Source organism: Schistocerca gregaria, chromosome 3 (genome assembly GCF_023897955.1).
Source record: "Schistocerca gregaria isolate iqSchGreg1 chromosome 3, iqSchGreg1.2, whole genome shotgun sequence".
NCBI classification, from domain to species: Eukaryota; Metazoa; Arthropoda; class Insecta; order Orthoptera; family Acrididae; genus Schistocerca; species Schistocerca gregaria.
This window is the reverse complement of record NC_064922.1, coordinates 453,442,020-453,586,198: the sequence shown is the minus strand read 5'-3', so window position 1 is coordinate 453,586,198 and position 144,179 is coordinate 453,442,020. Positions and strand designations below refer to the sequence as shown.

General features: G+C 42.1%; 1 protein-coding gene across 1 annotated transcript; it reads left to right on the top strand.

Annotated features, from left to right (window-relative positions):
* The first annotated feature begins 24,120 nt into the window (after positions 1-24,120).
* Positions 24,121-106,323, top strand: LOC126354293 (uncharacterized). Its single transcript, XM_050003840.1, has 5 exons — positions 24,121-24,318; positions 43,009-43,281; positions 63,936-64,138; positions 79,431-79,633; positions 105,297-106,323. The coding sequence occupies exons 1-5, from the start codon at positions 24,303-24,305 to the stop codon at positions 106,183-106,185; spliced, it is 1,584 nt and encodes a 527-aa protein (XP_049859797.1). The 5' UTR covers positions 24,121-24,302; the 3' UTR covers positions 106,186-106,323.
* The last annotated feature ends 37,856 nt before the right edge of the window (positions 106,324-144,179 follow it).

Below are 144,179 nucleotides of genomic sequence, written 5' to 3'. Positions count from 1 at the left end.
GGGTCCATTGAGTGATCTGACAAGAGATCCTACCAGGTCTACTGCAGCTATCTGTTTTAGCTTACATTAGATTATAGGAAATAATGGTGCTCGATGTGCAATTGTTGATGGTTCGGCTTTCTGACACACTTTGCGTTTTGCTAAAACGTTCTTTTCTGCTTGTTATTAATCTAACAAGTGGTACAAAGTTTGTGAAAGCACTTTTTTGTACCAAAGTGGGCATACCTGAGATGAGTACACCAAAAAGTGTATTTACAAAATGATCAGGTATGCACACAATTCAAATAGAGTCACTGAGTCTACATCTTTTGAAAAGAATGTTGTTATGTACCAAATAAAACTGTCTCATTGCAATGTTTGTTTTGTCATACCATTTACATTCTACATTGTTCCAGATATGATCCTTATCCTGTTCATGCACTATGTCTAAAGATGAGGAAATAAAGTTTTCAAAGAATACCTTTCGTATATACAACAAACTGAAGTTTTTCTCCAAATCATTTTCAGAAGTGTTCTTGACAAAACCGATAGGAACACGTGATAAAGTATCCACTGCAACATTTTGAGTACGTACAAGGAATGTGAATAACAGTGAAGTTAAACTCTTGTAATTAAAAGCCCATCCTTTCAAATGATCATGGTTTAGTTTAGATGAAATTAAAAATTGGAGTGCTCAGAGATCAGTGTAACCCTTACTACGTTTCCAAATAGGAAGAGCCGAAATTTAGAAAAAGCCCAAATAATTGCCAATGCTTCCAACTCGGTTACAGAACAATTTCTTTCAGATTTAGATAAGACATGCCTGGCACAGGCTACATTTCTCTGCACAGTTACACCATTCTCTTAAAATTCTTGGAATAGATGGGAATCATGCCCAATTTTTGACGATTTCGTTGATTATCAAAAGTCTCATGAAAAATCAGACTGAGCAAGCACTGGAGCATTAAGAGGTGCATCTTTCAAGCTCCGAAACTAACTGTGCTTGTTCATCCCTGTTCCATATGGTGTTTTTTAAAAAAATGGAGCTAAAAATTCGCTAAACCAAGGAAACCTCGAATCTGACATTTTGTGTTAGGAAAGGGGATTGCCCTAATTGCTTCAAGTTTCTCTGGGTCTGATTCAGTACCTCCTAATGAAAGTATATGACCAAGAAATTTTACTCTTGTTTCTCCAGACTCTGACTTTTCTAAGTTGGCAGTGATTCCCGAATCTTCAAAAATGTGCAATAAGCTTCTCAAAATATGGTTATGTTGTGACCAAGATTTTTCTGTTATAAGAATATCATCATTATAAGATGTTATGTGTCTTTTCAAGTAGTCAGGTAAAATAGTGTTCAAACCTCGAATAACAGTAGCTGATGAGATGTTGAGTCCAAAAAGTAATTTACGAAACTGGTAGCACACATCAAAACATAAGAAAACAGTATATTTTCTATATTCTGGGTGTAACTCGATTTGCCAAAAACTTAAATTGAGGTCTACAGAAGACTTTGCAAGAGTTCTTCTAATGTTGTGGCTTGTCTGTTTTTATTGAAATAATAGTATTAATCTGCCTAGAATCTAATACAAGTCCAATCGTACCATCTTTCTTCTTGACAATACGTAATGGGCCATTATATGAACTGACTGCAGGTTCTATGACTGTTCTAGTATGGACTGAATTTCTGCTTTCACTTTTTCTCTGTAGTAAGGTGAAAGGTAGTAATGTGTTCTTTGACCTGGAATTTATATTGCAAACCCTTAATAGTTCGTGCACAATGTGTAAAAACAATGGAATGTGTCTGCAGAATGTCAAGAAGATCCTTTCTGTCAGTTTCTGTATGTGAGGCTGTATCATGCTTTCCAACAGTATGGCTGTTGGCAACACTCTTTCAGTAGTGGGAATATTAATTTGTAGAATCAGTGGCCTAAGTTTGGAGCTACATCTACAACTGCAGGCTATCGTGTCCTGTTTAGCTGTCAATGTCTGTATGCCAGTATTAGTCTTTCGTATACGCTGCTTCAATGCTGACCTTAAAGGCATTTTTCGATTCAAAATAGGAGATACCATAGATATTGTAATGTTTATCTCCTTGATTTTCTTCCCTTCTGCGAATACAGAACATTCTTTGCTCTTAACTGGATGCCTATGGGAACAATTGACACACATGAGTAGGATAGTATACTGCACACCTGTTTTGTGGGCAACTGAACCGCATCTCTTGCATATTCCCTGACCTTTGATAAATCTCATTGATGTGACCAGAATTATGACACTTAAAGCAGTGTATTGGATTACCTATCTATAATCTAATGTTAAGCAGGCTAAAACCTGCTGCAGTGCACTCAGTCAACTTGGGTAAGTGGAAAGTCAGAATAAAAGATATCTTCTCGAGCACACCATATACTGTTGTCATAAAATTATTGACTTCAGTGATACACTTGTTTTCCTGTTCCCAATGGAGTTCTTTGGCATCGAGATCTGTGATATAACTCCCTTACAACAATTTAATGCAGTGTGTAGCTCACTGTTCACAGAATGCCCCCAAGTGATTTGGCATTTAACAGCTTGTTTACTTGGGAAGTTTTCATCACCTCGGTCATGGTGTACTGCTTATCACTCTCTTGACAGGTTTAAGTTGCCCAGCAAGTCTCTTTAGAGCTGTACATATGTAGAAAGGAGACTGTTTTTAAAATGACCCTTCCACATGTTTAACTAATTTTTTTATTTATTATTGTATCAGAAGTACAAAGTAGGTAATCAACAAAATAAAATCTCTCATTGCTTGACCAGAAATTAGCCACGTCGAGTGTGTTCGATGTCATCCATATCAGGACTCTTATGGTACATGTGGTTGGAGATAAAGAACAATGTAATGGATAGTTGTTGGTCTCTACAGCACCGCACTTGCCAAGAAGCTCTTTTTTGATTTCGACCGATAATGTGCTGGCTGCACTGCTGCACCCGTAGCCTTACTTTTCTCTCATTCAGCGGCTACCTCCTGCCAAATTTGGGGAGAGGCTATGCCAGCAAGACAGTGCAGTTTATCTGCAGATGTACGTCTTAAATGACCCGTGGTAATGCGATTGTCCTGGACTTGTACCACGCCGAACATGCATATTCAGCAATCGAGTAAACAGCGACTCATGATACCTCTTTGCTGTGCAGTATATCTGCGGTGGTCGATACTACTGTATTTGCGACGATGCTCAATGACATCGCCGTTGGTTACATTTGTCCAAAATATTTGCTTTTAATGCATAATGATGATGACATATTCGTCTTCCCATTGTTCCTTGTTTTTCTATATAGTGTAATCTTCAAGTCTGACGGCGGTAATAAGATGTTTTTAAAAGTGCTGTTCAAAGCGACAGTTTCTGCTAAGTCATCGACCATTTCATTATATTTAATGTTAGAGTGGCCTTGGGTCAACATGAATTTCGCCTTCTTTATGAGATTTTCGTTTTCCTTGGTAGCTTTCATGATGTCCATTAACAGTGGATTAGTTTTTTCCAGAATGGCTGGTGTGTGTATATCTTGAACTACGCCTCTACAATCTGTTAAAATGAAAGCTTACGAGAGGATATAAATAGCGCTGGTTTTCAGCCTGGTGGGAGTATTAAGATACTGCGACGTTTCGACGAGAGTTATACTCAATGAGAATTATACACATATTGTAGTGGGATCTTAAAGCTGCTACCATCTGGAAACTAGAGCTCTTTGCATCAGAAGTATACGCATAGGAAGTCTGTATAAATGTTATAAAAGTTTTCGACATGCTCTTCTACAAACAGCTAAAAAAGTAGCAAAATTTTGTTTCTCATCATCGTCATATCATCATCATCTTCTCTTCAGGTATTAGACAGGAATTGCCTGTTACGGTACCCATCTCTGTCGGGGTCTTCCTCTGTCTCTTCTCCCATGGCACTTATAATTTCTTGCCTTTAAGGGAAGTCTCTCACTCTCTATTCTTTGTAGACATTCGTTTCATTTTCTTCCGTAATCTCGAATTTCATCATTGAGACTAAAGATTTGCGGTTCTTCTGTAATATCTAGATTTCTTGTGCAACCTTTAACACCTCGCTCGGTTATCATTAGTTGTTTTACCATTGAAATCTAGAATGATATTTGTGTCTTGATATAAACTTTTTATCACATTTACTAGATGTTTCGGATATCCATCATTTGTCATTATTGCCCAAAGTTTCTGTCTATTGACATTGCCAAAAGCTTTTTTAAAGTCAATAAAAGCAATGTGTGTTTCTTTATTATACTCTTCTCACCAGCGCTGTCCAGTAACTTCTCAATAGTTATGCAATCTACCCATTTAATCTTCAGCGTTCTTCTATAAGACTAAATTTCAAAAGCTTCTATTCTGTTCTTTTCTGAATTGCTTATCGTCCACTTTTCAGTTGTGTATAGGGCTACACACCAGACAAAAGCTTTCAGAAAATACTAAATAACACTTAAATTTATATTCAGTGTTAAGAAATTTCTCTTCTTCAGGAACGCTTTTCTTGGCATTGTCAGTCTACATTTCATATCCTTTCTGTCATCGTCAGTATTATTGCAGCTCAAATAACAATCATCTACTACTTTTAGTGTTTCGTTTCCTAATCCAATTCCTTCTGCATCGACTGACTTAATTTGACTACATTTCATTATAATTGTTTTGCTTTTGTTGATGTCCACCTTATATCCTCTTATTAAGATGATGTCCATGTCATTCAACTGCTCTTCCAAGTTCTTTGCTGTCTGACAGAAATACAATGTCATCAATAAACACACCAAAATTTTCGTTTCTTCTCCCTGAACTTCAATTCCTACTCCAAGCTTTTCTTTGTTTTCTTTTATTGCTTGCTTGGTGTACAGATTTAATATCATTGGGAATAGGCTACAACCCTGTCTCACTCCTTTTTCAACTACTGTTTCCCTTTTATGCCACTACTCTTATAACTGCCATCTGGTTCCTGTACTAATTCTCAATAGACTTTTGCTCCCTGCATTTTACCCCAGCTTCTTTCAGAATTTCGAGGAGTGTATTTCAGTCAACAATGTCAAAAGTGTTCTCTACATCTACAAACGCTATAATGGTAAGTTTTCCTTAATCAATCTTGTAAGAGAAGTCTAGTGTCAGTACTGCTTCACGTGTTTCTACGTTTCTCTGAAATCCAAACTGATCTTCCCCGAAGTCGGTTTAAAATAGTTTCTTCTGTAAATAATTCGAGTCAGCATTTTGCAGCCAATATATATTACAGAGATAGTTCAATAACAAACCTATTGGCACCTATTTTCTTTGGAGCTGAAACTATTTCATTATTCTTGAAGTTTGAAGGCATTTCCTCTGCCTCACATATGTTATCTTGTCATGGTTGGCTCTCCCAAGGATATCTGCAGTTCTGAGAGAATGTCAGCTACTCATACTCCTTCGGCCTTGGTTTGGCATAGGTTTCTCAGTGTTCTGTCAACCTCTTCATGCAGTATCATATCTCCTATCTCATCTTAATCTACATTCTCTTTCCTTTCTATAATTCTGCCTCCAAGTTAGTTGCCTTTTCTCCAAAAGCTCTTTTAATTTTTACCTATATGTTTGCTTCAGTGATATATTCTTCTATATCCTTACATTTGTCCTCTAGCTATCCCTGCTTAGCCATTTTGCACTTCCTGTCAATCCCATGTTTTAGACAACTATACTCTCTCTCATATATCCCTTTTTCTGCATTTTTATATGTTCTCCTTTCATCAATTATATTCAACATTTTCTGTGATATTCAAGAAGGCCTTGTCTTTTTACCTATTTGACCTTGTGCTGCATTTGCTATTTCATCTCTCGAACCTACCAGGCCACTTCTTCTTCCATTCTCCCCCCCTCCCCAATTCATATTCACCTATTCTTTCTGCTTCTCTTCCAGTTCCTACTACCGAATCCTACTCCATCATAACAGTCAAATTCTTCTCTCCCTTAACTAGCTGAATAATCTCTTTTATACCATAATTTTTTTCAATCTCTTCATATACTGAGCAAGATAACATATAAATATGTACTACTATGGTCGGTGTTGACTTTATATCTGTCTCTACTATGGTAATGCATTCAATATGCTGCTTATAGTAGCTTACCTGCATTCCTCTTTTCTTCTTCATTATTATACCTGCTACTGCATTATCTGTATTTAGTTTTCAAGTTACAACCCTGTATTCATCTAACCAGAAGTACCAGTCATCCTGACACCAAAATTTATTAATCCCCACTATATTTAACTTCAACCCATTCATTTCCTTTCTTAAATTTTCTCTACCTGATTAAGGGATCTAATATTCCATTTTTCTGATCTGGGGAATGTCTCTTCCTGCTAACGCGTCCTCCTGAGTAGTATCCGCCTAGAGATACGAATGGGGGACTGTTTTACCTATGGAACATTTTACCCAGGAGGAGGCCATAATCATTTACCTTACAGTAGAGCTTTCAGCCATTCACATTACCAGCATGACAAACCATGTTGGTTGATGTTAAAAAGGCCACATCAGTGAGTCAACCAGACTGTTGCCCCTGCAGCTACTGGAAAGTCTGCTGCCCCTCTTAAGGAAGAACTTGTTTGTCTGGCCTCTCAATAGACAGCTCTCAATTGTAGTTGCACCCGTTGTATGGTCATGTGTATCGTTGAGGCATGCAAGCCACGTCACCACAGCAAGAATCATGTTTCATGGGGGGCGGGGGGGGGGGGGGATGCATTCATACAGATAATAAAAAACATTCCTCATTCCCACATATGCTCCTCTACAAATAATTCTTGTTTCTGGATTGTCTTTTCACTTATACTGTCTTGTAGACACTTAGAAACTTTGCCAGTTTTACATGAGTATTGGCGGCTTTTTTAACAGCTCTCTGTCTGTAAGGTGTACTTCTCAGTTGTCCTTTGTTTCTTGTACTGGAGGAATGAACATTTACTTTCTTTCTAGTAATGCACAGCATTTGATTAAAGAAATGTTTGCTCAGCATTTACATGGACTGAATGTCAATAGTTTCACATGAGTCACTTTGTTTTTCTATCAAGGATGCTCTGATGGCTTCTTTTTACAACAAAAATGTTCTTTTTGTGTTACTGTTGCTGGTATTTCACCTAACAGTAATTCTTTACTGTAAGTATAGTTCAAAGCCTACATGGTACTGTACATATAAATTGTCTACGTAATATGAAAGCAGTTTTTAATAAATATTACAGAGCTTAATTTGCAAGAGCAGTTTTATCTTCGTTGGACCTTAGTGTCAAAAATGTAACTCCCAAAACATTTATTGAGGTAACTTCTTACAGTTCTGTTTCAGCTATGAATATGACAAAGTGATCCTCCTTTTCTCTATCAGTAACATCATTAGCGTTTTCTCTGTACATTTACAATTAAGTCACTGCACTATGTGATTGTTGAAACAAATGCGCTTCTTTCCATTGCTTCCAGACCTTTTTTCTACATTTACTTATGCCATGTCATCAACATATAATATTTTTTCTATTATTATTTATAAGGAGGTTGAACAAAAGTGGACCAAGTACAGATTGTTGATGTACACCATACTTCATGGCCCATATTTTAGATATGTGTCTAGACTCTGTAGTCTCATACTGCTTTTCATTTCCAGCATATGATTTTATCTACACTCCTGGAAATTGAAATAAGAACACGGTGAATTCATTGTCCCAGGAAGGGGAAACTTTATTGACACATTCCTGGGGTCAGATACATCACATGATCACACTGACAGAACCACAGGCACATAGACACAGGCAACAGAGCATGCACAATGTCGGCACTAGTACAGTGTATATCCACCTTTCGCAGCAATGCAGGCTGCTATTCTCCCATGGAGACGATCGTAGAGATGCTGGATGTAGTCCTGTGGAATGGCTTGCCATGCCATTTCCACCTGGCGCCACAGTTGGACCAGCGTTCGTGCTGGACGTGCAGACCGCGTGAGACGACGCTTCATCCAGTCCCAAACATGCTCAATGGGGGACAGATCCGGAGATCTTGCTGGCCAGGGTAGTTGACTTACACCTTCTAGAGCACGTTGGGTGGCACAGGATACATGGGGACGTGCATTGTCCTATTGGAACAGCAAGTTCCCTTGCCGGTCTAGGAATGGTAGAACGATGGGTTCGATGACGGTTTGGATGTACCGTGCACTATTTAGTGTCCCCTCGACGATCACCAGAGGTGTACGGCCAGTGTAGGAGATCGCTCCCCACACCATGATGCCGGGTGTTGGCCCTGTGTGCCTCGGTCGTATGCAGTCCTGATTGTGGCGCTCACCTGCACGACGCCAAACACGCATACGACCATCATTGGCACCAAGGCAGAAGCGACTCTCATCGCTGAAGACGACACGTCTCCATTCGTCCCTCCATTCATGCCTGTCGCGACACCACTGGAGGCGGGCTGCACGATGTTGGGGCGTGAGCGGAAGACGGCCTAACGGTGTGCAGGACCGTAGCCCAGCTTCATGGAGACGGTTGCGAATGGTCCTCGCCGATACCCCAGGAGCAACAGTGTTCCTAATTTGCTGGGAAGTGGCGGTGCGGTCCCCTACGGCACTGCGTAGGATCCTACGGCCTTGGCGTGCATCCGTGCGTCGCTGCGGTCCGGTCCCAGGTCGACGGGCACGTGCACCTTTCGCCGACCACTGGCGACAACATCGATGTACTGTGGAGACCTCACGCCCCACGTGTTGAGCAATTCGGCGGTACGTCTACCCGGCCTCCCGCATGCCCACTATACGCCCTCGCCTCCGTCAACTGCACATACGGTTCACGTCCACGCTGTAGCGGCATGCTACCAGTGTTAAAGACTGCGATGGAGCTCCGTATTCCACGGCAAACTGGCTGACACTGACGGCGGCGGGGCACAAATGCTGAGCAGCTAGCGCCATTCGACGGCCAACACCGCGGTTCCTGGTGTGTCCGCTGTGCCGTGCGTGTGATCATTGCTTGTACAGCCCTCTCGCAGTGTCCAGAGCAAGTATGGTGCGTCTGACACACCGGTGTTAATGTGTTCTTTTTTCCATTTCCAGGAGTGTATTTCCCTGCTCGTAACATTTGCCACAGGTTTCAAGTTTTTCAATTAGTGCTGTATGGGTGATTGTGTCAAAAGCTTATGACAAATCCAGAAACCATAAATACAACCTTTCTTTTTTCTGATTCACTGTAGCAGATTTAACTAGACTAGAGATAGCTTTTTCTGTAGACTTGATAACTATAATGTGCCAGAGACATACAACAATGTTTAACTACGAGTGTAAACAGTCTGCTATACTTAAGCATCTCTAGTATACTTGGGAAACCAGATACTGGTGTGTACTAATTTGCGCCGTATTTGTCACATTTCTTGTATGTTGGTACTGTGTCCCTTATTTTTTATTTTTCTGAAAATACACCTTCTCTGAATGAACAGTTTGCTATAACCAAAAATGGTTCAATTATTTCTTCATTTACAGGCATAATTCTTGGATTTTAGTTTCTGAATTATTGTTACAAGTTCCTGTTTTGTCAGTGGTTCCAGGAACATTGAGTGAAATGTTTATCCAAGTGTTTTCGGATGCTTCGATCTCTGATTATTGTTTTCAGCATCTCTGAAACTGCTTTTGAGTACATGGTGTTCTCAGTCTTCACTGTCTTGATAATATTACAGTTTTTCGTCCTCTTTTTAGTATATCTTACAGTGTTAATTGCGTTCCATTCTGTTTTACTTTTATGATTTTAATTTGTGATAGCTGAGCTGGCCTTTGGTTCTGTTATTAACTGCCTGCATTTCTTCCCAAACTGTATTTCTTTGTATTCCTTGTTTGTCTAACATCCTTCAGTTTCCCCCAGAATCCGATTATTTCCTTACTAATGCATTGCTTACAGTGTTGCTGCTTTTTCAGACAAGTAATCTGGAGGAAAACAGCAAGGAAAGAGTACATTACTGTGTCAAGAAATGCATCATAATTCTCATTTTTGCCCTGGAACTTGTGTTGTTTTGGTCCAACCATCTCCTCAGTGTTCTTTTAAAAATTTTGTTGTTCTGTAGGTTTCTTATTTTTTGTTCAAAGCAACTATTTTATAGATGTGGCACATGACGATCAGAGATTGCTGTTGCAGACCTGTGCATCACAATAACTATTTTCAATATTAGTGAAAATTTTATTAATCATGATCTGGCTGTAATCAGTCACTCTTGTGGGTATAGTTATTACAGTGAAATGGAATTAAATCCACGTTTGTGTAGGCTGGATGGCATTACTGTACTACATGCAGCACTGCGACTTCTTACAATGCTGTCTCAGTCTAAGGGTAGCCAAATAACTTTTCATCTGACTAAGGATTTACGTCGTTTTCTGTTTCGTTAATCAAACTATCAATTGACATGAAAGACCTGTGCACCTTGTTATGATAATTACACACCTGAAAGCACGACGTGATGGACATCAAAAGGATATACAATGATTTTGTCAAGGTGTACATATTTTGAACGCGCACAGCCATCGCCCAAATGTATAATTCATATTGGGTAACCTTAATCGTACGTGACTTACGCAATTTATAACCTTGCCGAGTAGGTTGGAACTTTGGAAACTGCTAGAGGAGTTAAGAGTTGACACACTATACATACAATAGCTTCACTTGTGACATCGAGTAATACCCTACTTCAGAGAAACAGCTAGAGTAATCCAGAGACATGCTGATTCTAAGGCAGTGTTCATTGTGTTATAAAATTCTTAAAATGCTTACCAATACCTCTGTCCACTACTGGCCTTGTGATTTGGCACATAAATTTGTTATGTGTCTTTATTTTACAACTGGAGTTCATCCTCTTTAATCTGCTTATTCCAAGTGACTTTTCGTTTTTTCACAGTCACGTTGCTGTTTCCTTCGTAATATTCTGGTGCACAGAAATCTTAGTTTGATGGTAGGTAATCACACATTTCCATTTTGTTAAAAATCCCAGAAAAGAATGCCTTAGATCTGGATTCCTAACGCAATAGTCGTCTAGAAAGAGTTGTTACAATATCCCAGGCAGCTCATCTATTAATACAACCATTTTAGCGTCAACCAGTTCCACTTTATATGGTACAACTACAAGATTCTTATATTTCATCAAAATGGTTTCCGGAGCTACTGTACCAATCTCTTCCAATATTCCTCTTGCAGTCGCACTGTCATTCCAATGTAGGAGAAATGTAGTTTTGCCTTTAAGAATTAACCACATAGATGACTCTTAAATCCACCACATGTTTCCCTCTTTAACATTAAAAGTTGTCCATTTTCTAATTTTTCTTTACAGTACACTTGATTACAGATTTTAACCACCATTGTTGTTGTTGTCTTCAGTCCTGAGACTGGTTTGATGCAGCTCTCCATGCTACTCTATCCTGTGCAAGCTGCTTCATCTCCCAGTACCTACTGCAACCTACATCCTTCTGAATCTGCTTAGTGTACTCATCTCTCGGTCTCGCTCTACGATTTTTACCCTCCACGCTGCCCTCCAATGCTAAATTTGTGATCCCTTGATGCCTCAAAACATGTCCTACCAACCGATCCCTTCTTCTAGTCAAGTTGTGCCACAAACTTCTCTTCTCCCCAATCCTATTCAATACCTCCTCATTAGTTACGTGATCTATCCACCTTATCTTCAGTATTCTTCTGAAGCACCACATTTCGAAAGCTTCTATTCTCTTCTTGTCCAAACTAGTTATCGTCCATGTTTCACTTCCATACATGGCTACACTCCAAACAAATACTTTCAGAAACGACTTCCTGATACATAAATCTATATTCGATGTTAACAAATTTCTCTTCTTCAGAAACGCTTTCCTTGCCGTTGCCAGTCTACATTTTATATCCTCTCTACTTCGACCATCATCAGTTATTTTACTTCCTAAATAGCAAAACTCCTTTACTACTTTAAGTGTCTCATTTCCTAATCTAATTCCCTCAGCATCACCCGATTTAATTTGACTACATTCCATTATCCTCGTTTTGCTTTTGTTAATGTTCATCTTATATCCTCCTTTCAAGACACTGTCCATTCCGTTCAACTGCTCTTCCAAGTCTTTTGCTGTCTCTGACAGAATTACAATGTCATCGGCGATCCTCAAAGTTTTTACTTTGTCTCCATGAATTTTAATACCTACTCCAAATTTTTCTTTTGTTTCCTTTACTGCTTGCTCAATATACAGATTGAATAACATCGGGGAGAGGCTACAACCCTGTCTCACTCCTTTCCCAACCACTGCTTCCCTTTCATGCCCCTCAACTCTTATGACTGCCATCTGGTTTCTGTACAAATTATAAATAGCCTTTCGCTCCCTGTATTTTACCCCTGCCACCTTTAGAATTTGAAAAAGAGTATTCCAGTCAACATTGTCAAAAGCTTTCTCTAAGTCTACAAATGCTAGAAACGTAGGTTTGCCTTTTCTTAATCTTTCTTCTAAGATAAGTCGTAAGGTCAGTATTGCCTCACGTGTTCCAACATTTCGACGGAATCCAAACTGATCCTCCCCGAGGTCTGCATCTACCAGTTTTTCCATTCGTCTGTAAAGAATTCGCGTTAGTATTTTGCAGCTGTGGCTTATTAAACTGATAGTTCGGTAATTTTCACATCTGTCAGCACCTGCTTTCTTTGGGATTGGAATTATTATATTCTTCTTGAAGTCTGAGGGTATTTCGCCTGTCTTATACATCTTGCTCACCAGCTGGTAGAGTTTTGTCAGGACTGGTTGTCCCAAGGCCGTCAGTATTTCTAATGGAATGTTGTCTACTCCGGGGGCCTTGTTTCGACTCAGGTCTTTCAGTGCTCTGTCAAACTCTTCACGCAGTATCGTATCACCCATTTCGTCTTCATCTACATCCTCTTCCATTTCCATAATATTGTCCTCAAGTACATCGCCCTTGTATAAACCTTCTATATACTCCTTCCACCTTTCTGCCTTCCCTTCTTTGCTTAGAACTGGGCTGCCATCTGAGCTCTTGATATTCATACACGTGGTTCTCTTCTCTCCAAAGGTCTCTTTAATTTTCCTGTGGGCAGTTTCTATCTTACCCCTAGTGAGATACGCCTCTACATCCTTACATTTGTCCTCTATCCATCCCTGCTTAACAATTTTGCACTTCCTGTCGATCTCATTTTTCAGATGTTTGTATTCCTTTGTGTGTGCTTCATTTACTGCATTTTTATATTTTCTCCTTTCATCAATTAAATTCACTATTTCTTCTGTTACCCAAGGATTTCTACTAGCCCTCGTCTTTGTACCTACGTTATCCTCTGCTGCCTTCACTACTACATCCCTCAGAGCTACCCATTCTTCTTCTACTGTATTTCTTTCCCCTATTCCTGTCAATTGTTCCCTTATGCTCTCTCTGAAACTCTGTACAACCTCTGGTTCTTTCAGTTTATCCAGGTCCCATCTCCTTAATTTCCCACATTTTTGCAGTTTCTTCAGTTTTAATCTACAGGTCATAACCAATAGATTGTGGTCAGAGTCCACATCTGCCCCTGGAAATGTCTTACAACTTAAAACCTGGTTCCTAAATCTCTGTCTTACCATTATATAATCTATCTGATACCTTTTAGTATCTCCAGGGTTCTTCCACGTATACAACCTTCTTTCATGATTCTTAAACCAAGTGTTAGCTATGATTAAGTTGTGCTCTGTGCAAAATTCTACTAGGCGGCTTCCTCTTTCATTTCTTAGCCCCAATCCATATTCACCTACTATGTTTCCTTCTCTCCCTTTTCCTACACTCGAATTCCAGTCACCCATTACTATTAAATTTTCGTCTCCCTTCACTATCTGAATAATTTCTTTTATTTCATCGTACATTTCTTCAATTTCTTCATCATCTGCAGAGCTAGTTGGCATATAAACTTGTACTACTGTAGTAGGTGTGGGCTTCGTATCTATCTTGGCCACAATAATGCGTTCACTATGCTGTTTGTAGTAGCTTACCCGCATTCCTATTTTCCTATTCATTATTAAACCTACTCCTGCATTACCCCCATTTGATTTTGTGTTTATAACCCTGTAGTCACCTGACCAGAAGTCTTGTTCCTCCTGCCACCGAACTTCACTAATTCCCACTATATCTAACTTTAACCTATCCATTTCCCTTTTTAAATTTTCTAACCTACCTGCCCGATTAAGGGATCTGACATTCCACGCTCCGATCCGTAGAACGTCAGTTTTCTTTCTCCTGATAACGACATCCTCCTGAGTAGTCCCCGCCCGGAGATCCGAATGGGGGACTATTTTACCTCCGGAATATTTTACCCAAGAGGATGCCATCATCATTTAATCATACAGTAAAGCTGCATGTCCTCGGGAAAAATTACGGCTGTAGTTTCCCCTTGCTTTCAGCCGTTCGCAGTACCAGCACAGCAAGGCCGTTTTGGTTAATGTTGCAAGGCCAGATCAGTCAATCAGCCAGACTGTTGCCCCTGCAACTACTGAAAAGGCTGCTGCCCCTCTTCAGGAACCACACGTTTGTCTGAATGTCGTCAAAAATGGTTCTGTACTCAGTACAGACAGATGTAAATTTTTCTTGGTAAAGGGTGTGCCTCTTCGATGTAATTTATGTTACTGAAGTAATTTCTTAGACTTTCCAGGCGATTTTGTGATATCTCGTTGTATCGGGTGCACTGCCGGTGGCTTCCGTTTATGTAACTCAATATTTCGACGTCGTACCTCGGCGCCTTCACCAGGTGCTTCCTCTGACTGAACGGCAGGCAGACCGTGTCCCGTATTTATGTCTGGACGGTGTGTGGCGTTCCCTACGACGTCCGCTCCCGCTGCGACCGTGTCGGTTGGTGTCCAGACGTTCCGTCTTACGTGCGCGCCAGCTTCCCCTGTTTTCCTCAGTGGCGGCCGTTTCATGGCGTACCCTACTAGCTCCGTGCCCGCCAGGGGCGTTTCTAGCACTGTCGACAGGTGGCGTTTGCTGTTGGTGACCGTTCCGCCTTTCTCCAGCGCCCCTGTCATTCTCCTGGTCTTGTGTTTTCTTCCGTTGTTTTTGTAATACGTCGAAAGCCGGGTTCCACGCCGTGCTGAGTTGGTATCTAGCTTCCTCGTTCATCATGTTCTCTGTCATCTTGATTTCGATCGATTCAGTGATGACGCTGTTACAAAATTTGGGCTCTGAGATAAGATCCTGGTTTTATCATAATTCATGGTGTGCTCAAGTTCCACGCAATGTTCTGCTATTGCCTATTTTGTGGCTTGTCGTAGCCTGGTATGCTTTGGTGCTCTTTATATCTTATATCAACGGTCCTGGTGGCCTGGCCAATGTAAGAAACACGGAATTCACATGGTATATGGTAGATACCAGGTTTTCTCAATCCCAGACCATCCTTAACCGTTCCAAGAAGCGCCCTGATCTTGTTTGGTGAGAAGAACACACTCTTGGTATTGTGCTTTTTCAGTATTTTGCTAATCTTAGCAGATGTAGGTCCTGCATACGGTAGAAAGGCTACCCTCTTGGTCTCTTCTTCTTGTTCTTCTCCCTCAGTGTCATGTCGTCTGGAGGGATGTAGCACCTTGCGGATGTCCCTTGTTGAGTAGCCACTGTCTGTGAACACTTGCTGTAGTTGTTCTTACTCTGCTCCCAAGCTGCGTGAGTCAGACACTTGTTCACCAAGCCTAAGCCTCCCGTTACTGAGCCAAAAATATCCTTTTACAGTGGGAAAAGTTGCCCCAAAATATAATACCATAGGCGGTCGGGGTAGCAGAGCGGTTCTAAGCGCTGCAGTCTGGAATTGCGCTGCCGCTATCGTCGCAGGTTCGAATCCTGCCTCGGGCATGGATGTGTGTGATGTCCTTAGATTAGTTAGGTTTAAGTAGTTCTAAGTTCTAGGGGACTGATGACCTCAGAAGTTAAGTCCCATAGTGCTCAGAGGCATTTGAACCATTTGAACCATTATAATACCATACGACATAAGCGAATGAAAATAAGCAAAGTAGACTAATTTTGGTGCCGAACTATCACTCACTTCAGATACTGGTTGAATAGTAAAATGGCAGCATTAAGTCTTCGAACAAGATCCTGAATGTGAGCTTTCCATGAACTAGAGCTACTTAAACCTAACTAAGCTAAGGACATCACACACATTCATGCCCGAGGCAGGATTCGAACATGCGACGGTAGCGTTCGCGCGGTTCCAGAGTGTAGCGCCTAGACAGTTTTTTTTTTTTTTTTTTAAATCTCATTTTGTTCGCTTTTGTTCATTGCATCTGCTCGGGGCGGACGTCGTAAGACATTCATTGAAGTTCGTTGTTGATCGATTAATTCAATTTTTTCAGTTTTTTTATTACAGAGAGCACTAACCCTCTGACCGAACACGCTGAGCTACCGCGCCGGTATCTTTTTTTGTTCTTTTAATTTCATTTTGTTCGCTTTTGTTCGTTGCATCGGCTCGGGGCGGACGTCGTAAGACATCCGTTAAAGTTCGTTGTTTATCGATTAACTCAGTTTTTTTTATTATTACAGAGGGCAGCTAACCCTCTGACCGAACACGCTGAGCTACTGCGCCGGTATCTTTTTTTGTTTTTTTAATTTCATTTTGTTCGCTTTTGTTCGTTGCATCGGCTCGGGGCGGACGTCGTAAGACATCCGTTAAAGTTCGTTGTTTATCGATTAACTCAGTTTTTTTTTTATTATTACAGAGGGCAGCTAACCCTCTGACCGAACACGCTGAGCTACCGCGCCGGTATCTTTTTTTGTTCTTTTAATTTCATTTTGTTCGCTTTTGTTCGTTGCATCGGCTCGGGGCGGACGTCGTAAGACATCCGTTAAAGTTCGTTGTTTATCGATTAACTCAGTTTTTTTTTATTATTACAGAGGGCAGCTAACCCTCTGACCGAACACGCTGAGCTACCGCGCCGGTATCTTTTTTTGTTCTTTTAATTTCATTTTGTTCGCTTTTGTTCGTTGCATCGGCTCGGGGCGGACGTCGTAAGACATCCGTTAAAGTTCGTTGTTTATCGATTAACTCAGTTTTTTTTTTATTATTACAGAGGGCAGCTAACCCTCTGACCGAACACGCTGAGCTACCGCGCCGGTATCTTTTTTTGTTCTTTTAATTTCATTTTGTTCGCTTTTGTTCGTTGCATCGGCTCGGGGCGGACGTCGTAAGACATCCGTTAAAGTTCGTTGTTTATCGATTAACTCAGTTTTTTTTTATTATTACAGAGGGCAGCTAACCCTCTGACCGAACACGCTGAGCTACCGCGCCGGTATCTTTTTTTGTTCTTTTAATTTCATTTTGTTCGCTTTTGTTCGTTGCATCGGCTCGGGGCGGACGTCGTAAGACATCCGTTAAAGTTCGTTGTTTATCGATTAACTCAGTTTTTTTTTTATTATTACAGAGGGCAGCTAACCCTCTGACCGAACACGCCGTGCTAGAACCGCTCGGCCACACTGGCCGGCACTATTGTCTGTGTCTCCCTCGTCCGTATCACAGAGGAGTATTTCAGACCAAGAAAGTTATATGATTCCCTGTAGAAACTAAATGTTTATTTATTTCACCAATAATGCTCAGAAAATTATTGTTAAATACTGTACATATATCTGATTTATCAGTAACAGAAATCTTTTTACTATGAACTGACTGTATATCGCCGAACTTGTGCTGCTGACCAGACACTTCCTTCACAACTGACTATATGGTTTTAATTTTATCATGTGAATTAGCTATTCTATTTGCATAGCACATTCTCTTTGCCTTCCTAATAACATTTTTAAGCACCTTAATGTACTGTTTGTAGTTTGATTGTGACTACTTCTAACATTGTGATATAATTACCACTTTGTTCTACGTGATATCCTTCTCCCACTAGTCAGCCACCCAGGCTGCCTATTATTGCTAGTACCCCGTTTAGAAGGTTCTTATGGAAAGCAACTTTCAAAGAGCATGAGAAATGTGTTAAGGAAAGCATTATAATTATCATCTATGTTATTGGCACTATAAACACCTTGCCACTCTTGTTCCCTGACAAGGTTTAAAAAATTATCTGTGGCTGTTGGATTAACGTTCCTACATAGTTTATAATTAAATGTGACATTTGTTTGAGTACAAAAGCCTTTTAATGTTAATATTAGTGCGTCATAGTCTGGAAGGCCATTCACCCTTTTACTAACAGAATGCCCATATAGTAATGACGAATGAATAAAAATATCGTCTATGACTGAGCTATCTCTCCGCTGCACCCTAGTTGGAAAAAACACAGTCTGCATCAGATCATATGAATTTAGTTCTATCAACATCCTTTTTCTTGCAACATCATATATAAAATTTATATTGAGATCACCACATATAACTAATTTATGGTACTTCCTACAAAGTGCATCAAGAACCCCCTTCAACTTGAGCAGAAGTGCTCTGAAGTCAGAGTTAGGGAACCTATAAACAACAACAATTAGTAGTTTGGTTTCACTAAATTCAACTGCCCCGACATTCAAATATCTGTTCAGTGCAGTGCCGTGATACGTCTCTGGACTCAAATGGAAAACTGTTTTTTACGTACATAGCCACTTCCCCATCCTGCAAGTAACTTCCTGAAAAACAGCCAGCTAATCTGTATCCTGGTAAGGAAAGTCCCTGAATTGTCAAACAGTGTTGCTCCGATATACCAATAATTTCAGGGTCAAGATCTCTAAGCAGTTCATTAACTTTATGTCTAATACCTGTGATGATGGATGGGGAAGACGATACTGACGTTGTCATTGAGTACGCAGACGACAGTCTGGTAGTTGTATCAGAAGACTGGAGAACAAAGTTGGAGAAAAAAGCAGCAAGCGTCCTGTCACTCATGCAACAATGCTGAATTAACAACAAACTCACAACACATGTCCACAAGACAAACTTTCCACTACTAAAAGGTTAGAATGTCTCTCACTAGAAATCCTACTCTCACATTACGACGGAGTTCCATTCGCATAAATGATGTGTGTACTAATATCAGTAAGGACTGTACAATGACAGTAAAAAAGACATTCTTAGCTTGTGTCAACAAAATAGCCGGGATAGTTTGCAAAATCATATAAAAACTGGAACTGTGACTTAAAAATTACCGTTTGAAGCAGTGAGATCGTAACGTAGTTCCATATTTGTCTTCGTCGTTACTCGCAGCAAGCGTTTGGACTCAGCAGCTGCGCTATTAACTTGCGACAGCACACCCAACACAAAAGCAGGGAACTGTGCTTCTAAGATTTACGGGAACATTTAGTACAAAAGCAGTAGACGCATTGATAGTACTTCTGAAGATATACAGGGTGAGTCACCTAACATTACTGCTGCATATATTTCATAAACCACATCAAATACTGACGAATCGATTCCACAGACCGAACGTGAGGAGAGGGGCTAGTGTAAATGGTTAATACAAACCATAAAAAAATGCACTTAAGTATGTTTTTTAACACAAACCTAAGTTTTTTTAAATGGAACTCGGTTAGTTTTGTTAGCACATCTGAACATATAAACAAATACGTAATCAGTGCCGTTTGTTGCATTGTAAAATGTTAATTACATCCGGAGATATTGTAACCTAAAGTTGACGCTTGAGTACCACTCCTCTGCTGTTCGATCGTGTGTATCGGAGAGCACCGAATTACGTAGGGATCCAAAGGGAATGGTGATGGACCTTAGGTACAGAAGAAACTGGAACAACACATAACCTCCACATGCTAATACCTTTTTATTGGTCTTTTTCACTGACGCACATGTACATTACCATGAGGGGTGAGGTACACGTACACACGTGGTTTCCGTTTTCAATTACGGAGTGGAATAGAGTGTGTCCCGACATGTCAGGCCAATAGACGTTCAATGTGGTGGCCATCATTTGCTGCACACAATTGCAATCTCTGGCGTAATGAATGTCGTACAAGCCGCAGTACATCTGGTGTAATGTCGCCGCAGGCTGCCACAATGCGTTGTTTCATATCCTCTGGGGTTGTAGGCACATCACGGTACACATTCTCCTTTAACGTACCCCACAGAAAGAAGTCCAGAGGTGTAAGATCAGGAGAGCGGGCTGGCCAATTTATGCGTCCTCCACGTCCTATGAAACGCCCGTCGAACGTGTACCTCACCCCTCATGGTAATGTACATGTGCGTCAGTGATGGAATGTAGTCGAGTTAAGTCGGGTGATGCTGAGGGAATTAGATTAGGAAATGAGACACTTAAAGTAGTAAAGGAGTTTTGGTATTTGGGGTGCAACATAACTTATGATGGTCGAAGTAGAGACGATATAAAATGTAGACTGGCAATGGCAAGGAAAGCGTTTCTGAAGAAGAGAAATTTGTTAACATCAAGTATAGATTTAACTGTTCGGAAGTTGTTTCTGAAAGTATTTGTATGGAGTGTAGCCATGTATGGAAGTGAAACATGGACAATAAATAGTTTAAGCAAGAAGAGAATAGAAGCTTTCGAAATGTGGTGCTAGAGAAGAATGTTGAAGATTAAGTGGGTAGAACACATAACTAATGAGGAGGTATTGAATAGGATTGGGGAGAAGATAAGTTTGTGGCACAACTTGACTAGAAGAAGGGATCTGTTGATAGGACATGGTCTGAGGCATCAAGGGATCACCAATTTAGTATTGGAGGGCAGCGTGGAGGGTAAAAATCGTAGAGGGAGACCAAGAGATGACTACACTAAGCAGATTCAGAAGGATGTAGGTTGCAGTAGGTACTGGGAGATGAAGAAGCTTGCATTACATAGAGTAACATGGAGAGCTGTATCAAACCAGTCTCAGGACTGGAGACCACAACAACAACAACAAGTGTGTTAACGGTAGAGGGTGGCCGGACGCTCTTTATGTCACCTTCTTTCCCCCCCCCCCCCCCCCCCCCCGCTCCTCCCCCCAGGGAAGGGAGTTTGTGTATCCCACCTGCCTGTGTCTAGTATTATCCCATTGTTGTTGTACGTGAAACATGTAACTGAGGTGCGACGTATGTGCTAATGGGCCTATGAGAGGATACGGAACAAAAAAGATCTAATGAACTTACGTCTGGAAATGTATGGTTTCCGTGCTAGAGAACATTTATTCAATCATACTTTGGTACAGAGTCTATGGTCTAATATGTGCTGTACCACGCAGCCACAGTTACAGTATGCATGGTTTCCTCCTGGAGGGTGGTACTGTTCCTCATACGTCATGCCCTAGCGTCCTCTCCTGCCATAGTAATTGGTAATATTATATTAGATTCGCTTCTCTTGCTGACTCGCCTTGTAGTGGATATGATACTTCATTGTACACAATGGTTCCGAATTAGAGCCGAGAGCTTGCCTACGTCGTGTTTAGTTACGGAAAGGCAGCTAGCAACGGTCGGTGGGTAGCGAGGTTGTGTCAGAGGATAATCCCTGCAGACAACCATCACAGCATTCAACGTTTGCAACATTGTTTCGCCGATTGCCTGAGACAGGGTCCTTTCAGGAAGCACGAAATCATTAAGGACGTAGCCGAAATGTTCGGTCGGCAGACTTGGAGGAAAATGTGAATAACATTGTGGAAGGTAACCTCCGTGTCAGTGACTGGCAGTTGTCCCACCAGTACAGGGTAAGCCAGACGACAGTGTGGAACATTCTCCACGACCATTGTTGCTACCTTTATCACTTACAGCTTGTGCAGGGCTTCCTCGCTACAGACTTTCCACATCGGGAGCAGTTTGTCACTGGTTTCTTCACCAAACAACCACGATTGCGGGTTTGTGTCATCCACCCTATTCACAGACGAGGCCACCTCTACGCGGAGTGGTATCTTCGACTTTCATAACACTCATCTGTGTGATAGTATGCAGAAACCCTCTGCTATGGTTACAGCGAATCGTTAGGATCGGCGCAGCCGGAATGTGTGGGCTGGGATAATTGGCAACAATATTTTGGGACTAGCCTTTCTTTGACATCGCCTAGCAAGCCAGAACTATCGGCGTTTCTTGCAGGTGACTTTGCGTCCTCTTCTGGAAGATGATTCGAAGGGTTATGTGGCTGCTACATGATGGTGCTGCAGCCCACTTTGAAGTTAACGTCTGGACGCATCTTAGTCGTGTCTTCCCTGGTCGATGGATCGGACGAAGGGATCCAGATGCATGGCCTGTTCGTTCATCAGATCTCAACTCGTACGGTTTCTGGTTATGGGATCATCTCAAAATTATCATGTTTACAGAGCCCATTCCAGATGTGGAGATAATGGAGCAGCGTATTCATGCTGCTTTGACACTCTTAGGATGCAACCTGGCCAATGTGAATGTGTGAGACAGAACATGCTATGGCTCATATACACTTGCGTTGAGGCACATGGAAACCATGTAGCTGTGGCTGCATGGTACATTAGACCGAAGTTTCTGTAACAGCTTATGATTGAATAAATGGTCTCTAGCATGGAAACGATGCATTTCTGGACATAAGTTCATTAGGCCTCTCTTGTTCCATATCGTCTCATTGATCAATCCGTAGAGTTTGTATACAGTGGAAAAGTCCCCACGTAAATCCTATTGATATAAACGTCAGATAACGACCTGTGTGCTTTGGTGGAGGAATGGGAAGACTGAGAAGGTGGGGCAGATCGGTGGGGAACGAATCACCAAGAGCTTGCATTAAAATCCTAGAGAAATGGTACGTGACAGAGCAACTGGGACAATAAGAATAGTGGTCATCGTGTTTACATCCGAGAATGGAAGAAGACGCAGTATGTGAACCCAAGTTTAGGCATGATCCAATGCCAAAATGGGACGTGGGCCATACTCTGTATATCTGCACAAAAATAAAATAGGCAAAAGCCAGTCACAAAGATGCGAATATAGAGGGCTCGGTACTTCTGATCACATTGCATTATGGTGTTCTCTAACCAATGATATCAGGACAATATCGCCGTAGATGTTGACCTTCGACTTATAATAAGAAACCTGATTCCTGGGCAGCCATAAATAACAGTGCTAACCGGTTATCACACAGGGTACTTCTTAAGTTTAGGGTACAGGGGATGTAAACAGCTGAAGCGTCAAGCACATAAAAGCTCATTACTGTCACAGTTTCAGATAACAGAAAGAACAGCTATTATTGACTAATATATTAAAAATATGTATTTTTTATATTTCGTGTTACGATTTGTAGTTGTGGCAGATGTATTATTTATTTTTGTTGCAGATAGACTCAGTTGGTAGACAACGGCCTTGCCGCAGTGGTAACACCGGTTTCCGTCAGATCACCGATGTTAAGTGCTGTCGGGCTGGGCTAGCACCATCCGGTCTGCCGAGCGCTGTTGGAAAGTAGGGTGCACGCAGCCCTTGTGAGGCAAACTGAGGAGCTACTTGACTGAGAAGTGACATATGGCCTTGAGGGCGGTGTGTTGACCACGTGCCCCTCCGTTTCCGCACCCTGTGACGCCCGTGGTCTGAGGATGACACATTGTAACTTCTTTGACGACAATAGTCAGTTAAAGTCTGATGATGGCCTTGTAAGCCGAAAACCTATTAACTAAGCTAACTGATCCTGTAACACATACACAATATTGTGGTTTTCAGTAATAAAACCAGTTCTGTCTAAATGAAACAGATCTAATTCTCCATTCGTAATAATATTCGCTGGTGCAAGGTAAGATATTTGATCACCGTTAGTACTCAGTCCATGATTACGTAAATCTCCAACGCTTTAAAAGTACATATCCTTATTTTAAACAAACTCTTCCTTTGTTAACAGCTATACAAATAAAGATAGAACTTAAATGAAGAATTAACATATGTTCCGATTTTATCAGGACGTTATCAACAACAGGTTCCTTTACATTTCTACCGTAGTAAAATCTAAATGAAGTTGTGGTTGCCTCTTCGACGCTAATGTCAAGCGCCCAGCACTTCGCGTACATGAAAGGCTACCTCGTATTTTCTCGTTTGCATCATGCATAGACATGTGAATCAACGAAATGTAGGCGTTCTTGTGATTCATAAAATTTGAGAAGAAGAGCAACAATGTAGACATTTTCTTATTTTGTTGTAATTACTAAACAGGGTGTCAGTGTAACGTTTTTGAACACGAACTAAGAAGCCTTACATCTTCCACTTATGTCATCTGTTCAGAACGCTGTATATTTTATCAGAGATAGCATAAGAGTGACTATTTATCCATCTATCTTTGAGAAGTGAGTAGTGCAGTAGAGATCGCTGGACTAATTCAGGCAGTAGACTAAGTGATTAATATCTCTGAAAATTCAACTTGTGAACAACTCATATCGAAATTAACTGAATTACGTTCTTAAAATTTTCAAGACATTACTACAACAAGAACTGGATACATCATGAAAAGCGCAACAGGTAAACACTATTTTATTTCTGAAAATCATACCTAAAAACTAGTGTATATGAACAGCCGCGACTTTTGTTTATACCACTCCCTATAAAACGCGTGATAAGGTTACTGTGATTTAGAAATGTTTTATCCATGGTACCTGATGCAACTAAGTTACTCATACGGACTATATCGAGAGTAAAGGAATAAACTGAAAGTGGTTGTCGTTCTAGCTCCGCCTCATCCCCTATGTGCTACAATATACTCAGTTCTGATGCGCGGAATTTAGTAACTCTAATTTGCACAAGTGGGCTCAACAATATTGAGAGAAAGTCGTTTAAAGTCGATTAGGAGTATGAGAACGAATCCGACAGTACGAGAAACAGGTTAATAATGAAGCTTAGAGAAATATTTTGGAGAAACTTAGTTGATATAGTTTCAGAGCTTTTCGGCAGCGTATGGACGAGACGCATCTGCGATAACAGAGCAGAAATAAGAAAGATGAGAATGTTATATAATGTCCACAATATTTAATGAATTGAGTTAAAGACGTTAATAAGAAAATAACGAGACTTAAATAGGACGATTATACAAGTGTAACATTTATAAATAAGTATCTGTGTGAAAATTACAACTCCAAGAAAGAATTAATTTATAAAAACAATACCAATATTAAGAGTAATACATTTAGAGTAATACATTAAGAGTAAGTAGAACCAGCTGTTCACATCGCTCTGTATTTTATCGTTTTGCGAGATAAGTCTTCGGCATTTTACGGCAGTTGCAGTGTGCCGAAATATAGTTCGTGATATTATATACAATTTAGCGAATATTGAAATTATGGACAGTGTACAGTACGGTAAAGGCGACCAGCCCAATGCGTGTCCGAACATGTACAAACCAGCAACAAAAGAGCCATGGTACGAAGGCGTAATTGAGGCTGTTGTCCTAATTAATCAGAATGAAGGCAATGAGCCTTTGAACACCGATGTTGACTCCACAAACTTTAAATTGAAAATCAGGTTTTTATCTGAGAAGGCAGCTGCCAAAAAGGACAGGCGGCAAGAAATACCAAATAAATTACCGAATAAAATCGATGTGCTGACTACACTGGTATTTTATTACAGTAACGATGTAAAATCTACCTTGACACATAATTTGGTCAACAGTGTTGCTTCATTCAAAGCGACAGACACAGAATCAGTGTATGTATATAGAATCAGGAGACAATCGATTGAAAGTCGACCCATTTTTACATATCTGTGGAGGGAACGGCCGGAAATGTTGGCAATAGACACCCGATTACTTTGGAAAAATTTGTTTTTGATGAAAAACTGGATGCTGAAGGAACATTACAAATTTACAATCTGTAGGGAGATACAGATTAGGACAGACTTAACTTCCGCGTAGCTGCAAACCTCCTAGTAGAACTGTCGCTGTTTCATAGTAAACAATTAGCCTACATACCAGCTTATATATTAACCTAGCACTGTAATTCGTAACGTTGATCTGAAAATCACTGACGACAAATTAATATAAGCCATAAATTCACTGATAAAAGTTCTCAGCATCAGAGGGATGACTAAATGTGTCTTAAATGGAAATTTTTGGTCATCCTTTTCACACAATATCCGTATTTTGAACTTTGATTCCCAGCTTCGTTGGAATATGTATGTAAGCATACACGAGATGAGATGTTAAGTCTGACAAGAAACAGTTACACAATGTGTTGACTGTCTAACATTCGACAATATTAGTAGTCGATATCTCTCTCAGAAACTTTGTAAAAATTTTGCTCGTAAACATTCAGGGGAGGAGTGGTCATTGTAAAGGGAGTCGTAATTCAGTACATAAGAGGTGCTTCGAACATGAGAAGCAGAAACATGTAAAGAAATCCACTGCTGAACTCGTCATTGTATGTGAATCCAAGATTCTAGTAGTCCAAACTGTTCGCTACTGAGTATGTTTTTATGTACTACTAAGAGTTGATGTAGTTTGTTGTACATGATCGCAATCCTTTTGGAAAATACTGGCATCTGTGAAGTTGACTGGTAGATATTTACTGTTATTTTAATTCTTTGTGTGTGAAGTGGTTACACAACAGCACATTTAAGTCTGTCTGAAAAATTACCACTATTAAAAGTTTAATTACATAAGTAACTTAACATGTTACAAAGCTCAGACGAACATAATGTCATTGTTACATTAGTGATTTCATCATAGCCAACTGAATACATGTATGTTTAAGAGAGCTGACTGATAACATCGAAAACTTCTTTTGGAGTTATAGGATGCAGCTGAATTTTAGAAAGACTTATTTCGGAATGATTTTCTTAGGAGCTGTAGTATATCTAATAACAAAGTGTTCAGATCTAAATTGTCTACTGTGTATTCTAGATCAAATGACATTGTTGCTGAAATATGGCTGTCAAGAATGATGATGTTTCATCAAGTGAAATACATGGAACGAAACGCAGAATTTAGTAAATAATTTTAACAGCAAGAGAAAAGATAGAAATGAACATTTGTATTCAACGTCCTGCCATTGATGATATCAATACAGGCCGAGCACAAATACCGATTTGGCCAAATCGGCACAAAACTGGGCTGGTCCCTTCAAAGGACCTTCCAACATTCACCTTACTCAGTTGAAATAAAATGTGGCTGACCAGATGGGGATTTGGAACCCCTTTTCAGAATGTGAAGTCGGTCCTTAATCTCTATCCCATTCCCGACACCAATACACAAAGGTAGCAAGTGACAATATACAATGCATCTATGAATGTAAAAGGACAATAGAACTCTAGGACTCTAGGGAGCTAATTGAACTCTTACAAGAATGTAGGCGGTTAGAGATGGAACAAATGAATAGTGGAAAATTTCTGAGATTTTTTCGTAAAATGCGTTTTCAGTGTTATTGTGTTCTTGGTACTCTTTTGCTATCTCTAAACTTGATACAGGTGCCAAATCACTGAGAAAGTGTTTCAAACAATCGTTAGTTGATGGCAAATGGTCTTTGTCCACCTGGAGTTCCAAAATTTAAAAGATATGAGAAGTGGTTTTGGCGATTACAGTTCTGACAGTTAAAAATCTGACAGTTTTTGCTGTATTTCTGTACTTTTATTATCACAAATGAAATATAATGCTTCAGCATTAATGGCAGGTAGAACAAACAAATTTCATCCTTCTATTTTGTCAAGAACTAACATTTTTGAGACCGTGACTCTGTACAAAAAACAAACTGATTTGTGCAAATAAGGAAACAGCACCCATCCACTGTCAATAATGCTGTTTATTTACGAAAATAGCGCCGTTACCCGTTTCGAACCGACGTGTCCGTCTTCAATCGCCTGTTCAGTTTTATATTACGTTAATTGTTGTTTACATTAGTTATTGTAAAAAACAGCCAACAAGTACATGAACAACACCAAATGTAACATAAACGTGAACAGTCGTATGAAAATGGACCTGTCGGCTCGAAACCTGTAGCAGCGCTATTTCCGTAAATAAATCGAATTACTGCTGTTTTTATTTTGCGAGAATCAAGTTGTAAAAACTTTCTTATTGGCACTTAGAACCAGTCAGTTTCCTGGTAAGGCACGTAGAACATTCTTCATAAAGTATTCATTTTCTAATTTGTTTCATTATTTTTTGCGGTGATGCAGTGAGCAGCATAAGCCTGTGGTATTAGAATGCATTCTCAATTTCTGTTTACAAATCAGGTGGGTACAAGCAGAGATACATTTTTTTCGATGTCCTAACGAATGTCATATTTGGTGCTCGGAACTTTTTCCTATCCCACTCTTCAAATGAAACCAGAAAAGTACGTAGTCAAATGTGGGAACACTATTGAATTTTATGCGACCGGACTTAGAAATCAAAGAAACTACAAGTTCGTCGCCTGTTTACGGGTTGTGTTTTCTCTTTTGAAACATAATTTTTTGAAAGTGAAACTGTATGTGACCTTTCGATAAAGCGGTCCAGATTTAGTGTATTGCGATATTCGGTTGAGTATGTATTCATGGAGGAACTATAACACGAAGAATATCTGGTTCATTAACAGTGACTGAGTAGTACTGACATACGGCGATAGCTGGCACCCGAGGCAAACGTTAACTGATCTATTGGTGTCTATTGTTGTTGCTCACTGCATCAAGGACTGATCGAAAGTAAGGCATGTATTCACAGTATTAATACATTCTGATAAATATCACTTTCTGCATGGTTTTGTAGAACATGCTCGTGTCTCAGTACCCATATGTACGTCTTGCCCTGTCTTGTGTGCCAATCGGTACTGCCGTGCAGCAGAGGTTCTCGGTCGCTGCTGCTGTAAAGTTCGCACAAAATAATTTGGCTTGCACGCAGAAATGCATTCTCATCATGACCACCACACAAGTCCATTCCGTTGTTCCGAATGACCGCCACATTAGTCGCCTTGTCGTCTGCTGAGCTGTGTCCGTCGGACATCAGGAGCGGCGATGTCAGTTGTTTATCATGTAGTGATATTCTTATTTGGTACTCTAGCCAGAGACTATTGATTTTGAACTTCTGCATTTGTCGAAATATTGTTGATACTGGCATAACCAGTTGATGTGATGGTTTGCAGACTCGCTGGCTGCAGCTTAGAAGTTCTCTGACATATAACCTTGTCAGTAGACTTCAGCTACTGAACTGCAACTCCTCTATCACGCGGTGGTCATTCGCACCGGACCTCCCACAACTACCGATGTCCCCTCCCCTAACGAGCCGTCTGCGCAGGTAGTGGCCAAGTTATTTTGTACAAATTCTTTGTATTTTATTGGTTCTGTTAACATATATCATTAAACCAAACATTGTATGTTGGTTATTGTTCGCGTTTCAGCAAGCCAAATATGTTAGACTAATTTGAGCTCGCTGTATCGAATGGAGACATATGTTTGTAACGAGAAGAAAGAAACTAACGTTTTCCATCGACTCTGGACGTCGCATAAAACAAATGATGAGCAATATTTGTTTGAACTGACTTCATCTACACAATTTCAAAACAAAATTACCGAAACAGAGGAAATGCCCTTGCCAAATTGGCAATCGCCGATGATGTTCTGTAAAGGGTTTTAGACTGATCATGACTGTAACCAACTTATGCAGAACATAGAATGGCCAATAAATGCAGCAATAAATACTGTCTTACATTAACACCTACTACTGGCAAAAACTGCTACGCAGTGTGATGAACAAATGCAGTAAGGACATATGAACTAACTGGCTGGCAGTAGCATGAACTATTATTATTTTAATTAACTATCACAAAAAATATCATGGTTTGAAACAGTACTGATTACTAAGGGCTCCATAAATTTGCAGATGAAGTTACTGTATACAAGTGGGAAGTGCAGTTATTATTAATAAGAAAAATTTTGTTGCAGAATAAATGATTGTATTGGTTGCTACACTTGCTCAGAAAGAGCCTTTACTTTCATTTATTACATAAGCTAAGTATCTTATGGGGTCCCTTAAACAGACATGGTTTAAAGGGAAGGGCACAGACTCTTGGTAGTACACAAACATGTGGTCTTAACTTCTTGATAATCTCTTGAGGTAAAGAGGAGGATAACTGAGCAGTGCAGATGCTTTCCGTTGCGCACGTCCTGTAGGGTCGTAATCAATCCTCCTATTGGCAGGAACACTTAGCAGACTGCACATCTTAACATCATCAGTACTACGAGGTAACAAAAAGGTTGCATTACAGTTGTCAGCCTTCACTACTACTACGTCTGGGTCCTCTAAGAGATTTCGTAGTGCAGACCTTTCTGTTGAGGTTAGGTTACTATGTGTAAGGGCAGCTTTAAAAAGAGTACAGAAAGCTTCCCCTATTATCTCTTCTGCACTATCCAACTATCCAAAGGAACATGTCGTAAGACTTCTTCAATACCTCTCACAAAACTTATTAAAGGTGGTGGTCTAGGTGTAACTGCAAAATGGAGTCCCTTGCTTAATACCGACAGCGTTACATCATTCAAATTTTTCTGTATGAAACTGACAACGGAACTCGTGCAGTTACCCCTTACGGTGATGACTGCTGCGGCAACAGGTGATCAAATTTTGATATCTACCGAAAACTTGCATCCTTATGCATCCAATTGAAATTGGCCAAAGACACTCCACCAATCCAATCCTATGCTACAAGAAAAATATGTACTGCAACCTTTAGACGTAAACGGCACAGTCCGTCTGAAATGGCAGCAGACTTTGCCTTGTATATCAAATCCTTCCTTTGAAAGTAGCACGACTACCCTCCCCAATAATTTTCTGTGCAGTGGCAGTCAAAATAAAATGTATCACTCTAGCAAATTTTGGTAGTACGGCATGGTCCCAACATCTCACCGAAAAGGATAAAGAACTCAAAAGTTTTTCTCTCTTACCACGTAGCTTACCGACACTTCGGACGTGTGAGGCCAGCTCCTCCCTGTAAATGTGTTTGACCTGAATTTTACTGTACTGTATCATGGGACTCGGTTATCGGAGTGACTTCGACCATGTTCGATTGGATCCATAAAGATGCAAATTTTTGGCAGATGTCAAAATTTGATTGTCCGTTGGCACAGCAGTCATCGCTACAAGTGGCAACTGCACGATGTACCATTGTTGATTTCTTGGAAAAAAATTTGACGAAGCGACACTATCTGCATTAAGCAGGGGACGCAATTTTGTACTTACAACTTTAAAAAGTTTTGTTAGTGGTGTTGAAGAAGACGCCTTCCTTTGGATATTGCAGAAGAAATAATAAGGGAAACTTTCCAAGCTTTTTTGAAAGCTCCTCCTCAACGCAGTAACTTAACCTACGCAGATAGGGCTGCTTTATGAAATCTACGACAGGACACTGATATAATGGTACTGAAGGCTGCCAAAGGTGATGGAACCATTTAACTATTTCATAGGGTGTGTGATAAGATGTACTACAGAACGTCAGAACTTGGAAAATCCCTGTCATTGTGGCATAGTTTACAAAAAAGATCAGGCCACACACACCGTGAAAGAACACTGCACTGAACATCAACGCTGCATTCCATTTTGCAAAGAAGCAAGTGCGCTACTACCGAACATCATATTTCCACTGGGCATTTAATAAAGTAGATAAAACAGTTATTCTGACCACTGCAACATCTTGGGATTCCATTATTAAAGAATCCATGGGAATATGCATGGCAGAAATTCTGATGAACCGTGAGAGCAGCTACTATTTGGAAAGTTCGTGGAACCCCATCATCTCCACGATTTATTCTAATAGAAGACTACAGAGCGCATCGACGGCCGCTGCGAGCGGTAATACTGTAGCCAGCTGCGTTCAGCGACTCCACCAGCGAGGGCGCTGCTCCCGCATAGTGCGCGCTATATATACTGTGAAACGCAGGACGTCTTCGTCATCTTTCGATAGCAAGCCTGAAATTTGTTTGAACATTCAGTTTGCCGGGAAATTTTTAAAATTCACGACATAGAGGATTCTGACAGCGATAATATAGTTGATGTTATGATAAGAATCTTGCCAGGAAGTGAATAAATTTATCCTAATATTCCTTTCTTTACTGAAAACGATACTGCAGTTAGTTTAGCTGAAGAAATCGTAGAGCCCACGCAAGTAGATGGTAATGTTACAGAGAAGTGTGATCATCTAAAGAGGAACAAAGCAGATTTAGATCCTGTCTTTGCACCATTTGTAACGTATTACACAGCAGCTATTAATCAACTGATAAGTCCATTGGAATATTTCAAAATTCTGATTACGGATGACATACTTGTAGATCCATCAGATTGGTATAGTGAAGAAAAACTGGAGTGTCAGTAAATACAGCAAGCCAGAACTGAAAAAAAGGTTCAGTGTGCACCTAAGAATGGGCCTCTTGCTCAAATATCTATCATTGACTGCTATGGGACACCTTCACAGTCCACCTCCTGGGTTGTGATATTATGTCACTAAATAGGTTCGTAAAATTATTGAGCATTCGCCCCTTCGAACATTGTTTGTGGAAATGAAAGCTAATGATAAGCTATGGAAAATCCGACTATGACTGAATCAATTCAGAAAGAAGTATTTTAAGGAAATTCCAGAAAAGCACCATAGTATCTATGAAGTAGTGATTACTTTGAAACGTAGATTCAGCCTAAAATGATTTATCAACAAAACCTGTAACAATGTTATTGAAATGGAAATGTCGTGCGGCTACCGTTCGGGTAGACCGTTCGCCTGGTGCAGGTCTTTCGATTTGACGCCACTTCGGCGACCTGCGTGTCAATGGGGATGAAATGATGATGATTAGGACAACACAACACCAAGTCCCTGAGCGGAGAAAATCTTCGACTCAGCTGCGAATCGAACCCGGGCCCTTAGGATTGACAGTCTGTCACGCTGACCACTCAGCTACCGGGGAAAAACATGAGACAGATTTGTAGCTTTGGCTGCTTATATTTGATATTTATCACAGTGCAGCTACTACTATACTCCTTCTTTAGCACGACTCCTCCCATCAGAAAAGAAAATGAAGAAGTCAGTTTCTGAAGTAGAAGTTGCAAGGCGACATGCCCTCTGGCCTCCTAATACATTTATTAAGGGCCATCATACCCGTTTATCTTGCATTTCTTAACTCTGACTTTGTAGTCATCCAAATTAATGTCATTTTGCTACTGTATTACACTGTCATGCAAAGCAGGTAATCAGATGCTATATACTGGCATGTACATGATCGGGAGTAGGATGCACGCATTTCGTTATTCTGCTCATTTCACGCAGGAGAGGGGTGGAAATCTTGAGCTGTGATGAGGCCAGCCACTCGGGCGGTGGAGGGATAAATGTAAATGTCGTGTGACTAGGGTCTCCCATCGGGTAGACTGTTCGCTGGGTGCAAGTATTTCGATTTTACGCCACTTCGGTGACTTGGCGCGTCGATGGGGATGAAATGACGATGATTAGGACAACACAACACCCAGTCTCTGAACGGAGAAAATCTCCGACTCGGCTGGGCCCTTAGGATTGACAAACTGTTGTGCTGACCACTCAGCTACCGGGTTGAGCGGTGGGGTGGGTGGGGGGGGATGATGTTTGGTTTGTGGGGCGCTCTACTGCGAGGTCATCAGCTATCGTACAAAGTCCCAATTTTTACACAGGCCAATTTGTTTTTTACGCAGTCCAATCTAGACACTACCACAAATGATGATGATGATGATGATGATGAATGATGAGAGCAACACAAACGCCCAATCCCTGGGCAGAGAAAATCCCCAACCTGGCTGGAAATCGACCCAGGACCACGTGGTTCAGAGGCAGCATCGCTAGTCACTAGACCACGAGGTGCGGACGGGAGGTGGTGTTGGTCGTGGAGGGGGGGGGGGGGGGGTATCCGGTCATTGGACTGGGAATTGCGGACAGAGTCCCGACTGCTGGCTGGAGGGTTTCTCTTTTGATGTCGGGTCGCAGGGGCCAGAGCGACGGACGCTCGCTATTTTTACAACGGCTGGGAGCAGTTTCCCCACAAAGCCTCATGTTTAGGGCAGGAAGACGCCACCTTGGTGCTATGGCTGTGCTATTGTTTGGGGCGTTTCGGAGAAATGGTTCCAGTTATCATATTCCATTGGCGTCCGCCGCCGTGAAGATTCCCACGCAAAGTTCATCTGAAAGTTTTGATAGGCCAATCGACTGTTATGTCAGCGCACGTTGCAATCACCGACGGGAATTAGCGGGTAGGAATGGTATTGGTTCCTACGTTGACGGAGTACGACAGTGAGAGTCTAGACGAATTTGTTGTTAGGCCATGATTGGCGAAAGCTTTGTTTATCGGTGAGGATTTGCCGAGTTCTTTCACAAGCGGAGCGGTCACTCTCTCGCTCTCTGAGCGCAGCGCGGAAGAGAATTTTGAGTTGAATTGGTTTCAGGCCGCCACAGGAGTGGGTCGCGTAGACCTAGTTTGTCGCCGTTGCTGCAAAGTAATTTCATTCGCAGTTTCACTTGTCCGGCCACCTTGAACGCTTCGATCGGTCTCCAAGGCGGAGCCTATCTCCACGGAGGTCGACCACGAATAGCAATCGTCATCAGCACACCGCCTTGCGCCTTAGTGTCGGTAACACAGGCAGCTCCGACCTGTAGTGTTTCAATTGATTTTTTCAGACACCAGAAATTCGCACTGAGGTTTCTCAGTGGTGACATTTGTAAAATCACTTTGCCTCACTAGGTAATATCGTGGAACTGCATCCGATTACCCACTTCTTAATTGATATTATTTTTCAATTGATTTTTTTTAGACACCCAAAATTCGCACTGAGGTTTCTCAGTGGTGACATCTATAGAATCACTTCGCCTCCATAGATAATATCGTGGGATTGCATCCGATTACCCACTTCTTAATTGATATTAGATTTCAATTGATTTTTTCAGACACCCAAAATTCGCACTGAGGTTTCTCAGTGGTGACATCTGTAAAATCACTTTGCCTCCTTAGGTAATGTGGGACTACATCCGATTACCCATTTATTAACTGATATCATATATTTCATCTGTTGTCTTTGCTTCCTCCCCCCCCCCCTTTCTCGTAGTGTCGTCTGCAACTGAGTTCTTGCTGACACCCCTATCAAGTTAGGACTACTTAGATATTTGGTTTACTTTGATGTACTTGGTTGTTTCTTGTTCAAATTCACAATCAATTTTGCGTTGCATTTGAAGAAAGTAAATGTAACTGTAAATTTTCAAGATAGCATTTATCTGTTAAGTCACTCTCCTTTCCCATTATCATTTCGGAGGAGAACTTTGATCAATCAATTTAATGAGTAAATTATATGAAAAGCTAGCAACTCCACATAGGATTTATATCAGGGCCATTATAAGATTGCATTACACACCTTTAGCAGATTCATTACAAACTCACTTGGTTGGTATTATCATAACACTATGATTCTGCCCCCTAACTTGCATATCAGATAAGGGTCGCACGATAACAAGCACGTGGCTAGTTTCCAAATTTAGTTATAAACTCTGTTGAATCAAAATAATAAAAACAATTCCCAGCTATAAGAAATTCTACGCTTCGCGTTTCCTGCTGTGACAGAAATGTCACATAAAACATTTGAGGCTCAAAAGTCGAAAGACAGAGAATTACACGTCAAAGAATGGAAAAAAAAGCAATGATAATTAATTTTGATGTAGACAAAGGTTGGGCAAAGTTAGTTAGTGCTGAAAATTATTTAGTCGTCTCACCCTGCAGTATACCAAAATGCAAGGGTGGCGGGATGATCTTAGTATCAGTAGTAACCTAATAGTTATGACCTAAAAATCACACAAACATTCATCAAACACAGGTCAGTGACACAATGGAAACATCACCATGGCCTGTGGTTTGTAATTTTCAGCGAGTTCGTAAACAAACTGGCTCACCTACAGTAATAATAGGAAAAGAATACAGTACTTCGTCTGTTTAACAGACGACCTTATAAAATTCGAAGGTTAAGAGTATAGTAACTGCCATCAGCACGTTCTCTGATAGAACTGTTTTCTAAATTTTCTCTACTAACGTCGTTTCTCAATACACTATGAATTTAATGCCATTTCTTTTTTCCCTTTTCTTCGTTATTCATCAAAATAGGCGCTATTCCATGGCGAATGTTTCCATAGCCAAACATACACTAAACTTTCTTAGCTTCAAAGCAATCATATTGCGCTACCTCATCTTGCTGTTTTCCTCAGCTCATGCAGTCCGAGGCGGCAAAATGAAAGAGGCTTGCCCAAGTTTGCGGGCGTGGTACATGTTAAGAGGCCATTTATTTCCTAATGAGTATCCGATCGTGTAAGGCATCACCAATGTTCCTACTTGCAGGGTGTCCCAGATTTATTTGAATACTGGAAAAGGTGTTAGGGTATCACAACATTAACAAAAAAGAAATTAAGAAGTAATGAAAACAGAGATATACACTCTAAAACATAAAAAAAAGCAACGCGACACGAAGGTATTATGCGAATGGGACGGAAATCCGTAGATGTGAGGTACGTGTACAGACAAACAAATGATTACAATTTCAGAAAAAAATGATGATTTATTCAAGAGAAAGAACTTTACAAATTACGCAAGTCAATAAAACGTTGGTCCACCACTGGCCCTGCAACATCCCCTTAGAAAAATTAATGAAGTACTGTGCTGGTAAACCCCTTACGTTATTTGATTTTCAAACAGCTGAGCAAAACTGCACGTACTCAGACATTTCACTCTTTATTTATTCTGATCATCATTAAACTGACACACAATATTTTTAGCGCAACGCAATCTGACTTTCAATAATCCCTACAAAAGAATGCCCCTGACTAACAATAACATATACCTTTCATGAATCACTTATCTCACAAAAATCTTCGTTACTCGAACTATTGCAATACAGCGAGCGCCAATACTGCCAGCTAAATAAAAGATTCTAACTACTGAGGGCACTAACTACTGATAGGCATATTTAGTAAATGAAACATTTGGATAGAGAACAAACAATGTATTTACCTTAATAGTGTTCAAAAGTCATAATATATAAATGAGTTCATGACATCCAGTCTTACAAATTTACTCTCTCTGATGGACACACGTCCAGATCATCCGCTCACAAAACTCTGCCATCTCACTCCCCACATCCACCACTGCTGGCGGTTCACCTCCAACTGCGCAGCGCTATGCGCTGTTCACATCCAACTGCCCAACACTACAATAGCGAATATTACAACAATGCCAACCAGCCACAGACTGCACACAGCACAGCCAGTGATTTTCACACAGAGCACTACGTGGCGTTACCAATATAAAAACCTAAACAGCTTACTTACAGTCCTTAAGAAAGCAGTTATTCAGTTTGGCATTGATTGGCATTGATTGGTAGAGTTTTGGATGTCCTTCTGAGGGACATCGTGCCATTACTGTCCTATTGGCGTTTTAGATCGTCAAATTCCCGAACAGGTTGGAGGCCCCTGCCCATAATACTCTAGACGTTCTCAACTGGGGAAGAGATTCGGCGGCCTTGCTCACCAGGGTAGAGTTTGGCAAGCATGAAGACAAGCAATAGAAACATTCGCCGTGTGTGGCATCATCTTGCTGTAAGGTAAGCGTAAGATGGCTTGTCTTCAAGGGCAACAAAACGGGGCGCAGAATACCGTCGACGTACCACTGTACAACCAAAGGGAACTTGCTATGAAAAGAAATGGCATTCCATACCATCACTCCTCATCGTCGCGCTGTATGGCTTGTGACAGTCAGTCACTTTGGTGTCCCATCGCTGTCCGGGTCGTGTCCAGACACATCTCCGTTTGTCTTCGGAGTTCAGTTCGAATCGGGGCTCACCACTGAAGACAGTTCTGTTCCATTCAATGAGATTCCAGGCCGAAGACGTGTCCAGAGACGCCCCGAACAAGGGTGGGATATCAACGTGACAGTCACCCGCCCTCCGGCTCGACACACAGGAGTGATGGCGCCACTCCTTATCATAGCAGGACTCCCCCGATTGTTAATTGGTAGCACTCTTAAAGCACAACGGTACATCGACGATATTATACGTGCTATTTCGTTGCCCTTCAAGGCAAGCCATCCTGTGCCTACATTTCAGCAAGACAATGCCCGCCCGCACACGGCGAGAGTTTCTACTTCTTTTATTCTTGCTTGCCAAACCCTACTTGGTCAGTAAAGCCGCCGGATCTCTCACCAACTGAGAACGTCTGGAGTATTATGGGCAGGGCCCTCCAACCAGCCCGGGATTTTGCCGATCTAAAGCGCCAGTTGGACATAATTTGGCAACTCTATCAATCAATGCCAAACCCAATAACTGCTTGCATAATGGCCAGAGGTGGACCAACGCGTTACTGATGTGCTCAATATGTGAAGCTCATTCTCGTGACAGATCCTCCAGTTTTTCTGTAAGTGTAATCATTTGTTTGTCTGCAACCATACATCATATCTAGTGACTTCCGTCCCATTTGGATAATTTCTTCGTAGTGCGACGTGTTTTTGTCTTAGAGTGGTATTATGAAATCATAGTCGAGCAAAACACTATGTTAAGCTAAGGGCAGTCTTTGCTCAAAAATGGTTCAAATGGCTCTGAGCACTATGGGACTCAAATTCTGACGTCATTAGTCCCCTAGAACTTAGAACTAGTTAAACGTATATAACCTAAGGACATCACACACATCCATGCCCGAGGCAGGATTCGAACCTGCGACCTTAGCGCTCTCACGGTTCCAGACTGCAGCGCCTTGAACCGCACGGCCACTTCAGCCGGCAGCAGTCTTTGCTGATGTTACAGAATGGCAAACTACGAAGATCATGTATTTAAACCATAGATAGGTACACAGAACTACGAGAACATTGGAGAGAGAGGCAGATCAATGTGACGAAGAGGGACATTTCTGCGAATGTTACCACAAGACTAGCGCCATCGGTTTGCAATTCAGCGCGCAGTAATAGCTCTAGCAATGTGAACGAAACGGTTTGCGCACTCGAAAGAGATTGCTGTGCAAAATAATGAACAGCTAAACTGCTGCACCTGCATTGCGGCAAATGCCTACGCCATACGCTGCCGCGACAGTGACGATGGCTGCAGCAGCCGCTCAGTCTCGAAGCTCAAAAATGAATGGGGCCGTGAGACCTTTTATGGCCTCGTTGGCGCCACACTCCGACAGTCTTCTGCCTTCAGAAAATAGAGCCGTTGTCAACTACGTGAGATGCCAAGAGGTCGGAGCCTATCTGCCGAGACACAATAACTGACCATGCTCATTTTCCCCATAGAGTTTTCCTATACTGGCGCAGTCCCAACCATCAGAAGGGCAATTTTCACTGTATATCCATGCCCCTCCTCTCCCTCTCACACGAGGAAGAAAACGCCCATTTAAAACTTGTGTGGTTTGTAACGTTTGCAGCGATTCTAAGTAAATTATTAACTCCTCTCAAACGACAGCAGCCGAAATCTGGTTTCAGTTTACAGTTCCCTCAGTATGTTAGGTATCATTATCACGAAGTTTATTTTACGAGGGACGTTCAATAAGTAATGCAACACATTTTTTTCCTGGCCAATTTCGGTTGAAAAAAAATGCGGAATTTGGTGTGGGACATCGTGGAATATTTCCGCTGTAGCCGCTATAGTTCCAACAAGTGGCGGTGCTTTACGTAATCTTCAAAATGGCATCATTAACGGTGGTGCGTTCCTAGCAGAGAGCGGTCATTGAGTTTCTTTTGGCGGAAAACCAGACCGTCGCAGATGTTCGTAGGCTCTTGCAAAATGTTTACGGAGACCTGGCAGTGAACAACAGCAAGAGAACAGCAGTGAGTCGTTGGCCAAGCTTCTGCCATTACCGCAACAAGGTCGCGCAACCGTGTCCTATCTACCACGTTCCATCCGGCCGCACACAGCTGTGACTCCTGCAATGTTGGAACGTGTGGACACTCTCATTCGAGGTGATCGACAAACACCTCGGTGCTCGGCTGGATGTCTCTGCTGTTTGTGTTGACACACTCGTCGGCCGGTTGAGGTACTCAAAGGTGTGTGTCCGCTGGGGTTTCTCGCCGCTTAACAGAAGACTATAAAGACCAACGAAGAACCATTCGAGCGAAACTGCTTTCGCTTTATGAGGCTGATCGAGACAATTTTCTGTCGAAAATCGTCACAGGCGATGAAAAATATGTTCATAACTTTGAACCGGAAAGAAAACGGCAATCCCTGGAGTGGAGCCACACGACCTCTTATCCGAAGAAAAAGTTCAAAGCCACACCCACAGTCGGTAAAGAGATGGCGACGGTCTTCTGGGACTCTGAAGGGGTTATTCTGTTTGATGTTTCCCTCGTGTCAACTCGCAAGTGTATTGTGCCACCCTCAGGAAATTGAAGGAACTAGTTCAGCGTGTTCGTCACCACAGTTATGCAAACGAACTTCTCCTTCTCTATGACAAAGCAAGGCTCACACAAATCTGCGTACCAGAGAGGAGCCCATAAACCTTCATGTTGCCCCTCATCCACCCTGAAGTCCAGATATCGCACCTTCCCACTTCCATCTGTTTGGCCACATGAAGAATGCTCTCCGGGAGAAACAGTACTTGGATAATAAGGACGTTATTGATCCAGCAAGATGTTGGCTTCGACGTCGACCACTAGAGTACCATGAGGACATACAGGTATTTTCAGTAAGGTGGCGTAAGCCCGTCGTATTGAAAGGAGATTGTGCTGGAAATATGATTTTGTAGCCAAAAGAGTGGGGAATAATATGGGATATTGGAATCCTGAATAAAACCAAGCTGCCTTAAGAAAAAAGTACTGTATTACTTATTGAAGCCCCCCTTAAAGAATGATTTAAACAATGACTGAATTCTCAAGTAACTCAAAATAAAACCAATAGGAAAATTATGGATACACAGGAGAGTTGTTCATTAACGAAGGGTGCCGAATTTGTCAGCTGGTTTTTTGTCACTTTATGTGCGTCTCAGCATGTGGCTCTCCTGGGTAGGCCGGTATTGTTACAGTAGTTCTCTCACAGATTTGAATAAAAAGTTTTTGTTCTCTCTTACACCAGATTAATACTGTTATTTCCCTTGCTTTAGGAATAAAGTACATAATTAAAAACTTCATCACGTTGTAAACCGAGTGGTTTTCTCAGTTCTAATCATGTACGTTACCACAGTTTGTTCATTAAAGGTTTTTTTAAATAATGAAAAAGGAACGTGATAATAAATATTTGTTTTAATTAAAACTATAAGCAAAGGTTGAAAATACCGCTTTAGTTTAAAATTACTTTATTTTCACACGACCGGTTTCGGACAGTTCTGAGCCCATCCTCAGGTGTCGTAGCTGTGCTGTGGTCCCCGAGCGCCGCGTGTACCAGGCGCCGTTTGCTGCCTGGGCTTATAACAGCCCGAAACCGGTCGTGTGAAAACAAAGTAACTTACAACTGTAGCGGTATATTCAACCTTTGCTATAATGCTCAGTTGCGAATGTTCTGCCATCAGGATTGTTTGTAAAACTATAAGTTTAATGCGACCTGGTGCGATAAAGTATAGGAGGCTTAGCTGGCTGGGAGTGCACTGATCCACATTAAAAATTGTTCTCGACAGGTAAAAGGCCAAAATACTCGCTCTTCCCAACGACAATTACCCAAATTACTACTTCACAAAGAAGACTTTCTGACTTCCACTAAACAGTTCTTTACATCCTCATATCCTACTGTACAAGCACAGGACAGTGGAGGCCAAAGAATTGCAGGAGTGTCAGTGGCATCACGTTAGGTTACTGACCTTTGAAAAACGCTTGTGTGGCGATAAGGGGCCTTACCACAAGCCATGACGGGCATCCTCATCTACTGTGTGGAGAGCCATTATGCGCTTTGTATTGACATGCGAGAACATCACGCCACCTACAGATGTCCTGCATGCCATAATCGTGGGGAAACCACACACATGATAAGTGACATTCATTGTCTATTGCCAGTTTTCTCTTATAATTTGTCCCGTATCACTGTGCCATTTCTCAGAGTTGTGCCAAGCAACACTACATTGCCTCTCCTCACGTTGTTTTATGATATCGAAGATTACTTCATTTATGGATAGGACTGCGTACTCAGTGTTCCTAAATTTTACCGCAGGACGTTTACAATACCACGGATAGACCTATGTGAACCATCGAAAGTATCAACAAACTAGGACAGTGTTATTGTTGAGCACTTATATTTCTTTATGGATGAATCCCACGCCACTGAACGTAGTATACTCCAGCAACACAACAGCCAATATTGTAAAGCAGGGGATGTACTACAGTGACTTAAGAAACACGTTCATAAGTTATTAGAGGTCCTACTTCCAAATTTCACCAAACATTAGTCTTGTTGGACCCACCTAGGATCTTACAGAATATAAACTCAGAGTTCACTTCTACTTTAATGTAATTTCCTAGAATTTCGAGCCCTGAGAATGGAAATTTGGTCCACATAGCTCTCTGACCATACACAAAAGAGGTGTTAAGTCCAACCTGTGACGAAGTACAAATGGTGTGCATGTTATAAGGGGACCTACAGTCTCGCTGTATAGGAGCTGGCGTTTATACTACGGTACCATCAAGATCAAGACAACCTCCGGTTTACAATATTTCTTGCTTTGCTAGCAGCGATTTGTGGTACCAGAAACAAGAATCCAGGAGATTTATGGAAGGGTTTTTTAATGTGAACGTATTAGATTAAGCTCATTTTTATTTACGAGCGTCATAGCGACTGAAATTGACACACAAAAGAAAACAGTCCAGCGTAATACGAAATAGAATTATTGCTGATAGCATTAGAAGAAAATTTTCTAGTTCCTTTTAAAACTGAATATGTAAATAGATAAAAAAGACTTCCACTCTCTGCAGGAGAGTGGGTATTGGTAGCAATAAGTAACCTGTCTGTTTTCATGGAATTAGTAAATAGCTAAAAGTGATAACATTAACACAGTACATTACATACAATTTGTTAATTTTTAAATTATTGTAAAGTACCAGTGAATATACTTACTTGTCAAATTAGACTGTCAATCTTTGGTACGTTTCATCAGATGTCAAATCTTTAGCGATAATTTTTGTAATTTCTCTTTTTCTGTTATACTACTGGTAATAAATCACCTGTCTTCTGGCTGATGATGCACAAAACTGGAATTGATAGGCATTTTATACTAACACAATGTGCAGCTATTTACATATGTGAATGAACTTTTTTCGTTTCAGTAAATCAAGAAATAAAGAACGCAATAAGGAGAGAACTATTGAAAAATAAAGATGTTCCAAAAGAATCTGAAGTTAGGTATCATCTTGGCTCCCAGTTGGCCAAAACGTTCTTTGGTACTCTGGACTATACTGGGCAACAGTACCTCGCTCTTGTTCCTCCGGGGGAAGGCCCGCATACATGTCTGACGTTAGCTGAGAGTGAGGCTTCGGTCAGACAGTTTGCTCTCAACGCTCCATTAACCAGCAGGGCAGTGACACATGTTGGCATACTAGGTAAGCTTCTTGGACATTATGTTTTTTTTCTTTGCTTAACCACCATTGTTCTCAAATTATAGTTAACTTTATTATGTCTTGCTACTATTTTTCACTGGTGATTTTTATAATGTTATGTTACCATTACCTCCAAATGTGGTATATAAAAATATATATAAAATTTATAAACACAATACTCTCGAATTTATGTAAGATGGAAATGAATATAACAATTTGAATGAAAACATCTACCTCTCTGGGCTGCAAATTTTATTACTTTTATGTGTAATGGATGACCTTTGGGCTATTTTCAAGTGATACAAGTAAGATACTAACAGCATATACCAGGTATGGATAGAAAGATGAATCATCAAAATTATACAGGGTGTATCATAATTAATACGGGTAAACACATACAGTTAAAAGTACACTACACTAGAAGCAAAAAAGTCTCAGTAAACATATTGTCGAAAATGCCTGCCTTAAGAGCAACGAACAATTTTTCATCTTCGATACTGTCAAGCAAATCACTTCTGCTGCAACGTTTTGGAAAGTAGTAGAATAGACCAAAACGAGAAAAAATGTCAGTAAACATGTGCTCCGAAACGCATACCTTAAAAGTTAACTCCAAACAACTCGTTTATTCCCTGTTCTCATTCTTAATTTAAATCAATAAATTTGCACATTTCCCGCATGGGAACTACTCTCTTACATAATCACTGATGAGAATTTGCTCTAGTATCTCATTCAGCTACGGCCCTTGCTATCCTGCTTGACAAGCTAAGAGGATACGTCAACTGCTAAAGTTGCACATCCCTTAATACAAACACTTCCTTCTGTTGTAGCAATAATACCATACTGTACGAACACTTCACAGTATCTGGTACTGAATTTATCGAGCTGCAAACAAATGGACAATCCAAGCAAACTGCGTGTTCTATGATTTACCCTTCCTTTCTTTCAGCTCCAACTTATCCTGTTGCGTCCTTCATCTCCCACTATTACGTTTATATCTATCCCATTACCTTGTACAGAAACTGCTGTTAACAAATCACTAGTTATTACTTCTACCTTTGCCATCCTCTCTTGTAATTTATCCAACATACTCCTAGTCTCACACTCCAAACAAGTCATTAATTCTATTCCTATAACATGTACCCTCGCTTGTAACCTATGCACCTGACTTCGCAAAGGTGACTCACATTCAGGAATTGCAGTATGAATTCAAAGTTCGAGAGAGCCGATCAAATAGTGTTAATTCGGCTACTCAGGTCAGTGTCAACTGCAACGGATCACCCATGACATGTCGAAGCTGCTGGGATAGCTCTGCTATTGTGCTTGATACATCCTCGTGAAGCCAGACCATGCCCAGTATGCCTCTAGCAGCCATGACTGACACAGCACACAGAAAAGAAAGATATAATCTATCTATATTCTAATGCTATCAGGCTACACGCTCATGTTGCCACAACGCACAACCACTCCCTGCTACCAAATGTAGTGTAATATTTATGTTGAGTGGCGTTCAGACTAGGAGATTTGCACGTGTGGGCTCAGTTTAACAACTGACTTACTGAACATAAAAATTCTCGACAACAGAAGGATGACATTCAAACAGAACTTGATTTTCAGTCCGAAATAGTTCCTCAAAGCAGCTCTCAAACAAGAGAGTAGCAATTAAAATACCTTTGCCTCAAGGAAACAGAATTCAGTGAAACAAAATTATAATGAACGTTGCTCCAACGAACGTAATAGGGCTAAACAATAATAAGTACAGTATAAGGCCTTTAGCTACAGACAAGAAGAGACAATAAACATAACTTGTGCAGCTAACCATAGGACGCTAATGGAACTCTCGGACTGAATTAAAAATGGTTTAAATGGCTCTGAGCACTATGGGACTTAACACCTGAGGTCATCAGTTGCCTAGAAATTAGAACTACTTAAACCTAACTAACCTAAGGATATCACACACATCCACGCCCGAGGCAGGATTTGAACCTGCGACGGTAGCGGTCGCACGGTTCCAGACTGAAGCGCCTAGAACCGTACGGCCACTCCGGCCGGCAGACTGAATCAAGATCACCTTCGTAGCACATAGCTAAACATTGGTCTACAGGTACTCCAGTCACTAACTAGTTACTATGACAAGCTACCATCCACTACCTACAAAACAACCGGTGCATATAGCTCAGTACAATCATCTGTAGAATAAAACATTAAAATGAAACATTCTCACAAAGCAAAACAACAAGGTAACTTCTTTGTGCAAACGGCGTAAACCAGGGCTTCCCAACGAGTGGTCCGCAGACCCCTTAGTGGTCCGCCTGCTCTTTCTTGGGAGTCCGCGGCCACCTTTCACCAAATAGTGTAAAATAATGAGTAAAATTGTTGAATAAAAATGTGAAAATTAAATTCATCACAATTTTTTTCGTGTGAAAAACGTCGTATTTCCAAGCAGCCTTTGCGGTTCCTAAAGTGAGAACGCATACACAGTTTAGTGCCGGAGAATGCGGCTTCTCTGATCGACTGTTTCGCAACAATACGGCGGTCGTTTGAGCTCCGACTCACGGCGCTAGATGCGCTGAAACCTTTTACGCATGCGCGGAGCGAGCTTTGTCGACCAATCACAGCGCTCGCTGGTACGTATGCGGCCTCAGGCATCATTAAATGTTAAACTTGCTTTTTCAGTGCACTACCTATTTCATACGTCGATTTTTGACCAGTTTATTACTTCTAACATGGATCGGGGGCTGAAGTCAGGATCACTGAAGAAGCGTGCAGTTTCTCCATCGCCTTCACAACAAGGGAAGTTTCCAGTTGAAGTGAATGAGGAGGGAGGACGACCAAAGGAAGAACAATCACAAGAAGCTCGACAGCCGGATTTATTATGTGAAAACGCTGCAAGTACTCCATTGGTTGCAATATCCTATGGAAGAGGAATAGCCAAGAAGCGTAAGTACAACGAAAGCTACTTAAAAATGGGCTTTATGGAGACAAAGGAGGATAAAGCTCAGTGAGTAATTTGTGTGTGAGTCCTTCCGAACAGTCCAATGGTTCCAGTTGGTTTGTGCCGTCATTTTGAAGGTACTCACCCGGCTTTCCAGGCTAAAGACATCGATTTTTTTCAAAAGAATGGGTGCTAAACTAGCTGCTTCTCAGCATTGCATGAAAACTTATGCAAAAACGGTCTTGCCGACTGACTGGTCGGGTGTCTGAGAGCGACTTATATATTGTGAGAAAGGGGGGCGTGGTTCGGGAGACACGTGATGAGCAGTGATAATCCATAGGATTAGACGAATCCATTCAAATCATTAACTACAGAAAATCGAGACCACTGAAGTCAAGACTTTTCACAATACTACGTGAACATCGTTCCCTCCTTCTCCACACAGAAGTGAGGTGGCTCTCACGTGGGAATGCACTCTCTTGGTTGTTCGAATTAAGATTGGAAGTCTTAGCTTTCCTTTTGGAGCATAACACCAAATTAGCAGACCTTATTAATGATGAAAATTGGCAATGTATACTTGCCTATTTGTCAGATATTTTCTCCAAAATGAACGAAATGAGTATTTCACTCCAAGGGCAAAGTGAAACAAAGGTCACTGGTATCGACGAAGTTCGAGCATTCAAGAGGAAAATCAATTTTTGTGCAGAGAATGTCGAGGAGGGGGAGGTCGAGTGTTTTCCTCTTCTCAAGGAGTTTTTGAAAAACAAACCATTGGCGCTTGGGAAGAATTTGTTTCATCAAATCCTGGAACATCTCTGAAGCTTGATGTCATTGTTGGAGCATTATTTCCCAACAGCTGAAGATGAGAAGCTGCAGATATACGAATGGGTGGTCAATCCATTCACTGTATCCAAAAAGCCGAACATTCTATCATCAAATGAATATGAGTTGTTGATAGAAATTGCCACAGACCCTACCTTGAAATCAAGGCTACTCACACTTTTGGATCCGTTTGTATAGAAAGAAATACTACCCCCATGTTCAAAACGCAAAACGTGTACTTCTTCCGTTGGCCACAACATACATGTGTGAATCTGGATTCTCGATCTATGCTGCCCACAAAACTATGAACTGCAACTGTCTAGATGCGGAAGCAGACATCTGTCTCCAGTTGTCAAGAACTGAACCCAACTTTTCAAAATTGTGTCAGCAGAAGCACCTTCAACCATCACATTAGGATTCCATTATTATTCCTACAGACTCAGCTATAGTAAAGAAGAAAGCATTTTTCTTCGTAGATGCTCAGTGAACGTGCCTGAACTATAACTCTGTAGGAATTTTGTTTCTGTCTTCTATCAATTACAAAATAATTATTAATTAAATTCTGTTGGCATTGATATTTTGGTTAAGAAAATTAAAATGACCTCTAAAGCTTATTTATTTTCTTTATAATATATTCCGTCCTCTCAGTTAAAAATATGGCCTGCCTATACTTCAATTACAATTACTTGATATTACTCTGACACTATATTGTGGCAACCGGTTGCGAGCGTAAACAAATGAGGACTTTTCGCGTGCCACCTTGTAAAAGGTTCAAATGGCTCTGAGCACTATGGGACTTAACATCTTAGGACACCAGTCCCCTAGAACGTAGAACTACTTAAACCTAACTAACCTAAGGACATCACACACATCCATGTCCGAGGCAGGATTCGAACCTGTGACCGTAGCGGTCGCGCGGTTCCATACTGAAGCGCCTAGACCCGCTCGGCCACATTGGCCGGCCAGTAAAAGGTAAACCTCCTCTGTCACAATTGTTTACCTTGATAAAAAAAGTCTTACGATCTGTGAAATGCTTTGTCTTCTTATATAGAAATAAGAGAGTCTGTTTTTTGTTTTCCGAATCTGTTTACAGTCGAGGCTGACGGCAACGATGTGGTGTCCAAGTAGTAGTTGAAGTTGTTCGCTGTGGCTAAACCATTGTCACGCTGCCAGCCAGTTGCCAGCTACCAACGGACAGTACACTGTTGCAACACCGCTTGCTAGTTGCCGGCTATGGACTGACAGCTGCCCTTCAGTAGATACGCAAAAACATAAAAATAACTAGACTTTCCCATCTGTTTACATAGGCACGAAAATCGATTGTGGAACTGGAAAACGGCTAGTAAGTGTCTGGATACAGTGGGAATCCAAAGACTATTGATACTTCAGGGGAGGAGGGGGTCTTCGGGAACTTGGCGCTTGCATTAAACAGCTTTCAGTTCCCATGGGTTTCGGTCTGAAATTTAAAGTTACTGTGCTCTTGACAGACTAGGAATCCACCATGGATTTTCGACTGAAGAAGGGGTCTGCCAGCTGAAAAGGTTGGGAAGCCCTGTTGTAGAGAATTTTAAACATAATTCTATGTCACCGATGTTTTCAAAATATATTGAAATGCTCTATACATAAGGGTAATTGATCATTTCAGTTCACATAATTTGCTGTCAAACGTATAGTTCAGCTTAGAAGTAGTTTAAAAACTGAAAATGCTGTATGCCCTTCTCTCTGTGAGACACTGGATGAGTGTCTCACATATACTGATGAATGTCCCACCTTCAGGCCAGGCATACTGCGTCAGTCCCTAGGCTGTGCTGTGGCCACTGACGGCACGTGGCAGTCAACGTGTTAAACAAAAAGTAGCTGCCTTAGGGGTCTTCTTTGATTTAACTAAGGTTGTGTTGATCACAAAATATTATTGCAAAAACCGGACCATTATGAAATAAGAGGAGTAACTAACAAGTGGTTGCTTTCATACTTTAAGAAGGGACAGCAAAAGATCATTCTCCACAGTAATGAGGTGACGTCTGACTAGGGCATGGTCAAACAGCGAAAGTCATGAAAGTAAATACTATGAGACATTCTGAAACGTAATAAAATGTTACTTTCAACACAAACTTACGTCTTTTTTAAATGGACGCCCCGTATTATCTCTTACACAATCAATAATATGAAAAATCACAAAAATAATGGCGATGGTTGCGTCGCAATACGTCAGTTACATCCAGAAACTGAAAGTGAAGTTGACGTTGGAAAACAAACCAAATGCGACACTATTGCACATCCCGAGATGCAAGCGTGAACATCACATTGCTCGTAGTCACGGTACGGTTGATGCACATAAGTTTACTTTTGACTCTTATCACAATCACCAAAAATTATAACAGAATTTTCTGGTACATACATTGATATGTACATATCGGTTTCTCTCTTGCGTGCTTTATTTATTTACGTGCACACTACGGAACTCTACCGGTCAGCGTACACTGACCCGTAACACTAACTGGTGCAACATCTCGCCTCTGCAATTATGTACTGGAATGGACCCCATCGGCGATGTGTGTGGGAATAGCTCACTACGAAACAGTTTGATATGTGTGGAAATACGTACAGACAAGTGGTACTGGTGTACACTCTAATTAGTACCAGTGTTATAAACGTGAAATTAAGTTATCTATTCACCAGTTCTGGGCATTCGACATGATTTCCACAAATTAGGAAATGGTTTTTATTACTTTACGAAGAATCTCATCAAAATTGTACATGAGCGGCACAACTGTATGCCCTGCACTACCCTAATAGACATCATCAGACCCAAGCCTTCAGGTGACCGGATGCATTTCTCCACAAACGCGGATCCGGAACAAAACAGTAACACATGAAGCAGCAGAATTAGCAGTTCTGGCGACCGCTGCTATAAACCCTCATACCAGTTCTCGTGAAATGGAGAGACTGCTGGGAATTCCTCGAACAAGCGTGCTGCGCATTCTTCACAGACATAAATATCACCTATATCATGTGTCGCTACATCAAGGGCTTCATGGCAATGACTTTCAGATTCACGTGGAATACTGTCAGTGGATTCTGCGCCAAGGCTATGACTTTAGGGGTAGTGTACTGTTTATCATGGAGGCAAGAAATGCACTAAACCAACAATTCCCCAACCGATGGCTGGGACAGGGTAGTCCTGTTCAGAGATTCCCAGCGAGGTCACCGGACCTCACCTCAATGGACTCTTTTGCCTGGGGACATGTGAAAAATGTGTTGTATCAACACATTCCAACAAAATGGAGAACTTGGAAGCCCTTATTACCACTGCATGTGCCGCAATAATACCATAAGCACTGACACTAGTGATTCGATCAGTGTCGTAGCATGCTGCACAGCGGTGTTCCTCTTAATAACAGCGCAAATAGCAAAAATTACAGCGTTTGTCGCATCTTAGTACGTCAATCACATCGCAATTACGAGCAATGGGGGGTTCACGTTCGTATGTCTGGATTTGGAATAGCGGCGCGTTTGGTTTATTTCAAGTGTCAACTTCGCTTTGTAATTTCTCGGGATATAACTGACGTATTGCGATGAAACCATCGCCATTCTTTTTGTGATTTTTCATGTTATTCATTGCATAAGAAATAATATTAGGTTTACATTTAAAAAATATAAGTTTATACAAAGCTGAAACTTGCTTACGTCTTAGAGTGTCTCGCAGTGCCTGATTTCATGAGCCTGTACATTGCATTCATAATCGTGAAAGTCGTTTTTCATTATCTATTGTTGTTCCAGTGATGTGTGCACTGAAACATTTGAGTGGGCCACCCTGTATATGCCTTCTAACATACAGGTGATTCCAAAACATTCTCGTACTTTTTTCTGTTTTCTGTCTTTCCCTTAGTTGCTGTAAATTCGTGGAGGAATGTTTCGTTTATGCAACTAATTGAAGGCAGTTTGTTTATTGTCATACGCGATTCGCTTCTTTTACTTGGGAAGCATTTTCAGTGGCCTGTAATACATGTTTCTTTTTAAGTATAAAATAAACGTATTATGTGGTAGATACAATAAGCTGCTATGTTACATTTTGTCGTGTTTTGCTCTTGTATTTTAGGTTAGAATCAAAAGTTCATTCTAACCTAATCAGAAGTTGATTCTAACGTAAAAATCAAGCGCAAAACACGACAAAATGTAACATAGCAGTATTCTGTATCTACCACATAATGCGTTTATTGTATGTATAAAAAGAAACATGTATTACAGGCCACTGAAAATGCTTCCCCAATAAAAGAAGCGAAAGCGTATGCAATAAACAAGCTGCCTTCGGTTAGTTGCATAGACGGAACGTACCTCCACTAAAAAATTCTATTTGCGGATGACTTTAAATGGTAGTGAAGGATGTTGAATGCAATGCAGCAATGTACGAGCAAATAGTACACTTCAAAACATAATTTCCTAGTGTGTAGAAAATAACTTAATACTAAAACACAGTACGATTCAGTTTTTACAGTTTCTAACACATGGTAATCCATCTTCGAAAGCCCATTTTCAGGATCATGTTCAAAAACTGAAAGCTTCTATATTTATCATTAGAACAGTAGCAGCAATAAGTGATAGTCCGCACGAAAATTAGTCTACTTTGCTTATTTTCATTCACATAGATATAAGACAATATATTCTGATGTAGGTATTTTTGGCTCAGAAACGGGCAGTTCGAGTAGCGTGTGGCGTTAAGTTCACGAATATCTTGTCGACCCCTGTTCAGAAGCTTGGAGATTCTAAACTTGGCCTCTCAGTATATATTTTCTTTAACGTCGTTCGTGTTAACAGTATGAGCTTATACCCAAGAATTAGGAGCTTTACCTCAGATAAAACTAAGCGGAAATCCAATTTCGTGGTTCACTCCTTCTGTTCTGTCGAGGAGTTCCCGAAAAAAATTTAAGAAACCCATGTGTTATAATATTGATTATACTACTGTAATATATATTCAGGAGCTTGTAGTCTGAACAGGAGTCATGAAAATTTTATTTTATTTGCTATTACCTTTTCTTTTGTAATTTCATGTAGTGATTCGTTTCATTACCATGGAGATTTGATTCTCAGTTAGTTCCCGTGCAACTAGACTTGTAAATAAACAAAATAAAATACCGTACACATATATTAACGACGAGTCAAACTTCATGCATGTATGCAAACATGTGAATACGTAACACTTCTGCGTTGTTTATAATTCAATAACAAAAAGAGAAAGGAGAACACAAATCTAATTCAATTAACGTCACATTTAACTATGGTCAGTATAATAAGATAATAAATCATAGATGATGTCTGTAAAGAGAGTATCACAACATGACTTCGTAGCATCGTTTAAAATTACATTACGTTGAAAGGTGTCACATGAAAGTTCGTGCATGTATGAAATACGCTATAAAGTAGCAAGGCAATTTGCTTTAAATCATAATGAAAATGAAAATGACAAACAATACACCAACAAACATAAACGCATCAGACAAAACATTTATTAGTGCCCAGAGAGATGAAGCTAACACCGTGCAACACCGTCTGTAGGCTCGAAAATAGCAGTTGGTGAGAAAATGGGTCCAAATGTTTCTCAGGTTAGTCATATTCAGCTGAAGCATTTCATTTATGACTAGATTCCCCGGAGTTACAAAATCGTGAGGGTGTTGACGGCTACGTTATACCCATTGCGTCAATCACAGACATTTTCTGTCGGATTAAGATCGGGTGATTTATAGGGACAGTCGAAGTGTGATATTGTTCCTGACTGTTTGGTCCAACCAGGAGCTCATGCGTGCAACCCTGTGAGCATGACTGTTGTCGTCTTGGAAGCCGTGAGTGTACACGTCACGAACATGTAGAAGAAATGACGACACATTATGACTGAGAATGTTGAAATAGGCATCCTCCTTCATGTTCATCATAACCTGAATGAGTGTGTCCAAGTCATGGTACGAACCCTCCCCACCCCCTCTTCCCCCCTCCCCTTCCCAAAAAAAGAAAAACATAACAGAACCACCTCTGACCTGAACTACAACATCCACAAATTGCCGGTTAAAAGACCCATCGGGCCGCTGGTACATTCCATGTCTTGTACCTTTTGAAAAAAAAGCAAACTCGCAACTCGTTGTTCTACATTACACGGCCATAGTCAACTTCTGTCCAATTTCTGTGTCGTTTGGCTGACTAAAGTCAAGCAGCTTCACTTGCCGCTGGGAGCAGAGGCCTTTCGCGACGTACTCGACTTCGAATGTCCACTTCATGCAGTTCACTTAGGAATGTTCAGTTGGTAACTGGTGGAGACGGACTTGAATTGACTGACAACAGTAATTCCTGACGGGTTTGAAATCAATGCCATTGACAGGGCGTGACGTTCGTCTCCCGTCCCTGACGGCTATGACATTTTGATGACCGCTGGTTTTACGCCGTACACACGGAGGCCAGTAATGCCAATCCACTTCACAGCACTGTTTCCATACAACCGCCTGCCACAGCGCCCCAGTTTACTGCCACAATTCAAGTCAGCAGTGGAGGAATACATCACCTGCTCCTACCAGTTCTACATGATGTACAACGCTCAAACGCGACCACTGTGCTCTTTTAATGGGTTATTTATGCAGCTCCGATCATAAAAACTGCATAAGACGATAGCCAGACCATACAGATTGACAAAAAACTCAGAACCCTGAAATCAAAACCAGTAGTATGCATCAGAAGATCACCTCTCCGCTGCACTTATACACACGGTGTGAGACTATCCTTTATTAACGAAATTAGGTCATCCGTTAAAATGATGATTAAAAAAAAGACACCACTGCATCTAAGGTTTCTTTAACTGAAAAACATGAGCGGTTTCATAACGTTAATTACATCATCAGGTGAAGACCTGAATAGAAATAAACCGAGAAATTCTGTCACGAAGTGACAATCTTGGATAAAAGGAATGTAAGATCCTTGCCAAACGTGGCTAAATGTAAGTAATGTAAAATGTGGGAATAACCAGTACTTACATTTAAATCGTGATATTGGCGTAACCCTCGATTACTAAGCCCTCGCAAAATTTATACGATTGCAGTACGGTATAAAAAAGAAGATTGCGTACTTAATTTTAGTGTGTGTTTGTGTGTGTGTGTGTGTGTGTGTGTGTGTGTGTGTTAGTCTTCTCCTCCTAAATTACTAGACCGATTTTGCCAAATTTAGTACACATATCCCTACTATGAGGCAACGGTCCTTGTCGGGGTAAGAAACGCCCATCTATCACAGTTCAGAAGATATGACGTCATATACAGTTAGATGCGTAAAAAAGCTCCGCATAATGCATGACATTTAAATTTATTATATGTGTGCTACTAACTCTATTGGTATCTACATACACTCCTGGAAATTGAAATAAGAACACCGTGAATTCATTGTCCCAGGAAGGGGAAACTTTATTGACACATTCCTGGGGTCAGATACATCACATGATCACACTGACAGAACCACAGGCACATAGACACAGGCAACAGAGCATGCACAATGTCGGCACTAGTACAGTGTATATCCACCTTTCGCAGCAATGCAGGCTGCTATTCTCCCATGGAGACGATCGTAGAGATGCTGGATGTAGTCCTGTGGAACGGCTTGCCATGCCATTTCCACCTGGCGCCTCAGTTGGACCAGCGTTCGTGCTGGAGGTGCAGACTGCGTGAGACGACGCTTCATCCAGTCCCAAACATGCTCAATGGGGGACAGATTCGGAGATCTTGCTGGCCAGGGTAGTTGACTTACACTTTCTAGAGCACGTTGGGTAGCACGGGATACATGCGGACGTGCATTGTCCTGTTGGAACAGCAAGTTCCCTTGCCGGTCTAGGAATGGTAGAACGATGGGTTCGATGCCGGTTTGGATGTACCGTGCACTATTCAGTGTCCCCTCGACGATCACCAGAGGTGTACGGCCAGTGTAGGAGATCGCTACCCACACCATGATGCCGGGTGTTGGCGCTGTGTGCCTCGGTCGTATGCAGTCCTGATTGTGGCGCTCACCTGCACGGCGCCAAACACGCATACGGCCATCATTGGCACCAAGGCAGAAGCGACTCTCATCGCTGAAGACGACACGTCTCCATTCGTCCCTCCACTCACGCCTGTCGCGACACCACTGGAGGCGGGCTGCACGATGTTGGGGCGTGAGCGGAAGACGGCCTAACGGTGTGCGGGACCGTAGCCCAGCTTCATGGAGACGGTTGCGAATGGTCCTCGCCGATACCCCAGGAGCATCAGTGTCCCTAATTTGCTGGGAAGTGGCGGTGCGGTCCCCTACGGCACTGCGTAGGATCCTACGGTCTTGGCGTGCATCCGTGCGTCGCTGCGGTCCGGTCCCAGGTCGACGGGCACGTGCACCTTCCGCCGACCACTGGCGACAACATCGATGTACTGTGGAGACCTCACGCCCCACGTGTTGAGCAATTCGGCGGTGCGCCCACCCGGCCTCCCGCATGCCCACTATACGCCCTCGCTCAAAGTCCGTCAACTGCACATACGGTTCACGTCCACGCTGTCGCGGCATGCTACCAGTGTTAAAGACTGCGATGGAGCTCCGTATGCCACGGCAAACTGGCTGACACTGACGGCGGCGGTGCACAAATGCTGCGCAGCTAGCGCCATTCGACGGCCAACACCGCGGTTCCTGGTGTGTCCGCTGTGCCGTGGGTGTGATCATTGCTTGTACATCCCTCTCGCAGTGTCCGGAGCAAGTATGGTGGGTCTGACACACCGGTGTCAATGTGTTCTTTTTTCCATTTCCAGGAGTGTATATTGCTAAATACACCTACAAAATTATATCATGATACCACACGTATTTCAGCGGATATTATAACCCTACCATTACTATTGTAATTTAGTATGCTTTACCAAAATAACAGAAAACCCTGTCTCTATGTTGCCACGTATAACCCTCTTACTAAAGTTAGTTTAATTTTCAAATAAAGTACACTATGAGAGGGTAGTTCTGTTTATAGGAAAAGTACACTATGGGAGGACAGTCTTGTTAATAGGAAAAGTTAAGCAATAGCGTTACCCATTTTACAGGATTTGACGGTGTGTTGTGTCTAATGGATAAGTAAATCTGACTATTCAATTCTTTTCCTAAGATCTTACCCAGCGGTTAGATAGAAAAGCAGTGTGAATAATATTATATTGAAGCTAAGACAACTCAGTTCCAAGTTCATTTAGTGGTTTAAAACATATACTAATGGTTGCCAGCGTACCTAGGCATTAGACAGTGACATATTAGAAAGGCAGAAGTATGAATTTCACCTATTTTCTTGCTACTGTTTAATTTGGTTCTTCAAATAAATATTACTCCACTTAAACAATTTGGACTACGCCCTTATACATTACGTTTCTAAAAGAGAAAAATCCCATTAGATAACTTCAAGGAAGTTAAAAAGTTTGGCCAGGGGACCTTTAGAAAAGTACTTTCCATAATCAATACTTAGATATTAAAGCATATACTTTTTATACTGAACATTTCACTTCAAGAAAAACTCTTTCTTACTGGAATTTACTTTCATAGGCTCTTATTCTTTGAACTAACTCTGTATTGTCATTTACGAGTTTCTAGTAAGTTGGCTTTACTCTGATTGAATTTTACGTAAGCGAACTTTTAGCACAACGCTTTGCAATAGTTAAGAAAACGTTCCCATTACTTACACAAAAACAATTTAAATCCTCTTTATATTAACGTGGCACTTCATAAGCCTGCAAAACAGGATACTCGGATTAATCAAACACCAGGAACGAAACGAACACCAGGAACCAAACGAAATAACACAGTGAACCAGTTTCTTTAAAGTTCAAGAATGATTGTTAAAACACAGTTTAAATTAATGGTTCACGTTGTACAAATGCAAAATACAAATAAATCTTATTTGGTGGTTGTAGGATTGGATGTGGCGTACACTTATGACGGCTACACTGCCCACAGTACGGTCTGCAATTATCTTGCTGTATGGGCTCAATTTCTCTTCTTGGCGTCATTCAATTTTACATACAGTAGCCCAAAAACTCGCAGGTATGCCGTAAGCCGTTTGCAGTCCTTAACCGAGGCAATTTTGTGCAAATTTTCAGGCAAAGCTTCTCTTGCTCCACCTGCTCCACAAGGGTGTTCCCTCATTCACTGCTGCCTACAGACTGTGCGACTTACTTCCCGCGCTTGCTCTAGGTAGTGCGCCAGTTCGTCCTTGCCACCTTTTTCACTCCCCAGAGCCACTTTCATTTCAAACAAAAGCAACCTGGCTTCTACAAATACGAATTTCTTACACTGCTCCTAAGCGTGTCCATTTCTTACAGTTGTCAAATATACGTCAACATAAATAGTTTATACATACAAATATTTTTAAATACAAATGTCATCAGAAAATTATTTAACGTAATAAAAAATTTACATAGTATTGGACATGTATTACTCACACACAATGCAAAGAACTTCAATGTCCAGTATATTACAGTTTACTTTAGTATACAGAAAATATAGTATCAATATTCGAAAATTTTAAAGCAAAAAATTATAAAAATTTAGATGAGCCATAAACAAATAGTGTTATAATATTACGTCATAAGCACTAAGATGCAAGAGGTAAATGGCGTAATGTGGGAAACTATTAAAAACATTAAAGCAGTTTGAAAAACTAAAGGAGAGAGACCTGTACAGCACAAAACAGTAAAAAAACCTGAAGATTTTCGGGAGGAGGAGGGAAGGGGGGGGGGGGCAGAAGGGAGTGTGTTGGGGAGAGGGGGTCGGGAGAGCGGAGACGAAGAAGGAACCAACGCGCAAACAGGTAACGGGCCGGTTATCCATAGAGGTAGTCTTATGTCTGATTTCAACTTGGGTGTTGGGACATTGCTTTAAGGCACCATAAATCACTACTTCATCTGGAACATTAAGAACATTGGCCTTATGTTGCCTATGCAACAGTGAGAGTTTGGATGAAATACTGCTAACAGAGTGACCCTTCTCAGAAAAGTGAGTACCCATTAAAAACATAAAAATTCAGATTTCCTCCGGAACATGATTCCTTTATCAGTCCCGTGTAGAACTTCCAGGCAACTGCTAAACTTGCATAGGTCATGACCACTACTACGAAAGTGAGCACTGAAACGTAACTGGCTACTTTAGAAGAAGTGAAGAATTATGAAAATAGTGATCCACGGAGTAGTCAGAATGTAGCTCGAGTTTAAACTTATGACCTAGACAGATTAACATTTTTTAAATATTTAGTGTAATTGCATCAGATGCGAGAAACTTCAGGGTACAGTTAACGCTGTTTTTGTAGTCTACGACCATGCTCGATAGTTATTCTGGGTACATTTCTATGAAATATGACTTCGTCTTACTGACTCTTTCTATACTCTTGTCTTCTGGTTTCTGCCTCTCAATAGCTCCTCAGTCCAACAGCATATCTGCTTACTGTAATACTACGCGGCCCAACGCAATTGACAAATAGGGCTACAGTTAAGCCGCGACTTGAAATTGGGATTTGCTTTACTATAAGTCATTCATTCGTTGGCAAAGTTCTATTAAATGTACAAATATGATTGACGCACGAATAGAACCGTAAACTCATCGACTTTGCATTGTACCCACCAGTTTGAGTTACGAGTGCAGTGCCTCGACAAAATGGCGACAATGTAATGAAAGAGGTTATGTGTGTTGTAATATGCGAGATATTTATCTGTTATTAATATGCAGTGTGCATTCAGAAGGAATTACGGAAGAGAACCGTTGTGTAAAGAAAGCGTTATGCGCTGGTATCAAATTTGGGGACACAAGTCGTCTCTGAAAACATAAAAGTATCGGTCGACCAAGTGTGCCACATGAGATTGGAGAACGGGAAAGTTTCGTATGCAGACCAAAAAAATCATTGGTTCGCGCGAGCCACGAATTTGGAATATCCCAGAAAACTGTGTGGACGATTTTGCGACGGCGGTTATTTTTCAGATCGTACCGTCTGCAACTCGTGCAACTAATAAAACAGAAAAATTACGACAGGCGCCATCTGTTCTGCATCCTAGTGCAGGAAGAACTTGAGAATGAACATTTTGCCTGCAAGCTCATACTCGGTCACGAACCGACCTGCCATTTATCTGGAACGGTTAATCGCCACAATGTGAAAGGGTGGGGCGTAGAAAATCCTCATGACGTTGTGGGCATCTCCTCATTGGAGCACTGCCGTTCGCCGTTACCTAAACGACGAAATCCCGCATCGCTGGATTGGTCGTAGTGGTGAAGATGCTGTGGCTCTATTATTCCCTTGCTCCTCTCCTTCTCAACTGCCCAATCCATATCAATACAAACAACAACGGTTCCAAAAGATGGCTTTGGGTAATGTCTTAAGTTGCTTCTACTTACACTGCCGCAAAAAGGTAATATACTGATGCATTCTTCTCGGGTTATCAAAAAATGGCTCTGAGCACTATAGGACTTAACATCTGAGGTCATCAGTCCCCTAGAACTTAAAACTACTTAAACACAACTAACCTAAGGACATAACACACATCCAAGCGCGAGGCAAGATTCGAACCTGCGACCGTAGCAGTCTCGCGGTTCCGGACTGAAACGCCTAGAACCGCACGGCCACCGCGATCGGCCCTCAGGTTATGAGCCGAGTGGCGACGGCGTCTTGTCGCAACGGTTCAATGAGTTTCGCACACATCATTCGCCAGAAGATGATGGGTACGAAACTCATTGAAACGTTACGACAAGACAACGCCACCACTCGGCTGATAACCCGAGAAGAATTCATCAGTGGAATACGCCGAGAAAGACTGCAATCGCATATAAGTTAATACACTGTTTTAGAGGCTTCCCGTTTACTCCTTTAGGGTACATCAGCGGCCGTTATTTACGTAATTCCTGTGCCAGGAACGCTGGAACAGCTCATAGAACGCACCATGTTTTCTGTGATGTCCATTGACAAGACGATACTACATAAAATACAGAACGAACTTGGCTACCGCTTGGACGTGTGTTGTCTGTCCAGAACGGCATTCTTAGAAAATTTATCTAGTGTAAAATGCAGACTTAGTGGATTTACAGTTATGTTCGTGCATCAGTCACATTGGTATACGTAATTTTTTGGAAAATATAAAGCTTTGAGAAAGAACGAATCATTTACAGAAGCGATCTATTAATAGTATTCAATGCAAACAACAAAGGTCCCAACAGACTTGTTTGGGTCATGTCTCAAGTTGCTTCTGCGTACACTTCTGGAAAAATAGTTTTACCCTTTTAGAGGTTTCCAGTTCACTCAAGATTTATTCTTGCAACAGTGCTTATGGATTGCATGAAATGATTACATTTACGAGTCAATATCAGAAGCGGTTCTGAGTGTCAGGTATCAACCCATGCCGAAACACCCATATCAGCTCTTGGTGTAGCGACCGCAGGTGGCAATGCAGGCTCTAACGCTGGCGACCAGTCGATCGAACAGATTTCGATTACTATCCTGGGAGACGTTATGCCTCGCCTAATCGATATGTTCCTGTAGTTCTGTAAGAGTTATTGGTTGATGAACTGCATGAGTCACTTTTTGTCCCATCATATCGCACACGTGATCGAGACAAATTAGGACATTGTACTGATCAGGGAAGTTGCTACACGTCTTGCAGAGCACGTTGAGTTTCACAGGCAGTGTGTGGACGAGCATTATCCTTCTCGAACAATACATCACCTTCGTGCTGCAAGAAAGACAAAGGAACGAGTCTAACAACATTCTGCATGTACCGAGCTCTGGTTAGCGTCCCTTCCAAGAACACCACAGGTGAACGAGAGTTGTACGTTTCACCTCCCTGACCATAAGGTCTGGGGTGCGGCCAGTGGGCCTTGGACGAATGCACTCTATAAGACAGCGTTCACCAGATCTACATCGTACGTGCAAACGAGTATAATTTTCGAGCAGAGAGAATCTGCTCTCGTCACTAAAGATCACTGCGCGTCATTCCATCTTCAAAGTTATCCTCTGACGGCACCCGTCGAGCCTTGCACGTCGTTGGTGTGGCGTGAATGGAAGACGGGTTGGGCTGGAGGTGTGCGTACTGTAGCGTTGCTCTTGGGAGGCGAAAAGAAAAAGAATTGTTATTTTATATTTTTTTTGAAAAAGTGAATATTTTGGTGGGCCACTTGGCAACAGAATCAGGGATTGATTACACTGTTATAATAACATACGTTGAGCATTAAATACCTGAATAAGAGCAGCAGATTGATTTATTTGAGATCGTTCGGAAGAAACATTATCATTTATGTGCATTTTTATAGTAGCGATGTAGTCATACCCGGGACAACACTAAGGGACCAGAAGATTTATAGACTTTAAAAGAAATGCAACACTACACAATTTAGAAAAAAGAGTTGGTTCTGAAATAATAGGAAAACGATAATGTTCCTTCTGCCTCATGCTGCGTTCAGCTCATCAGCGTGATCGTAATTTCTGCTGATGAACTAAATCAAAATAATTATTATTCAATTAAATGAGGAGATGGAAGTCATCAAGGTTAATTTACTAAAATAAGCACACTTATCTTTAACACCCTTTTTTTGAATGCTACGTACCTTTTCATATTAAATTACAATAGATGACCACTGTGGTTAAATACTTTATACATAACGGTCAAAATGTCCTCTTGATGCTGTCTGTTCGTAATCAATTATAAGGAACTACATGTTTTCTGATTAGAAAAGTAATAATTAGCATATTAACTCAATATTTTCACATAAAATATTAAATACAGTTGCGGAACGCAGCAAGTCCGCGTCCGCCTTTCATGGAACACAAACATTAAAGGTGAGGCGCCCAATGCCTCATTTGTCTTGAAACAACAGAATTCATTTTTATATCATTAATCGATACATGTACATAGAGATTTACAGGCACCTCGCAAGAACGGCAAAGATAAAGAATAATAGAGTCTGTCGCTGCTATACGTGTTGTTCATTTCTTTTACTTTACAGTTGTTCGATAACTTTAGTTCATCAGGCGTGTACTATTGAGCTTATATTAATGTTTGTGAGGCGAAAATTACTAATATTACAGTAACTATAGAGCCACTGGTTTGCAACAGTTCGTGTTGACACGCCTGAAGCCTGGGCTCACAAGCCCTATTATCTGTGCTGTGGTAGCTGTACGATATGCTACTGCTGCCGTTACAGTACGATGATCCTTGCGGGTATCTGTGCTGCGTGGATGTCCAGAAGATCGTCTATGGGTGTGAGAATGTTCATGTGAACACTGATACCAGCATCGTTGCACTACTGACGCAGCGCGTCCAATTTATGTGACAGTTCTCCAAAATAACTATCCCGGAACTCGGAAGGCCACAATTTGACCCCTTTTGGCTCCTTTCAAACTCATGCACTTGGCTGTAGGAAACAGGAGTGGGTCTCCGTGGCATTGTTGCCTCCTTCTTCACACTTTTACACTACACTGACCTTCTGGTTATGGGCATTCACTATTAAAACGTAGATGGCACTCTGGTAGCTATGCTACTACGGTATCTGTTGGTGGCAGATGTTCAAAGCATCATTAGTAAATCTACTGTGGCATATGCCGATATCGGGTCGAAACCGACGCCGTCGTTCCAGGTGTACTACTTTTTTTTCCGGCGGTGTATATCAATGATTCTCCGTCCAAGATAACATGCCGCGTCCGTCCTACCAAGAAATACTGAATGTAGCCAAAAAATGCGCTTGATGTATATATGTTTATATAATCTGCTGTCGAATAATACCAAATGGACTGTTTGAAACAACCATGCAGTCGAATTAAGTCGGGTGATGCTGAGGGAATTAGATTAGGAAATGAGACACTTAAAATAGTAAAGGAGTTTTGCTATTTGGGGAGCAAAATAACTGATGATGGTCGAAGTAGAGAAGATATAAAATGTAGACCGGCAATGGCAAGGAAAGCATTTATGAAGAAGAGAAATTTGTTAACATCGAGTATAGGTTTAAGTGTCAGGAAGTCATTTCTGAAAGTATTTGTATGGAGTGTAGCCATGTGTGGAAGTGAAACATGGATGATAAATAGTTTGGACATAAGAGAATAGAAGCTTTCGAAATGTGGTGCTACAGAAGAATGCTGAAGATTAGATGGGTAGATCACATAACTAATGAGGAAGTATTGAATAGGATTGGGGAGAAGAGAAGTTTGGGGCACAACTTGACTCGAAAAAGGGATCGGTTGGTAGGACATGTTCTGAGGCATCAAGGGATCGCCAATTTAGTATTGATGGACAGCGTGGAGGGTAAAAATCGTAGAGGGAGACCAAGAGATGAGTACACTAAGCAGATTCAGAAGGATGTGGGTTGCAGTAGGTACTGGGAGATGAAGAAGCTTGCACAGGATAGAGTAGCATGGAGAGCTGCATCAAACCAGTCTCAGGACTGAAGACCACAACAACAAAACCCGTTGCGACTGTACTTTCGATAGTAATCTAGTGTAGTATTGAGTCAAATACGTCGTTCATGAGTCGTTGATGTGTCTGTGAGGGAGAACAAGGAAAGTAAAACTTGATGTATATATGTTTATATAATCTGCTTTCGAATAATACCAAATGGGCTGTTTGTCACAGCCATCTGCTCTGGGTACCACTGTAACAGTTACGTAAGTTTCAGTTTTTGTGGTAAGATCTTATGGGACCAAACTGCTGAGGCCATCGGTGCATAAGCTTACACACTACTTAATCTAATTTAAACTAAGTTACGCTAAGGACAACACAGACACGCATGCCCGAGGGAGGGCTCGAATCTCCGACCGGGGGAGTCGCGTGCACCGTGATAAGGCGCCTTAAACCAAGCGGCTGTAAGTTTCAACTTTCGCGCCTTGCATGCTAGATACTTACCATGTTTTCCTTATTTTCAGACGTTGGTGGAGGATGTTTACTTAAATATGAAAACGAAATCTTGGCTAGACACCGGAGAGAGCTAGTAGAACTGGAAAAAACTGTTCGCGCTGAAGAGGCGGTAAAGTTAAAAGCTGCAGTTGCAGAAGCCAGAAAACAGGAGAGAGAAATCTGCGAAAGGAGACACTTGGAACTAACGGACACATACGAGAAACTTCTTTTTGTGAGTAACCCATTACAATATAACGTTACATATTTCTATCTGAGCATTCCACAACTAACTGCTTCTCCAGTTTTCACAAAAATTGGGTCAATACGGCAACATAACGGGGTATCCGGTCTATTGTAAAACGCATTCAGTTTGGTACTATATCACCACCTGGTAACGAGAATACAGTGTTACACTGAATTAAAATGTTCTTACAGAAGGAGATAAATGAAAATTGTAAGTATGTACTAAAAAAGTGAAAAACGTTGCCTTGGGAGTGTATTTTGGTAATGGCGGGTGGCATTATTCCATAGATGCACAAACACCTGTACAGGAACAAGATAAACGTGCCCATCGCACTGGGAAGTTCTACAGAGACCAACAGTGAACAGTACTGTGTTATCCGATTTCTCAATAGTGAAGGTGCGAAAGCAACTTAAATTAATTGCGGAATTGAGCCTACAGTAGGACGATGCATGTTATTCACAGTAACAAGTCTAAAAATGGAGTCTGAAGTTTGCTAACGGTGTAACAACACAGTCAATGGTCTCCGTTCAGATCAGGCACATCGCGTCGAGGCACTATACATGGCGATTCAGCTGCCCTACTAATGGGTTTTATGCTACTTACAATGCCTTTAAATCCATGCACGAGATTTTCGTATTCTCTCGCTCACTACGTGTAAACTATTGATCCTACAGAAAAATAAAAAGACCTTTCTTGTAGCAAATTTTATGAAGTTAAATTTTGTACTGGTTACGTTTTCGCTGGTGGGCCGCGATTTTCTACTTATCTACGTATCTCAGAACAAAATTTAACTACATAAAATTTCATACAAAAAGATCCTGTTAATTCATTCTGTGGTACTAATAGCTTGTGCATAGCAAGCAAAAGAGTACAAAATCTCGCGCGTGGTATTTGAAGGCGTTGCAGGTTGCATAAAACCCGTCAGTTGGAGCTGTATAATATGCACCGTACAAGCTTAGAAGCCTTAAGAGTGTGCTAACGACATGCAGAATCGTGGCCGGCTTGAGTGACCGAGCGGTTCTAGGCGCTACAGTCTGGAACCGCGCGTCCGCTACGGTCGCAGTTTCAAATCCTGCCTCGGGCATGGATGTGTGTCGTGTCCTTAGGTTAGTTAGGTTTAAGTAGTTCTAAGTTCTAGCGGACTGATGACCTCAGATGTTAAGTCCCATAGTGCTCAGAGCCTTCTTTTTTTGCACTATCGTGAGGAGACCTATTCCTAAATTGGCAGAAATGCTAGCCATAGTGACACATAAATGCATTTTCTGTGGTGCTTTCCCAGAAAGGCTCGAACAGCGACAGTCTACAGAGAAGGTCCTGTGACTGAAGTCTGGGGCTACGGGCTAAAATTAGTAATTCTTGTAAAGTTATTGAATTTGTAAAGAAAATTTCAATTTCATAATTACTTGAAGATGACAATAAATTTGCTTGATTTTGGAAAGGAGGCCCACAATGACAGCAATCTCAATTCTGGTAAAAAGGATAATGAAAGCCACGTCATAAATGATTTATGACCTTAGTAAAGCATTTCAGCGCATTTCACATGAGCTCTTGTTCCGCACGCCGAAACGCTTAATGTTACTGATATTGCTTTGACAACTTAAATGTCCTGCTTAGAAAAGAGGGTACGAGTAGCTGGTATCCTGAGAAGTAATGTCATACAAACAGGAATTAGAATATGGCGTGCCTAACAGATCTTGATGTTCGCAGATGAAACTCCTTTACTTTATAGCGGGAAGGAAGCTCCTAAGTGAATTCATGAAGCAATTGTCTTATTCGTTGCAATCAAGGAGTAGTTCAAGTCAAATAAATTGTAACTAAATGAAGACAAACGCAGCAGTTATATGTAGTCTTCATTACACTAGGCTCTTTGGGTTGTTGTATAATGTGGACCGCGAGAAACTTCGTAGTTTCATGATTAGAAGCATGACCACGTGGAAAAAACACACTGCAGATGAGTGCTATTGACAGAGTATGTCAAGTTTATCCTATATTTCTCGATAGCTAGAAAGATTTGGACACCTAACAAGGGATTTCTGACAGAAATGCGTGACTATGGAATATCGTACCAACTGTGCCACTGAATTCGTGATTTCTTGTTCAGAAATGACACAGTTTGTAGTGATAGACGGGAAGCGATTTAGGTGAAACCGAAGTGATATGTGGTGTTCAACAAGAAGGTGTTATAAACGCTCTGCTGTTCTTAATCAGTATAAACGATTTCAGTCGTCTTAAATTGTTTTTGGATGATGCTGTCGTGAAGTCATAAGCAGATCGAAACTAACGGCACAACGATTTAGACAAGAGTAGTATATCTTCTTATTACCCGGATTACTTTGGCCTCCATGCGTCTGCTGAAGGTCATCCCATGTCCCTCAGCGTGCTTTGCCACTTGCCCTTAGGATTAATTGCTATTTTATGCTCGCAATCACCTCACAGCATCATTAGAGATTACATTTCTGCATAGAGACAGAAAATAAAATTACACTCATAAGAAGTGCGGCAGGCGGATGCCATCTTGAGCTCAGTAGTCATCAGCTTACTAGAATGTTGTTTATCAGGAATCGATAGTAGCATCGCTATAGACTATTGTGAGCAGTTTGGTATGCACGCATGACATGAAATGGGTGCATGAGGAGGGGGAGTGGAATCGAAAGTAATAACTGAGTGACAGTTATAACATACTGTTGTGATCTTCAGGCCGAAGACTGTCTTTATGCAGATCTCCACGCCGGTCTTTCTTGTTCAAGCTTCTTCAACTCTGAACAGCTACTGTAACCTACATCCATTGGAACCCAGTTGCTATATTCATGCTTTGTTCTTCCTCTATTCATTAGTTCTTCGATCCATCCGACTAACCTTCAGCATTCTTCTGTAGTCTCAGATACGAAAGGTGAAATAGTCCTCCCTCGGAATTCTTCTTCGAGGTCACACAAAGATGTGATTTAACTTGCTTTATTTGGACAAGTAAAACTCGAACACAAATACTCTGCTGTTTGTGATACAGTAAAACGAAAGACAATATAAGTCCTCCGGAAACTTTCCCTAGAATTGTGAAGGAAAGATAGTCACAAACAACTGTTCTTCAGCCTTCTAGCCAGCTCTACGACGACAGAAATACTCGTGCGGCGTAACATTACAATTTTCTTATTGGCTATCGAAGCGTCGGCGGATGCAGCAACAGGTGCATGTCTGGAGCGACCCCTGTTGCTTTCTTCTGCTCCGTCTGGGTGGATACTAGGAGGTCCTCTGGAGGCTGAGTCGGATACCGCGGAAACCAGCCTGAACAGGCATAACCTGCTATTTATAGCTGCGTTGCAGTTGGTGGTGTCGAAGCTTAAGTCAAGAGACACGCCATTTGCTGCTCCCCAGCAAGAGCGACTAAGGGGAAGAGGAGACAAGGGACTCAGTTGTCGATGACGTCGCTGCCTGTGTAATCGTCGCTGTGTCGTGACAGAAACGCCGGAGGGTCGACAGCAGTGGCAATGGCTGGAGGTGGTGGCTGGTGATGTGACGTCTTGGGACGATGCAACACCAGGTCCTCGGTATCCGCAGGAGACTCCAGCGTGTCCAATGTATCTGAGACGATTCTCTGTTGTGTGAGAGGCTTTGGTGGAGGAAGGTAACCATTGCTGGGGCGGATCTGATTGAGGTACGTGAGGCATTGGATGCCACCACGGAGGGTAACCACTAACTTGGCACGACCAAGCAGGCGGGAGACGGAATTGGGAAGCCACCAGGGATGTCCGTGGAGAAAATTCGTAGACCGGACAGCGTCTTGGGGCGTGAAACTGTGTCGTAGATGGGAGGGAGGGCTTGGTGGGGTCTGTCCTGAGGGTGAAGGATGGTGAAGTGTCATCAATGGCCTTGAATATGTGATGTCATCAAGATGGTGAAAGGAAGGAAATTTAAAAATTCAAATGAGATATGGTGGGAAATAAAAAAAGACGAAAAAATTCGAAATGGCGGAAGCAGCCCAGTTTCAATTAGTACTACCACCTCCACTACCCCTCACCAATCCGTGAATCAGAGCCTAGTACTCCACAGACCACTAAGGTGAAACAGTCAATCCCAATGTACCCTCAAGGCAGCCTTCTTGGCTATGCTCAAAAGTAGCCAAATGGTCTGAATTTTTTTGGGCAATGTTTAAAAGTAATTGTGTGGCAGTGAAACTGGCGATTTTAAAGGTATTATCAGGGGTGTGAAATTAGCTTTATTTACTTGAAATACACAAGACCACATAGTAAACATAAAAGAAGTTAGTTTTCAAACTGAAAAACTTAGAAAAGTCTTTATTTTCCAAAAATTACATCTTTTAGATTCCCACCATCCCTCCGCCTGCTCTCAGAAAGTCTTTTGTTGACATCACTCGTTATCTGTTGCAGCATCTCCACAGGAATTCGTTGTGTTGCTTCCTGAATTCGAAGTTTAAATTCCTGAGCTGGGTTTGGTGCTGGAGAGCTGAACACTTCTAATTTCAAGTAGCCCCACAGAAAAAAATCACAGGCTGAAAGATAGGGGTATCTGGCCAGCCATCAAGTAGTCCAATGTCTTAAAATAACAACACTGGGAAAGAGGACCGGACACGTGCCATGGAATTTCGTGTGGTATGACTGGTAGCCCCATCCTGTTGGAAGAACTTGTGTTGGTTCACAGGCAGATGAGCAATTGCATGAGCCAAGGAGGTCTCCAAAATGTGGACACAGCGTTTTCCTGTCACATTTACTTCCCTTTCACTCTCATCTTCAAAGAAATACCTATCAGTTATTGCAAAAGAAGATATCCCGCATCATACAGTAACTTTCAAGCTGTAAAGTGGTTTCTTAGAGATTTATTGCTATTTTCTATTAGACCAATAATGAGAATTTTGCTTGTTAATGTATCATGACAAATGGAATTGAACTTCTTCAGTGATCAGTAAGTTGTTAACAAGATTCTGGTTTCCATTAATCCATTGGAGAAGTGTAAGGCAATACTGAAGTCTGCTTCTATAGTCCTGGTCTTGTAGTGGACGGAGAATTTAAATCTTGTAGGAGTGTAAATGAAGATCTTCCTGTTAGATCTGTTGAACGCTGCAGTCTGAAAACCCGAGAGCCACAGAATGACGACATGCAGAACGACGTGGATTCAGTTCAATGGTCTCTCTTGCTGCCGCCATGTTCGCGGGTGAACCTTCTGTTTCTCCAGTGCCGACTCTCTTATTCACTGTGGAGGTTTCATACCGAGGTCTTGATGGCATGGGCTAATGGAATATCATCGTTTTTATGAATCTTCAACTCTCTTCGAAATTCATTCTGAGGGATCACGTAACAGTTGCCGTGCATTACAATATAAGCACGCTGTGTTCCTGTCCACTACTCCATTGTAACTAACAATGCTTTAAAGTTTTCTACAACGTGAATGCAGTGTCGATTTCCTCATTCCTGTCAAACAAAAAGAAACGCTGTTGTCAAATCGCCCGATTCCCGGCCGCACTACATATATGCAGAAAGTAGCGTCAAAGATGTAATTTGCAGTAGTTTTACATCTAAACGTACTTTACAGATCGTTAAAATTAAGCAGCCAATCGCTGGCCGGGGTGGCCGAGCGGTTCTAGGCGCTACAGTCTGGAACCGCGCGACCGCTACGGTCGCAAGTTCGAATCCTGCCTCGGGCATGAATGTGTATGATGTCCTTAGGTTAGTTAGGTTTAAGTAGTTCTAAGTTCTAGGGGACTGATAACCTTAGAAGTTAAGTCCCATAGTGCTCAGAGCCATTTGAACCATTTTTTGAAACAGCCAATCACAATATAACCATATTGAATGTGCACAGAAGTATATGAACCATCTAATTTTTTTGTTCAGAAGTATTTGTTAAAAAAATTACGTAAGGATATAACTTGTGGTATTTCCACTTCTACAAGTATTTCACAGACCATTACAATGAAGCAGACAATCACAATTCAGTCATCTTGAGCATGCTGAAAAATATCTGAATGTTCTGAATTTTCTTCCCACCATGTCCAAAAGCATTTATAAATAAAATTACATAAAGGGTACATTGAATAGTACTTTACAGACCGTTAGGATGAAACAGCCAATCACAATGTGATTATGATTGGAACGAACCGATGTCGTGAACGATCGCTCTCCTTCGCGGAAGGAGTAGCACCGCTCTTTCAGGGTAGGTAAGACACCTTGGGGCTAAGGTGTGATTTCAACAGCGTCCAGTCGCCCAAGGATCAGCTGCCGCGCCATTCACCCTGCTCCGAATTTGGTGCGCATATTAGCGATCTCCAGCTGCTAGATACATGGGGATATGTCCTTGGAAATCAGGCGGCTGTCACTCATTTTACGCGATTCGTTTATGGCACTTTTCGACAGGACTTGCAAACTGAATTATTGGACGAAATTACAGAAGAAGAAGTTATCGACGCCATAGGTAAAAGAGCGCCGAACAGGTCTCTTTGCCCCAACAGACCCTTCGTGGAGTTTTATAAAACTTATCAGTATTTACTGGCTACCAAGTGGTCGGACATCTGTAGGGTGCTTATATCCTTCGCAATGCCGCTCCTAACAGCCTTCGTCGAAGGAATGGTTATGGCGGACCACAAACCGACAAGTGGCGCTCGAGTTCATGATTACCGCCCGCCGACACTCCTCTACTGTGCTATGAAGATATTTACCAGACTGTTAACGACCAGTATATAGCTTACCCTGCCTCACTCACATCATCTCATTAGATCAGGCTTTCCTAGGAGCATCAATAACATCCACTTAGCACTGTGTCGATACCGCGACGTAATAGCCCAGGCGGGGGCACGCCGCATTGCGGGAGCGCTGGCGTCGCTAGATTTTAGTTAAGCTTTTGATCAGGTGGATCACGTGTACCTGACGTCCGTTCTCCAATATATGTAGCACCCGCGGTAGTTCACAGACGTTGTCTTGCGCTTTTTCAAGGACGACCCGCAAGGAGCTTGTCAACTAGCTTCTCATGCTGTCCCAACCGATTTCTACATCAGTGCGTCAAGGTTGGACCCTTTCGATCTTACTCTATTCCCTGGCGTCACATTTCTCTGTACAGCATACGCAGACAAACTGGTGCTCCTGCTCTGCAACGGTAACGCTGTAACCAACGCACCAGAACATACTGACCATACGATGTGTCTTCCAGCAGCTGTTGCAGTCTCACCAGGTCAGTCACCCCGAACATAGGAGTAGGATTATCCCCAGCCTGTTTCGACCACCTACGGCTTAGTGGTGGTGTGAGATACCTTGGAGCATAGTTTCACGACGACATACGCGCAAAGCATCCCTGGGCTACCACAGCCTGTTACAACAAATTCGGTCAAAAGATCGCCAACAGCGTTTCCTTTGGTTTACTGTTAACTACAGCAAGTGGATGAGTTACGTTACCCGAATACCTGTGCTGTGTGGCAGTACAAGACAGTTAAAGTCAATTCTTTTTTGACGTTTTTAATAATGTCCTGCTTACGTGAATGGTACACTGTGGTATGTTATAATAGGGCTTGGGGAGAGGAAGTGGACTGCCGAAAAAAAAAAAAAAAGTATACGATGAAAAGCGTCAGTTTTTCGCCTCGACTCATTTCATTTACACATAAACGTGACGCTGTCCTATAATATCCAAAGTGATACGCACGTATATACGCAGATGTTGATGCTGCACTGTCCTGCGTAGCTCCTCTGACTCGAAAGTACCAGGATGCGTAACATGTCTTTGGATGAGGCGGCCAGTCACATCTACATCTACACACCGCAAGCCACCTTGCGTTGTGTGACGGAGGCTGATTTGTGTACCACAAACACGGGAAGAACGATTGCCAGTAAGCCTCTAATCTCTCTAATACAATCTTCGACGTCTTTTCTGTGATATATGTAGGAGGAAGCAATATATTTATCGCCCCTTCTAGAAACGTACGCTCTCGTAGCTCCAACAATAAGCCACACCGTGATGAAGAACACCTCTCTTACAGGGTCTGCCACTGGTGTTTGTTGATCATTTCTGTGACGCTTTCATGCTAACTCAATGAACCGGTAAGAAAACGCGCTCTCTTCATTGGATCTTCTTTATTTGCTATCTGGTGCGGATCGCATACTGGCGAGCAGTATTAAAGTATGCGTCGAACAAGTGTTTTGTAAGCTATTTCCTTTGTTGATGGACTGCGTCTCCTGAGGATTCTTCCAATAGGTCTGTCCGGCATCTGCCAAACTCGCGATTAATTTTATGATGTCGTTCCATTTCAAATCGCACCGTACGCACACTCCTAGATATTTTTTGTAACTACTTCCAGTGATTGTTCTGCAATTGTGTATTTATACAATAAAGCAGTGGTAGTCAGCTTGGTCCCTACTAACCATTGGTGGGTATTCCGCCTTTTGCTGTGGACGACAGGTGACGTAGATTTTAAAACTTGTTAATTAGGTTTTCATAAAATTTTGACGTAAATAAATTGGTATGTAATTATTATCATATGTTTTAACTTGCTGTAACTTTGCTTTAAAATTTTATAAATTTACTTCCCTAATTTATAAATCACTATTACCATTAAACCGGTTGGCGCTTAGAAAATTTTACTACAAAAAGGAGATAGAAATGTGGGTGGTACGTAAAAAAGGTTGGCTGCGCCTGCAATAAAGGGTCTTTCTGTCTATCTATTCACAGTACGTTACATTTGCTTTCCACTCCATGCACCTAGCGTCGGTCCTCTGCAGGGCTTCCTGCATTTCGCTACTGCTTCCTAGCGACGCAGCTTCTCTGTGTACAACAGCATCATCCGCGAAAGGCCTCATAGAACTTCCGACATTATCTACTGGATCATTTATATGTATTATGAAAAGTAATTCCTGGGGATTCGTTTTTACGGCAATTGAACTTCGGCGTGGTGATTCGTTTCTCTGGGCAGGTGGCCACGCGTCCACGCCATCACTCGGTCGTCGGTTACTGTGTCGTGTTCACGTCATGTTTCTGCAAATCTATTGGTCAGGTCTCTAAACACTTTTGGTGCATTGGAAGTATAATAGGCTGCATTCATGTGGCACAAACTTATGTTTTAGAAGTCGCGGTTATCCACAGTAAATCTATTACTTTTTTTCGACATTCTGACTGAAAGCAGATCTTAGTTCATCGTGTACTTCCGCTGCCTTGTCACTGTCAATAAAATTGTTCTGGTTCGTTGACCGCATTGTCAATATGTGAAATTATCCGACGTTCCGGCCACTTTTGCAAATGGCCTTCCTCAGCGCTTTTGTTCATTGCGGACAGGGTTGAGCAGTGTGCTCAAGCGGACCGAGTTGTCCATGCATTCTATTGCAACCCATGCTCATACAAAGTAATAAACACCCTTCTCATTAGGTAACAAATCAGTCTAACTCTTTGACAACACTGTTTTATGTATCCAGTAAAGTGACCTAGTTTTCGTAATTGGTCTGAAGTTCGATGTTGATCAACGATTTTCATTGTACATGTTTTTACTGTGTAGAAGGCGTGCTTTTTCTAATAGAGCAAATTATTAGCAAGTCGGTTTCAGTATAACTGTTTTTCCAGAGCTTCATTTATTTTCCCCTCAAAAAAATGGTTTATATAATTTTACAATCTGTCACAGGCTATGCTATGGGCCCATGCTCTGTTTAACTGTACGACAAGTCAAATATTTTGCAAATTCCTCAACGCTGCGAATATAAGTGGCAGCGAAATGAAAACGAGGTAGAAGGAAATAAAGTGAATGAACTGTTTATTATTTTAAAAGTAACTGCCATCACTATTAATACACTTATCCCACTGCGAAACAAGAGTGACAATGCCTTCATGGAAAAATGTTTGCGGTTGCCTACGTAAACATGAACGCACCCTGACGTTCTCCTCTTCGCCCGAAGCAAATCAACGGTCACGAATTTTTTTCTCTAGTACTCCGAAAATATGGACGCCGCGAGGTAATAGATCTGGACTGTTTCGAGAAAGTGTAAGGGCTTCCCAATGATACTTCTGCAGCCTTGGCGACACAAGCTTGGTGATATGAGGGCGGGCATTATCCTGCAACAGAATGACGCCGTCCGTCGACATTCCGAAGCGCCTGGACCTGGTGGCTCGCTTCAGTTTTTGCAAAATGTCCACATACCGCTCTGTGTTAACTGTGTCGCCGTATTCCAGAGAGTCAATGAGCAGCGGCCCCTTGTAGTCAAAGAAAATGATAATGAGTCGCCCGGAGGTGGCGTGCCTGTTGTTTCGATTACGTTGCTGACGTTTCACTGGGAGGCTCTTACACATAATCCCTACAGTTGCGCTCTCTCCTTATCAGATTTCCAAGTTTTTGGAGCCCTGAAGAAAGACATTCGTGGCCGTCGACTTGCTTAGGACGAAGGGGTGCACGCCTGGGTGCATTCATGGTTCCGTTGGCAGTCGCAAATATTTTTCTATGAAGGCATTGACCGTTTTATCTCACAGTGGGATAAGTGTATTAACAGGGATGGCGATTACTTTTGAAATAATAACAAGTCATTTACTTTTCTCCATCTGCCTCATTCGACTGTCCTTTTATATTACCTGACTTTTAGCAGTTTCGTGTTAGGGATCATACAGGAGCCTGACGGCAAATGCAGCAGCACAGCCAGAGTTCGCTACAGACCAGTTCTCACACAATGTTCATATAAAAGTTCGTTTTGTATTCAGTGATTAGTGTTTACATATTTAAGCAATGTATAGAAATTTTACAAATTATACAAACTGCCCAACGTGTGCAGGTCTCCGTTACACTAAGAGTTCGTAGACTGTGCTCTCCCTAGATCACGTTTTTTTTTTACATAAATAAGTAATGATTATCATCTTCAGTTACTTCCTTCTGATACTTAAGAGCCTGTTTACCGTTGCGCTTGAGGAGCTCAGTTAATGTCACCACTTAAATTATAGTCAGAAGCGTACTTTCATGGATTTGCCAGAAAGAAAACCGCCTATGAACAAATTGTAAAAGAGATCTAGCACTGATTGAGTCGTTGAATTAATGAAGACGGCAGTTAACTTTCAAAGATACCATTTAAAAAAGACGTACTGCTGTTCATATGTTCGAAAAGAAAAATGTTACAAGACACACAATTATGCCGCATTATGTCCCCCTTGTAGCTAAGCAACGTGTGCTTGAATGAGACTTTCACTCTGCGGCGGAGTGTGCGTTGATACGAAACTTCCTGCCCGTTGAAAACTGTATGCCGGACCGAGACTCGAACTCGAGACCTTTGCCTTTCTCAGTTAAGTGCTCTACCAAGAGTACTTGACCGTGAAAGAAAATGGTCCTGAGTTCGAGTTCGCACACTGTTTTAATCTGCCAGGAAATTTCACATGTCCTTGACACATTTTTTAGGTTGTTCCTGGACAAAAAGTTATTTTGGGGGTTCAGGATAAATATGATACTCCGTCTGCCAGGAATAACGAAACTACCGGAAGCTAACCCAAGGAGGACGGGAGTTAACAGAGGTCTCAAATGGCAATATTCAACAACCTCGGGAAGGAGGCTGTAAGGTGTCAGGCAAATCCAACACCTTCCATGAAAACCCTGACATGATAAGCAAATCTAGCAGTATGTCACATAGCTCCGAATAAATCGTGACATTAAATTAACCAAAGTAATACGATTAACGAGTGAGCAAATGGAATACCACAGACTAACACAAGAATGACTAAATGCATCTCATACCTTCCCACTGTGGTACAGACGCAGTTCCGAGGGGAGAAACGAGAACAGAAGCCGAGAGCAGAACCATGTCAAGCTAGAAGGCCCTACGATAAAGGACGGACACCCACGTCTGCAGCCAACCGCCAGGACAACCCCCAAGCCCATGTTAAAAGATAGAGCCCTCCAGAAGAACAGTATAGATCTTACGATAACACTAAATGGGCCACACCAGCTGCAAGTTTTAGCGTGAGACTTTTTCGCGTCTCTGTTACGTTGCAATCGGTAAAAACTTTGCCCCACCACGAAAAGTATAACGTTTCTCATTGGATAGACAGAATTTTTGTAGGCGGAACTTAGGTTAACATTGATACCCTGATTGTTCAGATGAAAACACAGTCAGATAGTTTTTTAAACCAACTTCGGTAAATTGTAGTAAGGTGAAGTTAGGAGGGAGTTGCTTCCGAGATGGCGAGGTATGGAGCTCCGCTGCCCGCCGCCCGCTAACGCTGCCTAACCAACGACAAGGTAATGAACGCACGCGATGTCGCTTAACAGCGCATAAAGCTTCACTCAGAACTGCAGAAGTCTCATCTGTTACACCCCCTTTTTACGTAATACTATTGTCGATCGTCAATTAAATCTCATGGTTTTCACATTTTCTACTTGAAGTAAAAATCTGAAACGTGATGATTTTTCTGTTACATAATTATAGAGAAGCCACATCAGCCACTGTAATTTACGACAAGTTAGATAAGTAATTAAAGATAATTGAGGGTCACTGTAGACCATTTTGATAGTTTCCTCTTTAATTTAAACCTAGATTATAGATGTGATATGGCATAGGTCATCCTTCGATCCATTGTAGAACTTGAAAACCCATTCAAGGAATATTCGTTCACATTTTTGTTGAGCGCAGTTGGTTTTTATCATCCTGTATTAAAACATTTCCTTTTATCAATAGTGCAATTTATAAACAATGTTTTGTGAGTAGAATAAAATTTCCAATGGTAAACTTAACTGCTTTTTCGGCGTTATTTTACCAGCTAACTAAAAATAGGAAAGCCTTGAACCCCTTCCACTAAATTTAGTTAGTATTAAGATTCTTTTACAGGAAGTGCAGTGGAGCTGACGCTGAAATCATTAAGTATTTGGTTATATCATCGCTAGTCTCACTGAACTCTACATGTCGTGTGTGGTCTGGCGTCTCCTTACCAGCAACGGGTCCCAGGTTCAAACTAGTCAATTCCCTAAAAAACACGCTCAGAGCGTCGTTGCGCGAAAGTGGTAGGGAGACACGACTTAGAACAAGCAGACACCACGCAGAATGTTAGAAGGGCACTGCTAGGTGACTTGAACACAACCATCTTACAGCAGTATACTGTCACGATAAATCCTTGCTGGAAGCTTGGAGGTTGAACAGTTGGTTAGCAATCAGTTTTTACAAAGAGGGCAATTACTTGGTGCGCTCGAACTTGCCTCAGTATTTTCATTATAAAAGCTTTGGTACTTGTAAGAAAACTCGAAGAATACAAAAGAATTTGGATTGAATTCTCATAGAACCACTTGAAGTATGACCACATTTCCAATCAGTCATACAAAAAGTACGCAAGCAAAAGAAAAGGGGAAAAGTTATCTTGGCCGCTCAGATAAAAAAAATGAGAACCATAACAGACAGTAAATTGCCGCACATGGAATGTGAGGAATAGAAGAAGAAGAAGAAGAAGAAGAAGAAGAAGAAAAGGTGAGAAATATAGTGCAGAGGCCTTGTGAGAGCATCTGCATTGCGGGGAAGATGAATAATGTATTGTTAGACAATACGTATTAGAGAATCGGACCGTAGTACAGAATGCAGTTTAACGTGTAATACAAACCGCAACGCAACTAGTTGTTATTTTTCATACATAAAGCTGTACCAGAAGTAAAAGTTCCATTATGGACCAGAAAATGTTCAGACTATTGCTTCCGTTGTATGACACTGATCGGCGGATCACCTGTTACAGTCTATGAAGAAACGTGGTTTTGGGTGAATAAGTATTTGCATGGGTGCGTAAATATCAACCAGGAGTGTTGTCCTGGATATGCTACAGTTGTTTTTATTTAAGGAACTGGAACATATAAAAATAATCACAGGTAAGTCAGACTAGACAGTATATAGCAAGTTATTAAGCTGTTTAGATATGAGCTTTTATGCAGTTCTCAGGAAAGAGAACGTAAAGTCGGCTAAACGTGAATTATCATATGACACTGGGGAGGCAAATGGCTTAATATGAAACATGAGAGAAAGAGAATTAACCCAGTCCAAATATGTATAATGTTTTGTTATTGGTTAGGGTCATTCTCGGTGGATAGTTATTCAAGTTAGCAGTCTGCAGAAATTTATGCACAGCACTACTCCCTGAGCTCCCGTAATGAACTTGTAGCTTGAACCATTAAATCTAGTTATACAAGCTCTAACACAAGGTGATACAGATGTAGCAAGTTGTCACGCACTCTAAATTCTTGGTGGTTCTTATTGCTCTTTCACAGGCAATATCAGTAGTTTACGATTGTGATATTTGCAATGTGTAGTTTTATCACTGATATAAACACTTTACAGATGAAAAACACATGACACTTGTGTAATATTCTACAGTATATACTATTTAACTAACTGGTTTTCGGCTGTTAACTTATCATCAGGAACAAGAAAAAATATGTATGGCTATCAGTTTTGAGAGATCGAAGATTTTGATTTAAGTGTGTCTAAGGAGTCTCTCAATTGTGTGACAAAAAAGCTGGTATTAACGTTTGATATGGCACTAAAGTGAGAAGAATCGTTTCGATAAAAATGTGAAGTAAAAACTGTTGAGCTTGGACAAAATACATGACACATTGAGTTAAAGAATTAAATGACAAATTACAACAATTGTTCAGAGAAGAAACGTAAAATGAGGAAAATACAGTAAACTTTCTTGGTACGTTTCAAGGACCTGACTGAAAAGGTAATACTGTCATAATAAAGTATAACATTACAAACAAGTGATACATGATGATACTAAACTGGTAATTCAAACACCTGCTTTTATGAAAAGTTTAATTATAGGGCAAGTGAAATCGCAGTAAGAGAAATAACGTAAAGCATGACGCACATAAGTAGGAGCGGTAATTTACAAAGAAGTTTGTAAGGGTTTACTTACAAAACAGCGGTTGAAAGTGGTGAATGAGAGAAGTGTCTGATCATTTTGCAGTAAGTTTGAGCAAATAAAATTAAGTTTCCTAATTTTCATTATTTCAAGTTGGTTCATCTTCCTCCCTTTCTGGACTTTATGTAGTAGCTTTTTCCACGAACCAACATAACACCCAATTATCATAATAACTTATTTAAAACGTTCCCTCGTATTTTCTTTCGGTTGCTTGGTCCTTCATGAATTTCCAGGAACGCACTTGCTAGCTTCTTTAGATGACTGCTGTTGAATGATGGGTCGGGTTAGCAGCAAGTCTCGTTATGAAAAATTTGTGTGGAATCAACAATTAAACTCGGTAGAACGCTAGAGAACTAATTAATATTACAAATTTGCACATATTGATGTGAGTAGCTAAAAATTGCGTGACTAATACAGCTCTTTTTCTCATTTACTGCAGATTGCAGTCAGCAGTGTTGTTAAAACATTACAAAGAGAATGCGATAAGAGAGTTCAGAGAGATTGCGAAGAACTCGACAAAATGCTGAGAGATCAATTTGAGTATAAACTGAGCTCCACTATAGAAGCTCTGGAAGCTCGTTTCAAGGAGGATACGCTAAACCGCTTAGCTAACCAACGGGCAGACTTCCATGCGTACCTACAGTGAGTATTGCTCCTTCTCATACTGCATAATTTTAATTATTTTTATTTTGTGTTTATTGTGTGACTAGAGCCGTGTAGTCCCATGCGTATTTTGCCTGGTCGACGGAACTGACGATGTTACGGGGAAAATGGAAAAATAATCTGCTGTATGGACAATATAGAATTAAAAAGTTCGTAAGAATATATGTGGTTGAAGATGGGACGAATACCTGCGATGCATGCATAATCCTGAGCATTGGAAGCACTTGAATCTCTGATATCCTAAGTAGACGAAACGACAGTTTCTAATTCTTGGTGTACGTGTATAAAGTACAGACTGTACATACAGTCCGGAACCACTTTCAATTATTTATTGCACAAGAACTAAACATTGTACAGGTGTCATACATATTGAATTTTGAAGAGAAACTCTGAAATTTTTTTTACAAACATTCGATATGCGAACCATGAGTAAACCATGAGTTAGGGTAATCGAATTGTTACCATACCCGTCCCAGCATGGCATCGTCGACTGTGGCAGTCGCTTCCCGCATTCTCTCTCAGAGCTCTGCTACATCATGTGGTAGAGGCGGTACATACACCAGATCTTTAATGTGTCCCCGAAGAAAAAAGTCACACGGAGTGAGATCTGGTGTTTTTGTCGAACTCCTACACACAGAAAGCTCGCTCCGCATCTGAACTCGCCATGTTTTCAACTAGCGCTGACTATCGGCAAATTACCAAACTACTTTCAGGGTTTCTCTTCAAAATGACGTATGTATCATATGTGTACAATGTTTAGTTCGTGTGCAATAAATAATTGAAAGTGTTGCCAGAATTTATGTACATGCTGTAGTATGTATTGAATACGCCAGCACGGTGTATGTTCAAGGGCTTTTAAAGAAATCGCGTTTTCTGCTTGTGGAGAATTCCACAGACAGTTATCTAACCGCAAGGGGTGGGATTCTAGACTGCAGGGTGATTCAAAAAGAGAGCACAGATTTCAGTTGTTTATTACAGACAAACTACAGAAGATAGAAACACATTGCACATATCACTGGATAGGGGAAGTTCCGAAGTTTTGACACAGCTGCGCTGTTGTTTGTTTGTAGGAACATGGCGACTATGTCACAAGAGAAATCATCTTGTGTGCTGGAAATCATCTTGTGTGCTGGAATTTGGGCGAAGTCAATCAAGTGTTCAAATGCATTAGGCCGTGGATTCAGCAAAAAGCCGCATCTGCGCAAACTGATTTATATCAGGCATACAAAATTCTTGGAAGGTGCTTGTATATACAAAGAGGGTGGGGGAGCATTGGTTGGCCACGCGCGTCTGATGAAAATGTCGAGCGTATCCGTTCACACAGTGCCTTGGAAGTTAGTAAGACGGAGAGGCCAGAAACTTCAACTTCCTCAAACGACGTTGTGCCTTACAAGTTGCAGTTATTGCAGCAATTGCATCTCGTCGACCGTAACACAAGGTACATATTCTGCATTTCAGTTCTCTATCGGGTAAAATAAACCACCATAATGTATGAATTTGGGGGTCACAAAATTGTGGCGTCGTGCCGGTACGTGAAAGAGACTCATTGAAACTTAATGTGTTTTGTGTCGTTTCTATTCACAAAGTTTATGGTTGTTTCTTTTTTGCGGAGGAAACTGTGGCAGGAATGTCGTACCTGGACATGCTACAAAATCGTTTGTTTCTTCAACATCACGAAGATTCCTACGATTTCATTTTTATGCATGACGGCGCCCCACCTTCCTTTCACCTTGAGGTGAATCTTAATAACACCATCCCACAATGTTAGATAGTAAGGAATACAAAACAAGATCTTGTTCATTGTTCTTGGTCTCCCAGTTCACCAGACCTCATATCTTGCGATTTTTTTCTTTGAGGACACATGAAAGGCAGAATCCTTGTCCCATCTACGGCACCTACTTTTCGAGAGCTGAGAAATCGGGTTGTGGAAGCTGTCGATTCAATAAACAGGGACTTGTTGATTCGTGTGTGGAATGAAATGAAGTAGCGTTTCGATGTTTCTCGAGCAAACATGGAGCTCATGATGAGTGTATCGTATAGTGTAGGTGCAGACATAAAACTTTGAACCTTTGTATATCCAGTTATATGCACCAAGTGTTTCTATCTTCCTCTAATAAACAACTGAAATCTGTTCTTTCTTTTTGAATCACCCTGTGTTTAGTACTGTCTTCAACAAACTCATTGACTCTCATTCAGTTCCTGATTCGCATTGTTCTTTTGAATATGCTATTGCATAAAATGTGGAAGAAGAGCGTGTTTCTCTGTCCGCAGACATTAGCCGTACATCAAGCACATGCACATGTACAACACTTCCAAAAAAAGTACGTTGCCTCTCTTATCGAACGAAATTATTTGGTTACAAGACTGGCAGCATATTACGCCATCACAGGAGAAATACTTCTACGCACGCCAGTGTAGCTCGACCATGGGAAGTCTGTTGATGAATAGCTGCATATTGCCAATTCTACAGTCACAATGCTCGCTGATAATATTAATTTCATGCGTGACGGCATGATTAGTTTAGATATTTTATGTGGATGCTGTGACGCATATCCCCATAATCAATGGAATACATCAGAATTGTTAGTTACAACGTATTTTGTTTCACGGCAAAAGTACAAAAATTACAGGAGACAATCATCTTTTTAAAAAGTAACTGTAGTATGCATTATAGGAGAGATCCCTTATTTCCTCCGGTCTGGGGACTTTTACAAACGGTACAAATTTTGGGTATATAATTAGAGAAAGCAAAAAATAAAAAAATTCCATATCCAGGCCGAGAAAGTAAAGCTTGAAAATTTTTCTGTTGATGCTTTTCCTTTTAGTGTAAACGGAACCACTTCTATACAGAGAGAGGGAGTCATAACCGAAGAGCAAAATCTGTTTTCTGGTTTAAACAACGACATCTTATTATCAGAATTTTAAACATGGCTGACAGCAGCAACCGTAAAGAAAGTTTCAATATCACTAAGGGTATCTTTTTCAGAAGGAAAGTCGCATAAACACCATGACGTTAAAATAGTAACCTACATAATGTGCTAAGAAGCTCATGTCAAACAGGAGAGAATATAAAATAATATCCAATGTCTGCTCTTTTAGGTCGCTGTACTCGTGTAACAGTTTGACTGTTTCCGTGGAGGAATTCATTCCGTATTTTCTACTGTTTTGCTTGAGTTTCTTAGCTCATCGTGTATATTTAACGTCATGTAACTTATGTGACTTGCCGTCTCAAAACATATCCTTAGTGGTTTTAAAACCTGGTCAAGGTTAAAAGTTTTTACATTAAACTTATGCAGCTGGCTGTATCCTTTATATATTTGACATCTTTTTGTATCGCCATGAGAGGAAACAGAAATATCACGGCACATTATTTCTGGGAACACGGAGGCTTGTTTCACCAGACCTACGAAATATGAAACAATTCGTGTAAAAGACCGGTTGTTTGTGGTTTTGAAGAAACAATTTATCCTACAATAGGATTCTGTTATGTAGCAAGAATCTCAGTCTCTCTCTCTCTCTCTCTCTCTCTCTCTCTCTCGCCTCCCCCCTCCCTCCCTTTCCCGTACACACAGACACACACACACACACAAATACATACGCACACACACGATGGAATGTGCCTACAGGTAGTTGGGGAAATAAATATTTGATAACATTTCCTTTGACACTATTGCCCTTGTACAACATCACACATGGGAATTTCGGATTCTGGATATAGAACTTCCAAGTTCATTAAAAGAGAGGTGTCGGATTATATTGCATACATGAAATAACTCATCTTTAGCGGTTTTAAAGAGGACTTCATTAGGAATAAAGATTCCAGTTCTAGGAAAATACGGTAGGAAATACGACTAGCAGACCTCTTTACATAAATTCGAAATGTTTAACATTTTCTGGAGATCTGCTCCTGTGCATGTTTAAATATTTTTCTAGGTGATCGACTAAAGTAGATAATGATGGATCTTATTGTCCAGTGAATAGGAATTATATCTGGTGAATTTCAGGTAATGAAGCATTTAGCATCAGAGCTCAACGGAGGTCGAGTAAACATATCCGTGGGGAGAAGGAAATCTGGCTGTGATGTTGATAAAGGAATTATCGTTGTATTTACCTGCAGTAATTTATGATAATTACTGATTGATTAAGTTGAGACTGCCGAAAGAGGATTTAAAGCCCAGCCATCACAAATACAAGTCAAGTATCTCAACTAAAGCGCTGCCTCGCTCGGTGCTTGTCTACCTAGTCTTGGAATGATAGAGAGAGAGAGAGAGAGAGAGAGAGAGAGAGAGAGAGAGAGAGAGAGAGAGAGAGGAGGTTTCAAGTTTGAGAATATTGCATACAGTTGTTTTAGTGAATGTAGACTGCCACATTGGCAGAAAGTGGTTAACGATGATAGCGTCGCTGACTGGCTGACAGCTCAAGACGCCATAATTTTACCTGTATTGTGTTGCTTTTGGCTAGTATAGTGACTGCAGTCTTGTTGTAAATTGTTTTAAAGCTCTAAATACCGGTTACGCGTTATATTATTTGTATGTGGAAATACGTTAACGTGCCGATGCGCTATTTGATGTCTTTTTTCAATCCATTTCATGCAATTTAACATCAACATGCGTTTATCGTCAACATGCGTTTGTGCTGTAAGTCGGGTCTTTGGCGATAGTTTACGAATTAGATTTTCAAAGTAGTTCTTATAGGATAGATTTTGTCTTACTGATTTTAATTGCTTTTTGTAAAGTAAGACCAGAAATGACTTCCAGAAATATTTTTCGAGTAGTCTTTGACAGTTACTTTGGAAAAAGGAAATCTTAAAGACACTTGGTGGAAACATAAAAGACATTCATTTCTATTTGAAGTGAATATTTCGGCTCGTGATTCTACGTTTGTAATGTCTAACCGGCAATATTTCGTAGTGTCGACCGTCAAATTTCTTGTTAGTGTTGTAGTGAAGAATTTTTATCTTGGTAACAGAAAAAAAATCGTACTTTTATCGCCAAAAAGTCGTCATACGGTAGTGATAGTACTATGCGGATCTTTAAAATCGTTTCTCATTTATTGTATAGAACGCTGCACCTAATGGATAACTACTTCAATGACGCTAGCTGTCTTATCAAACGACATTACATACTTCCTCAGTTTTTCCAAGGGTTTACTGAGAAAACTTGTCAAATTTGTGACTCTTTATACATTTCCATTGATTGCTTACTTTACATTTTACTGCATATTCATATAGCATATAAGTGAATCAAGTGTTTTACAATTTAGTGATTCGAAATTTAAGTAAAGGGAAACGCATTTTGTATTCCTCCACTGCAACGGAAGTTCAAAATATGTTATGCAGAGTTGGGATAAGATCTTTACGGGTACGTGGCTACTGATTTCGTCGAAGAATATCGCAGCCGGAACAATATATTATGCAGAGTTGGGAGAAGATCTTCACGCCTAGGTGGCTACTGACTTCATCGAGGAATATCGCAGATGGAAAAATTTAAATCGCCGTACTGTCCCTCAATTAAAACAAACAAAATTTATTTTATCTGTTCGGTTCTCGTTATTTCCAGAAGAATGAGGATCTATTATGGATGTTCATTTCATTGGTAATACTACACTACTGGCCATTAAAATTGCTACACCACGAAGATGACCTGCTACAGACGCAAAATTTAACCAACAGGAAGAAGATGCTGTGATATTCAAATGATTAGCTTTTCAGAGCATTCACACAAGGTTGAAGTCGGTGGTGACACCTAAAACGTGCTGACATGAGGAAAGTTTCCAACCGATTTCTCATACACAAACAGAAGTTGACCGGCGTTTCCTGGTAAAACGTTGTTGTGATGCCTCGTGTAAGGAGGAGAAATGCGTACCATCACGTTTCCGACTTTGATAAACGTCGGATTGTAGCCTATCGTGATTGCGGTTTATCGTATCGCGACATTGCTGCTCGCGTTCTTCGAGATCCAATGACTGTTAGCAGAATATGGAATCGGTGGGTTCAGGAGAGTAATACGGAACGCCGTGCTGGATCCCAACGGCCTCGTATCACCAGCAGTCGAGATGACAGGCATCTTATCCCCAAGGCTGTAACGGATCGTGAAGTCACATCTCGATCCCTGAGTCAACAGATGGGGACGTTTGCAAGACAACTATCTGCACGAACAGTTCGACGACGTTTTGCAGCAGCATGGACTATCAGCTCGGAGGCCGTGCTGCGGTTACCCTTGACGCTGCATCACAGACAGGAGCGCCTGCAATGGTGTACGAACCTGAGTGCACGAATGCCAAAACGTCATGTTTTCGGATCAATCCAGGTTCTGTTTACAGCATCATGATGGTCGCATCCGTATTTGGCGACATCGCGGTGAACGCACATTGGAAGCGTGTATTCGTCATCGCCATACTGGCGTATCATCCGGCTTGATGGTTTCACGTCTCGGTCACCTCTTGTTCGCACTGACGGAACTTTCAACAGTGGACAATACGTTTCAGATGTGTTACTACCCGTGGCTCTACCCTTCATTCTGTCCCCGCGAAACCCTACATTTCAGCAGGATAATGCATGACTGCATGTTGCAGGTTCTGTACGGGCCTTTCTGGATACAGAAAATGTTCGACTGCTGCCCTGGCCAGAACATTCTCCAGAATTCTCACCAATTGAAAACGTCTGGTCAATGGTGGCTGAGCAACGGGCTCGTCACAATACGCCAGTCACTACTCTTGATGAAATGTGGTATCGTGTTGAAGTTGTACACGCCATCCAAGCTCTGTTTGACTCGATGCCCAGGCGTATCAAGGCCGTTATTACGGCCAGAGGTGGTTGTTCTGGGTACTGATTTCTCAGTGTCTACGCACCCAAATTGCGTGAAAATGTAATCACATGCCAGTTCTAGTATAATATATTTGTCCAATAAATACCTGTTTATCATCTGCATTTCTTCGGGATGTAGCAATTTTAAGGGCCAGTAATGTATATCTGAAAAAGATGTGATCGATGTGAGTGAGCCCGAATCTCTGTGCCTACCAACTTTGAAAAAAGCATAGAAATATGCAATTTGTCCCGTTGTGGGTGTGATCATTAGTAGCAATCTCTGTCTTCGTACGTAGCGCTACCTGTCTGTTTTGTGGCGTGTGACGGAGAATCCGGAGAGAGCGGGGTGTTCTGGCGGCCAACTTGTTATCAAAGTCGGCGGATTTTGTAGTGGTTCGCCTGCAGTGTCGTGTTTTGTCAGCGTCAGCACAGCACTGTCCGCGCCACAAGTCCAGAATCGCGCTACAATGGTTTGAAGAGCACGGTAGTTAACTCACGCTGATTTCTTGGCCTACAAGATTGCCTGATCTGAGCCCGATGGAACCGGACTGATCAATCAAGGACGTTACCGGGCACACGGTCTTTCCCCCACGGACCACCGGCCCGTAATTACGGGAATTTGTGACTCGATTAAGAACTTTTTGGTAGGGAGGATACAACACGTTATCTTGGATGGAGAGTCATTGTCAGATGCAGAAGTAACTTCAGGAGTGCCCAGGAGGTGTGTAAGTAATGTCTGAGAGAAGCTTCATAAATATTCAGTAAGATCTTCATAACATTTCAACTTGGTGCAGAGATTGGCAACTTGTTCTAAATATTCAGAAATGTAAAATTTTGCACTTAGAAAAACGGAAAAAGGCAAAGCCCATGACTATAATATCAACGAGTCACTGTTGGAATCAGCCAACTCACACGAATACCTGGGTGTAACACTTTGTAGGGTTATGAAGTGGAACGATCACATTATTTCAGTCGTTGGTGAAGGATGTGCTAGATTTTGATTTATTGGTAGAATACTGGGGGAGAGCAATCAGTCTATAAAAGAGATTGTTTACAAATCACTCGTACGACCGGTTCTAGAATACTGTACAAGTGTGAGGGACCCATATCAGGGAGGACTAACAGGGAATATTGAATGTATACAGAGAAGGGTAGCACGGATGGTCACAGGTTGCTTTAATCCTTGGAAGAGTGTCACAGAGATACTGAAGGAACTGAAATGGTAGACTCTTGAAGATAGACGTAAATTATCCTGAGAAAGTCTAACAACAAAGTTTCAAGAACAGGCTTTAAATATTTAATCTACACATATTCTATAATGCACTATGTATCGCTCACGTAGGGATCGTGAGGATAAGATTGGAATAATTACAGCAAGCTTAGAGGCATTCGAACAATCATTCGTCCCACGCCCGATACGTAATTGGAACAGGCAGAAACCGTATTATCTGGTACAGTGGGATGTACACTCTCCCATAAACATCACGGTGGTTTGCTGATTATAGATGAAGATGTAGATACTTGCGTGACCTGTATGTAGACATCAAATGCCATACACCTCCAAAACCTACCAAGGAATTACGTAATCCACGATACTAAGAATCGCTGCTGTATTGTATTCAAACAGTGAACAACCAACTACGCAGGTAGTTTTACTATTTAGTCTCATCATTGCATAACTGTAGAGGAATGCTGTTTGTTTTAAACTATTGCCCAATAAATAGTAGCTGATAAGTGGCCGCATTTCACCTTGCAACGCTACCTCATTATAAGCTACCTTACTTTTATGTTGTAGTCACGAAATAAGTCTGGCAGAAAGCGAACCGTCTTCCACGAAAAGTAGCTGCTGTATTGAAGTGGCGGGCTTGCGTCCTTAAAATCATATGGCAGGACGCTAGTTGACTAAAGCAAAATAATGTTGTCAACACAAAGAACGTCCGCCCCGGTAGCTGAGTGGTCAGCGCGACAGACTGTCAATCCAAAGGGCCCAGGTTCGATTCCTGGCTGGGTCGGAGATTTTCTCCACTCAGGGACTGGGCGTTGTGTTGTCCTAGTCATCATCATTTCATCCCCATCGACGCGCAAGCCGCCGGAGTGGCGTCAAATCGAAAGACTTGCACCAGGTGAACGGTCTACCCGACGGGAGGCCCTCGTCACACGACATTTCATTTAATTTCAACACAAAGAATAACAAATAACAATCATTTATTAGAATATACAGGGTGTTTCAGTAAGAGCGTGCAAAAATGTAACAGGACATAGAGAATGCTCCACTGAACAACCTGAACCTGGGGTCACAGAAGTCACCTTAAAGAGATGTGGAAGTAAACTTGTTTACCGCTTCGTCTAACATTACTCTTTGCAGCTTATTTACAACTAACATGCGTATCAGTTTACCATTGTTATTTTTATTAACTTGTACATTCTTTATTTCCTCCAAGGAAACAAGGAAGACGACCTTGATTACTAGGAAGTCATGACGCGTCGGAATGGCAACCTATACTTGAGGTTCGTGCAGAGAGTTCTATCTGAGTTGTTGGAGAAAGTACTATTGGCTGTTCGTGAGAGGATGTGGATACAACATGAGGCTGTACCGCCTCACTGCAGTGTAGATGTCCGCAACCATCTCGGTGCTATATTTCCTGGTCGCTGTATTGCAAGGGAGGACGTTGTATTCCATGGCTTGCGATATCACCTGACCTGAATCACATTGATTTCTTATGGGGATATCTAAAGTCATTTCACTTGTGTATGAGGCCTCAGTGGATACGGAGGTGGAATTAGTTGCCAGAATTAAAGCTGCCTATGATGTGATTCGAAGCTCACCAGGGATATGTAATAGTAGTAGTAGTAGTTTTATTCATCCGTAGATCTCTTTTTACAAGGATATACGACATGTCAAAGTATTTACAAGCTTAGATCAATTTACAATAAGCTAATTCGTATACACATATATTTACAGACTTCTAGTTAGAGACAATCATTAGATTTTACTCCTGGTATACAATAATTTATTTACAAATAACTCATTAAATAATGTAATGCCACACTATTCACTCATATTTCACTATCACTCACTGCACACACTATACACACATTGTTTCATAACACTTCACTCACTACATACACACACACACACACACACACACACACACACACACACACACACACAGGTGATCCTTGGGCCATTTTCTGTACTGCAAGTTCCCATTTGCTATCCTGAAAAACTGAGTCAGCATCCCTTCATAATGAGTGAGATGTTGAGCTCAGAAAGAGGAAGAGGTGTTAGTATTGTGCTATGCATAACTTGAGGGGAGAGTGTCTCTAGAAAGGAAAAAAGAAGAAAAATAATAAAGTGAAGGTGTTATGTGGAATATTGGATGTTTTATAATCATCATTATTATTATTATTTGTTTGTATAACATTTTTTTATCAAACCCCTACTCTGCTTTATCTAAGTAATCCTTCAATGTATAAAATGTATTGCATAACAGGTACTTTTTAGCTGCCTTCTTAAATAAGTGTATTTTTGAAATTTCTTTAATCTCTTTTGGTAATTTATTGTACAGTTTTATTCCTTGGTAGAAAATGCTGTTTTGAGTTTTATGTTTATTTTTTCTTGGTAAATGTAAGTTGAGTCTATCTCTTGTTGCATGGTCATGGACAGAGCTGTTTGTGCAGTAATTGCCAATGTTACTTTTGATGTGTACAACTGACTGGTAAATGTGTTCACATGGAGCAGTTAAAATTCCCAGTGTTTTGAACAGATCTTTACAATGAGCTCGACTACTATTTCTGGTTATTATTCTTATGGCTCTTTTCTGGAGTTTGAAAATTGTGTTCATATTTTGTGGATTTGTTCCCCAAAAAAGAATGCCATAGCTAAGAATTGAGTGTACATATGAATAATATGTAACTAAAAGACACTGCATGTTACACACAGATGATAGAATTCTAAGGGCATAACATGCTGATGACATTCTGTTTGCAAGTACCTTTGTGTGTTCGCACCACTTCAGCTGAGAGTCAATATTCATTCCTAGAAATTTTGCATTTGTTACACAGTCTATAGAGGTGCCATCTACATTTAATTTAACATTGTCATTTTTCCTCTTCAAACTGAAGTTCATGGCATTAGTTTTCTTTATGTTTAATGTCAATTTGTTGCTTATTGACCAAATGTAAACTTCCTTGAGAGTTTCATTTGCTTTCTCGGTAAGGAGTTCTCTTGTTCTCTCAGTGACTATAATATTGCTGTCATCAGCGAAGAGAATTTTCTCACCATGAGTAACACTACTGGGAAAGTCATTGATGTATATCAGGAATAGTATTGGTCCTAATATGCTACCTTGTGGAACCCCTATATTAATATGTTTTGGTTCTGATAAGTATTTTACTAAATGTTTAGATCTATTTGAAGTATGTGTTATCTCTACTCTTTGTACCCTATCTGTTAGGTATGATCGAAACCAGTCATTAGCTACCCATCTTATTCCTAATGCTTCTAATTTATTTAATAGAATCTTGTGGTCGACTGTATCAAAAGCCTTAGAAAGATCCAAAAATATGCCTGTGACACACTCATCTTTATCAAGAGCATTAAGTACAACTTTTGTGAATTCTACTATGGCTGACTCCGTATTTTTGCCACTTCGAAAACCAAACTGTGATTTGCTTAAAAGATTGTATTTATTCAGATAATTCATTAATCTGTCTTTCATAATTGCTTCTATTATTTTTGAGAATGCTGACAGCAGGGAAATGGGCTGGTAATTTTCTATGTCTTCTGCATTACCTTTCTTAAGCAAAGGTACAACTCTTGCCTGTTTTAGCTGCTCTGGAAATGTCCCTGATGTGAAGGATTCATTTATTATATTTGTTAATGGGCCTTGTATAATCCCTATGCATTGTTTCAGTACACACATTGGTATATCATCTAAGCCTTCTGACTTTTTATTTTTTAGCTTTTGAACAGTTTTATTGACTTCATTCTCTGTGGTTGGAAGTAACATCATTGTATCTAGTGCAACAATTTTTGCAGGTGTTATATTTGTTTTGGGGAATTTTTGCTGTAACTTCTCTGCAATACTTGAAAAATGCTCGTTTACATAGTTTGCTAAGTGTTGTGGATCATTTATTACCTTATCCCCCTCCCTTAGCAGTATGTTATTCTGCATTTGTTTGCCTCTCCCCGTTTCCTTTTTTATAACATCCCAGACTGCTTTGCTTTTATTCTCTGCATTATATATTATTTTGTCATTAAATGACTTTTTGCAGCAATCAGCACCTTCCTATAAATCTTTTTGTATCTATGATAGAAATTTAAGAATTCTGGATCATTGTGAATCTTTTTCATGGAACTGAGGTGTTTAAGTGTTTGGGAGGACTTCTTAATACCTGCTGTTATCCATCTGTTTTTGTGAGATGTTGATACAGTCATGTATACTTTTGGAAATGCTGTTTCAAAGTTCAATTTAAACAATGTGGAGAATTTGGAGAATTTCATATTCACATTGGTTTCCTTATACACTTCATCCCAGCTTTGTTTTTCTAGTTCTTTTGAAAAATCTTTTATTTTGATTTCTGATAGATGTCGTTTATAGGCTTGTAGTTTAGGGAATGATTCGATGCCTGATTTTACTGTTGTTATTTGACAGAGATGGTCTGATAGTCCTAGATCTTTTACAGCTACATCACATTTTTCCCTGTCTATATTTGTGGCCACATGGTCAATTACTGATGCAGTCATTGTAGTAACCCTTGTTGCACTATTGACCAATAGGGACATGCCAAAACTTTGAAGGATATTTATGAAGGTGCTGCTGGATTCATTTATGATATTAGTGTTGATGTTTATGTCCCCACACAGAATTATGTTGACCTTTGTACCTGAGACTTTATCTAGAACTTCTGTTAATTTATTGAAAAAAGTGTCCACACTACCACTGGGAGATCTATACACACACAAAATGATTAATTTCTTGGTGATATCGAGCCCTGATAATTCAATAGCTGATATTTCAATGTGTTTGTCTTCACTTACTGTACTGAGGTCATGTCTAGATTTGAACTGTGTTCCTTTTCTGATATAAATGCATGATCCTCCACCCCTTGAAGTAGTTCTGCAGTAAGAGTTTGCCCTTTCATACAATGATAATACTACATGTTGGATTTCTGTGTCTCTACACCAGTGCTCAGTAATACAAACTACTGTGCAGTTCAAAGATTGGAGCTCAACTTCTAATGCTTGTATTTTATTTTTTATTGATTTTTTATGTTTTGATGGAGGATTGTTAAGTCTGTGAAATGCCCCATGTTACTCTTTCCGATGGTTTGTTTTTCTTTGTGACATCTGGTATGTGTGATTTTTGAAGTGTTATAATCTGTCTTGTGAGTGATTGTTTCAGTATTTTTTGAACTGCTAGAGATACTCTTTAGGCAGGGGACCCTGTTGTCTGGATTTATCCTAAAAAAGACCTACTTTTCCTACCTATGACAACAGGTATTTGACCATGTGTGGCCCGAGATCCACCCCCTATACTTTCATGAATCAGCTGTACCAATCTTCCCTTCCCAGTCCTGTTTAGGTGTAGGCCATGCCTAGTGAAACCCCATCTGTTGATAGTCCCGACGGGCACCAGAGAAACATGAGCAAAGTTGGCCGTCCTCAGAGCCATCCCCAGCCCCACATTGATTCGCCTCACAGCTCCATCAAGGCGTGGCTGATCATGACGCCGGAACAGCTCAACAAAGTGTACATTGGTGCCATGAGTCAGGGAAGCTATCTTGTCCAGGTCACCACCTATTTCATATGCCCCATCCCTGTCCAAACTGTTTCCCGCCCCACCCACTATCACTACATGGTCCTCTTTTGTAAAATCCTTACATAAAGACCCTAGGTCCTCTATCACATGACTTAGCCCTGCATTTGGTTTGAAGATACTGGTGGCCTGGTACGCTGCCCCTAAACTTTCCTGTAACTGAGGGCCTACACCTCGCCCATGGCTACTACCTAGCAGCAGCACTTTCTTCTTCCTAACACTTTGTACATTCCTAGGCTTCTTGGCCTCGGCTGAAGTGTGCTGCACATTTCCTGCTCCTCGTTCTACCTGAGGCTCTTCTCCACTTAACTCTGGCAGTGGCAGATACCTGTTTTTGGTGTTGATGATAAAACTATCAGATGGCGTTCTCTTTCTTCCTATCCTCCTACCAGCTGCCAGTTCCCAACCACCCTCCTCCCCCCTATTTCCCTTGATCCTTATCAGTTCCTTCCTTGCTTCCTCCAACTGTGCCTGAAGGGCACAGATTTTCCTTTCCTGCTCCCCAATCAAAATGTTCCTACTGCATACTCTGCAGTTCCAGGAGAGAGCCTCTTCTGTTCTCCCAACATTCTCCCCACTGCATCCCCCCAGTGAAAATATATCCTACAAGATTGGCAACAAATCTCTCTACTCACTACCCTATAACAGCTCCCACATTTCTCACTCATGGTCAGTTTCGAAAGAATAGTTAAGTTTAAAGAATGTTTTAAATTTGTCAAGGTCGCGAGATTGTATGTCTGCAAGCAAAAAAAACGACACAAAGATCTTATGTGCGGTGGTTGTTGTTTTTCTACTGATTTAGAGATGCAAAAACAGAATAATGAATTTGTAATTACTTTGCTTTTAGAGAATTTAAGTTATCACTGTGAGTCAGAATCTTGTTCGCCGATGTCATGCTTGTAGTTTCAGCACATTTTGTAACGTACAGTACAGATGGTACGTTCATTGTGAAACTGATGATATTTGTAATTAACTGTAACTAATGTAAATAAAAAATTACACAGTGGTGTGATTTTCTTCCTGATATCTCCTTAATCTGGCTTCTCCGACTCTAGGTTCCCTACCTTAAATTGTTCAGTGGAGCTTGCTCTATGTTCTTTTCAGTTTTTCCACGCTGTTACGGAAACACCCTCTATACACCATAAATACTTAGCTATAGTTTGACGAGAGGGTGAGACCCTGGAGCAAAAGTTCTGAACACTAGTATAACCTAACTCACTGAACGCTGACTAACTAATCTACCAAGTGTTCAGTCTGGACTGCTGTCGGTGACATTATCTAAGTTAAGGTTGTCAGTAGGTGTAGACTGCGACACTTGGTAGTGATTGCGGCAACAGCAAGATTGTCCAGTGATATCTCAGATATGTGACATCGGTAATCATTTGATAACCTATAATAACAGTATACGAAGAAATACATTCGCCAGTAAACAGCAGTGAACCGCCCTGAAGAGGATCGCAGCAAGCCGGCAGTTCAGCTGTTTTAGTAGTTTGCAATGGCGCGGCCCAGTAGCCAAAATTATTTTATTCAATATGATGATACTTGTTGATAAATGAGACTGCGACAACTGGAGATGAGACTGCAATTGCTAAGTGGAAGGGCACGGCCGCAAAAATCTGGTTCAGTGTAAGAATGTTTACCTGCGATCGAGAGCTAAATAAACTCGTACACCTGCCTAATATCGTGAGGGCCCCCGCGAGCACACAGAAGGGCTGCAACGCGACGTGGCATGAACTCAACTAATGCCTGAAGTAGTGCTGGAGGGAAATGACACCATGAACCCTGCAGGGCTGTCCATAAATCCTTGAGAGAACGAGGGGGTGGAATCTCTTCTGCTCAGCACGCTGCAAGGCATGCCAGTTATGCTCAATAATATTCATGTCTGGGGAGTTTGGTAGTGTAAATGTTTAAACTAGAAGAGCCACTCTGTAGCAAGTCTGGACTTGTGGGGTGTCGCATTGTCCTCCTGCAATTGCCCAAGTCCGTCGAAATGCAGAATGGACATGAATGGATGCAGGTGATCAGATAGGATACTTACGTTCGTGTCACCTGTGAGAGAACGTATCTAGACACATCAGGAGTTCCATATCTCTCCAACTGTACACGCCTCAGAACATTACCGAGCCTCCATCAGCTTGAACAGTCCCCTACTGACATGCAGGATCCATGGATTCATGAGGTTGTCTTCATACCCATACATGTCCGTCTGCTCGATACAATTTGAAACGAGTCTCGTCCTACCGGGCAACATATTTCCAGCCATCAACAGTCCAGTGTCGGTGCTGACGGGCCTAGGCGAGACGTAAAGCTTTTTGTCGTGCAGTCATCAAGGGTACACGAGTGGGCCTTCGGCTCCGAAAGCCCATATCGATGGTGTTTCGTTGAATGGTTCGCACGCTGACAGTTATTGATGGTCCAGTACTGAAATCTGCAGCAATTTGCGGAAGGGTTGCACTTCTGTCACGCTGAACGATTCTCTTCAGTCGTCGTTGGTCCCGTTCTTGCAGGATCCTTTTCTAGCCGCAGCGAGATTTGATGTTCTGCCGGGTTCCTGACGTTCACGGTACACTCATGAAATGGTCGTATGGGAAAATCCTCCACTTCATCGCTACCTCGGAGTTGCTGTGACCCATCGCTCGTGCTCCGACTATAACTCCACGTTCTTAACTCACTTAAATATTGCTAGCCAGCCATGTAGCAGCAGTAACCGATCTAGCAACTGCCCCCGAAAGTGTTGTCTTTATAGGCGTTGCCGACCTCAGCGCCGCATTCTGCCTGTTTACATATCTCTGTATTTGAATACGCATGCCTATACCAATTTCTTTGGCGCTTCAGGGTATTTGACTTATGAAGGAAGCGCCTACAATGGCTTCGAATATAACGGTAGGCGGGTGGATGGGACTATTTATAAGCATAATAAGGTTCCTGATATGGGTGCCACCTACATCTACATCTACATCCATACTCCGCAAGCCACCTGAAGGTGTGTGGCGGAGGGTACATTGAGTACATCTATCGGTTCTTCCTTTGATTACAGTCTTGTATTGTTCGTGGAAAAAAGGACTGTAGGCATGCCCCTGTGTGGGCTCCAATCTCTCCGACCCCATCATCATGGTCTCCTCGCGAGATACACGCGGGAGGGGGCAATATACTGCTTGACTCCTTGGTGAAGGTATGTTCTCGAAACTTCAACAAAAGCCCGCACCGAGCTACCGAGCGTCTCTTCTGCAGAGTTTTCCACTGGAGTTTATCTATCATCACCGTACCGCCTCCGCGATTACCAAATGATCCTGTAACGAAGCGCGCAGCTTTCCCTTGGATCTTCTCTATCTCCTCTATCAACCCTGCCCGGCACGGATCCCACACCTCTGGGCAGTACCCAAGCAGTGGGCGAACAAGCGTTTTCGGATTGCATTTCCTTAGGATTCCTCCAATGAATCTCAGTCTGGCATCCGCCCCACCGACGATCAACCCCATATGATCATTCCACTTGAAATCACTCCTTCTGCGTACTCCCAGATAATTCATGGAATCAACTGCTTCCAGTTGCTGATCCGCTATATTGTAGCTAAATGATAAGGGATCTTTCTTTCTGTGTATTCGCAGCACATTACACTTGTCTACATTGAGATTCAATTGCCATTCCCTGCACCATACGTCAATTCGCTGCAGATCCTCCTGCATTTCAGTACAATTTTCCACTGTTACAATCTCTCGATATACCACAGTATCATCCACAAAAAGCCTCAGTGAACTTCCGATGTTATTCACAAGGTCATTTATGTATATTGTGAATACCAACGGTCCTACGACACTCCCCTGCGGCACACCTGAAATCACTCTTACTACTCTGTCTACAAAGGCTCTCTAGGCAGATTTTGTCAATAGCCTGTGTGATGACTGACGCCATGTGGCGCCATGCTGGAGACTGCCTGGTGTGTGGTGCATTTATGAGTTCGCCTGCGTACCGTATCTAAAGGCGTACACAGCAATTAAGTATTGCACTCAGTCTCTTAAATAAACTTATGTGCAAAACGTAAAGATGAAAGTAACTTTACTCATATGTCACTGACAAATAACACAGATGAAACTGGGATCATACATAGAGGGAACTGCTACAGTATAGCACAGAAAGTAACTGACCGAAATACATAATGAGACGAACAGAAATAACATTTTAATTCGGAGGTAGTAATTACACTGAAGGCACATCCCCTGGACATTACAAAAGGCAGAATATGATTCTTAATAGGTTTTGTGATCATTACGGCCGGTACTGTATGTTCTACGTCGTTCTGCATTGCTGGCCACAAGGCTGGTAATGTCTTATTGTGGTGGGGCATTCCATTCCCCTACCAGCGCTGCTGGAAACTGTTTTATTGTCGTTGGTGCACGTGGACGTGCTGCAGTACTTCTCCCAAATGCATCTCAAACGTGGTCGATCGGATTTAGGTCGAGGAACGGGCAGGACAGTCCATTCCCCGAATATCCTCTCGTACCAAGAGCGTCGCCACCTACGCAGTTCGATGCGCTCGCGCATTGTCATCCATAAGAACGAAGTGCTCTGAACAGACCCACATGACGAGGGATACAGTACCATAACAGCATTGAGAGGTGAGCGTACCGTGTTCAAAGATTTGGAGGTCAGTATGCCACTCCAACAATATGCCTCTCCACACCATATCACTTTGAACACCAGAACGGTAATGTTCGACAATGTTCCAGGGTCAATTACGCGTTCCCACATCTCACCGTATCAGTATACGCCCAGCACTGTCGAACATGATAGTTTTGATGGTCCAGTTGCGGTGACTGTTCAGTTATTGTCTTTGTTCGTCTCATTGTGTATTTTTTTCAATTTCCTTCAGCATTGTACTGTAACACGTCTATCTGTGTACGTTCTCCAAGTTCAATCAGGCACGTGAAAGATACTTTCACTCTTAAGTTTGGCACACCACTGCCCATGGCGACAGTTGGAAAATCGTCCACTCTGTCTACAAAGGCTCTCTAGGCAGATTTTGTCAATAGCACCAGGGCTGTGGTGGATGACATGAGATAGAGGAATGCTTAAGAAACTTAAGTAATTGATAAGAACCACATTGGTCCATTTAATAGCAAATTGCGGGTTTAAATAGATTGCAACTAGAGTGCTCAACAACTAATCAGTTTTGTATTAAAATGAGCGAAGGCTCCTCCTGCGAAAGAAAGAAGAAAAATTAACTGCTCTACGAACTGTAATTAGTCATTCCAGTACAAAATCTGATACCTTCTGTGTACAGACTACATAATAATTAATGACGAACTGTTGGTATGTGGGGCTACTCTGCATGATTGTTTAAAGTTGTATTTTCCGGCTTACATCCCAGTTAATTTAAACTAAAATCAAATTTAGAATTAGTTTTCAAAATCGACTTGCCAGTTCTTTTCCTGCAACACCTTAGTTCGCAGAAAGTCTAATGCCACGGGAGTTAAACGTAAGACTCTGTAATAGCCGACAATAAATGTGGAACTAATAACCTGAAAGGATGCAAGTGCCTGTTGCAGTCTGTGAATGATAGAGAGTATGATCCAGATGAAGCATGGCTTCATTTATCTGGTTAAGTGAACTCACAGAACAGCATGTCGGATTTGTGAATCATCCCGTCATCAAAACACTCGTAGCACTGTCATAGACAGATCGATGGTGTGTAACCTTGCTTTGTTTGGCTTCCGTCCAGAGGACAGCCCCATCCACCAAACCCACAGGTCTCCTCTCTGTAAGTCCATCTTTATACGGATAGTTGCGGGACCTCGGGTGTTCACTGTAAAATGTCGAATTAAAACACCTCCAGCCGTCTAAATTTCCAGTTGTATTTTATTTGAGCAACCAGTTTCAGCACTACATTACGCCATCTTCAGGCCTCCTGACCGACGTCTAGGAAGACTCCCACCTCTGGTCTAGTCAAAACAGGAGCAATTATTCATTGACTGGTATCCGTAAATTTATTCTTAAGACAGCGATCCCATCCATCATCACTTGCCGACGATTCTGTGAGGACCAGAGGTATGATCTATAGCGTCGAGCACATATCTGAGCAAGCTGCAATCAACACAAAATTAAATACACTGCTGGCCATTAAAATTGCTACACCACGAAGATGACGTCCTACAGACGCGAAATTTAGTCGCCAGGAAGACGATGCTGTGATATGCAAATGATTAGCTTTTCAGAGCATTCACACAAGGTTGGCGCCTGTGGCGACACCTACAACGTGCTGACATGAGGAATGTTTCCAACCGATTTCTTGTACACAAACAGCAGTTGACCGACGTTCCCTGATGAAACGTTGTTGTGATGCCTCGTGTAAGGAGGAGAAATACGTACCATCACGTTCGACTTTGATAAAGGTCGGATTGTAGCCTATCGCGATTGCAGTTTATCGCATCGCGACATTGCTGCTCGTGTTGGCCGAGATCCATGACTGTCAGCAGAATATGGACTCAGTGGGTTCAGGAGGGTAATACGGAACGCCGTGCTGGATCCCAACGGCCTCGTATCAGTAGTAGTCCAGATGACAGGCATCTTATCCGCATGGCTGTAACGGATCGAGCAGCCACGTCTCGATCCCTGAGTCAACAGATGGGGACGTTTGGAGACAACAACCATCTGCACGAACAGTTCGACGACGTTTTGCAGCAGCATGGACTATCAGCTCGGAGACCATGGCTGCGGTTACCCTTGACGCTGCACCACAGACAAGAGCGTCTGCGATGATGTACTAAACGACGAACCTGAGTGCACGAATGGCAAAACGACAATTTTTCGGATGAATACAGGTTCTGTTTAGAGCATCATAATGGACGCATCCGTGTTTGGCGACATCGCGGTGAACGCACATTGGAAGCGTGTATTCGTTATCGCCATACTGGCGTATCATCCGGCGTGATCGTGTGGGGTGCCATTGGTTACACGTCTCGGTCACCTCTTGTTCGCATTGACGGCACTTTGAACAGTGGACGTTACGTTTCAGATATGTTATGACCCGTGGCTCTACCCTTCATTCGATCCCTGTGAAACCCCACATTTCAGCAGCATAATGGACGACCGCATGTTGCAGGTTCTGTACGGGCCTTTCTGGATACAGAAAATGTTCGACTGCTCCCGTGGCCAGCACATTCTCCAGATATCTCACCAATTGAAAACGACAGGTCAATGGTGGCCGAGCAACTGACTCGTCACAGTACGCCAGTCATTACTCTTGATTAACTGTGGTATCGTGTTGAAGCTGCATGGGCAGCTGTACCTGTACACGCCATCCAAGCTCTGTTTGACTCAATGCCCAGGCGTATGAAGGCCGTTATTACGGCCAGAGGTGGTTGTTCTGGGTATTGATTTCTCAGGATCTATGCACCCAAGTTGCGTGAAAATGTAATCACATGTCAGTTCTAGTACAATATATTTGTCCAATGAATACCCGTTTATCATCTGCATTTATTCTGGGTGTAGCAATTTTAATAGCCAGTAGTGTGCATTCGTAGCAAAGTGGACGCCAGCCGATACACGCCAAACGCTCATGTTAGGGATCAGCTCGGCGAAACATCCGTCTCTATGTACATGAAGAAGAAGTCTGAAAACCTCTTAGGCACACACTACCCCTACGCTTCAAATAAAAGGCCTATCTTTGCAACCAACTCTCAGTTTAGGCTATGATAGAGTGCAGATAACAGCCACTGCTCCAAAAAATCGTTCAGATACATAAATACCGCAATCTTCTCTATTCATTGAAGTCATGCTGGAAGTTGGAGAGGCTTCCCTGTTGTGCATCATGAGATAACATCCAGACACCGAGACGTTGTATTCCCTTGCATGAAGCTGTTAATTGTCGGAAAAAAAGATTGCTGTATGTTGTTCACATATCTATTACCAGTTATAGTTTGGTGGAAAAAAATTGGTCGAGTTATTCGTGTTGGACACTCCTACTTTCACACAGTGCAGAATAACCGATGAGGATCTTCAGAATTCTAATGTCGATTGTTCTACGAATTCAGTTTCCCCGACAAATGAAGACGTACTTCATCACAAAAAAGACTTCAGGATCAAATGCTGACTTGAATAGCTCGCTGCACTACTGACATCGAACAGTAGTACTTGAATTGATCAGCCGATGCACTAACGCTACATTTTAAAGTGTCAATTTGAGAACATGCTGAAGTGCTGGGATTTCTTTCCAAGGCCACTCCTGATAAGCCTCATTTATTCTCGGCTAAAACTGATAAGCAATTTGCCGCAGTATCCGACCAATGGCTTGGAACGTATGCGGTTATTAGAGCCTGCTTTAGGGTATTGGTTCCTGCGAAAAAAAGGCAACCACAATGTATGCATCGTATGTGAAACACTCAGTCGTTACGAAATTTTATGGGTATCCTCTTGAATAGTTCATTGTCAGGCTCCCTTATCCGCTAACGTGACAAAAGTCATGGGATAGCAATATGCAGAGATATAGATGGCGGTAGTATCGCTTACACAAGGTATAATAGAGCATTGCATTGGCGGAACTGTCATTTGTACTCAGATGATTTATGTGGAAAGGTTTCCGACGTCATTATTGCCGCATGACGGGAATTAACAGACTATGAAAACGGATTGCTAGTTGGAGCTAGACGGATGACACATTCCACTTTGGAAATCGTTAGGGAATGCAATATTCCGCGGCCCACAGTGTGAAGAGTTGCCGACAATACCACACTTCACACATTAATTCTCACCACGGACAATGCAGTGGCCGACGGCCTTCACTTAACGATCGAGAGGAGCGGCGAGCGTGTGTAGCTGTCAGTGTTAACAGAGAAGCACACTTCGTGAAATAACCGCCGAAATCAACGTGGAACGTACGACGTAGGTACTCGTTAAGACAGTGGGTGAAATTTGGCGTTAATGGTCTGTAGCAGCAGATGACCGTCGCGAGCGCATTTGATAACAGCTCAAATGGCTCTATGGGACTTAACATCTGAGGTCATCAGTCCCCTAGACTTTTTTTTAAATTCTTTATTCAAATCATTATTATTATACAAATTAACCTAGTACCTAAATACGTTAGTAGGTCCTATTTTAACAATTACAATTTACAATCTGCAGCTTTCACTTTTTAACACTACAGGTTGATACTATACTGCCTTCATCACTATGAGGATTATTCTACTATTATTTACTACGCATGTTGTCATGATTATTGAATTGAATTTTTTACTACTGTTAGACTTTAATTCCACTATTAACAAGTTACTACAACTACTCTACCTGCAGCGTCACAGGTGTATCAGGAGATACAAACCTAATTTTGCTGGCCTTTCCCACTGAGCTAATCCCAGTGGGAGTGCCCCTGGCACTGGGCTGGCCGATGACTCAGTCGCTGGATTTCTGTACTAATATTATTATGCTAGTTTTGAACCTGTAACTAATTTATATCTACTGTCCTGATTGGTGCGTTGTCAATTCCGGTGATGATGTACTACCCTCCCCCGCCTCCCCCCAACCTAGTCCTAAAACATGGCGGGTTCCAGCCGTGAGGCGGCTGGCCAAGTCCATGTCCTGGCGGAACAGGGAGGGTGTACGGAGTCTAAGTCTGGTGTTTTTTCATTAATTGTTCCTCAGGTACTCTTTGAGGACTTTGCTTGAGATTGCATCTGCTAGGTTATTCAGGACGTTGAAGGTGTCCTCTTGCCTGAGCAGGTGGTGCGTGTCGTTGTTTGGTAGTTGTTCCCTAAATTGTTGTGCAACGTCGTCGAAGAGGGGACACTCGTACACCACATGGTCTGAGGTGCCCTGCACTGCTCCACAGTCACACGCTGGTGTGGCCCTTTTCCCAAACCGACACAAATATGTCGAATTGGGTTCATGCCCAGAAAGAAAGTGCAGCAAGCTTCTAGTTGATTTGATGTATGTAAGTTTTAAACGTTATTGTGTTTTTGGAAGTAGCTCATGTGTTCTTCGCCCTGTCTCATTGTTGTTGCAAAGATCCTGCCATAATTCAATTCTCCTTCTTTTAATGCTTGGTTTATCTCCTAGATATCTTGGTTTATCTTCTCCCCTAGACTTAGAACTACTTAAACCTAACTAACCTAAGAACGTCACACACATCGGTGCCCGAGGCAGGATTCGAACCTGCGACCGTAGCAGCAGCGCGGTTTCGGACTGAAGCGCCTAGAACCGCTCTGCCACAACGGCCGGCTTGATAACAGCGCGAGGTCGCCTGTAGCGAATCTCCTGGGCTCGTGATCATATCGGTTGGTCGCTAGAAATCTGGAAGACCATTGCCTGGTCAGATGAGTCCCGATTTCAGTTAGTAAGAGTTGGTGGCAGGGTTTGAGTGTGGCAGATACGCCACGAAAGATGTACCCCAGTTGTCGACTAGTACTGTGCAAACTAGTGGTGGCCGCATTATGTTGTGGGCTGTGTTTACATGGTACGGGCTAGTTCCTCCGGATGTTCGCCTACTTGGAGACCATTTGCAGCCATTCGTGGACGTAGTGTTCCCAAAAAACGATGGAATTTTTATGGATGGGAATGCGCAATGTCCCCAGGCCCCAATTGTTCGTGATTGGTTTGAAGAACATTCTGGATGGCTCGAGCGAATGGTTTGCCGCCTAGATCGCCCCACATGATCCCATCGAATATTTGTGGACATAAACGAGAGGTAAGATCGTGCGCAAAATTTTGCACAGGCAACACTTTCGCAATTATGAACGGCAATAGAGGCAGCAAGGCGCAGTATTCCTGCAGGGGACTTCCAACGACTTCTTGAGTTCATGCCACTTCGAGTTGCTGAACTACGGCGGGCAAAAGGAGGTTCGACACGATATTAGGCGGTAACCCATGACTTTTGTAACCTCAGTATACATGGCCCCGAAAACAAATCGTTTCGGAGCTAATCGTCACCTCAGTTTATTTCTGTCCCCATACGTTCCCCTTTCCCAGAACTGCTTGACATTCTTAAAACATATAGCACCATTCATCCTTTCTATGTATTAGGAATCTATGTGAATCTTAATTCGTTGAACTAATCAAATCCCATTCCTTATGGTCAGGTAGCCTCCTTTTTGAGTAGAATGATTGTTGATGGATTCGCATTTCAGTCTGTTCCATAGAGAAGGCTCTCACATTTTATCTGCGTAGTCTCGTATGGTGAACCATTCATAAACTCATTCTGGATCCCCATAATCTCTGGATAGCTGTTATAAGTTATGTGACGGATTAGAAAGTAAAACTTTTAAGATTATTATCCTATTAGAATATACATTATTGCATTACAATATGCATCAAGTAATCATAACTCTTTTTGTCAGTAAAAAAAGTTGAACATATATTGTTCACATATTTATTTCAAGTTATGATTTGGTGGAAAAACATTGGTCCTCGAATATTGCCTCTATTTTGTTTTGCTCGTGGTACTGTACAATCTTTCCTTTTAACATGCATTTCACAAATTTATTTCCATCTGGGGCACATCGAATGGTGTAATGGAATCTTGTTGAAAGGTTGTGTCTGGAAAAATTGATTAATTAGCTATTAGGGTTGTTTTTCACAAAGAGGTGTTCACAAGTCTCCATACGCTGAAAATGGACGTCCGTGCTGCAGTATTATAAGTTCTGTATACAAATGATTTTTTCACTGCGTATGGTGGTGTTTTTTTTTCGTGTGTGGTGGAAAGTACACAGTGCAGTAACAGCTTTTTGCAGCTAACTAAGTATTAGCCCCCCGATATTTGCGCTGATAAAAAGGGATCCGCAAGGCTTGTGTAACGTATTGTCACCAATCATTGGTACATTAGTTTAAACTGATGCTTGCATTAGTTTACGTACTGTGAATGATACCAGGTACAAGTTGTGGCCCAGCAAGAATGGTAAGTAGAGCCGAAACTATTGATAGTCTCTCTCTCTCTCTATACCCCGTCTCTCCCACCAACTCTTTTTTTCTATTTGTCAAAATGCTGGTATGTTTCATTATGTCTGACCGTAATACTGTTATTTGTTCTTACAGGTACATACGGCAGGCAACCTTAGACTTATTCCATGAAATTGATATGCACCACATGCACGCTCTTCAGAAGCTTCGAAACGACTTAGAAACTGCTAACATGGCTGACATATGTTACGTAACTGCAAGGGAGAGGAAAAGCTGCCAGGAGGAGAAACGAAGGATCTGGCAGAGGTATGACGAGACTGTGGCAAAATTCAAAAAGATAATCGAGGAAAAGGAAATGGATATAACCGTGACGAGGCTGGAGATCATGAAAGGAAGGTCTGAGGCCTTAGTGTGGCAGGAAAAGGTGGATGAAATTTTGCAAGAATTTCAGAAGTTCGTCGCCTTCGCTCTGAAGTCTCTTCCAGAACATTCCGCCTTTTTGATAGACAGAAAGAGACTGCTTGACGCCGTCAAAGATAAGATTAAAGGAACGGCGTGGAAGAAGGTTACGGATGCGATGGAGAGTCTGTTCAACGCGGTTATGGAGCGTATATCTGAACACGAGCGCGAAGAAGAAGCGATTAGGGAAATCCGTGAAGCAGAGGCAGAGCGAAGACGACAGGAGAGTACTGCTGCATTTATGCGAGGTGAAGTTATCGATTTAGTACCTACGGCAGACCAGATAGATGAGCACAGGCAGAAGCGCAAAGAGAGTACGACTGCGTTCGTGGAAAAGGAAGTTATATTGCCTGCCGCTGTTGCTGCCGCTCCCACGACGTTCGTGCGCGACGAAATTGTAAAGGCGATACCTCCTGTTGCCGTGCTGGAGACTTCCAAAACGAAGAGGAAGGAAAGGGAACGAGTTGTCCAATTTGCTCGTGATGAAATTGAAAACTTACTGACAATTTTCCGTAAACATCCTAGCATGGCGGACTTCGTAGCGCCGCCTCTAAATACGGAATAAAGCTTTTCACTGGATGTGAGATGTATTGTTTTGTTATGGCCATTACATCTTCAGAGTGTATATGCGGACAAGGAAAAAAAATCCCCGGTTTTTTTCCGGATTTCCAGATTGAAAAATACACTTTCCCGCGGGCTAAAATACGTTTTTTACTTGGTAAGCGACAGTATACTTTCCCTCGGGATCGTAAAACTTATCAATCGTTTGAATGGTTAAGATTTTGTACACCGGCGTAGAGCCTCCCGCCACTTTAGGAAACGAACCCCAGAAAAAAATGCATTTATGAAGGATCTTTGATTTGCACCAACATATACGCTGCATATTTTCGTATTACAAAAGTATATAGTCGAACCACCAAATATAGAACGTTAGTTTCTGAAGCATTGAAATCGAGCTCGCGATGCGCTTTTGTAAGCCACTCATAGCTCATGTCACGTGATATCGTGAGCCGATGATAGCTGATATTCATCGCGTTTACATGGGGCTCCCAAAACCGGATTCCGTAAGCCGATCTCCCTGGGTGGTCAAGTAAACACTTAAAAATCTATTCTGGAAAAACGCTTCTGGTTGCCGGTTTTCCAGTTCCGCAATCGATTTTCGCTACATGTAAACGCAACCGGTATTGAAACGTGCTGGGACTGTCATGTTTCGTTTTGTTTTTAAAATTTCAGCTAGTACTGACGGAGTGGCTTTTTGTACAGTGAAGGATAAGAAGAAAAATTAGACTGAAGCTGTTTGCACCTCGTCTAACTGAAGAGAAATAGCGATTGTGCTGACTAAATCATAAATTACATCTGCTGTTTTCCAGACGCCGTAGTTAAGTGGGCTAGCAAATCCGCTTCAGACCTTCACATGTAAACACAACAACGAAAAACGGTTTCCGAAATTCAGTTTTCGTTTTTCGCAAGATGTGTCGCATGTAAAAGTAGTGATTAAGGGCATAGGACACTTTATGTAGTCAGCCTATAGTAACATCACTGTTAAGTAGCACGAACACACAAATAGGAAAATTAATGTACATAGTGTAGCTACAAGAAGATCTAAGGTTTCACATATAATATTTGTCTTTTTGCATGTGTTACACTTCGATACATCACACAAATGTGCCTGTACAATTTTAAGTAATGACGTAAATGTCTGGTCTTCTGGGCTCTTAATTATTCTAAGTGGCCTGCCCTCAAAGTGTTAAGCTTTAAATCAAAATCAAACGCACTCTGATTAAAGAAATTCATAGCTCATTCGCACACTTAACATAACTCATATTGTGTAAAATGAAATGAACTTCAAAAGTAACGCTTTTCAAACGACCAACTGCAATATTTTCCCGCGACCTGTTAGAACTCGTTACCACAGTTGTCAGAGAGCGCCAGGAAAGGGCGTTACTGTGCCTGCGCAACCACGATGAAGTAGGTAGCCAATATGTTCGTACTTTTATGGTATTAAGAGATCTTACATTACGTCATAAACGAAACAGGACATCGAGAATACTCCAAGAGCATCGGAATTTCGTAAACCATATTAAAATCCATAATTCGACTTAAAGAGCACATTCATATGTCCATATCTACTTTTAATCACACACAGGAATTGTCCCTAGGTTTGTGCATATAAAATCATTCTGTCGACAACCAGATACAAAGAAAATTGCACCAGGTAACACAAAATCCCTAGTCAGAACATTATTCCCTGTATAAACACACACACACACACACACACACACACACACACACACACACACACACTGCTCCCTCAAGCGCAACTCGTGGGTCCCACGCAGAGAGTCGTTGCAGTGAGCCTTAGCAGCTCCGGCCATCTGCCCAGCGCAGCTCAGTCACTGGCCGCAGAGAGGTGTGCAGCCGGTAGGCTGCGAGTTCGCGCCCTGGTCCCGCCTCTGAGGACGGAAGCTTGCAGTCCGCCGGACGGTGTCACCCAGAGAGCGGAGGCTAGCAGCCCTCTTGTTCCTCACGCTGGTGCAGCCTCACCACAGCTAAGGTACGTCTACGCAGCGGAGGTTGGTGATAGTTCCGGCGTGTCGACCGCCAACATCCGTCACCAAAAATTCGTTGTAATTGCCCTGCAACTTAAACAATTGTCATTCTGTCCACTTCTAGAAGTGGACAGAATGGTGACACAACTGCCCGATATAAGCCTCTGGGCTAGCTTATTTACCATCTTTTCACTAGATCTCTGACGTAGTTCCTCTGGGAGGAGGGGGGGGGGGAGACAGTAAGAGCGCTATTTAATATTTACAACGTCAGCTATCCTCAGCCTGCTTTAGCCTCTCTACACACAGGTCACTAGGCGCTGTTGTAATTGCAACATACGGGATCTTCACAGCATGTCGGTGCCCTGTGCTACGCTGATTATTTCACACTTGCATACAGTGCCACAGGGTTGTGGTTTCTCGCGTAAAAGCGTAGTCGTAAACCTGTCTCACAGAATCGTTTGTTAATACACTACTGGCCATTAAAATTGCTACACCACGAAGATGACGTGCTTCAGACGCGAAATTTAACCAACAGGAAGAAGATGCTGTGATATGCAAATGATTAGCTTTTCAGAGAATTCACACCTACAACGTGCTGACATGAGGAAAGTTTGCAACTGATTTCTCATACACAAACTGCAGTTGACCGGCGTTGCCTGGTGAAACGTTGTTGTGATGCCTCGCGTAAGGACGAGAAATGCGTACCATCACGTTTCCGATTTTGATGAAGGTCTCATTGTAGCCTATCGCGATTGGGGTTTATCGTTTCGCGACATTGCTGCTCGCGTTGGTCGAGATCTAGTGACTGTTAGCAGAATATGGAATCGGTGGGTTCAGGAGAGTAATACGAAACGCCGTGCTGGATCCCAACGGCCTCGTATCAGTAGCAGTCCAGATGACAGACATATTATCCGCATGGCTGTAACTGATCGTGCAGCCACGTCTCGATCCCTGAGTCAACAGATGGGGTCGTTTTCAAGACAACAACCATCTGCACGAAACAGTTCGACGACGTTTGCAGCATCATGGACTATCAGCTCGGAGACCGTGGCTGCGGTTACCCTTGACGCTGCACCACAGACAGGAGCGCCTGCGATGATGTACTCAACGACGAACCTGAGTGCACGAATGGCAAAACGTCATTTTTTCGGATGAATCCAGGTGCTGTTTAGAGCGTCATAATGGTCGCATCCGTGTTTGGCGACATCGCGGTGGACGCACATTGGAAGCGTGTATTCGTCATCGCCATACTGGCGTATCACCTGGCGTGATGGTGTGGGGTGCCATTAGTTACACGTCTCGGTCACCTCTTGTTCGCATTGACGGCACTTTGAACAGTGGACGTTACGTTTCAGATATGTTACGACCGTGGCTCTACCCTTCATTCGATCCCTGTGAAACCCTACACTTCAGCAGCATAAGGGACGACCGCATGTTGCAGGTTCTGTACGGGCCTTTCTGGATACAGAAAATGTTCGACTGCTCCCGTGGCCAGCACATTCTCCAGATCTCTCACCAATTGAAAACGTCAGGTCAATGGTGGCCCAGCAACTGACTCGTCACAGTATGCCAGTCATTACTCTTGATTAACTGTGGTATCGTGTTGAAGCTGCATGGTCAGCTGGACCTGTACACGCCATCCAATCTCTGTTTGACTCAATGCCCAGGCGTATGAAGGCCGTTATTAAGGCCAGAGGTGATTGTTCTGGATACTGATTTCTCAGGATCTATGCACCCAAATTGCGTGAAAATGGAATCACATGTCAGTTCTAGTATAATATATTTGTCCAATGAATACCCGTTTATCGTCTGCATTTCTTCTGGGTGTAGCAATTTTAATGGCCAATAGTGTATCAACACTGCCTTGGTTGCCATCCGATGCGACGATCAGTCCCTTAACTACTACCTTCCAGCCATAGCTGACCGAAATTTACAAGAATTCCACAAATTCACGACTGTACTTATTCGTTGCGCAGCGTATCTCCTTCCTTCCGAAAACATTCATCCCAAATCTTTAACATCATGCTCCCACTCAATTACCTCAGCTCAAATAATTTACGTATTCACAACATCTCCTGAATTCACAATACGGGGCTTCTGCTCACACTTTACGTCTACCGTATACCCCTTCCCATACTAATAGCTTCCCCGACCAACGCTATTCAACCAGTCTACTGGTAATCGGTGTTTTGATACATCCACAACCTGTGCTCTTTTCCGTCTTAGCCAGGAATACAATACGCAAAAGCGTTCTAGAAACACGCCACTACTGGTGGCTGACATGCTCATCACTAATGCTTTGTGCTCCTGTTTTTCCCAGAACTGGTGTACATGCTGTCACATTTGTTTCATAGACATTCCCCCTTGTGGGACTCTATTAGTTTGTCCAAGGACTACCAAAGCTGTGGATTGAATGTGTTATTTAAGAATGTTAAATTTTGAACGGCTATTACTCTCAGAGATCCTTCTGAACAATACAACGTATTCTGCCACAGTGTCAAAACAACTGAGTCTATAAGCACAGTCAGAAGACGAAAATTCGTCCCGACTACCTCACAACTTCGTGCCATTAATGATCATTCCGCTTTCCTGAAGCTTAAGTTTTTCCAGTCCTACTGGTCTCACTCCTTCATAGCAATTCATCCATACAGCTTCCTTCGTGAATACGGAGTATAAGCAATGTGTACCCGTGCTCTGGAAGCACGTTCGGGGTAGCTGGGACTCCTTGCCATAACTCGTCCCATTTACTTCCCCCAGAAGCAAACTCGCTTCACATATGAAACTTCCTGGTAGATTAAAACTGTGTGCCGGACCGAGTCTCGAACGCGGGACCTTTGCCTTTCGCGGGCAAGTGCTCTACCAACTGTTCATATATTCGCATTTCAGACCGTATTTGGCCACCCAGACATATAACAGCCTTCTCATTTACGCACCTTTAGAACTCTACCTACGGCATTACGACATGAGTTTGCCTTCCCTTGCAGACTAGTACCTCGCGAGCTCTACCTGCACCCACTTCCCCCACGTCCCCCATTTCACTTGGGCTAATAGTGAAGTATTGAAACTCCCAAGTTTCTCCCTGCAAAAGGTACATGGAATGCTATATATGCCCCTGGCTCCATCTGTTCCCATTTCGACCCTGGCTGTGTAGAAGAACTTTGATTACATGTTGTAACTGTCCGGAAAATTGCCTTCCTGCCAGCCGAAATATCGTCATGAATTCCCTCAGAGCAACCAATACGAGACTGAGTTGTCTGTTCACCACTTGAAACATGGCGTCCTGTAATATCGCCAGTACACTCCTAGCATCCCCAAGTTAGCCGGCTAGACCAAGCAGCAACCTTGCTACATTCAATTCGTTGTTCAACACGGCCAATTGCTTCTGTATTTTCTCCAGATCGCTATTCAGTACCTCTCTCGTTCTGCTGGCACACCGAGTTAGCTCTGCTGCTAATTCCTCTACTAGTCTAGTGGTATTCAACACCTCTTGTTCTAAGTTCGGTAACCGCTTTGTGTGCCACACCATGGCATCCTTAGTAGAACTTGCCCTCTGCTGAACCTGAACAACTGCGCTATTTAACTCCTGTACTTTCTCTTCGTTCGATATTCTCAATATCGTCTTTTACAGTTTTTCTCCAACGTTTACCCAGCCCCTCTTCCACCGACTCCTAGCTTGAGGAACCACATCCACTAACTGTGACAACTGCACCCTAAATTTATTATAAGCGAACTGCAACTCCTGGTATTCTCCCTTTATCTCCCTAAATAAATTGTTCTCCGTGCCTCCTTATATAATTTCGAAAAGGCATCCTCCAATCTACGCACCTTCTTCCTAATCTCCCAGATCTCCAATGTAGCTTTTAGCGTCCATTTACGATCAGTAAGCCACACATCCTTTTGTCTCGAGAACACCTGATTCTAGAGACATAAGAACCGTTACCTGCACTTCCTCGCCCTTGTAGATGTACAGCAACGCAGGACCATCCCCGCTCCCAAGGTTGTCCTTACATATTCGCCACCCACAGAACAAAATTACTCTAACACCCCCTCCCTCCTTCCAAAAATGCACAATTCACAAAATAAACAGTTTCAGCAATAACGACATGAAAACTAACAACTCTGGAACAAACAACAAAAAATATCCCTATGGCAATTAAAAAATATACTTCCTGAAATACTGAACAAAAACAACCACCGCCGGCCGGAGTGGCCGAGCGGTTCTAGGCGCTTCAGTCTGGAACCGCACGACCGCTACGGTCGCAGGTTCGAATCCTGCCTCGGGCATGGATGTGTGTGTTGTCCTTAGGTTAGTTAGGTTTAAGTAGTTCTAAGTTCTAGGGGACTGATGACCTCAGATGTTAAGTCCTATAGTGCTCAGAGCCATTTGAACCATTTTTTGAAAACACCCGCCAACAAATTACAATTACACAAATTACTTACGTGACCTCAGCCTATAAGGCACATCATGCATTATTTGTTGCTCACCAAAACTGCTCCGCTACATGTTCTCCATTGCACGTCGCCCATCCTAACCTGACAACTTATGGTCGTGAACTTGCTGCAAAACTTCCTTTCGAAAACCCTCTGGAACCACCACACATGGTCCACACCTCATCGTTCTACAAAACAAACGCTCATGCATAACGAAATGTGGGTGTGACTTAAATACCTGGCCCTCCTTAACCATTGCCTGTGCCTACTGCTATCTTCATTACTCTTCTCTAGCGTACTTAACAAGGCTCAAAGATGTATATTCTCCCTGCTTTATGGATTATCCCGTACTAAAATCCAGTAAGCTTAAGTGCTTACCGAGGTAATCTACTAGGTGGAACTTTCAAACCAAGCAACTACACTCCTGGAAATGGAAAAAAGAACACATTGACAACGGTGTGTCAGACCCACCATACTTGCTCCGGACACTGCGAGAGGGCTGTACAAGCAATGATCACACGCACGGCACAGCGGACACACCAGGAACCGCGGTGTTGGCCGTCGAATGGCGCTAGCTGCGCAACATTTGTGCACCGCCGCCGTCACTGTCAGCCAGTTTGCCGTGGCGTACGGAGCTCCATCGCACTCTTTAACACTGGTAGCATGCTGCGACAGCGTGGACGTGAACCGTATGTGCAGTTGACGGACTTTGAGCGAGGGCGTTTAGTGGGCATGCGGAAGGCCGGGTGACGTACCGCCGAATTGCTCAACACGTAGGGCGTGAGGTCTCCACAGTACATCGATGTTGTCGCCAGTGGTCGGCGGAAGGTGCACGTGCCCGTCGACCTGGGACCGGACCGCAGCGACGCACGGATGCACGCCAAGACCGTAGGATCCTATGCAGTGCCGTAGGGGACCGCACCGCCACTTCCCAGCAAATTAGGGACACTGTTGCTCCTGGGGTATCGGCGAGGACCATTCGCAACCGTCTCCATGAAGCTGGGCCACGGTCCCGCACACCGTTAGGCCGTCTTCCGCTCACGCCCCAACATCGTGCAGCCCGCCTCCAGTGGTGTCGCGACAGGCGTGAATGGAGGGACGAATGGAGACGTGTCGTCTTCAGCGATGAGAGTCGCTTCTGCCTTGGTGCCAATGATGGTCGTATGCGTGTTTGGCGCCGTGCAGGTGAGCGCCACAATCAGGACTGCATACGACCGAGGGACACTGAATAGTACACGGTACATCCAAACCGTCATCGAACCCATCGTTCTACCATTCCTAGACCGGCAAGGGAACTTGCTGTTCCAACAGGACAATGCACGTCCGCATGTATCCCGTGCCACCCAACGTGCTCTAGAAGGTGTAAGTCAACTACCCTGACCAGCAAGATCTCAGGATCTGTCCCCCATTGAGCATGTTTGGGACTGGATGAAGCGTCGTCTAACGCGGTGTGCACGTCCAGCACGAACGCTGGTCCAACTGAGGCGCCAGGTGGAAATGGCATGGCAAGCCGTTCCACAGGACTACATCCAGTATCTTTACGATCGTCTCCATGGGAGAATAGCAGCCTGCATTGCTGCGAAAGGTGGATATACACTGTACTAGTGCCAACATTGTGCATGCTCTGTTGCCTGTGTCTATGTGCCTGTGGTTCTGTCAGTGTGATCATGTGTTGTATCTGACCCCAGGAATGTGTCAATAAAGTTTCCCCTTCCTGGGACAATGAATTCACGGTGTTCTTATTTCAATTTCCAGGAGTGTATTTCAATGAGGCATGGTTTGACACAACTTAAACATCCTACCATCGAAAATACATAATACTGTGTATGACTGCCATCATCAATTTCTCTATTGTTGAATAGTTAGCCCTCCCCCCTCCCCCACACCCGGCCCTAAACTAAAGAGAAAGGATGGTATTCTCTGAAAATCATGTTTAGAAACTGTTAATCTAATGCCATACTTTTATTTAATGTGAGCGGCTTCATAATATTAAAACATTTACTTTATGGTGGTTGTACATAAAAAGCAGTTGGGGGTGAGGTGTAAGGAATGAGCGCGGAGTGAACTGCCTCCGGCTAGAACGCATCCAGTATGCAGGGTGAGTCACCTAACATTACCGCTGGATATATTTCGTAAACCACATCAAATACTCACGAACCGATTCCACAGACCGAACGTGAGGAGAGGGGCTAGTGTAATTGTTAAATTCAAACCATACAAAAATGCACGGAAGTATGTTTTTTAACACAAACCTACGTTTTTTTTAAATGCAACCGCGTTAGTTTTGTTAGCACATCTGAACATATAAACAAATACGTAGCCAGTGCCGTTTGTTGCATTGTAATTATATCCAGCGGTAACGTTAGGTGACTCACCCTGAGTATACAGCTACAGAACATTGCAGTACAATGATTCTTGACATTTGTAGATACTTCTTGAATGTACTCGAACTGAATATAGAAACTGCACAGTCCATGTGAATTTTAAACTCACGACCTTCCATGCAACAGTTTAGTATCATAACCACTACACCACGGTGCTATTCAGTTATTTCTGCGACATTGGTTCCTCCTTAAGAGAACAGCGTCTCGGTGTTACGTCCTCCCAGTCCGGGAACGCGCCATCGGTAATGCATACTCCGACTCCCGATGACTGATTTTCGCCCTGGTGGTGATCTTAGAACTTCTTTTGCCACTACGCTCTTCGTCACCTTTCCGCTTGTTGCCTGTCGTTGGGGCTTCGAATTTATCCTGGGTTGCAGGATCCTTGTAGGGCTGCATTCGAAGGACGTGGACCGTATCTCTGATCTTTCGTCGTCTTGTGTCGGGGTCGAAATCTTCATAAGTAACATCAGTCAACTGTCTTACAACTTTAGAATGTCCAAAGTAGCGCCTGAGGAGCTTCTCAGAGAGACCAACCTTCCGAACAGGACTGAAGATCCAGACGAGGTCACCAGGCTTATAGGCAACAGGGCAGTGGCTCGCTTCATATCTTCGGCGATCGTTTTCTTGAGTCTGCAGCGTGCGGAGTCGAGCTAACTGCCGAGCTTCCTCAGCTCTGGTTAACACCTGGTCGATGTAGTCGTCGGTCACGTCATCAGGATGTAACGGAAACACAGTATCCATCGTCGTAGTCGCCTCACACCCATGCACCAGGAAATATGGCGTAAATCCTGTGGTGTCTTGTTTGGCGATGTTGGAGGCAAGCGTCACGAAAGGTAGCACATCATCCCAGCTGCTCTGCTCAACACTGACGAACATTGATAGCATGTCGGCCAAGGTCTATTAAGGCGTTCAGTAAGCCCGTTAGTTTGCGGATGGTAGGCAGTCGTCATGTGATGAGTAATGTTGCGCCGACGGTTTGTCTCTGTTTTTCTTGCAAAGCAATCCATTAATTACCTCAAATTGTCCTTCCACATTCTCTGACCGATTTAAGGCAAGCGTAATTTGAGATACCTTGGCGTCCTTCTTCTGCTCAAAGAGAGACCCTGGAGTGCAGCGAGACAGTCACTAACTTTACCAGTCTTGATGGTCTTGCACAGGGTTTCTTGAGAGACAGTTGGCATCTTGGTGTTTTCTTCCATTTTGCACACTATGGTAATGTCATACTCCAGAATACGTACTGGCCACCTGACGAGAAGTCCTGTTGGATCCTTAAGACCTGTCAACCAACAAAGTGAATGATGGTCTGTAACAACTGTGAATGGCCTTCCGTAGAGATACTGACGAAATTTGTACATGGCCCAGATCACAACAAGACAAAAAAATGGTTCAAATGGCTCTGAGCGCTATGGGACTTAACATCTATGGTCATCAGTCCTCTAGAACTTAGAACTACTTAAACCTAACTAACCTAAGGACATCACATAGCACCCAGCCATCACGAGGCAGAGAAAATCTCTGACCCCGCCGGGAATCGAAGCCGGGAACCCTGGCGTGGGAAGCGAGAACGCTACCGCACGACCACGAGATGTGGGGCCACAACAAAAAATTCTCTCTCTGTAGTTGACTAGTTTCTCTCGGCTATAACCTTCTTTTTTCCATCCGAAATTTGCACCAGAACAGTGCCGATTCCATACCCACTGGCAGTTGTGTGTAGTTCTGTAAGTGCTCTTTCATCATACAGGCTAAGTACAGTGTCAGTCGTCAGAACTTTTCACAGGACATCGAAAGAATCTTGTTGAGCACCACCGCAGATGAATTTAGCATCTGCTTTTAACAACTCTTGGTGTGGCTTGGCTTTGATACAAAAGCCTTTGATAAAACGACGGTAAGAAGAACATAATCCGAGGAAGCTTCTTACATCTCTAATACTTTTAGGAATAGGAAATTCCGTTATAGATCTCACCTTTTCTGGGTCTGGCCACACACCTTCGTTTGACACAAGGTGTCCAAGTATTTCGATTACTTTTGTTCCAAAGAGGCACTTTCTTATATTAAGTTTCAGTCCGCCTTGCAGGAGACACCTAAGAACGGCCCTCAGTCTTTTTATAAGTTCATCAGATGTCTCTGAGAACACTATAATGTCATAGAAATAACGAAGACACATTGTCCAGTTCAAGTGCCTTAGTAGATTATCCACCATCCGTTCAAAAGTTGCTGGTGCATTACACAAACCAAACGGCATTACCTTAAACTTATACAGGCCCTCAGGCGTGATGAACGCAGTTTTCCCACGATCGACCTCATCTACTTCGATTTGCCAGTATCTCGAGTACCTGTTCATAGTTGAGAAAAACTTAGCCCCCTTCAATCTAGTGTATCGTCAATTCGTGGAAGAGGGTAAACGTCCTTTTTAGTTACCTTATTAAGCTTATTGTAATCAACACGAAAGCGACAACTGCCATCCTTCTTCCTGACGAGGATCAGGGGTGACGACCATGGGCTCAGCTGAGACTGAATGATGTCATTCTCCATGATGCAAGTAGCTTCTTCTGTTGTTCCTTAGTGATATCAGGTGATAGTCGAGCTAGAAGATCTTGTCTAGTCGTGGCAGTGCTAATTTTACTAAAATGTAGACTTTCACGGCCGGAAATGTCATGTCCATTATCGTTATCCGGGGTGTTATGCCGTGGTCGGTTGGTCGGGAAACAACACAGAATTCATCAACCGACCACGGCGTAACAGCCCGGATCACTATAATGGACATGACAGTGCTAATTTTGCCCACAGACTCGGGATGGGAGGTTTCTATTGACGCTCAGCTATTCTTTAATTAAAGGGTCAGCGTTTGCTATGCACATGCGTCTAGGAAGGATCTGCGGTTCTCGGCGACAGTTAACTATTCACAATTCACTGAATCCGTTCTTAAACGAGACGACAGAGGCTGGGATGACCAAGTTATTCTTCAGTGGTATGCATCTCTTACATTCCACTACAAGATCCGTGGGTTGATGCATGGCATGACACGTGACAGTTACCTTTCTAGCGCTGACTGCACGAATGATAACTTCATCCAGAACACATAGTCTCCACACTCTCAGATGCGCATCTTCCTGTCCACAGTATCTCATCTCTTCTAGCATAATATTCGAGCGACCACAGTCTATAATTGCCAGAGAAATTTTCAAAAAGTACCATCCGAGAATGACATCATGACTATATTCTTGTAAGACGATGAGTTCTAAGGACTGTGTATGGACACTTATACCCACACGAATGGTACATCTTCCTGCAGGTTTTACGTATTTTCCATTAGCCACCTTCATCAGAGATGTTTTGCTGTCGGCGAATACGGTTTTCTGCAACTGGCGACAGTTCTTCGCCGAAATGACTGTATATGATGCTCCAGAGTCCACAAGAGCTTGGGCTGATCGGCCATCCATGAGGATATCGACGTAGTTTCCTACCATTTTTGTAGTGATCGACGATGGAGGATTTTTCTCTTCGGCGGCCTCACCTCCAAGGAAAGTCGCACCCTTTAGTTTTCCAAGTTGCGGCGGCTAGGTGATCGGCAGGAGCTTCTAAACGGCGATGGAGACCTCGATCGGTGTGTTGGGGAGCGTCCTCTCCAGCGGCTACTTTGCGGCGATGGTGACCTACTTCGTCCTTCACCCACATCTTCTTGTTCATCCTCGTCGTCCTGGAGTTGGCGTCGGCTAAAATCGGTCTGCTGTCTTCTACAGCGGGCGTCATCAAATATCCGCCGCCTTTCTCGACAATAACGCAGCACATGTTCCGGTCGTCCGCTTCGGAGACATACTGGTGGTATCCTGGGTCATCCAGATGATACTGGTGGTATCCTGGGTCTTCCAGATGTCAGTCTTTCTTGGTGGCCAAACAGGTTCCTCATACGACATTGTGCGAACGTAACTCCGCCTGGGTCTCGACTTTTTCACCGTTTTAAAGGGAAATGAAGGACGAGAGATTGGGTTCAATGTCTGTTCCACTTCCTCTCTTATGACCTCTTGAAGCGTCTCCGTTTTTGCTCGCCATGCAATCCAAGTGCTTTCTGAACTTCCGCCCTCACTATCTGATGAAGAACACTTGTGAAATCAGTTGCTTCCTTCATCACAGACATCGATATGACGTTTGGAAGCCGTTCAAACGTCTTGCGTGTAATTCTTTTTTGATGCATTGTCTCGATATACTGGCATCATTTTATGAAGTCGTCTGCTGTCGAAACCTCCTTCAGGAGTAGGGCTTGATACATATCCTCAGCAACACCCTTCATGAGATGTGCAACCTTATCTTCCTCCTTCATTCTAGGATCCACTATTTTACACAGCTCCAAGACGTCTTGAACGTAGGATGCTGTAGTTTCTCCTGGACCCTGTGCCCTGCATTTTAATTTATTTTCGGCCATGCACTTCTGTCGTTGTGTGTTGCCGAAATACTAGCGCAGTTCCAACAGGAATACTTCCCAGCTTGTGAACTTCTCCTCGTTGTTCTCATACCATTGCTTGGCAGTGACCTCCAAGTAGAAAAATACGTTAGCCAAACACACGGTGACATCCCATTTGTTAAATTTGGCTATACGCTCAGCCACTTGTTTGGATCTTGGCCATCGTCACCCGGAAGAATGTCTCATGTGGTGGCTCACAGTTGCTGTCACCGTAACATCCTCTTCTTCTTCTGTCTCCAATACTGTGTCGTCGATAATGTGCGCTATCCCAAGTTGTAATACCCGGCGCCTCTACCAGAATAATGTCACGTAGAAGAAGGTGTAATTAGATGAATGACAAACACTAACTTCACTTAACGAAGGTTTATTCAGCACCTGCACATAGAAGAGCGCGGATCGAACTGCATGCATTTAGATTTGCACCAAGTATTTCGCAGCTGCGCTTGCAATTAACTAGATATTATTTCAGTGCTATGCTAATGTGTTTTCTTGTTTTTGCTCTTGAAATTGTTATTTTCTTGTTATCGTGTGAAATACTTGATAATTATGGCGTGTGAAAAACGTAACACTAGGCTCCAAAGTAAAGAGAGAAATGTCTGAGTATGTTCAGTTCTGCTCAGCTGTTTTGAAAATCAAATAATGTAAGAGGTTTATCAGCACAGTAATTCATTAATTTTTCTAAGGAGACGTTTCAGAGCCTACGATCGGTTTCTCAAGAGGCAACACGTGATTCAGTATCGAATTGCGTTTTCGCATAAAGACGGAACAAGTGTTCAGATGTTCATAAGTACCATACTTGGCATAAGCCTTGGCTGTACTGCACCTTTTCGTAGAAACTAAAAGTGCTACACTAAAGTGAGATTTATCATAGCTGCAGGAGAAAAAGGACTTGTGTAATAAGCTGAAAACTTTTTATCTCTATAATAAAGCCTGAAAATATAAATAATGTTCACAAAAGACTTTTCAGAGGCGCGGGTAGCATAGATCTAGGAATTGGAAACTACTTAGTCCCGACTTGTAAAGTGGAAACAAAAAACGGTACCGAACGAATAATTCTCCTGCGCTTTTTTACATTCTCGTGCGTCGAGCGCAAACGTTAGGGAAAAAAATCATTTAAGCGTGGCACACGATGTTTGCGTTGTCGGAGCTGGTTTCCATTCCCTCTGTACAGGTGTCGGGAGAGGGGGGCGGGATGTGGTGGAGGGGGGGGGTTGACGGGGGGGAGGGCGAGTTTGTCGTCGCTCTGAGCGGCGCCTGCTTCAGCCGCGGCGCCAGCCGCTTTGCATAAGAATCTGAGAGCCGCGCTTTCGTTTGTGGAACGCTCCGCGAAATCAGATAAGCCACTCCGTCTGTGGTTGCGCATTTCTAGCGGCGCTTACCGAAAGTAGCCCGCATAATAAGCGAGCTCGTGATTCGCTTCTCGCTATCTTGTGGTGACATGGATGGACAGCATTGCAATACGGGTAAAACTGGCAATGCTTACTTTTTCATTTCCCGTAGCACGTTAACCCCTTTGCTTTGGCTGCTTTTCTCAAGCATCTGCTATGTAATCTCGCTTCTGGAGGCGGATCTTGTTCTTCAATTCGTTGTCTTTACCATGTTGTATTGAAAGCCATAAACAAACACTCATACCATCAGGAGAGGGGCTGTTATGCAACCAGTACACTTACGTAATTGTGGTTCCGGGGAGGGGGGGCTTGAAAGATTAGCTCACTCATAATGTCGTGGAAGATTTTAATGGTCAGTTTTTGTGTTGTTTGCTCAGTGTGTTGTGTTTTCAGTACTTTATACCAGCGAAAAAATGTTCATATCGGAGCACAAACAATGCGAAGAAGTTCCTATTTATCTAAAAAAGTCTAACTGAAAAGTGGCGTACCAGCTACCTCATTCTATCTTCCTCAGCAACTATAAAAACTTCCCCAAAGATTTTGGCATGCGAACATATTCGCACTTTCTTTAACATGCAGCTCACATCAAACTGCCGGCCGGAGTGGCCGTGCGGTTCTAGGCGCTAAAGCCTTGAGCCGCGTGACCGCTACGGTCGCAGGTTCGAATCCTGCCTCGGGCATGGATGTGTGTGATGTCGTTAGGTTAGTTAGGTTTAAGTAGTTCTAAGTTCTAGGCGACTACTGACCACAGCAGTTAAGTCCCATAGTGCTCCGAGCCATTTGAACCACATCAAACTCCCCTAACTATAGCTCACTCACATCCACTAGCCCACAGCTGTAAGCCGCTCATACCCAACCAATCCTAGTTGTCCTTTGTCACTCACTCATTCAGCCCAACTCATTGTCCTCATGTCTTTGTGTTTCTCTGTCGTTGTCTCCTGTCACAGCCACAGTCATCTTAGTTCTTTCCTACTATTACACACTTCTCTCACTGTCACTTTCTTCTCTTGCTTTCTTCTCCTAATATCTTATTCTTTCCTTCCCACTGTTTCTGTTTCTTTTCACTGTCACTATCTTTCTCTTCCTCGTTGTCATTATCATATACTCTGTCTCTCACCCACTTCCATTTTCTCTTTATCCGTCCCCTCCCCCTGGTACTGCCTCCTTCACTCTTTTCGTAACTCTGTTTTGTCACTGCCAACTACGTTCTACTGCCACTGTCTCTCTCTTTCTCTCACACTACCACTGTCTCCTTCGCCGTTTCTATAAGACAACCACTGTCTACTATTTATTATTTTTCCTTCTCTTTGCCACTGCCGCGATCATTTTCTCTCTCAGAAAAAAAGAGCACAAATATGTTCACATGCCAGAATTTTTGGGAAATTTTTTAAAGATTCTGAAGAAGGTAGAAGGAGGCAGCTGATACCTCACTTCCCTGTCTGATTCTTTTAAATACACACGAACATATTCACACTTTTTTCTCCAATATGATGATTTTTCCGCGGGTTCCCTTCCCTTTCCTGCTTCAGCACGGCGTGTAACTCATCGAAAAGAAACCGTTGCACAGTAAAATTCAGGTGGTTTACTTATATACAATCGAAACAACGTGAAACTAATTTTACACCTTTTACGCGCAAAAAGTTTTTGCATGTGCTTCAATACAACACCATGGAGTTCCCAGATGACAACGGAGACACTTTACGGCCTGTTGCCCCGTGCTACGGCGCTTCATAAACTATCTTTTCACCTCACACCGGATTTTACACGCGTATTTTACGTGTACGAGTAAGGCAACTCAGAACCTCTGTTTATTGGAACGGATAAGGATATTAAGAAAATATTCGAGACAGTTGGAAACTGGGATGTTGGGAATATATCGTAAACTTTCAGCTATTTACTATGCATAACCGCCTTGGAATCGTCGGTTTGGTTTTGGTCCTCTGGTGACGGCGAAAATATAGTAAAAAAATATTTTTGTGCGTTTTTCCGAGGAACCGTCCTTGAACTAATGATGCCTCCATAAGCCCCAACAACCCCAGCGTACACTACCTCAAATGCATAAAGAACCAACCGATTTGCTCCATTTGCCTAAGCAGGAGGAAGTGTGTAATATTCATACTTTGACAGTATTCATACTAGGATAGTGACACTAAGACGATCCTTCTGTTGGCTATACAAATGGCCCTGTCCCAAGAGCTATGCAAAACACTTGACCCTACCTTTTTATAGCCCGGAGAACCCGAGATATGACAAGCGGAAAATCCCAATCTTACGCACAGCGTTTTGGAATTTATTAGGTACGCATGCTGTCACTAGCGTACCGATACAGTACCATTGAATCATTTTAACGTGACCCTTATGAAGCATTATGAGAAAGATGAATAAGCCATAGAGTGAACCAGTCACAGTGTTGCTCCGTTTGAAGATGTGCTCTTTGTGTACGTGTGTGTGAATTTGTGTATGTGTGTCATGGCCGAATGTTGTTGCTAGAAGCGTCGTATGGAACGACGGTAGACACGATATGCGAGGAGCCTGCAAAGGCGTGTTCACAGACGCAGCTAAAGTGATGCCACATTTCGTGGCATGCTGCAGTGGCACAATGAGGGCCATTCAAACAGGGCGCCACAAATTCCACGTTGTGGCGGCCTTTTCAATACGGCGTCAGCTGAGATGATTCGCGCGGGTATTAACGTTGTAGTGCTGGCTATGACATTTTTACAATTCAGGCGAAGTTAAAGAGAAGAAAAAGAAAACGTTAATGTTGGATGTGAAAATAGCTTTTATGCAGGAATAACATGGGAATAGAAACGCACTTGTAATAAAAATAACACCCGAGGACGGAAACGCTACCTACTTTGAACTTTTGGGTACAACTTTTTTCTTGTGCTGACACCTGATTTCTTTTGCAATTATCTCGGAATAAATAAATAATTAATTTGCGTTCTTGACAATATGGTGTTTGTGAATTTAATTTATTACTAAGTTAACTTTACATTCCCTTAAAAGGACTGGTCGCAGCCAGTATTCAATGCAAACCAAGCAACAATTGGCATGTAAATTTCGTTTGCTGACGCACCACTCTTAAGAGATTTTTTAATTTTAATGTATTCCCTTCGTAGACACTAGGAATGCTTCCAGTTTTTTTATTTTATTATTTTCGTAGATGTCATCTCGTTTAAAGGCTATTTTCTGCGGGCAGCGCAGTGTTTCTACAATGCTTTGTCTCTTAAAGAACGATGTTTACATGACACGCTTTTTGGTTAAATATTTGATTGATTTATCTATCATCCAAATTTTTTTCAGATTCTGAAATACGTGATTCGTTTCTATTGCAGACCACGTGCATCGCTTTATGCGTTTAGAGTACCATGGTGGATATGCTGTATTTCAGTACTTCAACAAGACAATGCGCATGTCACCGCCATTTGGTTGAACGCTGGGAGCTTGATGAACAGTCAAATTATTTCATGATAGTGCTCTCCCTCCTCCAAGATCACTCTGTACTAATCCAATCGATCATTTATTGGATGTTGTCCAAACTCATGTACGATCTATGACCCAGCTCCAACCACAAAAGAACAATTGTCGGTAGCTCTGCAAGATGCGTGGATGATCATGTGACTAGAACCTCCTATAGTCCATACTTCGACATGTCACTGCAGATTTGAGAGGTCGTGGAGGAGCGACTCGCTTTTAGCATCAAATCCAGTGTCTTACCATGACTTCTGCCACTCAAATCGTGACACTAAAACATACGAATAAAGGGCTTCTCATTGTACTATGAGGCAGTAGCTATGTATTTTCCTTCGGTACTGTCAAAGGTCTCGCCGTGACTGGACCTAGAGACAGATAAATTCATCATCTTGAAAAAGGGGTTTTTATTTTCAAAACTTAGCGTTGGGAGAGTTGGTTCGATGATAAAGAGTTTAAGAACGAGTACTTTGAATCATAAAGAAAGAACGCTTTCGAAGTCTTGCCTATGGTTCCTGGGAATGGCTTTACTCAAATAAACAGAATTAAAACGCTAATGATAGATTAGTTTTTCTTCACTGTTGACAAGATTTTCGCGGGTGGAAATGTGAGCCGAAAAGAAGGTTACATTACGCTTCTATCGCAAACAAAGTAGACCAGAAAACGGCAATACTACTACCAGGCTCTGAGCAAGTCTATTAAAAGTATATATAAGACTACATATTTCAGATTGCTTTTAGAGGAACAATATTACTCTAAACAATATTAGCTTATTTTGTTTTTTATGTTGGTCATCTTACATGCAGACGTACCCAGAAGTGGTATGGATTGCTAGAACAACTTAATGGATGTACACCGTTTTGATGTCATGAGGATCCGGATATAATCTCACTGAGCCGTGGTAAAAATTGCTGTTTGAAGAGCGCGCCGCAGCGCGTAGTGTGAAACAGTCGCCCTCCGTTTTTGGTGGTGGCGCCGCTGTGGCAATCGCAGCTTTGGTGTCACCCTCTGGTGGAAAAGGGTAAAGGTTGCCTGTTCACGTGCATTTAAGGGGCGGTATGAGGTCGCCGGTTGGTCAGTCTGGGTGAGTCTGGAGTCAGTCTGGGGTCTGTCTCTCGTCCGACTTTGGGCGCAGTGAGAGAACTAAAACGTGTGGTCGGCCGGTCTGGGGCTTAGTTCCTGCATCTGAGTCTGCGCGTTAGGCCGCCTGTCTGCTCGAGTTGTTCAGGCAACGGTCATTGGCGGTTGGATCTATCGGTTGGTCGGTCGCGCACTCAGACACAAGGTCGCCCCGTGAGTCCAGTCGGCCGCGCCGTATGGCGAGGCGTAGTGGCTTCGCGGTCGACACGAGAGCAACAGGAGTCAACGCGGGTGCGAAATGCGACGCTGTGAGACGGGAGATCGGCGCGCCTTCCTGCGTCCGTTTAAGCGGCTGGCAGTGGACAGTTCGGGAGAGCGATTTGGGGGTGCTGCGCCAGGTCTTCTCCAGCAATGGCAGTTTATTTGAAGTTAAGTAATTGGTGATATGTTGTTTCATTTACTTGTTAAATTCTACTTGTTTTCTCGGTGAGGTCACCAACCGCTTTCTTACGAGGTCGTCGCACCATTCTTCCCCGTTTTCCCACCCACGGGAAGGTGGTTATTTATTAAGTGGGTGGTCCGTTTTTCCCTTGTGGAGTAGGGGCAGATTAGAGCAACCTGCGGTTCGGGTTGTTCGGTAATCTCCCTATCAATCTGCCGTACGTTAATAGCTGCCTCTGTCATGTTTGTCGGATTCGGACTGTTAAAAAATTTACTGCTTGAAGTGTAACGGCCTACATCAACATCTACATCTACATCTACATGACTACTCTGCAATTCACATTTAAGTGCTTGGCACAGGGTTCATCGAACCACAATCATACTATCTCTCTACTATTCCACTCCCGAACAGCGAGCGGGAAAAACGAACACCTAAACCTTTCTGTTCGAGCTCTGATTTCTCTTATTTTATTTTGATGATCATTCCTACCTATATAGGTTGGGTTCAACAAAATATTTTCGCATTCGGAAGAGAAAGTTGGTGACTGAAATTTCGTAAAAAGGTCTCGCCGCGACGAAAAACGTCTTTGCTGTAATGACTTCCATCCCAACTCGTGTATCATATCTGCCACACTCTCTCCCCTATAACGTGATAATACAAAACGAGCTGCCCTTTTTTGCACCCTTTCGATGTCCTCCGTCAATCCCACCTGGTAAGGATCCCACACCGCGCAGCAATATTCTAACAGAGGACGAACGAGTGAAGTGTAAGCTGTCTCTTTAGTGGACTTGTTGCATCTTCTAAGTGTCCTGCCAATGAAACGCAACCTTTGGCTCGCCTTCCCGACAATATTATCTATGTGGTCCTTCCAACTGAAGTTGTTCGTAATTTTAACACCCAGGTACTTAGTTGAATTGACAGCCTTGACAATTGTACTAGTAATCGAGTAATCAAATTCCAACGGATTTCTTTTGGAACTCATGTGGATCATCTCATACTTTTCGTTATTTAGCGTCAACTGCCACCTGACACACCATACAGCAATCTTTTCTAAATCGCTTTGCAACTGATACTGGTCTTCGGATGACTATACTAGACGGTAAATTACAGCATCATCCGCGAACAATCTAAGAGAACTGCTCAGATTGTCACCCAGGTCATTTATATAGATCAGGAACAGCAGAGGTCCCAGGACGCTTCCCTGGGGAACACCTGATATCACTTCAGTTTTACTCGATGATTTGCCGTCTATTACTACGAACTGCGACCTTCCTGACAGGAAATCACGAATCCAGTCGCACAACTGAGACGATACCTCAATAGGTCCGCAGCTTGATTCGAAGTCGCTTGTGACTGAAATATGTTTTATCTTGCCTATCATCTTGAGAGGCGGTATATGTGTACTGTAGAGCATGTTTGGGCAACCTTGTATAATTTTATGTAAGATTGCATTTCAAAGGGTTTTATTTAAATGGTCATTTTAGTATATAAAATTGCCACCCTTCCACCATAAGACTTTTTTTATAAGTTGAAATGAAGTTGCACCTTCGGTGGCAAGTTAATCTTTTAATTTTAGTGTTCTGTACCATTTCCATCCCTCCCACGGGATGCGTAGTTTGTGTGCTTGTGTGAATTGTTAAAACTTTTACTTTAAAGTAATCTGGTGTGTTGCAGATTTCCACCTGTGTAGTCTTTCAGGGGTTGTTGTGAGCGGTCATGACTACGGCCGTGTCAAAAGGGAGCAGCAAGGTTCTCAGCCCGAATGCTCAGACACTTAAAAATTTGTTTCTTTCTGCCTCTGAATAAATTGTCACTTGATATTTAGAGGGCGCTTTCTGCTTACAATTTTAAATCTGTTTCTTAAAAAAAGGTTTAAGAAATAAAATTACCATTTGTTAGAAGCAATTTCCTTTTGATTTCATCACTTACTCCCTGGCAACTACGTCCACGCACACTTAGTGTGATTAAATGTTCTTGATAAATCGCTAGTAAATAAAGTAAATTTTTACAAATATTTTTTTGAAATTAAATCCAAATTCTTAAGAAAAAGTTTTGAAAGTGAATTCATGGTTCACTCACGACTGACCATATGAAAAATAGATTTCATGAGGCAGGTTGGTCCTATGAAACGCTGTGATTGTATGTCCATGGCCTTTCCAGTCACTACTTGCACCGTGTTTATTTATATTGAATAGATTAATAATATTAATTTCTCTGTAATGATCTACCTAGTGTGTCACAGATGCTGCAACTAGCACGAATTCCAGTTTCAATGAAGGTAGATTCTAGCAGAGTTGAAAATTACACAACGGAAAACATAACGTAAATACCTCTGAAGGATTATAACTTAGACCTGTTCCGACTGCTGCCTGCAAGCCAATACGACGAGCGATGTATGATCGTGGGACATGTGATCAGCTCCACACAAACGCTGTGAGGACACCGTTCCAAACTTCTAAGAAAAAAAATATGAGAAGATACCGGGAACTGAAGCCATGTCCTTCTGCATCAAACAGAGCGACGCTAAACGCCCGACTACAGAGGCGCTCTAGTATTACAAACCTATCACTTCAATAACTCGTGGTTGCAGAATAGTGATACGAATTCTTTACTGAAGAAGCCTATCTCGCGGACCATCAGTTTGGGTTCAAGAGAAAAGTAGGAGCACGCTAGGCAATACGGACACTACGATTCATTATGAAGATAAGTTAAAGAAAGGTAGACCTATCTGACTGGAATAAAATCCTTTGGAATTCGGAAGGAAGCAAGGGTAAAATTCAGGGAGCGAAAGGGTATACAAGGTGAATCACCTAAAACTCGCACCGCAGATATAGCGGAAATGGAAAGTGCTATTGCTGCGAGGTTTTCATACGAGGTGCATTCAAGTTCTAAGGCCTCCGATTTTTTCTCCGGACTGGAAAGAGATAGAAACATGCGCATTTTTTTTTTAAATGAGGCCGCGGTCATTGTCAATACGTCCCAGAGGTGGTTTCACCGTACGGCAGATGGAATTTTAACGCCAGCGGCGAGAATAAGAACTGTTTTAAATACTTAAAATGGCGACGTTTTCCTTACTTGAACAGCGTGCAGTCATTCGTTTTCTGAATTTGCGTGGTGTGAAACCAATTGAAATTCATCGACAGTTGAAGGAGACATATGGTGATGGAGTTATGGATGTGTCGGAAGTGCGTTCGTGGGTGCGACAGTTTAATGAAGGCAGAACATCGTGTGACAACAAACCGAAACAACCTCGGGCTCGCACAAGCCGGTCTGACGACATGGTCGAGAAAGTGGAGAGAATTGTTTTGGGGGATCACCGAGTGACTGTTGAACAGATCGCCTTCAGTGTTGGCATTTCTGTGCGTTCTGTGCACACAATCCTGCGTGACGACCTGAAAATGCGAAAAGTGTCATCCAGGTGGGTGCCACGAATGCTGACGGACGACCACATGGCTGCCCCTGTGGCATGTTGCCAAGCAATGTTGACGCGGAACGACAGCATGAATAGGACTTTCTTTTCGTTGGTTGTGACAATGGATGAGGCGTGGATGCCATTTTTCAATCCAGAAACAGAGCGCCAGTCAGCTCAATGGAAGTACACAGATTACAGATTCCCCGCCACCAAAAAAATTTAGGGTAACCGCCAGTGCTGAAAAAATGATGGTGTCCATGTTCTGGGACAGCGAGGGCGTAATCCTTACCCATTGCGTTCCAAAGGACACTACGGTAACAGGTGCATCCTACGAAAATGTTTTGAAGAACAAATTCCTTCCTGCACTGCAACAAAAACGTCCGGGAAGCGCTGCGCGTGTGCTGTTTCACCAAGACAACGCACCCGCACATCGAGCTAACGTTACACAACAATTTCTTCGTGATAACAACTTTGAAGTGATTCCTCATGCTCCCTACTCACCTGACCTGGCTCCTAGTGACTTTTGGCTTTTTCCAACAATGAAAGACACTCTCCGTGGCCGCACATTCACCAGCCGTGCTGCTATTGCCTCAGTGATTTTCCAGTGGTCAAAACAGACTCCTAAAGAAGCCTTCGCCGCTGCCATGGAATCATGGCGTCAGCGTTGTGAAAAATGTGTACGTCTGCAGGGCGATTACGTGGAGAAGTAACGCCAGTTTCATTGATTTCGGGTGAGTAGTTAATTAGAAAAAAAAATCGGAGGCCTTAGAACTTGAATGCACCTCGTAGAACGGATTGGCAGTTAGGGGCTCGTATTGTTAGCCAATCAACGGATAATAATAGTACTTAAGTTTATTTTTTGTGTAAATGTACACATTTATAATGAACAATATCTATTGACATTAACAAACTAAAAGTAGGGCAAATTAGAATGCTTGTTACAGGAGTCCAGTGCGAGTCATTCGCGAGATACCCTGCTGTGCAAAGTTTCCACACCGGCACTTGTATATGTCATTCAGACATCTTAGTTGTTACGTGCGATATTGTTATGTTTGCTTGCAGTCCGTTTGTCTGTTCCTTGAATGCACTGCGATTTGCTGGTCCGTGTATGACAGTTCAAGCAGTAGATAGTTCCTTCTTGTGTGGTGTATGTGGCAAGATCTCCCAATAGACGTAAACCATTTCGGCAATTGCTTATCAACCTCTTCAACCAATTACGTTAAAGTGGTAGTGTAACATCTTCACAACATAACGGAAAGAAGACAACAGAACAGGGGAAAATTAACGTTGTTGCTGCTGTTGGAGTTGATCCGCACGTTAGCGTCAGTCGCACAGGGAAGTGGCATGAGTCAAGCAATGTCCTACGTATACTTCACCTACAAAGGTTCCATCTATGTCACATCGCTCTTCATCAATAGCTGCATACATGCAATTGTGAGAGTCGTGTTAACTTCTGTATATGGGCATGAAGACAGAATACTCCAGACGTATCAGCATCCCGTTCAGTGGTGAAGCTACATTTACCAATAATGGCAGGTAAAGCGCCGAGACATGCAGTATTGGTCACTTGACAATCCCCTTTGGTTTCGTTAGGTGAAACGTCAGCCTCCAACATTATGGCTGTTCAGCCTATATTGCACGAAGTACTATAGCATGTCTTCATGAATTGTTTCCAAATCGTTGGAATGGACTTAGGGGACCTGTACCTCGGCCAGCCTGTTCCCCGGATTTGACGCCTGTACACTATTTCTGTGGGGAAAGCTGAAAGACCCTGTCTGCAAGGACATACCAACGACAGCCGTTGGTATGAAATGAATTACTGCTGCAGCCTGTTCCGACATCTTCTTTGAAATGCTAACACGTGTGCGGCAGTCGTTCTTTACCAGGCTGGACGAGTGTATTGCCGCTGCCAGTGGTAGGAAATTTGTGGCAAGTTCCTATAGGACCAAACTGCTGAGGTCATCGGTCCCTAGGCTTACACACTACCTAATCTAATTTAAACTAACTTACGCTAAGGACAACACGCACACCCATGCCCGAGGAAGGACTCGAACATCCGATGGGGGAAGCCGTGCGGACCGTGACAGGGAGCCCGGTGGTTGTTTTGAACATGGCCTGTGGTGATCAGTCATCTCTTTGTTGGTCAGAATCCACATAACCAGTGCATGCACTTCTGTTGTTCCTTAGTGTGTGCTACCACTGGTATTGTACGAGTGTCGGAACTTTTCAAAATACGGTGTCACGCAAGCGACTTGCACCAACTTAAAAAAGTTTATGTTTGCACAAAAAATACACGTTCTAAGTGTTACTATAATCTGTTCATTAGTGAACAATACGAGCAGCTCACTACCGTCAATTTAGTGAAAACCGCACATTAATAGCATTTTACATTTCCGCAATATTTGCGGTAAAAAGAACAAGCAGTAAAAAAAACGAAAGAAAAAGTTGGAGAAGGAGTTAAAGTTAAGCGAGAAGAAACAAAAACTTTGAGGTTTTTCCAGTGACATTGCTATTCTGTCAGAAACGACAAAGCACGTGGAAGATCAATTGAGCGGAATGGGTAATGTTTTGAAAAGAATTTAGAAGATGAACATAAAAAAAAGTAAAATAACGGTATTGGAATGTAGTCGAATTAAATCAGGCAGTCCTGACGGAATTAGATTAGAAAAATAGAACTGAGAGGAGCTGACTAGTTTGCTATTTGGGCAGCAAAATAACTGAACATGGCCGAATTTGGTGTAAAATACAGACTGGCAGTGGGAAGGAAAGCGTTTCTGAAAAAGAGAAACTTGTTAACACGAAATATAATTTTAAATAACAGGAAGTCTTTTTCTGGAAGTATTAGTCTGGAGTGTGGCATTGCACATTCAGAGACGAAGCTTTTGAACATGTTTGCTACAGAAAGAAGCCGTAGATTAGCTGAGTAGATCGAATTACTAATGAAGAGATACTGAATCGAACTGAGGAAAAAAAAGGCATCAATGGCAGCACCTGGGTAAAAGAGGGTTGCGGTTAAAAGGTATCGAGGAATTGTAAGTTTAGTAATGGAAGGAAGTATGTGACTGTAGACTTAACCAAGGCTTGCGTACGGTAAGCAGGTGCAAATACTTGCTGCAGTTACACAGAGAGGAAGAGTCTTGCATAGAATAGACTACTTAGAACTGAAGTCCACAACAATAACTTCCAAATAACGACAGTAAAAGAAGTGTGTGTGTGTGTGTGTGTGTGTGTGTGTGTGTGTGTGCGTATGTAATGAACATGTGTGGTAAGCAAGAGCTTCTATAACAGGAAGTACATATATTTCTTTAAATAGTGTAGACCAGAACTGTTATAAGCATATGACGCCTAATAGCTGCTTATAAAATGGACAAAATAAAAGATACCGTAAATAGGTAAAAAAAGTAATGGACGCATACCCAGAAAGATAGAAGTGACGAGAAAAACCAAAGCACACAAAAATCCGAGGCAATGGACAGAGTGTGAGTTGATACTTTTTAGATGTCTTCTCAGAGTGAAAGATAAAAGATTAAGCAAAGACACTCCAAACACGAATAGCATTTATATATTCTATTTGGTGGTGTACATTGTAAGGAGCTTAATCTGAAGACGGTTCACTGCATGATCTGTGTTTATTTTCTATATGTTTCCAAATGCTTACTGTCAACTCCAGTGAGCGGACTTGTTTGTTACCTCGGATACGTATCCTGTGTCCTAGAAATAGAGAGTCAAAAGTCTTTTCTGTTAAGTTCTTAGGAGCGGCATATTTACGTGACTGGTATACTGTAAGTTTTTGAACAAGTCTTGTGGAGAGGAAATGGATTAGCGAATAAAAAATATGTTGTGCTAATTTAAAAAGACGTACTGCGCTTTGTGTATCGTAAAGAATAAAGTTGTAAGAAAGGCAATGAAGGTGGTTGATGTCCCTCAGGTAACACAGAAACATTTTCTTCATTCATTTTTTTATTTTATATCTGGACAAAAAGTTATTTGTCATGGTAAATGGTACTGAAACAGAGGATGACAGACTAAAGGCCGAATTACTAAATGTCTTCTTCCAAAGCTGTTTCACAGAGGAAGACTGCACTGTGCTTCCTTCTCTAGATTGTCGCACAGTTGACAAAATGGTAGATATCGAAGTAGACGACAGAGGGATAGAGAGACAATTAAAATCGCTCAAAAGAGGAAAGGCCGCTGGTCCTGATGATATACCAGTTCGATTTTACACAGAGTACGCGAAGGAACTTGCCCCCCTTCTTGCAGCGGTGTACCGTAGGTCTCTAGAAGAGCGAAGCGTTCCAAAGGATTGGAAAAGGGCACAGGTCATCCCCGTTCTCAAGAAGGGACGTCGAACAGATGTGCAGAACTATAGACCTATATCTCTAACGTCGATCAGTTGTAGAATTTTGGAACACGTATTATGTTCGAGTATAATGTCTTTTCTGGAGACTAGAAATCTACTCTGTAGGAATCAGCATGGGTTTCGAAAAAGACGATCGTGTGAAACCCAGCTCGCGCTATTCGTCCACGAGACTCAGAGGGCCTTAGACACGGGTTCACAGGTAGATGCCGTGTTTCTTGACTTCCGCAAGGCGTTTGACACAGTTCCCCACAGTCGTTTAATGAACAAAGTAAGAGCATACGGACTATCAGATCAATTGTGTGATTGGATTGAGGAGTTCCTAGATAACAGAACGCAGCACGTCATTCTCAATGGAGAGAAGTCTTCCGAAGTAAGAGTGATTTCAGGTGTGCCGCAGGGGAGTGTCATAGGACCGTTGCTATTCACAATATACATAAATGACCTGGTGGATGACATCGGAAGTTCACTGAGGCTTTTTGCAGATGATGCTGTGGTGTATCGAAAGGTTGCAACAATGGAAAATTGTACTGAAATGCAGGAGGATCTGCAGCGAATTGACGCATGGTGCACGGAATGGCAATTGAATCTCAATGTAGCGAAGTGTAATGTGATGCGAATACATAGAAAGATAGGTCCCTTATCATTTAGCTACAAAATAGCAGGTCAGCAACTGGAAGCAGTTAATTCCATAAATTATCTGGGAGTACGCATTAGGAGTGATTTAAAATGGAATGATCATATGAAGTTGATCGTCGGTAAAGCAGATGCCAGACTGAGATTCATTGGAAGAATCCTAAGGAAATGCAATCCGACAACAAAGGAAGTAGGTTACAGTACGCTTGTTCGCCCAATGCTTGAATACTGCTCAGCAGTGTGGGATCCGCACCAGGTAGGGTTGATAGAAGAGATAGAGAAGATCCAACGGAGAGCAGCGCGCTTCGTTACAGGATCATTTAGTAATTGCGAAAGCGTTACGGAGATGATAGATAAACTCCAGTGGAAGACTCTGCAGGAGAGACGCTCAGTAGCTCGGTACGGGCTTTTGTTAAAGTTTCGAGAACATACCTTCACCGAAGAGTCAAGCAGTATATTGCTCCCTCCTACGTATATCTCGCGAAGAGACCATGAGGATAAAATCAGAGAGATTAGAGCCCACACAGAAGCATACCGACAATCCTTCTTTCCACGTACAATACGAGACTGGAATAGAAGGGAGAACCGATAGAGGTACTCAGGGTACCCTCCGCCACACACCGTCAGGTGGCTTGCGGAGTACGGATGTAGATGTAGATGTAGAAAGATGATGGGACACCCTGTATATGAGCTGGAAACAAATTTCTTTCCTGACGTAGAAATAAACTTACATTTACAAAGAAATGCCGGAAGACGTTCCTTGATTGGTAGTAATTCAGTAATATTTCATTAGAGAGCAGGACAACTCACTATTTCTTATGTAGACATACAAAAGATCTCAGGTCTGAATTTTGTGAATTACATTTGACGAAAAGTGCTGATGTTGTTGACAGACGGGAATGCGGCAATGAGTCATTAGTTAATTGGATCCGGCAATGTTGTATTTGAGATAGGCAGAGAATTGAGAACTTAATTGCGCATGCAGTCCAGAGATTCTGTTTGATGTTTTGTGCAATGCTTTTAATTTGTTGTGATATACGTTGCTAACAAACGCTGACCGTTCGAGTGATGTAATCCTAAGATGTACCTTTCTAATTTGTACTATCTGCAGCGATCAAACCTAACTTCATTATGATTCGTTAGCAACTTCATAGTCGACTCCTGTAGTCATACAACTTCCAGTTAGCTCGGCGGTGTCCTCTACTAAACTTTTTATTTTTATTTTTACCACTCTATACAATGATTATATTACTACATTACCTTTCCAATATCTTTCATTTCCTGCAGTTTTCTTCCCTTTAAAAGCGTTTCTGGTTTTGGTACTTGATACAAAAATTAAATTTTGTAGGAGTACTCTTATTTCTTGTTTGCAATATTTTAAGCGTATCGGCATAATACAGTGTGTATCAAAAAGAATCATCCGATTTAGAAAAATCGTAACTATTATGTTATTTGAGATATGTGCGTGTACAACATACTGTTGGAAAGAGCAATCTCTCGAGTTTTACATGGTTCCCGGTAGGTTGCAGCAGTGTGCGCTCACTTCAGTTCTATAATCCGTTCGTCATAAGAATAAACCTGATGTAAACATTGCACTATGTATTCCTCCGCGTTTGCTGGAACCTAATTGGATTTCCGTTTCACGTTGGACTGCAGACAAGCTGTCTCGAGTACTGTGAAGTAAGATAATAAGGGTACGTTTTGTGCTGTGTTAGGGATGATACGGGACAACAGCATTAATGGCGCATTTAACATGGACAGCACTAGCCGCTCAGCTGGTACAGCAAGGCTGTAAAGATGTGGCCAGCTGCAGTTCACACGTAAAAGAGACGAGCAGAGGAGCAATAGAGCCTCGAATGTAATTTAATCTTAAAGCAGAATTACATAATACACTGCAAATCTCTCACAATATGCTCCCGCGGCTAGACGAAAACCGCAACACGTTATCGTTTTTAGCTAACGTGCTATTGTAATTAAAAACAAGGATGATGAAAATTCCTGACTTAACCACAGGGTCATTTTTCTGCATAAGCTGTGTGTAACATAAGAGAGTATTGAAGGATTTCACCGTATAGTTAAATATTGAAGCCATTGAAGGCATTACTTACAGTCAATCGACTGGTAAACTCTTAGCTCCTTCCTTACCTGAATCCGAGAAATACATTTCAGTTCTGGAAGTGTCACGTGCTACGTTGATAGCGAGCCTATCAATAACAGAAACCACGAAGCCAACCAGGCGCATCAATTTCTCCTCTTTTATGACGAGCCGTTTTACTATATCCCGCCAGCGTTCGGCAGTGACGCGTGAAAAAGCTGCGTGCATTAGTTCCGGTATGTATGGCAGCTAAACAGTCTTGTTACTTCTCGGGCCGAGTTGCGCAGCTTCGCCCCAGATCAGTTCTGTTGGGTACATATTGTAATGGTGCAGAAGCAAATGTAAAAATGCAGCATTTGTACGATGTGCTCAATGCTGTGAAAATGATTGTTTTTCGTTCCTGCTATACTTATCTACCTCTGTGGTATAAAACGATGGACATAGTCCAGATATAGAGAATTTGGGTTTTCATTTTTCTCTTAAAAATTAAATTGTTATGATTTCTTAATTTAAACAACTTTTATGAACAGTCTTTCATAAAACATCGATAATTAAGAATCTGTATTTGAAATGGAAACAGGAATTTCACGTCCAACATGTAATTAGAAACAAGAAGACGTGCATTTTTCATAAAAATGGTGATGAGTTTTATAATTACGAGATGTAGGTATTTGAAATTGAACGAGAAAAAAAAATTATACTGGGGATTTTTGAACCAACTCACGAATAACCGCAAATCGTTGGAGGTGCATTGCGCTAGCAACTCCGCTACACATTTTACGGAAACGTGTTTATTAACTGCAGGATATACAACACTGGGAAAACTTCAAAGCCGATTATCTCCGTAAATTTATGACAAACATTAAGAATAGCCTATTTCTCGGAACTTTTTTAACCCGTGTTCCACGCGCGTGTTTCACTGCGGAACAGAAAGCAGCCTCAGCCATTTTCATATGGTAGTGCGCATTAACAGCGCGATAATCAGAGCACAACACTGGAGAGGCTGTGTCTGTACACGATTTTTGAAATAAAAACTACGTAGATAAAGCTTGATTAAGAAAAACGCTGATGATTGTTAATAGATTTGAATATCTTAAAGTTTCATTTAACCTTTAGCTACACGCTTAGCGGAACTCCGTGGCAGCTATTATGGGAGGTCTGAGGTTGAGCTTCCAGGTATTCCTCCACCAGGTCTCTCCACATGATTCCCGCGTGACTCCGTGCCTGTGTGATTAACAGCTAGTGGTCTGCAAGTCCTTAACTGAGACACGTCCTCGTTGCGGCACCTCGTACCGCTTGCGTGTGTTGGTGTTCTACAATTATATTTATAATACACGATAATGTAAGTATTTTTTCCTACTTCGTTGCTTTTTTAGTACTATACATTTATAAATGAATGATTATTATTACTTATATTACCAAAATAAGCTACATTTTGCTTCATTCGTCTAATTGTTCTATTGACGTTCGTCGTTTATTTGCTTTGCATTTCCTTTCATTATTCCTTTGTTTCTCATCATTCAGGTCTAGACAGAAGAGACTGTGGAGCTCTTCAGAGAGCTCTCTGATGAAGAACGTGAAGGCAGATTAGAACAAGAATATACTTTCAATTTTTCAGAAGAATGTGACGAAGACTCAAAAATGGCTCAAATGGCTCTGAGCACTATGGGACTTAACATCTATGGTCATCAGTCCCCTAGAACTTAGAACTACTTAAACCTAACTATCCTAAGGACATCACACAACACCCAGTCATCACGAGGCAGAGAAAACCCCTGACCCCGCCGGGAATCGAACCCGGGAGCCCGGGCGTGGGAAGCGAGAACGCTACCGCACGACCACGAGCTGCGAACGAATGTGACGAAGAAGAGAGAATTATTTAAGATGACCAATCCAGAGAGAGTGAAGTCAGGAGCGAAGGCCAAGAAACTCTGGAACTGTCAGGTGTTTTTCAAGTATTTTTGGGGCAGGGGAAAAGGTCTGAAAAATTTTTGCTTAGCAATCCAGCGACCCAAATCTCGAAAACGTCTTCAATTAATTTGCTGAAAATTTTTCCTGGACCCACACGTGTCTCACGGGATGCTAAAACTGAAATTACGCATTTATGAATTATTTGACAATTTATATTTTAGATCAAATTGTAAATTACACTGATCTATATATAGAAAGAAAAAGTACTTCCGTTTATTCCAGAGACAGAGATTGTAAGGACACTTCTCGGTCCGAAATCATGCGTCTGTTACGCCTTTTCTATATTTTAGCTGTCAACAAGAGTTGCAGAGCTGATGCTTTGCGGCCTGGAAGACGAATGGTGCCGGTCGTATGGTGGCCAGAGCTGCTTTTGGAGTAAACAGATTTCGATTTTCAGTACAATCCCTACGCTTTGACAACTACCGCAGTCGATCACAGAGATGTGTGGTAGATAAATTAGCCCCAATTAGAGAGGTTTATTCAGAAATAAATGGAAATTTTCAGAAAAGTTAATGTTTATCTGCATTTGTCACCATTGACGAAATGCTCCACCCACTTCGAGGCCGATATGGCTTCGTCGTCTATATGCCAGAAGCGTTGTTGTTGTGGTCTTCAATCCAGAGACTGGTTTGATGCAGCTCTCTGTGCTACTCTATCCTGTGCAAGCTACTTCATCTCCCGGTACCTACTGCAACCTACATCCTTCTGAATCTGCTTACTGTATTCATCTCTTGATCTCCCTCTACGATTTTTACCCTTCTTGCTGCCCTCCAATACTAAATTGGCGATCCCTTGATGCCTCAGAACATGTCCTACCAACCGAACCCTTCTTCTAGTCAAGTTGTGCCACAAACGCCTCTTCCCCCAGTTCTGTTCAATACCTTCTCATTAGTTATGTCATCTGCCCATCTAATCTTCAGCATTCTTCTGTAGCACACATTTCGAAAGCTTCTGTTCTCTTCTTGTCCGAACTAGTTATCGTCCGTGTTTAACTTCCATACATGGCTACACTCCATACAAATACTTTCAGAAACGACTTCCTGACACTTAAATCTATACTCGATGTTAACGAATTCCTCTTCTTCAGAAACGCTTTCCTTGCCATTGCCAGTCTACATTTTATATCCTCTCTACTTCGACCATCATCAGTTATTTTGCTCCCCAAATAGCAAAACTCCTTTACTACTTTAAGTGTCTCATTTCCAAATCTAATTCCCTCAGCATTACCCGACTTAATTCGACTTCATTCCATTATCCTCGTTTTGCTTTTGTTGATGTTCATCTTATATCCTTCTTTCAAGACAGTGTCCATTCCGTTCAACTGCTCTTCCAAGTCCTTTGCTGCCTCTGACAGAATTACAATGTCATCGGCGAACCTCAGAGTTTTTATTTCTTCTCCATGGATTTCAATACCTACTCCGAATTTTTCTTTTGTTTGCTTTACTGCTTGCTCAATATACAGGTTGAAAACATTGGGGAGATTCTACAACCCTGTCTCACTACCTTCCCAACCATTGATTCCCTTTTATGTCCATCGACTCTTATAACTGGCATCTGGTTTCTGTACAAATTGTAAATAGCCTTTCGCTCCCTGTATTATACCCATAACACCTTCAGAATTTGAAAGAAAGTATTCCAGTCAACATTGTCAAAAGCTTTCACTAAGTCTACAAATGCTTGAAACGTAGATTTGCCTTTCCTTACTCTGTCTTCTAAGATAAGTCGTAGGGTCAGTATTGCTTCACGTGTTCCAATATTGCTACGGAATCCAAACTGATCTTTCCCTAGGTCGGCTTCTACGAGTTTCTCCATTCGTCTGAAAAGAATTCGCGCTATTATGTTACAGCTGTGACTTATTAAACTGATAGTTCGGTAATTTTCACATCTGTCAACACCTGCATTCTTTGGGATTGGAATTATTATATTCTTCTTGAAGTCTGAGGGTATTTCGCCTGTCTCATACATCTTGCTCACCAGATGGTAGAGTGTTGTCAGGGCTGGCTCTTCCAAGGCTATCAGTAGTTCTAATGGAATGTTGTCTTCTTCCGGGGCCTTGTTTCGACTCAGATCTTTCAGTGCTCTGTCGAACTCTTCACGCAGTATCATATTTCCCATTTCATCTTCATGTACATCCTCTTCCATTTCCATAATATTGTCCTCAAATACATCGCCTTTGTATAGACCCTCTATATACTCCTCCATCTTTCTGCTTTCACTTTTTTGGTTAGAAGTGGGTTTCCATCTGAGCTCTTGATATTCATACATGTGGTTCTCTTTTATCAAAAGGTCTCTTTAACTTTCCTGTAGGCAGTATCTATCTTACCCCTAGTGAGATAAGCCTCTACATCCTTACATTTGTCCTCTAGCCATCTCTGCGTAGCCATTTGGCACTTCCTGTCGATCTCATTTTTGAGATGTTTGTATTCCTTTTTGCCTGCTTCATTTACTGCATTTTTGTATTTTCTCCTTTCATCAATTAAATTCAATATTTCTTCTGTTACCCAAGGATTTCTACTAGCCCTCGTCTTTTTACATACTTGATCCTCTGCTGCCGTCACTACTTCATCCTCAAAGCTACCCATTCTTCTTCTACTGTATTTCTTTCCCCCATTCCTGTCAGTTGTTCCCTTATGCTCTCCCTGAAACTCTGTATAACCTCTGGTTTAGTCGGTTTATCCAGGTCCCATCTCCCTAAAATTCCCACCTTCTTGCAGTTTCTTCAGATAAGCCAGCCAAGTATGGAATAAATATGTATGCCTTATGTGATGTGAAAACGTGTTACGTATCACATTTTGAGATTTATTGTTGCGTACAGCGTCCAGGGCAATATGTACAGTCGAGTAAGCCGATGGACATCGTAAAGAGATTAGTAGAATCATTGAAAGGTTCAAAGAGAAATTTAACAAACTGATAACTATTATTCAAGTTACGAACTTGCTATACGGCTTACTTTTTCAACTACCATGAAGAAGAACAAGCCAGACATCCGCCCTGAGTCCATTCCTAACCGAAATCACCCAGTGGGATCAACTTTATTTGGCCTTCAAGATTGTTGCAAGTGTCATTTTACTGTCCACAATGCACGATAAGCCAGCTGTATGCAAGAAAACCAGACGTCATTCTTGATTATAACGCTACTCAAGGAGGCGTTGATTCACATGATCAAAAATGTGCCAATTATTCTACGAGACGAAGAACAAGGAGGTGTCCACTAGCATTATTTTTCAGATTTTTAGACATGGCAGTTGTAAACGCCCATTTAATTTTGTTGCCAGCAACATATCAATGTTGGAAACGAAGAAGCAAAGGCGAGAAGAGTTTATTGTAAACTTGGGATTTAGCTTACTTGAAGGTTATCTGAAAGAAACAGCTGACATACAATCACTGCCCCTAGATATAAAAGCATATTTGGTCAAATACAAGTAATTTCTCAAGTCTCAGGAAAGCGACCAAGATCTGGTCCGTGCCACGAGTGCGGTAAACATCGCAACAATAAAACTACAGTAACATGCACAGAGTGTACGCGATTTGCGTGCAAAAAGCATTTCAACGGCAAAACTATTTGCAATGCCTGCAACATTACATTCGACAACGCGTGACATCCTAGTATTTATTTTTTCTAAATATTTGTTCATCGCTATGGTTTTTTATGCAACCTTATTCCTAGTTAGTCATAAGTAATGAGTTATATTTGAAATATTTACTAAAGTATTATATTTGCCATCATGAGTCATTTGTAACAGTTGTACTACTTAAATGTTATTGCTCAATAAATAATTTGAACATACTATGTGGTATGATTGCCAGAAAATGGAACTGCGCACGGACTGCCGCGCGCGTGTACTGGTGTAACTTTCAGCGGCGCGTGTAGCTAAGGGTTAATGTAGCTTAGTAATAATATATCTAATACATAAGTAAGACCTACTTCCAAGAGCGTAAAAACACCAGTGTACGTGTGCTATAGGTCCTTACCAATCATCGCGTTTGTGTTTGTTTACTTCAGGTTTATTGTTATGATGACCGGATTATAATAAAAATTGGGTCGGGACAAGAGAAACCGTTTTGTGTTCAACCTTTTAAGCAGTGCGGGTCAGTAATAACTGTTCAGCGTGCCTTTCATACCATCTACTACAACACAGAGCATTAGACGATGGCATGAACATATTCGATTGATTTGATGTCGTGTGACTAGGGCCTCCCGTCGGGTAGACCGTTCGCCCGCTGCAAGCCTTTCGATTTGACGCCGCTTCGGCGACTTGCGCGTCGATGGGGATGAAATAATGATGATTAGGACAACACAATACCCAGTCTCTGAGCCGAGAAAATCTCCGACGCAGCGGGGAATTGAACCCGAGCCCTTAGGATTGACATTCTGTCGCACTGACCACTCCACTACCGGGGCGGACAACAAATCCGATAAACAAGTTGTTTGTGCAGAGGCAAATCGCCGGACCGTCCCCGAGCGTCTGACACAGACGTCGAACGCATCCACCATAGTTTCACAAGGAGACCGCAGAAATTCGTCCGCCGCGCAGCTTGACAGCTCGTGTCCCCCATTTCCGTCTGGAGTGTGTTGCGTCGACGTTTACTCTTGAAACCGCACAAAATTCAGCTACTGCAAGCTCTTCGTTAAGGTGACAAACAATAACTCGTGGAGTTGTGTAATTTCGTTCTTGGCAAGAAGGAATGTAACAGTTTTCTTCCACGTTTAGTGTTTAGTGACAAGGCAACATTCCATTTAAATGGAAAGGTTGCATGGGGGTTTAATTAAATAAAATGCAAATATTTTTAGTATTTTAGTCGCTGTTTGTCCGATTACGAAGTCTCTTTCAAAATGGCTCTGAGCTCTATGGGACTTAACATCTATGGTCATCAGTCTCCTAGAACTTATAACTACTTAAACCTAACCAACCTAAGGACATCACACAACACCCGGCCATCACGAGGCAGAGAAAATCCCTGACCCCGCCGGGAATCGAACCCGGGCGTGGGAAGCGAGAACGCTACCGCACGACCACGAGATGCGGGCTATGAAGTCTCGTAACCGGTTGGCCCTGACTAGTATTAGTACGCAACCTGACTGCGTAGAATACCAAAAAAGAATAAAGGAAATTTCCGTTAACAAAATTAATTAATTAAGTCCCCAGCAACTATAAAATCTACGAAACAACAAGCACACCTCAGCTGAATAATACTCTTTGGCGCAATCTCTGGCGCTGTGACTCAGTGTAGCCACCTTTCAAGGTGAACCGTCATAATGTGGGAATATGGGGTACGGAACAAGCATATGAATTTGTGCAACATGAGAGGGAGAGGGACTCTCCAAAATTTAATATGTTTTGTGCAGTTTCACAGGAAAAGCTGTACGACCTATTTTTCTTTGCCGAGAACACTGTTACAGGAAGCACATAGCTCGGTATGCTTGAGAACTTTCTTTTCCTACAGTTGGAGAGTGATTCGAGCGACTTCATTTACTAACAGGATGGGGCACCGCCACACTAGCATCTGGAAGTGTGGGAATTTTTAAATCAAAGGATTCCTGAACAATGGATCGGTCGCACTGGAACAAATGATTCAGCCTTATATTATTGGCCTCCAATGTCACAGGACGTGTCTGTTTGTGATTATTGCTTGTGGGGTTTATAAAACACTCTGTTTATGTTCCTCCGTTACCAACAACAACGAATGAACTGAAACATCGTATAACAGTAGCTGTGAAAGCTGTAACTCAAGACATGCTCGCTACAGTGTGGGAACAATTTGAATACCTCATTGATATATGTGGAGTATCTCAAGGGGTACATATTGAACACCTACGAAAATTTATGAAAAAACTAAATTCATTTTATATGTTTATTAGTTTCAGAAATATAGACGTGTCAAA

Excerpts from the sequence above, each read along its gene's own strand:
- LOC126354293 (XM_050003840.1), top strand. Across the intron at positions 43,282-63,935 it reads GACACATGTTGGCATACTAG|ACGTTGGTGGAGGATGTTTA; the intron begins GTAAGCTTCTTG and ends CCTTATTTTCAG. Across the intron at positions 79,634-105,296 it reads GACTTCCATGCGTACCTACA|GTACATACGGCAGGCAACCT; the intron begins GTGAGTATTGCT and ends TTGTTCTTACAG.